Source organism: Rhamphochromis longiceps, linkage group LG7 (genome assembly GCF_057381845.1).
Source record: "Rhamphochromis longiceps isolate RC_006_pf linkage group LG7, R_longiceps_female_GT1.1, whole genome shotgun sequence".
Taxonomy (NCBI): Eukaryota; Metazoa; Chordata; class Actinopteri; order Cichliformes; family Cichlidae; genus Rhamphochromis; species Rhamphochromis longiceps.
Genome location: NC_140563.1, coordinates 53783422 through 53911112, shown reverse-complemented (window position 1 = coordinate 53911112; position 127691 = coordinate 53783422). Strand labels below are relative to the sequence as shown.

Sequence of the window (127691 nt, the reverse complement as noted above, 5' to 3'; positions counted from 1 at the left end):
CTATGCTGCGAGTCTCGTTTCCAGACATTGTGTTTATCAAGACCAATAGCCGTTGGGCACAAGCTGAAAAGTTAAGATTTTCCATAGGAGTGCTGCCAAACCTCAATTAAATGTTTTGATGAATCATTTTAGATGGAAAGTGTATCAAACAGGAGCAGTAAAAAGACGAGTGATGGAAAAGACATGCGCATGTATGGATTGTATATCCGTGTTCATGCTGCACGAGTGCTTGTATAAGTATGCTTCCACCTGGCTTTTAATACTTCTCTTCATGCATAGAATAAACATGGTATTTTCTTAAGTGGCATAAAGGACAGAGGTGAGAAGGATTGCTCCCTTAGGCATAAAACACAACAGGGAAATAGTTCGAATATCTGAGATGGGTGCTCCTGGAATTCAGAGAGGCCTATTTAATGCACCAGGACATAACCGTATTACATTTGGTACTGCTTTTTGTGTAGATCTGACTATGTGTAAGAACATCTGCTGGGCAGATATGAGAATGGAAGTGCGATGGAGAATAGTCTAGGGACTGTCAGGCAGTTTTCAGTCCTTACTTTTGTAAACTATATACATCAATGGACTTATTTTCCTCTTTACTAGTTTAACATTATATTAACTGTAAAGTTTCCTCCATTCTGGAGTCAGTCATATGGCCAAGACTTTCACCATCAAGAAATATGACAAAGACACAAAGTGCCTCTTCTCTAAAAGGTTAATATGAGTTGGAATCCAAACCCTCAAATTGCATTTAGTCAGCGAGGCACTGGAGCCAATGGCATCATGAGCAATAAAGGGAAAAAAAGATGACCACAGGCTGCTTGACTCAGCACATCTCACTGTTTCCAGCATTTCCTGAACATCTTGCAATGCTTCATACACAAAAGGTCTTATGTAGCTCAGTAAAAAGAAGAATTTTAAGAAACGTTTGGAACGAGAAACAAGAACACTGTTAGTTTAGGAGGGACACGTAGTACTTGGATGTTTTTTGTGTAAAGTTCAGAACATTCACTTGCACCAGTCCAAATTAGTTAATCTGTTTTCATATATATAAAATAATTGTACTGTAAACAACTTGCATGTCTTAGAAATGTCTAATGAAACCAAGAGCAGGTAAATGTCCTGGAGAATTTTCAGTGAGCAAGTCCCACCCGGTGACTGAACCAAACAGAGCACTAACAGAAGTGAGAGCATGTGTGATGTGGACAAACTACAGTTATGTGCTGCATGTGAGAAAGTGCAACTTCAGACAATGATTGGATCACATCTGAAAGCAGGGAGACGATGTGTGAAAAGGATTTTAGAATAAAGGCACTATGAAAACCAAAACTGCATCAACAGCAGCATATATTGTATATCCTAAGGCAGGAAATGATTGGTAAAAGACTGGTTAAAATAATATTTATATGTAAACAAGCAGCCTAAAGCATTAATGAGTTGCAGGCCACTTGATGTCTCTGAATTATGAATCCTTTTTTAATATATTCTGTCATTTTAGTGTTTGAAGTTCTGATTATTTTTTTTGTAGGTTGAGTTTTGTTATCTTTTTAGTCTACTAATGCTGGGCCTCAGTGTTTATTGTATTATTTAAGTTCCATTTAGTATTTATAGACTTTTGGATGCCTTTGTGTTTAGTTCCCTCAGTGTTTCCTGTTTCTCCCCATTTCATTCTTCTGTGGTTGCGCCATTGTCCTGTCTTTTTTCAGCTTTAATGTGAGTTTTCTTGTCTCTGTTTATGATTAGTCTTTTGGCTAATTCCTGTTTTACTTTAAAGGTTAGTTATCAGTTGTACTCTGTGGTATTTTTACTTCCCTAATTGTTGACACATGAGTTAATTGTGTTCAGCTAGCTCTTGTTCCCCTCCTGTCATGAGTTACCTCTCATTCTATTTTTAGTACTATTTATACACATCCAACAGTGTATAAATAGTCCTTTCCTAGTCTTTTTTATTTTGTCTGTTAATATGCTGGTAATGTTTCTGGTTCTTCTCTTTTCCCTTGTGCCCTGTAACGTTTGGATTGTGGTCTACCTTTTACATTTCTAATGAACATTTAGATTTCTTGGTTTCAGTTGGAATTCTATTCCTTCTTTGTTTGGCTCTTTGGGTCCTCAACAATCAACTCACCACCAAAACAATGTATCTAAACAAAATGGGACATCTTACATCACCGTTCACTATGGCTAACTGAATCTCATTAAACTTGGGTGCATCTCTTCTCATTTCTTTACAAAGCCATATTCAAAGTCTAATACCTCCCTAAAATAAGTACAAACAATATGAGTGGGCTGGCAAAATTAGGTAACATAGAATCACCATCTACTAAACTAAAGGTTCGTGGGTCCCTGGCTGTAGCCTTGGGCAAGATACTGACTCCCAAATTGCTTCTCATGTGATCAGATTGTCAGTGTGTGAATGTTAGATAGAAAGCACTTAAATTTAGGGAAAAAAAGTGTTTGTGTGAATAGGTGAAATAGGAGACATGTTGTTTAAAGTGAGTTCTCGAGATGAAAAGCACTATTTAAGAGCTAGTCCATTTACCATGGGCAGTTTGAAGTTCAGCGACTGAAGCTAGTTTTCCACAAAATTAGGACAATGTCAGGGTTGGGTCCTTACAGCGTGTCTGCATCACTGACAAACATCCACAAACAAACCAATAAGAACACAATAATGAATCACAATACACTGGGGAAACCATATGTGTCATTGGCAGATTGGGGCCAAACAACACACACACATGTGCATTCATAAAGAAGATAGAGATGGAAGGAAGAAGAAGAAAATCAGAGTGCTTCACTGGGTAAATGGCTAACCATTTACACAAGACAAGCCTTCAGGGTGGCTACATTCATCAATTATACTGTCTGTGATCTTAATAGAATAAATTTTTACTAATCCTGATGTATCCTTGGAATATGTAGCAAAGAAAATGACAGTAAATCCAATAGTTTTGTAGAGATTTTACTCAAGATCATAAATTAATCTAATGAAGGCACCAGTGAAAAAATGGATGATCAGAGTCAATATGACCCAATACAGAAAGTGCCAGCTGTGAAGAGACAACAAGACAGAGGATTACTAGAATTACTAGTAGACATCCTTCAGGACCATGCACCAAAATTTAAAGCACGTCATCCAGTAGCTGCCAGGACATTTCACTAGATGTAAAGTCTGAAGAATTAATGCTCAGTGGACCAAAAACTGCAAAAAAAATATATATATATACGTTCTTTGGCATAAAACCAGATTGTGATGAATGGGAATAGAAAGCAAATACAGAACACATATCTAGTAATATCCCTTTATATTATATACATACAGTTCATTTAAATGTGGAAGTTAGAGTATTTGGTGTTTGTGATGTTGCCAAAGGGTTAAAAGCTTTTGTCAATAAAAGGAAAATGAGCTTTACCACAAGCTTTTTTCCTTCCAACTTTGCACTCTGGGACTGCCTCTGCTTTATAATCTGGCAAACAAAGCAACATAAAATGAGACACGATTTACAAAAAAGAAGATTTGATCCAGATTTCGGGACTACCCCTTCTTACCCCTTCAGTGACATCACTAATGATTCAACCACACCACTTCAACTTATTCAATGTGGACATTTTTTTCTCAAGTGAGGCACAGCCACCCGGACTGCAGCTGGCGTGCGTTTTATCTCTCAAACTCCCCTTCTAGCGCAGAGTGTAGCGTCTCTGATTAGCATATCCTGCTGGCTCTTAATTATTACAGCATGTATGTGATGTTTAATTTATGACATCACTTCTCCAAAGAGAACAAAAAAAAAATTAAAAATCAAAACAGAGTGTGACAGAGAACAGCAGGACCAGTGTGAGCCAAGAGGGGCTGCATGCCATATGGGAGACTAAGGTAGTGCATCTGAGTGCTTGCTTGCCTGCAGAGTATACAGCCAGCCTGGGGCAAGGAGCGATCCAAAGTGTTCCTCAGCTGCTGACAGAGTCACTGGAGTCATTCAAGTTATATAGAATAGATGGAAAAACTTTCATCTGATTTAACCTAAACTTGTAATCATTAACGAGATCATTTCCTTTTATATATATATATGCATATATATATTTGTACGGCTGTCTCAAACCTCATGCCTCAAGAATCTCATCAGAAGAAAAGCATTTCATTAAAATATAAGTATTTTTTTTTTACCAGTACTGGAAAGAGAGTGGAAGAGAGCTATACACATTACATGCATGCAGCAAAGAGCCGGCGCTGAATCAAAGCCAGCTTGCTGAAATAATGAGTCAATCTACAAACAAGCTACCAGGTGGGAAACTGCGGTGCCCCAGTGATTGGTGCACTCTGCCTTCATGTAATAAACTTAACTGGGAGTGCATAAATGATCACTGTCAGAAAAGCATGATATTTATTTCCACATAAACATCTCCCAATTGCATCAGATAATGCTTAGCATGCTGTTGACTAAGGACGCCACCTACAACTCCCTTCTGAGGCGATTCTTGCCTCTGCTCTCTGACTTGCTGCCTGTTTACACAAGAATGAGGCTGAGCTTGTAAAAACTCTGCAGAGATAATGAAACAGACTTTTTAGGTATCAAGTCAAAGGATTCAGTGCTCGATCCCTTAGTGCAACAAAACCCACCAATAAAAGGAGACAATTTCTGAAACACCTTTGTAAACAAGCGGAGCATAAATTTGTAGCAAGGGGCCATCTTCAGTTTGATCCCCTTTCTGCTCAATTCGCTGCCTCCCTCTCCAACCGCATCTGATATTTTTACATGGATGTTTGGTGTGGGCGACCGTGGCTCAGGGGGTTGGGAATCGCATCTGTAACCGGAAGGTCGCCGGTTCGATCCCTGGGCTCTCTGTCCTGGTCGTTGTGTCCCTGGTCAAGACACTTTACCCTACTGGTGTTGGCCAGAGGGGCCAATGGCACGATATGGCAGCCTCGCTTCTGTCAGTCTGCCCCAGGGCAGCTGTGGCTACAACTGTAGCTGCTTCCACCAGTGTGTGAATGCGAGAGTGAATGAATAGTGGTATTGTAAAGCGCTTTGGGTGCCTTGAAAAGCACTATATAAATCCAATCTATTATTATTATAAATACACTGCTCAAAGAAACTAAAGGAATGTAGATCTCAATGGGAATAAAAATCATGCTGAATATCTATAATGGTATGGACTGGGTAACAAAATACATTTATTTCAGCAACTCAAAGTTGCACTGAGTACTTCTCTGAGTACAATAATGTACCCAGCGTACTGGGGGATCATGCAAACCTTGGATATAGCTCCTCAGACCATCACTGTCCCACCACCAAATTGGACATGTAAACAATGTTACAGGCAGCATAAAATGCTCCATGGCTTTTCCAGACCCTTTCGTGTCTGTCACATGTCAAGGTGAGCCTGCTGTCATCTGTGAAAAGCACAGGGCACCACTGGTGGACGTGCCAACTCTGGTATTCTCTGGCAAATCATAATCGGGCTCCACAGTGAGCATAGGGTCCACTAGATGATGTTGCTATCCTGTTCCTCCTTGAAAGAGGGAGCAGACAGTGGTCCTGCTGATGGGATAATGACCTTCTATGGCCCTGTCCAACTCCCTTAGAGTAACTGCCTGTCTCCTGGAATCTCCTCCATGCTCTTGAGACTGTCCTGGGAGACACAGCAAATTTTCTCACAATGGCACGTATTGATGTCCCATCCTGGAGGAGCTGGACCACCTGTGCAACCTCTGTAGGGTCCAGGTAAAACAAAACATGCACACGCACCTTGTGATTTTAAACTCAGTGTGTGTACTTAGCATACTGAGGTAGACACACAAACAGTATTTCACAATTAAGCAACATTTTATCCTTCTGATTTCATTCTACAAAAACTGAATACCCTGAAAGGTCTTCCTCGGGGGATTACCCTTCATATTCAGGGGAAAGGCATTTCTCTAGAGCACAACCATGCAGGCCGTTGTACACTGCCAGGAAGGGATTTGCACTCAGTTGATAACATGCATTTGGTGAGTTCATGACAACGTGTCAGTTGTGTAAATCTGGAGGAAAGATGTATTAGTGTTTGTTAAAAGTATGCGAGTGTGTGTGTGTGTCTGTGGGCATTCATGCTTTTCTAGTTTAATCTGATGTATTGCTCTCCTGCGGGCAGCTGCAAAACACATTAACAGGTGCACAAGTATTATGCACTCATGATAATATTTATATGAGCTCGGTTCCAACCAAAGGCCAGTGGAAACTCTCTGTGTTTTGGGCATTTTGGGCGTTCACATCATCGTGATCAAAACAAACAGCAAAAGACGGGGGTGCACCACGTGAGTTTATTTTTTTTTGTCTGCGTAGGTGCCTTCAAGCATCCAGCAAAAGTGCCTGCTTAGAAACACAAACTAGACAGATTCGGCCAAATTCCTGCGTTGGCACTTGCTATTTCCCGCTTCCCATATTTGCGTGAAAAAGTAAATGTTATTGAAACTCAGTAAAGGGTGCCTAATTATATAGAAACATGAAGAAGAGGTTTGGTTTGTCTGTCGGCTATGACTGACAGAAGGTGGGTCCTGACATAACCACAGACAACACAGTGAGTGTTTGGAAACTTTATTCTGGAGAGTAAGCAGAAAGTAGCGCGAAGACACATAGTCCTGCATCATGGTGGAGTCTGTGACAGACTATTTAGAGTCCATTGTGGTTAGCTGGGATGAAGGGGCATTGTACAAATGTGCAGAAAAAGAGATTTTCAAACCAAATGAGACTTTTTACCTGGTTAAATTAAAAGAAATGCCTTTTATTCACATGGTCCAAGGCTATTTATTGTAGACTTGTGGAGCTGTTTCTGGTTGAATTTGAGAATGTGTCTTTATGGTGGAAGGTCCGTAAGTTTGACAGGTTGACACATTATAGTCTTTTTTTCTAAAACCAATTAAAGCTTAACCACAGCAATGAGATGTCATAAATCATTGCTTTTTTATCATTTATTAGTAATGGCAGTACTAAAGACTGATGCAAGACTACAGTGAGTCACCAATCAGCTGCCAGGCCTCCCCCCTTTTGAGTTCAATAAATTGGAAAATGGTGTGAAGAAGCAAGTGAAATATAAACAGGTCTGCATTTTTAAGATTCTCCTGGGTTGACTTTGGCTCTTAAAACAGAAATATGCTTATTTCCACTTTAAAAATGTGGGTACTCGGTTTCAGCTTGGAGAATCTTGCAGTTTGCCCAGAGAGAGTCAGGTTATAGAGGACTTACCTAAAAAAGTTTCCCTATATTCAAATCAGTTCAGTTCAGTTTTATTTATGTAATGGCCAACAACAGTATCCTCAGAGCGCTTTTTACTGAAAGGTAAAAAAAACCTGCAATAATAGAATGAGAACCCGAGCAATCAGGCGACCCCCTGTGAGCAAGGGAATAGTGGGAAGGAAAAACTCCCTTTTAAGAGGAAGAAACTTCCATTAGACTAGGCTGAGGGAGGCACAGCCATCTGCTGCAAGCAGTTGCGAGGGGTGAGGGAAGGAAGGCAGAACAAAAGACACACTGTGCAAGAGAGCCTGACATTAACAATAACTTTTGTCATAACTATGTCAAAATGTCATGCCAAATAATTACACATTCAAGGAAGGCTATGCTAACGAAGCTTATTTGAAGACAAGATAATTTGAGCATCTTCGTGAGAAAACTGTTTGACCCAAAGATTAGATCACAAAGCATTAAGGGATTTACCATAATACTGTATCAGCATTTAAGTCCTCCTTCTGTTGGACAGACTAGTAACTTGCCTGCACCATGTCTCTCCTCAGATCCTTGCAATTATGTGACAAGCCGCCTTCAGCAGGGAGAGAAGAACATAACAAATGGGTCTCGTTAAAACACATAGTTATGAGCTGCCTTTCATAATTACAGTGACCACTACAAACAGCCGACAGGGCGGAGATGGGCTCGTAGGGTTGGGGAAGGAGACACGGGTAGTTAATTTCTTAGACGACAGGCGACGACTTTGGCACTTTAATTTTTGCTGCTCTGGCCGAAAGGTTTTAGATCTCTTCACTCAGAGCACTGAAATCCAAAGACATGTTGAATATGATAGTTTACAAAAAGAAAAATTGCTTCACCTTAAAAATGTTCTTCTGTAATTTGGTTAATTTTGCAAATTATAGCTGAAATTGCGCTTATTACATAGTCGTAACAACTATAATTTAGTGAGCCAAGACCTAATGCACCTCACAGCAGTATGTTTATGATGACAAGCAACTTCAACTTGTATTTACGTTAAAGCAAGTGCAAGTCTAATTTGCCCATTACCACACAGACCCCCCACCCACCCCCAAATTGTAATGAACTCTACTACGCACCACATTAACAAGGATAAGGCATGTCTCTCTATGTTCTGTTTTCTCTTCTCTCCCCAAATGTCTCAACCGTTCCCTGACCCTGTGTTTTTCTGCTGGAGGTTTCTTCCTGTTAAAGGGGAGTTTTTCTGTCCCACGTTTGCCGAGTGCTTGCTCACAGGGACTCCTCAGATTTTTTTTTAGGTTTCTCTAATATAGTAGAGTCCTTACCATACAATCTATAGCATCTTGAGGTGATTGTTGTTGCTATATAGATCAAACTAAATAGAATTGAATTGATAAATAAGCTGACAACAGCATTTATGAGCACACACTTTCGAAGAGTGTAAGCAGATGTCTTGCATTTCTTGAATAGCACAAGCTGGATCAAGTTCAGTATTGTTAAAACAGGAAGGTTGCAGCTCCGTTGAACCCAAGGACCACAGGGAACTCTTGTGCTCCACAATATCTCTGTCACGGCTGATAAACTAAAGAAATCCACATCTCGTCTGTGATCACAGTGCCAACAATACATTGTCCTTTGAGCCTACCTGTTTCACACTCTTTGGCATGTAATTGCAAGTTATAATACACCCACGCGTCTGTTTCTTATTGTAGTTATTATAGTTAATGCCGCTGACTGATTCGTGGTTGACAACAATATGTTTGGCCTACTTCTTTTGCAAGAGAAAAATCTGTGCTTCCAAAATGTTTTCCAATACAGCATATTGAAGGAAGCGAGCAGATAGGTAAGACTGACTCATTAAACACCAGTGCTTTTCCTCTCTGATGACAGATGTCGTTTTGTCTTTATGGGTGTGTAAGTATAAGCCTTCTTTCTCTCTAGACTTCTGCAAAATTTCCCCACAGTGTGCACGGGGAGATTTGCCATGATAAAATCTGGCACGGAAGGAGTCACACATTGTGGAATGGAAAATATGGTGTGCCGCTGTAGTGCATCGTGCCAAACAGGCTTTAACAAAGCATAACAAAAACAGCCTGCAACTGAAAGAGAAGGCACTTGGTTCATTTTATACATAGATTAAAAAAAAGATCAAATATAATTTAAATATATATTTAAAAAAATGCTACCAGCTTGTTTTGTGGAGTCTTGATTTAAAAAATTGTGATTTGACCCAGAGATACCTGTTGTGTTTGGGATGATAGATGTACCTTTTTTTTTTAGGCTTTTCCTCTCTTTCTTTGTTCTCCTACCCCCCTCTTGCTGCTTGTGCACCTGAAGGAGGCTGATGGGCCATTGAGCTCACAGATCAGAGAGCAAAACATGCAAGCAGACAAGCACTTATGTCGTACCTCTGATCTTTTTGTTATTTCCACATCCTTGATCTGGAGTGCAGCATCCAATATTGTGTAAAAATCCTTTCTGTGTTTGGAGCTATGAAGAACTCGGTGACAGGATCTACAATTTATCTGGTCTTTTGGCGTTCTGTATATGACTTTCCTGCTTCTACCTCCTAAAGAAACTATGATTAAAGTGTAACCACAGCATGGGCTCCATTCTGTGATTTGTCTCTAGGTCACAGTGCCGAAGGGCAATGTTTTGATGGAGGGTCTGTGAAAAATTATTGCCTTTACTTGAAAGCTCCAGGATGCAGGTTTGATGTATATGTGAGTCAGCTTGCACAAAGTTTACAAGTTCTTGATTAATTAAATGTGTTTGTTTATGGGGAACCTGAGGAGCTAGCTAACATAGAGCTGATTTTTTTAAACAAACTTAACCTTAAAAATATCGATATATCTAAATATCTCAAAAATATCTTTATTATATCAAGGGGGCAAGGGGCAGGGATAGCTCAGTAGGTCGAGTGGTCACCCCATGATTGGAAGGTCGGGGGTTCGAATCCACTGAACGGCTATCCTGAGGTACCCCTGAGCAAGGTACCGTCCCTACACACTGCTTCCCATGCACTACATTGGCTGCCTACTGCTTCGTTACATTGAATGGGCTAAATGCAGAGAGTACTTTCCCTCTGCCTACATTATTATATCTTCCATATTTAGAAGTGGCTTTCTATACTTTCCTTCCTTTCCAAGCGATCGAGACGCATGTTTTAGTGATGCACATACAGTGGGGCAAAAAAGTATTTAGTCAGCCACCGATTGTGCAAGTTCCCCCACCTAAAATGATGACAGAGGTCAGTAATTTGCACCAGAGGTACACTTCAACTGTGAGAGACAGAATGTGAAAAAAAAATCCATGAATTCACATGGTAGGATTTGTAAAGAATTTATTCGTAAATTAGGGTGGAAAATAAGTATTTGGTCACCTCAAACAAGGAAAATCTCTGGCTCTCACAGACCTGTAACGTCTTCTGTAAGAAGCTTTTCTGTCCCCCACTCGTTACCTGTATGAATGGCACCTGTTTGAACTCATCATCTGTATAAAAGACACCTGTCCACAGCCTCAAACAGTCAGACTCCAAACTCCGCCATGGCCAAGACCAAAGAGCTTTCGAAGGACACCAGGAAAAGTATTGTAGACCTGGACCAGACTGGGAAGAGTGAATCTACAATAGGCAAGCAGCTTGGTGTGAAAAAATCAACTGTGGGAGCAATCATCAGAAAATGGAAGACATACAAGACCACTGATAATCTCCCTCGATCTGGGGCTCCACGCAAGATCTCATCCCGTGGGGTCAAAATGATCATGAGAACGGTGAGCAAAGATCCCAGAACCACACGGGGGGACCTGGTGAATGACCTGCAGAGAGCTGGGACCAAAGTAACAAAGGTCACCATCAGTAACACACTACAACGGCAGGGAATCAAATCCCGCAGTGCCAGACGTGTTCCGCTGCTGAAGCCAGTGCATGTCCAGGCCCGTCTGAAGTTTGCTAGAGAGCACATGGATGATACAGCAGAGGATTGGGAGAATGTCATGTGGTCAGATGAAACCAAAGTAGAACTTTTTGGTATAAACTCAACTCGTCGTGTTTGGAGGAAGAAGAATACTGAGTTGCATCCCAAGAACACCATACCTACTGTGAAGCATGGGGGTGGAAACATCATGCTATGGGGCTGTTTTTCTGCCAAGGGGACAGGACGACTGATCCGTGTTAAGGACAGAATGAATGGGGCCATGTATCGTGAGATTTTGAGCCAAAACCTCCTTCCATCAGTGAGAACTTTGAAGATGAAACAAGGCTGGGTCTTCCAACATGACAATGATCCAAAACACACCGCCCGGGCAACAAAGGAGTGGCTCCGTAAGAAGCATTTGAAAGTCCTGGAGTGGCCTAGCCAGTCTCCAGACCTCAACCCCATAGAAAATCTGTGGCGGGAGTTGAAAGTCCGTGTTGCTCGGCGACAGCCCCAAAACATCACTGCTCTCGAGAAGATCTGCATGGAGGAATGGGCCAAAATACCAGCTACTGTGTGTGCAAACCTGGTAAAGACCTATAGTAAACGTTTGACCTCTGTTATTGCCAACAAAGGTTATGTTACAAAGTATTGAGTTGTATTTTTGTTATTGACCAAATACTTATTTTCCACCCTGATTTACGAATAAATTCTTTACAAATCCTACCATGTGGATTCATGGATTTTTTTTTCACATTCTGTCTCTCACAGTTGAAGTGTACCTCTGGTGCAAATTACTGACCTCTGTCATCATTTTAAGTGGGGGAACTTGCACAATCGGTGGCTGACTAAATACTTTTTTGCCCCACTGTAACTGTAATGTCAACAAAAACATCAAACCTTGTAATTGTCCCTTCATATTCAGTAATCTTAAACATCCCACTAGCCACTTGGGGTTTCAAAATGGCCACCTTTTTTTTTTCAAGTTAGGCATCATTTCTGACAAAACTACTATTTTACCTCCTAATTTCAACTGCTGGATCCATTTCAGAGGTGTAACACTTGATTTCCATGTTTGACAATGGGGAAGTCAAATTTATGCACTCAAATTTCTAAGTTGCAATTGGGCTTTTTTTCCATCCATTCATCCAATTCTCCTTATCCAGTTCAAGGTTGCGTACTCACAGATTTTCTATTAGATAAATGGGAACGAGACTTAGGTTATATTGCTTTATTAAAACTAATATGCAATTTCATTAAAACGGCTTACAGTAGGAACAATCAAAGAACAATTTTGCTCCTATATTTTGTAGCGACACGTCATGAAAAGACAAAAAGAAAAGAAAGAAAGTCACTTTGGCCACCAATAGCACTACCAATTTCAGAATTGGCAGTGCTATTTTTCCCCAAAGAGTTGATTTGCCATTAGTTGAGGCATCATGCTATACGTATTTCAGCTGCACTGATAATTATCACTGTAAAACTGTGAAGGAGATTTATGGGTGTATTCTAAAATTCAAAAATATTTTCTGTTTCAAATGTACTTAGCTGTAATAGAAATGTAAACATATCATTCCAGCACACCTTAGATGAAGATTACTGCTCAGGGTTAAGGTTGCGGTCAGGTTGGGCACCATAAAACGTGACTGGTTAGGGGCACTGAAGACAAAAGTCTGGAATCAGACTTTATTTCCCTCCATTCTACTTTTGTGACTAGTGTATTCTAATGTTTTCCCGTCTTGGAGCCATAATACAATCAACGCCAACCCGCTGAGAAAAAGCACAAATTACATGCAATTTGCTGCAATCAGGTGTTAACAGTTTAAAAGCTCATGTTCGTGTGTCATACGCAGTTTTAAATGCTTAGCTCTGACCTAAGTAATCCTTTCAACCTCCAAACTAATTTTTTTTTTTAAATAATATTTAATTAAAGGTCAAATCAATGTGTGCCAGTCAAATATATATTTATGGGCCCACCTGGCAGGTACTGTAACTAATCTCAACATGTGACTGCAGATTATGCAGTGCTGCATGCTTTGATTTAGTGCTATATAAATCTTTACTTTGCTAATATTATAACTTGGCTAAGCTTGAGCCTGCGAACAGCTGGTCCACTCTGCTCATAGTATATGTTTACTGAGGAAACTGTCAAGCAAGGATGTGGAATTTCTCAGCTACTTTTCTTTTTTTCAGCCACAATCTCACCATCCTTAGGTGTCACTAGCAGCAGACAAGAATTAAAAAAGAGAGCAAAAGCTGGATAATAATAGTAATAATAATATTACAGGGAGTGCAGAATTATTAGGCAAATGAGTATTTTGTCCACATCATCCTCTTCATGCATGTTGTCTTACTCCAAGCTGTGTAGGTTCGAAAGCCTACTACCAATTAAGCATATTAGGTGATGTGCATCTCTGTAATGAGAAGGGGTGTGGTCTAATGACATCAACACCCTATATCAGGTGTGCATAATTATTAGGCAACGTCCTTTCCTTTGGCAAAATGGGTCAAAAGAAGGACTTGACAGGCTCAGAAAAGTCAAAAATAGTGAGATATCTTGCAGAGGGATGCAGCAGTCTCAAAATTGCAAAGCTTCTGAAGCGTGATCATCGAACAATCAAGCGTTTCATTCAAAATAGTCAACAGGGTCGCAAGAAGCGTGTGGAAAAACCAAGGCGCAAAATAACTGCCCATGAACTGAGGAAAGTCAAGCGTGCAGCTGCCAAGATGCCACTTGCCACCAGTTTGGCCATATTTCAGAGCTGCAACATCACTGGAGTGCCCAAAAGCACAAGGTGTGCAATACTCAGAGACATGGCCAAGGTAAGAAAGGCTGAAAGACGACCACCACTGAACAAGACACACAAGCTGAAACATCAAGACTGGGCCAAGAAATATCTCAAGACTGGTTTTTCTAAGGTTTTATGGACTGGTGAAATGAGAGTGAGTCTTGATGGGCCAGATGGATGGGCCCGTGGCTGGATTGGTAAAGGGCAGAGAGCTCCAGTCCGACTCAGACGCCAGCAAGGTGGAGGTGGAGTACTGGTTTGGGCTGGTATCATCAAAGATGAGCTTGTGGGGCCTTTTCGGGTTGAGGATGGAGTCAAGCTCAACTCCCAGTCCTACTGCCAGTTTCTGGAAGCAGTCTTCAAGCAGTGGTACAGGAAGAAGTCTGCATCCTTCAAGAAAAACATGATTTTCATGCAGGACAATGCTCCATCACACGCGTCCAAGTACTCCACAGCGTGGCTGGCAAGAAAGGGTATAAAAGAAGAAAAACTAATGACATGGCCACCTTGTTCACCTGATCTGAACCCCATTGAGAACCTGTGGTCCATCATCAAATGTGAGATTTACAAGGAGAGAAAACAGTACACCTCTCTGAACAGTGTCTGGGAGGCTGTGGTTGCTGCTGCACGCAATGTTGATGGTGAACAGATCAAAACACTGACAGAATCCATGGATGGCAGGCTTTTGAGTGTCCTTGCAAAGAAAGGTGGCTATATTGGTCGCTGATTTGTTTTTGTTTTTGAATGTCAGAAATGTATATTTGTGAATGTGGAGATGTTATATTGGTTTCACTGGTAAAAATAAATAATTGAAATGGGTATATATTTGTTTTTTGTTAAGTTGCCTAATAATTATGCACAGTAATAGTCACCTGCACACACAGATATCCCCCTAAAATAGCTGAAACTAAAAACAAACTAAAAACTACTTCCAAAAACATTCAGCTTTGATATTAATGAGTTTTTTGGGTTCATTGAGAACATGGTTGTTGTTCAATAATAAAATTATTCCTCAAAAATACAACTTGCCTAATAATTCTGCACTCCCTGTAATAGTAATAGCTTGCCAGACAGACTGCCAGACTGTCATAGCTTGCCTGACATTTGGTGCGTGTGTGGAAAACAAAGCGTGGAGAAACGGATAGGAAAACTTGAGGAGTAAATCATAATTTCCTGTTTTAGACACTATATCCTATCTTACGTCTCACAGGAACTGTTTTTTAGCAAATGATGAAAGTCAAAATTAAAATGAAAGTTAACCAGCAGTGTGCCAGCATTAGCGTATCAACATCCTTTTTGTTAGAAGGCAAATTAAGTAAGCTCGTGACGGCCTTGTTCAGGAGTAGTTTGGAGTCTCTGAGAGTGTGGGCAAGTGTGGTGTAGGCATGAACCCACCCTAAATATAGGGCTCGGGCCATAATTTGACCCATGTTACCACATAACGGTTACAGTATATGGCTAAGTGGTCAGTTTAGAAATACTACTTTATACTTAATGTAAATTTTTACCCCGCTTTTTAGAACAAGCTTTTCGTTTCAAACAACAGAGGGGAAAAAATGAATGTCTTTAAAACCAAGGAGTTTTTCCATGTGGTCAAAGAGGTCACCTGAGGATCTGAGAGAGGCCATCTGAGAGATCTTTCAAAGGTGCTGAACTAATCTAACAAGCTTAACAGCCTTCAAGTAAAGCTGTTGCTCTTAAAAATCCTACAGCGTGTAACATACAACACCTCTTAGTCTGAATTTAGAGGTCTGAAGTTAGAGGGACCATGTTCAGACTCATCCTTTCCTATCCTATCCCACTTCACAATGTGACATCATGGCACGGTTTCCAATGTTGCTGCTTGTTTACTTTGCGTAGAACCAACTTTTACTGGGCAATTAATAGAAGTCTGCCCCCCACTGGAGGAGGCATGTGACAGCTTATAAAAGACAGCTGCCATTTTTGGCAGTTCTTGAAACAACAGAAAGTTTGAATCTCATGCTACATTCAGCTCTAAAAAAAGTGTTATTTGGTGACTATATGGCACTAAGTGTTGTTTTCTTGTGTGTTGCATTGTTTGTTGCCTCTCTATCCTCATCTTTTCCATTTCCTGTTTCCCCCCCCCTTCAAACCAGCTTTGCGGCACATGGCCACCCTCCCTGAGCCTGGTCCTCCTGGAGATGTTTCTCTTTTTAACCCTCAGCTGTTATTTTTTTTCCCTTTCACTGCCATATAAATTCTTATCATCGATCACCACCCACCTCTGCTCCTCTAGATTTGGGTTGTCAAACATAAGCAAAAACTCCATTCGAGCCCATTGGATGGCTTTGGAAATTTAGGAAATTGGGCATTTTTAACTGTATTTTCACAAGCTTTACAGCTTTTCCTACTGATAAAGACTTCCCCTATGGCCGTTCATACAACACCAAAGCGATTAAGCAATAGATTTCTGTGTTTTACACATTTACTTCTTACAATTCAAGCCCAATGAGTCATGCTGAGAGATTTCTTTAATTTACTACAGAGGCATTACTTTGCCATGTAGAGAGAGTGAGACATACTGTTGAATTTGAGCTTCTTTTTCTCATATTGAGATCTTGCATTGATTAAATGTGTAGTTAAATTTCTCTACACTGACATAAAGGGTAGTTTCACTGGTCTGGCCTGCATAAGATCAAAGTGGGCTGTATGTGGGAATGATATTAAATGAATTCACGTCTCTGCTCTAGATAAAGAAACCACATAAAAGGTGGAAATTCTTTTACATATTTACTTTTATTAACTCTTAAACATTAAAGTGTTGTGGTACTAATGAAAAAACTTCCGAGGGTAATAAAATCTGCAAGCACATTATTTCATCATACATTCAACAGGTTTAAAGCCCGTAGATCACCGATTAACATGAAAAAGATATGAGCTTTGAGTGGATTATTCCTTAGAGTAAATATCTGATTCATTTAAAAGGCAGAACATTACAAAAAGTCATAAATAGATGTATCTGATCATCTAGGCTCAGTATACTGTTATATCAACTAGCACTGGGGGTCCACCTGTGGATTGCACAGCACGATTTTTCTCGCAGTCCCATGACAATCAGCTCCAGATAAATCAGCTCTTGCAGATAAAACGCCTCGCCTTTCCATCTATAAAAAAGCAGTTTTGCTTTTCCCGCTCTGAACCACTTCTCTGGAAATAGCGGACTCCATGTAAAAGAATTCCGAGCGCAAGAGCTGGAGGCGTGAAACTTTCACCTCAACTTTTCCTCCCACCCTCGGCCAATAACAGGGCTGGCCCTAATATACGGGCTCCTCTGATTTGCCCGAGTCTCCTGTCCGCAAAGTGAGTGACAGCCTGGGGGGGGGGAAGACTTCTTCCTCTTCTGTGCGTGTGTGTGTTGCCCTGTTGAGTTGAAGGGGCTCTACGTGACTGAAAGAGAGGGGCCAGCACTTCAGATCGGAGGCGCAGCGGTGCAGGACAGTTCAGAAGCGCAGAGAGGAGAGGAGTACGGGAGAGACGGTGGCCGTCTGTCAACCAGCTGGGGGAAAACACACACTAACAAACCCTTATGGCTGCTTGAGAAATAACGATATACCCCCCCTCCCCCCTTTTTTTCTCTGGGACTTTTTTGGCTTTTAGTTTTTTTTTTTATTGTCCTGACCAGAAGTTTTTGCAAGTCTAATTAGCTGTTGAAAAAGTGAACCCACTTTGCCGTGGACGTCTCTGGCGGTCATGGATACCCATATAAGATGGAAAGTTAAACGGAGGATAAGGGACGTCCAAATCACTTTATCCGTGATTCTCCTTTTTATCACGTCGCAAGCGAGCTCAGGTGAGATGCAGCTGTGTGGGGCTTTTTTCTTTCTTTTTTTGTGGATGCACTTTGGAGGAGCGTTGCACTGAAAAGTTTTTTGCCTTTTCGCTCATAGTGGACCACAGATGTCTGCCCCTCCTCTTTAATGTATTCATCTTGGTGGTGTGCCCCGAAACTATGGGAACTTGTCAAAAAGAATTAAAAGACTGCTTTTGGAGGTTTCATCTGCAAGTTGTGCTTAAGTTTTTTTTTGTTTCTTTGTTTGCCAAAGCAGTATAGCTGAAGTGCATTTATTTATTTCAATGCATAAAAAATAGGAAATATATGTATTAATTAGTAACCATCATAAGTAACTAGTTTTTCTCTGGCATACTTATTATGTAGAAGTAATTGCTGTGGTGCATCTTAAAGTCTAAATACTCTTTTACCAGTGCTCCTTTTTCAGCAGATGAGAAGGATGAGTATAATTTTCATAAGAAGGAGGGGCTGAAGCTCCTCTGAAGTGGTAGGGTGGAGCCGCCTTAAGGACTCCACATCAGGGGACAGCACTGGGGCCCTGCACTGAGGCTCAAGCAAACACATCTTTCACTAAATGCATTCTATAAATTCTCCCGATGTTTCTCACTGACAGTTATATGAGTCTAGTCCAAAAACATGAACAAATAATAGTTTGGTATGCCAGTTAGAGGCCCGCTTATTTTAATTGGAGAAGTGACCACCTCTTTGTCTCAGTGGTGAGAGGGCATGCAGTTGGGTTTATGCTTGGCCTATATGTATTATTAGCGCCTTAAGACTGCCTGGCATGGGTGGCGGGCTGCTGTGTGCTGTGAAGGTCTGACACAGGACATTGAGATGAACAGATAGCTTCTTCTGTCTGCTCGGGGCAGTTAAAAAGCTTCCATGATTGTGCTGATGGTGTAAATTTGTTGTGATGCCTGATTACAGCCCATTATGGAGTTCAAAATGCACTCCGGTTTAGAAAGCCATGATAACATATAAAGTTGAAGTGGTTTTATAGGTTCATGTCGTTGAATATACACTAAGAAAATTACTGCAAAGTGTTTATTTTCATGTTTCCTATAAACACTGGTTATTAACTGGACAAAACCTTGGTCACTGTATGCTGGCTGGACTCAAATCTGGGTCATTTGTGATGACTGAGGAGGAGTTGAATTTTTGGTGGGACATTAAAGAGTGTGGGCCTGAGGTCATTTTGATGGTGGTGGCTGGATTTAATCATCTCTTGAAACTGACAGAGAGGAACGAGAGTTTTGTAAGAAATCCCTAAGGGTTCTGGTATATTTTCTGAAACTTGACACACGCCAGACAGGAAGCACTTCATGACTGATTGCAAGAAACATGCCAACTCCATGAAAGCTTTTTTTTTGTGAACTAATTATTCTGTCCATCAAATATCTTTTAGATTTTTACATTCATTTTTTAAAATTAGCTGCTTTCAGTTAAACACTGTGCAATGCAAAAATGAAATCCAGTTTAGCTATTAATAAAAACTTTTCTTTTTTTTTTGCTAAATGGCTTTTCTAGACCTCTTACAATCAGATAAGACAAATAGTCTACAAATAATTACTGACAGCTAGCAAGTTTATCACAAGTGAAAGCTTATTGCTGACCTAAGCCTCATCACCTCTTAGCCTGAGGGAGGACCAAAATGCATCAAGCTGAAGACTAGTAGAGACCTGCCCAGGCATACAATACTAATTGTTTAGGGCTTGTCAGCTATGGTTAAATTAAAAACCAAAATTTTAAGTATGCTTTTTTGTTTTGTTTTTGTTTAACACTGAAATCAAAAAAGGACAGTTGAGAAAATACCATTTACTAAAGAATTAATGTTGTATTCATGTTTTATCACCAGCTGTTTAGGTAGTATGATGCTAATTCCACAATGGTTTTTGTTTTGAATACAATACCCAGTCAAGATCATAGCCCAACAAATTTCTTATCAAATGATATATAATGTGTTCATAAATCTATAATTAATGTATTTCCTATAACTAAAATGCGTATAGAGCTCAATAAAAAGACAAGCAAACAATACAGCAAGGCCTAACCTATTAGCAGTTAGCATATTCTTTACACAACGGGTTACTTACCCATGAAGCATAACTACATTTTCACTACATTTGATTCAGAGCCTTTTTCACTGTGAACTGTTGGCATGTGATACATTTTGAAACACAGAAATGAGTTAATAAACAAATACTAAAACGCCACATTCTATAAACTAACGCAGTTGGGAAAACGATGTTAAAATAGCCTGCTATGTAGAGCTAAGCTAATTTGTTGCAGCTTTATTACAGTCTCTCTTAAAGTATAAAAGACAGTCTTAATGCTGTGTGTCTGCTGTTAAATGTAGCTTAGCTTATTTGATGCTGACCAGAATTGAATTATGTGGAATAAGCTCCTTACTCATTATTTTATAAAGACAAATACAGAAATATGCATTGAATTTATACTGTGATTAAGTTATATACTTGTATCACAGTGTATATATTTTGATATTTTGCGGTCAGTTTGTCTTTCAGTAGACTTACGTTTAGAAAGACCTTGTCTTGGTATTAGAGAGGAAAAACTCAGTTTAAGCTATGTGAAAAGTGGTAATAACAGAAGGCCCTGGACAAGAATTTGAAGAGGGGTCAGAGTTCAAAAGTGAAGGTCAGGACTGCTGTCAGGTTTACAGTTTCACTGCCTGAAGAGAGGCATTCTTTATAGTGTAGCTCCTCTCATCTTTGCTTCCCATAATTCTTCTCTGTGTCTTGGAGGCAGCAGGGTAAGATGTGAGCTTTTCAAAGAACCTTTGCAACAGTTTGAAGCCAATATAAACCCTGAAATGCAGAATTCAAATTAGGATTGATTGATATGTGTAGTCTCGACTTTTTAGCTTACTGATGTTTTCACATGTCTGTGGGACACAGTATAACTGCTATAGAATAAATCTAGCTTATTTTACAAATGGTTTCCTTTGTGTTTCTGCTGACTTGCATTTTTTAATCTGGCCTCCTCAATCAATGGACTCTTTTCACAAGTATTAGATAATCTGCTTTGACTCTTTTTTCTTTGGTTTGTTGTTGTTTAATTAGTAAAAGTTTTTTTTTGGATCACCCTTGTTAATACCAGACATTTAAACCAGTTCAGATCGTACTTGTCGAGTGTATTTTAGTCATCGAAAATGCTGAAATAACATTCTTTCAATACCTTGTGCAAATGAAAACATGAATGGGTTTTGGCCAAAGTCACCAAGGGCATTGAAAATATTGGAAGAAAAGGCTGACAGGCTAATAGATCACAAAATATGGTAACGACTTGAGAAATACCCTATACAGTAAGAACTGATATATGTTGATTCTCTACATAAGTTTTAAAGAAATATAGAGAAGAAGGCCTCGCTGTTTCTCTGAGCTCCTTCCCATCTGGACTTGATAAGTTCCATTGTGCTGTCTGCTAAGCCCTTCAAAAAGCCAGAAAAAATGGCTTCCAGATGTTTTCTTCCCATTCTATGTGGAACAGGGGACCATGAAAAAAAAATACTGCTGCATTTTTTTTCAAGTGAAAATACATTCTGTGCTAGTTTTAGAGAAGATTTCTAATCAAATAACATCTGCAGTCTTAGAGCAGATTTTATAAAAATAATGATGCTACGCCTTGCATTTCAGCAAGGTTTGCACATACACATTGAGGGCTGTTAAAAGGTTCTTTCTGTTTAAGCACGCCAGGTTTATGGCAGGGTTAAAGGTCGACTACAGCTGGTCCACAGCTGTTTTTTATTTATAGCCTCATATCTGGAAAACTCGTTTTCAAAAGGAATTTATGTGGCTTACTCTGATTTTGACTTTTTTTTTTCCATATACCGTTTTTCATGAGCCCAGTAAGAAAAAAATCATAAAAGATACTGTGACCAGAGAGATTTTAACCAATGACATTACTTCCTGATTGTTAATTGCATATCAGTTTATATAAATTAAAGGCAACAATGCCAATGTTTCATTTACAACATTGGGTTTTAACCTTAAGAGGGATATTCAGATTTATGTTACCATCACCAATCTGCCTTAGCTTCAATCTTCCAGTGAGAATGTAACTGTAATTTCTGAAGGGCTTTTCTTACTTACCTTGAAGTGGCAATCCTGAGGTCACGTCAAACTCAATCAGATAAATGGCGATGAGAAAAAGTGGCTTCTTGTGTGTGCCTATTGCCATGGCGCTGAGGAAGGAATCCGAGTTAGCTGTTCTGTGGGGAGAAGCAGTGACCCTGCAACTGCATGTGCCACTTCAGCCCTGTAAATACAGGCTTTGTGGAAACGACTCTGTAAATCAGCCCTAATGCCTGATAATAGCATGGAAGATAAAGCAAAATATGCAGGACAAGTTTTTGACCCCGTGTCAGAGTTAAGGAGATCCTTTGTGCTGCACAAATAGTTCGTTATTTGCCATATCTTGGAAAGTATATCGTCTAGTCCTTTCCAGACTAATTAAGGTTCAAATAATTGTGTTGAACCGCTCAATGGTCCTCTGTACTCATGACACAGTGTGCTTGATTTGAAGCCAGTGGTAGATTTTTCTCCAAATTAGCTTATTGCTAAAAGCACACCGACATAGATGGATCATTCCAGCTCCAAACTACAAGCATACGGGGACGATGTGTTCCTTACACTCTCAGAATGGAGACAGTGGTGTTGGAAATGTCAACATGACCCTACGAGTGATGTAAAAGTTGGATGCTCTACCTAATGATGCAACCCCCCACGCCTGTTTTTGATTTCAACCGTATGCTTTGTTGCAGCGTGTAGTGCATGGCAGAGTGAAAAGTGAATTCTGGTCCAGGCTCACAAGCCGAGTATTCACTTTAGCTGGGAAACAGTGCTTCTCTCTGTAATGGGGTATTATAATCATTGAGCATGGAAAGCAATGTATGACTCATCCTTTCCAACCCCATTCCCCCTTCCCCAGCCCGAGCTAAGCCACAGCCTGGGCAGTAGAAATACTGAGTGTAAGCATTTTTTTTCCTACTAGGGGGAAATACAATGGCTTTTTGGTCACTCTAAAAACTTTACTGTAGCCCCATGTACTCTTTAATTTATTGGCTGACAAATTTAGAAGGAGTTGAAATAATAACACAGTAAAAAGTAAGGTTTTGCTTATTTAGCAGTGTTTTGTCATGAAACCAGCCTCAATGAACTTACAAGGGAGCAACAAAGGAACAAGCTTGAGTTTCACTAATTTGCCAAAGCAAGCTCAATGAAGGCTAAAGGTCCCGGAAAGGAAACCCTGTTTCTTATTATCTTCCCAGTTGCAAAATGGTGACAATATAAGAGGAAAATGTTCACTGTCAAAACATCTTGCAACAAAATAGCATAATTTAAAACACAATAAAACTTTTACACGTACAGTACGCGGTTTAGTGAATACTATTGCTCGCATTAGATATTGAAAAGCTACACATTATAAAGCTAAAAACTGAGACAAAAAGTTTTTTGGTTGCACTGATATGCTAACCAAAACCGCAATCTTTCCCTATCCTAGGCCAAAACTCTTTTTTGTTATGCAAACTCAACCACAAGTTGTACTCAGAATACAAACTATGGCCTGTGGCATTGATGTCATTTACTCTGTTTGCATGAAAAACCCAGAAAATGTTTCCAATGAAAGTAAAAAAACAACAAAAATTGTGTAATTTAGAGTTTTGAGTTACAGTTTTGTGAACAGACTCATGATAAGAAGCAATGTCATACAGTGATGCTCTAAATGAAGTTCGGAGCTAGTGCAGGACCTCCAGAGTCAAGATGCTAGTGGTGATAATGTAGAGTTAGTAAAAGGAAACCCAGGAGGACGAGGCCGTGATGGGTAGGGAACGGAGGGCTGCATTTTACGTGGAAGGCAGAATTCTTAAAAAGTAAAGGCTACTTCAAGAACAGGAAGTGACTGGTTTTCAGAACACAGTTATGTCAAAATTGTTAAAGGAGTGAGTTTGACAAAGTGGGAAAGCAAAAATGATGAAAAATAGAGCAACAGAACGGGACTACAGCATCACTCTGACACATAGAGGAACAAAAGCAAACTGTCAGGGAACAGATCTTCCTCAATGAAATTAACCTGAAGGATCATTTCTTCAAGACTTCAAGACTGTGCATCTTATCATAGTTAGCAGCTGATTTTGATCACTTATACTGCAGCTGTCTGTCATTCCTGAGATTTACTCATGCTTTAACTTCTGTTCACCCACAGGCTTGATGTTGCTCAACTGTGACACTGGTTAAAGTGTCAGCAGGAGATGAATTGATGGTTGACTTGGCTGTCAGTGCAGCTCGTTGCATGTTATCTGGCACCGTGATGAGATGGCAAGGTTTTGTTTTTCTGCAAGTTTCATATAAAGACTGTATAATGAGAAATATGACTGATAGTTTATATATTCCTGTTGTTTTCATGCCTTTTCACACTTCATTGGCTTGCTTTTAAAAGAAAGAAAAAACTTTCCTCATTCTTTTCTCTGTGATTTCCATTCTCATCACTGACAAGCTTGATGTGCGCCTTGAAATTATGCTTTCATTTACTTCTCCTTAGCCATGCCTATGAATGTAAACATTCCCAATTTAGAAATATAATTGGATTTTTTTTTGCACACACAAAATATAACCCATGTTCCACCACACATATGTTTAACCACTATATTATTGATTATGTGGGCTGAGTGGGACTATTTCATTATGGGTCAATGAGTTCACTAAAGATGATGAAACACCTTCTTGGTGAGAAAACATTGCACATTTGATTCCCATCATTAGCTGTGAGGCACAGCAGCTCCGTCGAGGCAAATAGGTTTGATAGGCAGTGCTGGATAGTCCTCAACGAAGACAAAAGCATCATTATTGTGCAGGATTTTGTATTTATTATTCTGTTTCATTGCGCTGTCCCAGTGTGTTGGTGCTGGAGCTGTTCTTTGTGAGGCTTTCCGAGAGGAAATGGTTCCGTAATGTCAGTGCTGCAAGGCTCTCCTTTATCATGAATTTCTCAGCAGTCAGCTATTAAAACCATATCTGCTTGTGGGAGAGGCAGAATGAGGGGAAGGCTTCAGTGCAGAAAAAAGGAAAAAGATAAAACAGGCAGTCTGTGTGTGGAAGAAGGTTGCACAGAGAGATTAAAAAATAAAACAGAAGCTGCCGAAAAAGACAAAACCACAGTGGGCGGAATGAGAAAAGACTTAATAAGTGAGAGATAACATGGATCGCATATGCGCTTCAAAAGAACCAATTCTGTAGTTTTTGCTGTAAAATGAGAGGTGCACAGTGGAATCTTGACTCTGTGGTGGACGGCAGACAATGATTTATCTTCAGCGCTGTGAGCTGCAGCGTGGAGACAGTGAAGTAAACCATATGGCATTTACACTGTTAAAGCAATAAGAGTGCAGCTAAAGTACAGAGCATCAGACTGCATTGAGGAAGCTCAGGTCAGGAAAACTGTTGTCTGGATCATCTTTCAGGTGTGTGTCTGTGTGTGAATCCTACCTGCTTGTCATTTTTTTAGTGTCTTGTCATTTTGCAACTAGGCTTGAGCTAATGTTTCATATTTTAAATGAATGTCAGATTTATTTGATCAAAACCACAGGAACAAATGCAGTGGATATGTAAACAAAACGATCCCGGGCTTCTCATGTCCTCCTCTCCTCCTATCTTCCCTGCTGCTTTATCCTTGTGCAGCTTTTTCAGCTGGTCACTGGGTCAGTGTCCTGAAATGTCTGGGACTGAAGCTGGCGGATAAAATGAAACTGATACTGGCATGTGAAGTCATTTACAGACTAAACACTGGCCTTTGTTGCCTTTGGAAGTTGTTGCCTAAGAAAACATTTTCTTATGATCTAGTCATTAACTAGATGTACTGTGTATTGCTACTTGGGTTGCACTGATTGTTAAATTCAATACCAATGCCAGTGTTTAAACGAGCAATGTGGGTGATACCTGAAACCAATTAATTTTTTTTCTTTTCTCAAGCTTTTGTTTTTGTGCTCATTTATTCTCTCTCTCTCTGGACATGTTTTAAAGTTTTTCCAGCTCATTTAGTTTGTGCAAAGGTAATGCAATACAACAAATACACTTCCACCAATGACATGAATAAATTCCATCTTTCTTTTTCTTTTCTTTTCTTTTTTTTTGTCAGCAGCGCAAATATCAGTTGATGCCAATATTGGGTTCATACTTTGGTTCATCCCTACTTGGATCTTTGTAAAGTACAACCCTGCTGAGGACATGATGGTTGCTATTGCTAATGCTAACAGTAGCAAAGGCATCTAGACTTGTAACTTGAGCTGAATTGCAGCAGACACATTTCAAATGGTAAAGTGTTTACTTTTACCATGGTATAGGTTTTTCCAAGGAAAATGGTATAGGTTTCCAGTTAGTTTCACTCTTCTTACAGTTTCATGACCAGTTGCTGAGTAGTTTGCCAGTGTTTGCAGAAAAGTCACTGTCTTCCATGTAATCAGTTGGCAACTGCAGCAACCTGCTAACAATCAAAGCATAGAGGTTTTTGGTGCAGCACCAAATACCTCTTTGTTGTCACTTTTACTCTAGCAATTACCAGAAACTTGAGACCAAAATGTCACAAATGGGTGACATTTTTTATGACACTGTCCGTTTGTGAGATTTCTTACCTCCTTGATATTCGATGAACAACTTAAGTGGTATTATTGCAAAGTGGAAGTGTTTAGAAACCACAGTAGTTCAACCACAAAGTGGCAGACCATATAAAGTTGGGTCACGTAGTGCTGACCCACATGGTGTATAATAGTCACCAACACTCCGCTGACTCAGTACTTGCAAAGTCCGAGACCTCTGGCATTAACTTCATCAACAATACTGTATGCTGGGAGCTTCATGACGTGAGTTTGTATGGCTGAAAAGTTCCTGTCGGTGTAATGTGTTGTGGCCCTGTGATTCTCTTTATATAGTTTACGCTAACAGGAACTTTCACATTCACTTGGTATTCAGTGTAGGTGTTTTTTTAAGGTGATTTCAATGCTTTGCCACAACTTAAAACTTTGTCTGAGCCTCACTGCAGCGCATGCAGAGAAGTGTGATTGGCAAGAAACCAGTCTAGTTATAGTTTACGAGTTAATTAAAGTTGTGGAGATGATTACCATCTTGGGTACTGGCATCCCATTCCGGTATGTGCTTGCATTAGTTTACACATGCATCTGCAGTAACATGTGCCCGTGCAGTGTGTATAATGTGCTCAGTCTAGCATGAGCATAATGCCTACAGTATGATTCTCATGTCTGGTCACATGAAACCCAGAAGCAACAACTTAAGGTCAGCGCTGATGGAGGTGTGTTCATTTTTTTCCTTCATGCTCTGGATCTAATATGCTGTACATTTGCAGGAGTTCACATCTTAAGACAACATCTGCAAACTTAATAAAAGGTTTGTTACTTTTATGGGATTAAATGTGAACCATTAACGGGGAAAGAAAAAGGATGGCAAAAAATCTCAAATAATTTGTACTGATTAGGCATTTTCTGTCAGGATCTAAGCCAGTTTTAAGATAAATCTTTCCGCTTCAGATTGTAAAGCAAAGTGTTTTGCTGAAGGACAAATATGGAATAATAACAATAAATGTTCAAATGAGGTGTTGCAGAAGGGTAAGTTACAAAAGTAAGTTGGTGAACTAGATAATATCCACCCGCATGAGTCATGCCGGTCCAAATATATCTTATGTGTAAAACCCCTGAGGCTACTTGGTTGTGTGTTTTGTTGGTTATGAATTCTGCTTTCAATTTTGAACTGTAGGAATGCCTTACATCGCCCTATTTTTAAAGTTACATAGTCTTGCTTTAAGTAATTAAAGCCAGGACCCTAATTGTAACCTGCTGTACTCACAGTGTGGCTCCAGCTTCATAACACTTGGCTTCAAGTTTTATAACAGAATCAGGTGAAATAAAAAAAGACTCCCAGACCCTCCCCATCTGTGATGCGCACTAGGAGGGGGAAGTCTCTCTTTGGGCATTCTTGTTTTTGACTGTGCTGATTTCCAAGAGGAGCCAGGGTCCTCTTTATGAGTGCTAATTACTCCTTGTCCTCAGCGCCAGGTCAAGCATGTGCCTGGAGAGTTAGGCCTCACTTCAGGAAGGGCTGGAGGAGGAGGCAGTGAAAGAGGGAAGAATGTTAATCCACCCCACCACCATGAAAAAGTCCTAATTCAGTGGTCCGGCACCCCTCCTCCTGTCAAATGAAATGCTGCTGTCTGGAGTCGCTGAGTGTTGTCACAGAGACTCTATGTGTGTACACGTATGTGTGCGTTAGTGGAAGTAGACGGTAGATGGATGTTTAGGGGAATGGGATCCACCACAGTCCTGGCACGGAGCCGAATGTGGATTAAGAATGTGGCACTCGAGCTACTGTTCACATAAAGAGAGAAAATCTGAAATAAAAAAGGTGTAGTTAGGTAGGGAGGGGAAGATTTATAAAAGAGCTTTCTGCCAACTTCTTTGTATAACAGTTTGTTGCAATGTAATGTTTCACCACACCTTTCAAATTAACTCAGACTTTATGAATTCATTACACTTTATTCCACTGTGACGACCTGTGCTTGACAAACAAAACCATAAACGGCTTTTTTTAGCATGTCACATCAAAGATCAAAGTAATTTGGTGGCTAATATATGTATCCAATGTACAGGGTTTTTTCTTTGTACATGGATGGGGACGCACTAACTGTAGGATTACAGCCACTCTCAAAAACCAACAGAAAGTTTCATAGAAAGAAAAATTTTGTGTTCAGGTCGTAGTTTTCATTACTGAGAAAAGATCCATTAATTTCACAGTCTTGCTAATACCACCCGATGTTCTGAGTGGTGGCAGTGCAGGTTTACTTTTCATGCAGGATTCATGTGGCATTGCTTATTTCACATCTTGAATGGTGCTTCAGTATTTAGTGGAAGCATGCGCAGGTAACATGAGAAGTATAATGTTTTTATTTACACTGAAGGAGTTCCTGTAGAGTACTAAAGCTTAAGGAATGCCATTTACCATATTTGTGTCACATCCACTTGCATGAAAGCAGTAAAAACAACAGCAAAAGTGCTACAGCAGATCCATTGGGTGAGCAAATGTACACAAGACCGTGTCATGTAAACAGTTTTCTGTGTATGTATGGAGAGCCAGCGTCTTGGATGTGAGGGGCTGTGGTCTGGGAGAAAATTATTTTTAGCATCCAGCACCTCAGGTGTTGGTCTCTTGAGGGATCTGCCATGCTAAGTGGGTAAACATCTCAGGTTAACAAGGTGGGATTGAGAGCCATACCTGTGGTTTAGGATGTGGTCAGAAAGGTCGACTGCCTGTGACAGAAATCTGTAAATGAAAGTGCGTATGTGTTAACGGATGATGGAAACATAGGCGATAATGTTGGTGTTTGTGCTCTGAAGTGCCCAAAAAGATTGCTTTATTGAAAGGGACGCGCTTTTGGCTGATTCTCAAATGGGTTTTTCAATAGGGCTTTTATTTTATAGCTGTTATATTATGCTTTCCTTTAGTCTACCCCCTTCTCTTTTAATCCTATTGGCAGGCTCCACCTTGGTTCACCTCCAGGTGACCGATCCCTGAGGTTGCTTTAAGGACCAGGCGCATCCATAACCTCACCTGAAACCAAAAGGATTTTATATGAGGATAAAAGAATAATATAAGAAATTGACTTATGGATGCTCTGAACTGGATATGAAAGAATGCTGTCCTGATGCTCCCTTCCAATTTGCTAATCCACGCTGACATTTGATCATGTCAGTGTGGATTAGCAAAAGCAACACTCCTTGGAAAGGGTCGCTGGGTGCTCCTTACAAACATCCTCCTTTTTTTCTCCCCTTAGTACTGACCTGGATGTTATTACTAACTTGTTATTGAGTATTAATCTGAGTTTAAGTGGCTGTAGCACAAAAATATTTGATCTAACTTGTCAGTATTTGTCTGTGACTTAATAAAATGGCTTGTTGGAAACATCTCATAAGTGGAGGTAGTGTATCTGTTTGTGTTCATACTTCATACAAAATGATAAAAAGGGGTTGTGTTAAATTACCCCTACGGTCTAGAAGCACAGGCTAAAAAATCAGGCTTTTTTTTTTTTATCAGTGAGTTAAAGTTGAACTTGGTGTTTTTACCTGTCACCACCAGAGTCTGCAGCAGTGGGGAATAGCAAGGTTGTGTCCAAATAAGGACACGGGGACAGTGTGTGATAGAAGGAGATTACATGAAGATGTATGAGGAGGTGAGATGGAAAAGGGAGGTTGTGGCTTGCTGGTTGAAACAGTCTGAGAATCAAAGACACCACAGTACGCCACCACCTGAGCATTACTATTGGATTGCAACACTGTGTACTGACTTTATGACCACACTACTAAGCTGCATCATTTAGACAGTGGTCACTGTGTCAGCTGTGAGATAGTTATTTCCATCCCTTGTATGGACTGCCTCTGTGCAGTTATCAATTGATCTGTCTCCCAGTGAGCGCTGTTAGATGTTGGCAGGTTAAAGGGAATGACTGTTGGGGCAAAGAAGTCTGCTGGGGAACAGCAGAGATATTTGCATTTTGTGGTCCCTCTCAAAAATTGTAGCAAATAACAAAAATGTTTCTGTGATTCTATGCTTAATGCATCAGCCTTATAAATAATCTTCCTGTGTGGTTAATAATGGATTATAGAGGCTTCAGATGGATATTTTGATGAATAGATTGTGCTTGCTAATGCCATTTAAGAAGTGTGAAGATACAGGGTAAGTTGTTTTTTCGGCCAAATATTTCTCACATTATCAATTGAGGAATGACACAGATATTGAAAGCAAATGCATACTTTAAATGAGTTAAAGTATTCTAAACTTTTTCAACTCTGGAGGGTGACCAATGTATCAGCAGGCTGATATTATCTAATTGCCAGTCTGTTGGTATTTGTTTTTATAACAGTTGCTAAATGAAAAATGAAAATGAAATCAAGAGAGAGGAGAAACACCCTTCAACCATGTTATGAGTGTTAGCGTTGCATAGTTTGTCCACCAGAGGGCACTGCACCCTCCCTGTTTGTATCGCAAAACTCTGCCACAAACACAACAAGCAGCTAACCTGAACAGAGTCGAGTAACACAAAGGGTAAATCAATATCTACACATAATGAATTTTATGGAAATCTGTTCACGTGTTTGAAAAAATAAAATCAGTGGATATTTTGAAACATATTGGCCTTAAAAATCAGTCTATATGATGATAGGTGGACCAAGTTTTCACAGGCTTTGTTCGCCTTGTGCCGCGTGACTCCTTCAGTAGGAATAGGCTCTTCTGACCTTTTGTTCATGAAGCAATAATGATGTAGAACACGAATGCGGATTAGTAATCTATCAATGAGGAAATTTGTACAAGAAGCACATTTCCATTAGTGTGATATATCATTACTCTGCTGCTGAGCTCTGAAAGTAAGCCTCATTAGGTGAACCTCTGTCATCATGACTGAATGATAGACATTTTCTGGCTGCTGCGTGAGCTGCTGCTTCATTGTGAGCTGATGACAGACGAAGCTCTTTGTGTTTAGACCCTTCACCCGCGCAGAGGCTCTGTCATCCTGTGGGTTTGGACTGACAGGAATATAAGAGTAGTTATCTTTTTGACATACTCACAGGCTTGACTTGTTGGGGTTTTAAACAGATGGGTGCAGTGGGTGTAAAAGAGCTGCTATCACAAATCCCTTAACCACTTTTGCCTAATATGACCCCAGCACAACAACACAGTGTAACTCGGACACGACTCGAATCGTACAACTTTCTTGCCTTTACAAAGTAATATCTGAACTGGAAACAGATGCTTCAGCATTCTTGCTTTGTGTTCATTGCCAACCTGATGTTTTAGTAAAACAAGCAAACAAATAAAAACAGTATGATTTTTATTTTACTAATTGTAGCCTTAGACATCAGCAGCCCTCTTTAGCTAGTTCTTTGTATAAGATAATGTCGGAAACATGCAATCAAACCTTCGAGGATGAGGAGGAAGTTTTTCTTTTACGAAGCCTGCACAGCTGCAGAGGAACACGTGCATCCAAAGTACTCTTAACTGAAAACCTCTGTTTAGGACGCCCCCCTCCCCCCCTTTTTTTCTTTTTAATTGATCTGCTCTGAACGTGAGTCATGTGTAATGACATCCAGCTGGAGGTTGCTGCAGGGCAATGGAGAATGCACTCAAAGACTATTTAGAGATGCCTGTTCACCTTTCTTAGCAGCCCTTTCACTCTTAGATGGATGGGACCATTGAACATTTTTTTAAACAATGTGTGTGGTCTGTGTAGACCGAAAAAGACACAGCTTTACCTGTGTGTGGGCGTGTTTTTAATCTTGTCTAGTGGGTTGGCCCTTGGTATTCACATAACAATACAAAAATGCTTTCTTTTTTTCTTTCCTAACTCTACTGCCATAACCCCCTCTGTTGTCCTTTTTTTAGATTGTCCTTTCAAAAATGAGGACAGCCTTTGATCCTCAGTCATTATGTGACCGTCCCTATAGTCGTGACCCTGTGTGCTATTGTCCAGAACCTTTCTTGGGCAATGCTTGGTACTAATGTGTGTCATTGGGTAGCTTGCTATCTGTGCATCTGGCTGCAGGAACAGCTGTTTGTCCTGGGTGGTTTTGGCATGTGACAGTGCGGTCCAGGGTCAAACCTCGTGTCACATTGTTCTGACCTAGTGTACTTCTGTGGTGGCCTGGTTACAGCTTGGACGACCGGCTTGAGAGTGTGCTAATTGCATGGTTGTGGTCTAAGGGAGGCAGCGGTAGATTTAACATAGCAGGGAAAGAGATGGAAGGATGGGTTTTGGTGCAGCTGAAACCAGTGATCATGGGTGATCTATAAATGGGCATGTCTCTGTTTAGCGCCTAAATGGATAACAGAAATCTTCACTGAACCACAACAGTGGAGTCTCCTGCTGAGTAACTAGTGCTTCTAAGTCAGCAAAGGACAGAAAATAGATTGAGTGTGCCATAATTAAGGCTTGCTTAATATGCAGAAGTTTGGAGTTGCACAAACTCTGCAGTGGCATTGTTTTAGCAATGCGCTGGCCTTCATAGAGACTAGCCAAATGCTCCGAAGTTAAGTTTGTTGAATATGAATCTAATGTCCTTTTTGTGTGTTTCTCTCTCTCTTCTCTGCAGTGGAACCAGCAGACCTCTTGAAGATTTTAGATTTTCACAGTTTACCCGAAGGTGTTACGAAAACAACGGGATTGTGCTCACATAGAAGGTCATCACAAGGACCCGATGTGGCTTACAGAGTATCCAAAGATGCCCAGCTCAGTGCCCCCACCAAACAGCTGTACCCAGGTGAGTATATGACTCAAGGAACTTTTCATGCTGCACATGTTCAACTAAGAAGTAATTTAAGAACTTGCAATGAAGAATTTCTCCTCTTTCAAACATGAAACACATAACACTACAATAACGCCAAATCACATCAGCAATCACCTCAAGGTGCTCTATATCGTAACACAAACACCGTACAATTATAGAGAGAAAACCCCTACAATCAGACAACCCCCTATGAGCAAACACTCGGTGACAGTGAGAAGGAAAAACTCCTTTTTAGCGGGAATAAACCTTTTTCTGCTTAAAGACATTTTCCCAGGTTTTAAAGTTAAAGTCTTACCATCTGTTTGGCTTTCGTGACCTTTAATCCTACTTCACATTAAACTCCAAATATAACGTCTTAACTTGGCTGGATAGCATTTTGCATTTGCTCCCGTCTAGTCTGTTCCTTTCTCCCCCTCCAGATTCGCAGTTTTGTCCATTAGCATAAGCTGATAATTTATCTCGACTCTACCTTTAACTTCTAGGTTTTAAAATGGCTGTGCCTGCTGTTTAATCTTTAAGTCCCCTGCAAACATGTTGACATCTTGCTAATGCATGTCCAAGTGCGTCTGTATTTTTTACTGAAACAAATTGCCTACCACGTGTGGACACTTTTAGCAAATGTTGGTAAAAGAACGATAATGAAAGTGCACATCAGATGCATTGCCCTGTAATATTTAATGTCGCAGCAGGAGGAGCTGGGTGATGAAAAAGCAGCGAAAATATGGTTGGTGGATGGGAGGGAAGCCTGGGGTTCCACTTTTCTGTGTTCTATCATGCTGACGTGGCTTTGAGTTACTGCTATATACTGTGCTGCAGTGCTTCTTTCCTTTCTCCCCTCCCTCTCCAGCGCTCTTTCCTTGCTCTTCTCCCTCCTTCTCTCATTTTTTCCCTCAAGCGTCATCGCTTCTCCCTCTATCATTTCTCCTAGACTGCTTCTGCCTTGCAGTGTTTTCTTCCTTTGTCTTTGCTGTATTTTTTTTTTTTTCCCCATAAAACATAAATTAAAAAACCCACAGTTTCATGACCCAGACAACCAATTTCTGAAAATGATTGTGATTGTTGCCTTTCCTTTGGCTTACAGATATAAAAAGCCGGTGAGGTCTAGATATAGCAACAAGAGAGAAATAATATCCCTTCCTGTGCGCTAAGCTTCCACAAAGTTTAGATTGGATGGCAACTCCATTCGTGGTCTTCTAAGATGCTACATTGGCCTTGGTGGATCTTTGATCCGTGGCATAACTCTTCCTAGGGGCTTAATGTAGAGCTGCAAGGCTCCTGTGGGCTGCATGCCCTTACATGCCCTCCAATCAAACAAATACTGTTCACTTTGATGCTTTCTCTGTTTAGACACACATGCTGTAATTACACACATGCTACGCTGGATCATCCAAAATAACAGTCTATATAAAACAAACCAACTGGAGGAATTCACAACAGGCACCGCACAGTCTTAAGGTGCAAACAGACTAACTAGCTGTCGTTGGCTTGAAGGCTTTAAAATTCACTCGCAGTGTTTGTGATGTGGCCATCTCTTGCCTTTATGGTACAAGAACATAGAGCTAATATATTCCAGAAGGCAGTTGAGGTCATTTTATCCGGTTCTTTTTCCCCTCTTTAACTAAGTTTGCTACTTTAGTCTGGAGGTACAGTTTGAGTTATGACTTCAGTCTGGAGGTACAGTTTGCTTTAATTATTGAAAAGGTACAAAAAAGTCACACATAGAAAATAAAGGCATACAAATACAATTGTTTTGCTTTACAATAATGGTATTGAAACAAAAGCACACTAGCACCGGCTAAGATCACACCGCCTTGTGACCCCATAGCCACAGACAGCTTGTGATGATGTGTTGGAAAAGAGCAAGTGCAGACATGCACTCATTAGGCAAACATGTGGAAGAGATGATTCATTTGAAACTTCTGAGGCACCCTGAACAGAAGAGACCTTTCTTACCTTTATTAAGTGAAGGAGCTGGGAAGAAACTGGGCAATAAAACTGCCTCTCTCTTAAACTACAACCCATCAAGAACAAATAAGCATCTGAGAATTCATTGCAATGGAAATTGCAGTAAATCCCAATCTGGGCATTTTAATTTTGTCCATTTGGAACATTTTTTTCTTTACCTTCTGCGTATGTTGTGCGCCATCATAAACAATAGCCATCAAACACCAAAGGAAGAAAGACTCAGCAAATCCTAGGTTCTCTGAATGGGGTTAGCTGTAACTTAGCCTGCAAACCTGTGGTCACAACTGCTTTAGCTAGACGGCACCGACCACAGATGGCCAGGGGCTTCTGCTACAGCTTAACTCACAAGCTGTAAAAGCAATCACGGTTCTGTTGTGTGCCAGCATCCCTCAAGAGTGATATGTTGCATTCAGTGCCACATGCTACATATATAGTGGCATTTAATTTCAAGCAAAACTAGGTTGTAATCGTGTTTACTACTATTTATTTGGAAGATTTTGTAGAATTCATGGATGGACAATTAATTCTCCATGAGAAACAGGGAGTCTGCTGTGGAGAGCTGCACAAATAAGCCTATAAAGAGTTTATAGAATAACTCCAAGCTCATTGGTGTGGCCGTCCACAACAGTCATAGTTTCTCATGTGGGCCCATGGGAAAATTGCCTATCTCAGACTTAGATGTACAACATGATCTTTGAGGGCAAGCTCAATGACTCCAGAGTAAGACAGTAATAACATGTCATATCACAGCTAAAATGTTTTTTTATTATTAGTGTTTTCTTAAGTTGTACAGTGGGAGCTGTTTACATTAGAGCCACTTACTGTTATGTTAAGTCACTTCACTGTTTCGTCCTATTGCTAGGTGCACTCCTTTGCAAACAGACAGCTCTGCAAGGCAGTTGTTGTCTCTGCAGCAATATGCAGTCCCACAGGAATGCAGCTTGTCTCATACAGAAGAAGAGAGTTGGACACAGTGATGACTGAATGACCAATTACAGGACACAAAGCTTTCTACCCCATTACCTGCGTGTATGCACTCTAACAGATGGCAGACATCATCAGAGAAAGTGCCGCCATAACCGGGTCCCATGCTGACGTTTTGTGCATTCTCTGAGGCTCTGTAAGTTTTGTTGAGGAAGAATACTCAGGCGTACACATCACATACCTGTAGCATGATATCACAGGACAAGACATTCCCTCTGCCCTTTCCTACGTGACGAATAAAAGATAGATACAAACTCTTCAGCAAAATCTGGAGTAAAATGCTGGATTTAGTCTGGCTAGCTGGAGGCGTCTTTGAGTTTCCTGTGACCTTTTTTGGCCTGACACTGGTGGCTGAGATGCCAGAGTAAACTCTCGGGACTGTTGGCACCCCAGCCTTTCCATTCCTACCATGTTGGCACAGACGCACACTGACAACACGAACACACACGAGGTATGAGGTATCTCTCATCTGGTGGCCTGGAGCAGCAGGTTGAGAAACACATTCTGGTGGGGGGGTTAGATTTTCTCATGCTGGGTTTGGGTCGTTATAGTCCCAGCAGGGCAGATACAGTAGGACGATGCTTTGCAATTTGCTGCTTACACTCCACAGAACACCCACTCATTTTCCCGTGTGCTCTGGTTTCCCTTTCACCCCTTAGCTGACCCTTCACTTCTGAACAAACAGCCTTCACCAAACCACTGCTGAATCACTGCCTGAGTGTCTGACGTGGCTATTGTGCAAGACAGATGCAGCACTAAATTTCCTTAATTGTGTTTCTTTGTTCTGGTATTTCCCACTTGCATTGTTTATATCATAGTGCTTTAATTTCATGTTCACTATGCAATCAGCCAAAGATTTGTGGATCTGTCTTCCTTACAAAACGCTAACATCTCAGGAGCTTTTTTTTGAAGAGCTGCCTTGCTTGTCTGTGTTCTGTCTCTCCTTTTTCTCTGCTTTGCACCGTCCCACTGAAGCATCTGTCAATTAAAGCAATGTTTTTCATATGATGCCAAGCAGAATTCCTGAGGGAGCTCACTGCCAAGGCATGTGCTCTCCGCATGATGCGATCTGATGCCTAGCGTTTAATGAAGGAATGATAGAAAAAGGCAGGAAGACAAGACAGGAAGGCAAACAGACGTCCAGATGCTGACAAGGCTGAAGGCCGATGGGAAAAAAAAGAAGAAAGCGAACGAGTGGCGGTAGCAAAATTCAGAATCGGTTGACTACCAAGTAGAAATGACATACGTATACGAGTATTTGCTGAAACAAATATTCTGAGCTAAGGTGGCGGTGTGGATCTGAAGGACACTACAAGGCAGACTGCTTCGTCCTTAAATAAGCTATTCATTTTCGTGTTTGCTGTGCGCTCATGTGACCACCAGAGGTCGCCTGTGTAAACAGCGACTTCTTAAAACCCATGAAAACTGCTTTGCAGTTGAAGGTTAGACTAAAAAATTGTCTTCTCTTCTCGTCTCTTCTCTTCTCTAACCCGACTGAGGTCCTCTTTTTTTCCTCCACATTGTCTGATTGGCTAGTATTACCAAAGTTTCCCCAGTTTAGTTTAGCAGTGTCTTCATATTCTGAATATGGTGGCTGGGTAAGGGGCTTTACCAGCGTAGCCACTGTAGCCACAAACCCTGCCTTTCTTTTCCGGTTGTCTGGAAATCTCTGCTCCACACATGCTAAAGACTGGAGATTACAACTGGAATTCAAGTGGTTTCTTTGCTTATGTTCAGTATAATCCAGATAACAGTGGTGGCTTTAATACACTCTGGTTGCCTCCTGTTCTGAAAGGTCATCTGTGTTCCCAAATGTAGTCAGACCTTAGCACTATCTGGGAAGCAACAGTCTGCACAGACAGTTGGCAAGCTTCCTCCTTTTTGGAGGTCCTAAGAACACCCCACTACAGGAATTTGTCTGGCAGATGTTTTCCACACTGAAGCAAAATGCAGGAACTTGTGAGGCTTCTCAAAGGAGCCGAGCAGACGGAGGCCAACACATCCTCTTTATATATTTTTCTGCGTTTAAATACCACTATACTGCTGGTATTTCCATTTCCAGGCAATGTGTCTTTCATTATTTCTGCTGTAAAAATGTGTTGCTCCTCTCCAGCCCTTCATTGGTGTCTCGGCGTCTGCTAGACCCATCAGCTGTGGCAGAGGAGAGAAGCGGAGAGGAGGAGTTTGAAGGATAGTTTGACGAAGTCTCTGGGGATCACATGCTTTTGTCATTAATGCTTTTCACTCTGCGCTGCGCTGGAATCGATCCACTTTTTTTCCTCCCGCTAACTTTCATTTTACCGGCCAACCCGTTCAGATGAATCCTATCCGGTTATATTTTGGGCACTCAAAAATTTCTGGTGTTTCCGTTTGGTGCGCAAAACCAAATCTTTGATTCCACCAATATAAATGATATTTGTTAGTTTTTGTTCGATTTCCATTAGAAGCATCAGTAAAAAATAACCACACTCCCTTTAGACATCAAAGAACGCAGTCAGTCTCCTAAAATAACACAACGACTACAACCTTGCAAAAGCAAACCTCATACTTCATTCCTCTTACGATGATGAATGGTTACGGCTGCTTATAAGTCTCCAAAAAAAATAAATGTTTTTCTCTTTCTATCAAACCCACCATTTGTCCTGCCAGGTGATGTCTTCCCTGAGGACTTTTCCATCATGGCCACAGTGAAGCCTAAGAAGGGCAGCCAGTCCTTCCTGTTGTCTCTGTACAATGAACAGGGCATCCAGCAGCTTGGTCTAGAAGTGGGCCGCTCTCCAGTCTTCCTGTATGAGGACCACACAGGCAGACCCAGCCCCGAGGACTACCCCCTCTTCAGAGGAGTCAACCTAGCCGACGGAAAGTAAGTGCAGTCTTTCACCTCACTTGTACAAAACGCTTAAAAAGCGTGTCAGGCTCTACTTTTAAAACAATTTTAAATCATTCTATTAGAGTGGACCCTCACGATGATGGTAGGCTTTGACAGCAGTTTTGTTTAAATTTAGAAGTTTGGAAGCAACTTTTTGTCACTCTCAACCTTAAGTGTCATTGACTGCGTAACCTCACTACGCTACTAACAACTAGGATTTGAGATTGTATTTCACTTTGGAAGACAGAGATGGATAGATTCGAATTCAAATGGACAAACACAAAAAGAGGCCTGTAATCCAGTAAGTGTGTGAATTGATTGTACCTCCCATTCCAGGTGGCATCGAGTGGCCATCAGCGTGCACAAGCAGACCATCACCCTCATTCTGGACTGTAAAAAGAAGACCACACAGAAGTTACTCCGAAGTCCCCAACCAGTCATTGATACCAAAGGAATTATAGTGTTTGGAACAAGAATACTTGATGAAGAAGTCTTTGAGGTAGGCGTTAAACTCAAACTTTTAATCCGAGCTTTGTATATAGTATAATTTGGCAAATTTGATGGGTCATTTGGGACTGTTTGCTTCATGGACTGCTGGCTTGCCATTTATTCCAGGTTCAAATTAGCTTCAGCTTTTGCTGTTTTCATGTTGAAAGGCTGTATGAAAATGAAAAAACAAAACAAACAGTGCCTTTAAACAGATGATTTAGGCCCATTTCTATATAATCAGACTCATCCTTTTTAATTACAGCACAGACACATGTGGCTGTGGTGCCAATGGTGGTCATCCCCAGTCCCCAATTCTTTTGAAATACTGCTTGAAATTGGGGACTGCGGGAGAGGCCGCATCCTCTATAGAGATATTTGGCTTGCCCTAGTCCACCAGCATCTGATCCTCCTGCCACCCACTCTTTCACACGCACACAATCGTAAATCAGACTTAATTTAAGGTACCACATATCCCACATCGTCCGCAAAAGAACTTGGTGTCCTGCAGTTCCCTTCTGCTGCCAGCTGTGCTAGATTTGCTTGCTGCTCAGTTCATCCTCTTTTGCTGTTTCAAAGTGTTGCCTTATTGTAGCTAAATCTATAATCAAGCTGTTATAGTTCTCTTTGCGGCTTCACGTCTGGATTCTTTGTTTAAAAGGGCTATGACACTTCGCTTTACAGAGGTTTTTCCACAGGCAGCTACTTGTTTCAGTTATTAGAATAAGAGCTTTATTCCTTCCACCCCTTCTCTTCCGTTTATGCTTAATAAAGATAGGGAGTCAAAAGATGTATGATAATCTGACTGGTGAGAAGAAGCTTTTTGTGCTTTATAATACCTGCAAGTCCCTGATATGGCTCAAAAAGTGTTTGTGCACTATGAATTCATTTGGACAGTTCCTGTAAGAGAGCTTTTGTTGGGTTCCTGTAACAAGTTTTTGTCTGAATATGTGTGTCTCTTAAACCTGACCCCTGTGTTTGTGAGGAACACAGACACACACACAGACACACCAAAATATTCTGAGAGGCACAAAGAATAGTGTTGCCTTTGTCCCTTTGGAGTTGTGCTTGTTTAAAAGAGGGGATTAGTCTGCGAGGCCAAAGCCCTCAATAATAATTAGTAACAGAGGCTGACTGATGTGACTGATCCTTAGCCAGCTGACCTTTAACCTTACTGTTACTCAGCCGTATCAGATGAAGAGAAAGAAATATGACATCACTTCCCTAGCCACTGTCGCTAAAGTTTCCCTGAAAGACATGGACAAAATTATAGCCTTGTAAACAAAATCGAGTTTCTAAGTAAGAGACTTATCTGCAAAATGAACTCTACATATGAAGCTTTTTATCCAATGTTGTGGGGAAAATGTGGTTCATGAGGGAAAAAGGGAAGGATGCCAATTTTACTGGAGCACAAATAAAGATATCGTGTCATCTGTTTATATGTCTGCATTCTGTGTTACAGCCATTATTTCCCCTCTTCAGCCTATTAGCTCACAGCTGCCAAAAAGATGACGGCATTTATCCGTTTGTAACTCTGCTCTACTTCTATTATTTGCCCCTAGCATACAAATCAGGAGATCGGGGTGATAGTGGAACAATTAAATCTTAGCCAGCAATTTTAGCGGCGGTAACAGTTCAGTAGTTACCGTGGGAACGGACAGATATTTTGTGGGAGATGTTTAAAGCCCCCCCTGCTGTGCGTCTGCCAGTTAGGAGACAGGACAGGCTCCAGTGCTGCAGAAAATGGAAAGTATGCCACATAGTTTCCAAATTATGCTCAGGTTGCACTCCTTTTCCTCTCATTACTCTCTTTGTAGTTTAGTCTGATCCCGTGTTGACTTTTGCCAGAGCTGGTTACCCCCGAGAGCTGGTAAGTGTGAAAACACAAAATAACATATGTGATTTCACTGTCGGACCTTTACATTAGAGTCTGGGGATTTCCAGGTCAATTTCTTCAGAAAACTGCAAACCTTTATTTTTATTTTTTGCACGATACTTAAAAAGAAAACATAATTGCTGGTAATTGCTGATTTATAAGAGATTTTAAAAATGACATACTTAATGGGTCCTAAAGGGAAAGTACAACCCCGAATCACATTTACATATTTTCCTTCTTGCCTGTATTGCCTCTTAATCCATTTCACTTGTTTTGGAGAGAAAAACATGAAGTGAAAAGATTAGGATTTATCACACTGTTAAATCAGAGTGATTGGTGATTGGTGCTATACTTCTTTTTTTAATGGAGCCTTTCCTTTGCATACAGTAGTAAGAAGAAAAGCAGTACTTATATGCTTAGGTGGTTTGTGGTTTGGTTTCTGACAAGGTTTTTGTGGTCACAAAGAGCCTGTCTGTCCTCTTGCACCACTCTATTTTAGTTGCTTGGTTAAGGGTGCTATGTTTGTATGGAAGCCCGTTTCCGCCACTAAATAAAAAAAAAAAGCTAGTATCCATAACTCGAAATTTCGAGTTATTTTCTCGAAATTTCAACTTATTAACTCGAAATTTCGAGTTAAATTTCGAGTTAGCTTTGCCAATCAAAAATATACACCTGGAAGCATATGGCGCAGAGGAACGCGCACTCAAAAACGGATCCCAACAAATTGGCGCTTTCGCGAGTATGTTTGCTGATAGTAACACCATGTGATTCAGCTAATAACACAGGGATTTCATAATTTGTGAAGCCAGGCTGAGAACACTCAGCAATCTGTGCATTCACGACTGGATGTAATACCGGTAGCTTAGCTGTAGCATTTGTAGCTGAGGGCCTCAGCTTCCGGGTAACGAGGAAATGACGTCATTCATGTAGATTACGGATTGGCAGCGCTAACTCGAAATTGCGAGTTGCTTTTCTCAAAATTTTGAGTTAATAAATCGAAATTTTGAGTTAATATGTCGAAATTTCGAGAAAGTAACTCGGAATTTCGAGAAAATAACTCGAAATTTTGAGTTATGGATCCTTTTTTTTTTAGTGGCGGAAACGGGCTTCCATAGTGTTTGCGCTTGTGCCAATAAAAAGTGTGAAGGGAATTAAAAAGATTTTTAGGTGTGCAAGTAAGCAAACTTTTTTTGGAACCAGGTACAGTAATTGGTGCTGTTGCAAACTAATTGTAATCTTTTGTTTTTTCCCTTTTTCTCTATGATTGTTGTTTGAATGCTATCAATTGCCGCCATTATTCAGTATAAGCTGCTTTATATCATAGGTTAAAGACCCTACAATATTAATGGGAAAACCCTAACAATCACATGACCCTCCTATGAGCAAGCACTTGGCAACAGTGAGAAGGAAAAACTCTCTTTTAACAGGAAGAAACCTCCTGGAGAACCAGGCTCAGGGAGGGCCGGCCATGTGTGAAATATCTTCTTGAAGTTTTCACTTGTTTTGAGATGATGACCATGGATCAGTAGAGCTACTCCTCATACACTGAAATGCGGAAGTGCAAGCATAAAGTTTTGTGTGTGTTTAAAGCAGATTTAATGTAAAATGAATGTAATAAAAATGACTACACTCATTTTATCCATTAATTTGAAAGCAAGTCAAAGATCGCCTTGATTGTTGAAATATTGGTTACGCTGACCAGTGTCACCCCTGAGATCATCATTTTGTGGTTTAAATCTGCTTAAGAGTGCTTTCCACAGCTATGGTCTTCTCATTAGGATTAACAGTTCTTTGATTCAATGAACAAACTCCCTGAAACAGCAAATGAGAGTGTAGCCTGTGTAGCATTTAGCTTGGTTGACATAGCTAGCTAACATGAGGTCTTTTAGAAAGTTGTTTACTCTCATACCCTTACATTCTCTTCCTCATATTTTTTAATTTCGATTAAACCTTCACTTATTTTCTGTTATATGTTTAGCTCCGGAAAATATTCACACAAGAGTTAAAGCAAGGTGCCGTTTTATGTTTGGGAATGCAACCTGGAATGCTGACCCCTGCTGGTCTTTGCAAAATCTACACAAAAGTGGTAGACTGGTCATTCTAAGAGAATAAGCGTGTCATCAACCAACATTAGATTAAGGTGTTTTGAAAACTATCAAATTAACATTAGCATAACAAAATTGCAATATAAAGAGTAGCTAAATCACCTTAAAGGGTACTTCTCTGACAGATATACCTGTGGGTACAGATTAGATATTATTGTTTCTCTGTTTGGATGTATTTCTAGTGTCTCTTTATCTCTGCATGAAAGACTCCAGATTCTAAATGTACCCCTGATTTCCTTGTTCAATGTTGTTTCAAACTGAGTTTGCCAAGAACAATCAGAGATAATTTAATACCCATCCCTTAGTTGTAAGTAGCATTCAGTGAAATGGCGACCTGTGGTTGGTCTGAGGTAACCTAAGTGGGACAGATGAACCACTTGGCCCCACTCAGAGTTAATCCACAGGGGAAAGCGGTTGAATTGAAGCAACTGAGGTGGAGATGTGCAAACACAGCACTTCTTGTCTGGCCAAAAGCACAGACAGCAACTTCCATGAATGTGGACAATGATATGGTGGAGTCTTTATCACAGAAAGATATATTCGGCCTGTTATAGGGGAAGACATCAGAGGGAAGTTTTGAGTGTACAGAAAACAAAATAATGTTCCGAAATGAGAAGGGCTGGAGGAGAGGGGGAGGTCAGAACAGGAGGTGTGGGTACAGAAGCCAAAAATGTTGGGTCATTCGCTGGAAAGAATGAGGAGTTCTCTCCCCAGCTGATGTCAGTCTTGGAACAGGAGCCGCACCACATGACATCATCCAGAGGTTTCCTTGGTATCCGCTGATAGGCTGTCCCAAGAGCGAATGGGAGGGTGAGTGATAAGTTTGGTAGGATAGGTAACAAAACAGAAGATGATTACGCTTTAGATATACAGAAATAAAGGATTAATGATGAAATGAATAGGGAGGGTTAAAAGTAATAGGGTAAGACTAAGGGAGCAGGGGAATGGGTCTGGAAGCCTTCAGTCGGAGTGGAAAGAAGCAAGTTGCGGGGCCCCTGTAGAGCAGATAGAGCCAGGAAAAACTAATAAAAAAATGCAACACATGAGCTTGATGCTCATAATGAGCTTTAATATTGTCATGGCCTGATGGGTTTTTACACATCCTGTTTTCCCATCTTCACCTCAGGACTTTCCTCCATTTTTTCCCGCCAACATCTTTATTGTTCACATGTTTCAGTCATCTAAGGTAAAGATTTGACAGAATGAGTGATATTTGCAGCAGACTTTGCAATCTCCCAATACACTTTGAACCCTTTGTCACTCAGTTTTCATTGGTCAGTTTGAGTGACTTTGCCAGACCTTGGCTTGGCTCCTGTGTTATTAATTTTTTTCTCAGTTAATAGTTTCAGTAGCTTTAGTAAAAGCATTTCAGTTTGTGGCTCTACTGTTAAAAATGTACGTGACCTCAGATTTCCATTGGGTGTCAGAAAGCAGTAGCAGTTTGTTCAGTTTTTCTAATGCGTGGATAATGGCCTCTCTTCTTTTGCCCCATTAGAGGAGGCCAAGAAATTTGATGCCCTGCTTGGGTCTCCATGACTGCTTTGTATAAAAAAAATTATAAGTGGAAATTTAGGTTCTTCCACAAAGAAAAGAAAGGGGGGAAAAGGAGATCCGGCTTCAAGTGGACAATAAAAGTGGTACACATAGTAATTAATCAAAGCATTACAAAAGTGTGTCTCTCATTTACACTGCTCATATATTACACAGGACTTCCTAATGTTATAGAAACTTTAAAAAAAAAAGTAGCCCCAATCTTATGTGTGTATGCATTTTCCCCCCTACTCAATATAATTCACTAGTATAGTGTGTGCTGGGTCATTTTTTCTGTTAGGTTGACTGTAACACAGTCAGAATTTAATGCAGAGTTTCGCCCGGGGCTGTCTTTGCTCTACAGAACTCCTTGAAAAGCTTATCCACGCATTTATTACATCCAGATTGGACTACTGTAACTCCCTCTACTCGGGCCTCCAACACTCCTCTCTTTGCCGGCTCCAGTTAATTCAAAATGCAGCTGCGCGTCTTTTAACAGGTACGAGAATTCATGAACACATAACTCCAATTTTAGCCAAATTACATTGGCTCCCTGTTAAATATCGTATAGATTTTAAAATTCTTTTGTTCACTTTTAATATTTTGAATAATTTAGCGCCCAGTTATCTTTCTGATTTACTCCATTCATACAATCCCAACAGGGCACTTAGATCATCCAACCATAGGCTCCTAGCACAACCTAGGACTCGAATGAAGTCGAGAGGCGACCGGGCCTTTGCATCCGTGGCACCCAGACTCTGGAATAACCTCCCCGTTCATATTCGCACTGCCGAGTCTATCCAGTCTTTTAAATTACGTCTTAAAACTTATTTTTTTACTTTGGCTTTTGATTCTGTCTAGTTGGCTGTTTTAGCTTGTTGCGTTGTTACCTATTGTTTGTTGTCCTCTTCTATTGTTTGTTTTAACTGTCTCATGTTTTTATTGACTGTGAAGCACTATGGTCAACACTGTTGTTTTTAATATGTGCTATATAAATAAATTTTGATTTGATTTGATTTGAGAACTCCAAATGAGGGATGAGGGATTGTACGGCGTGTGAGCCAGGGACCAGTGTTTCTGGATAGATCATCTCAAATGATCTCAAGGTCTCAAATAACCCTGAATTGCAATGTAGAGAGCCCTCAAATCCCCTGTTCAGAAGTGTGATGGCAAATTAGCCCTTGAGCGCAGACACTGAGAAGGCCACAAACATGGCTGATCAACATATAGCTCAGAGAAAGTTCTGTAACTACATTCCTAAATCCAATTCACTCATCTTACACTCTGCTTTCTGAATTCAAATGCATTCTGCCACAGTATAAATCCTTAATCCAAAGACGCCATGATGTTCAGTTTATATTGAAACTATTTCTATGAGATGCTGACTGATCATCATGATCATTTACAAGTCAGAAGCTAGTGGCGCTGTCAGTCTTTTTTTTTTTACATTTACATCTTTGTAATGGCATTTCAGTTCAATTAGATTAAATTTTATTTATATAGCGCCAAATCACACCTAAAGTCACTGCAAGGTACTTTATACTGTAAGTAAAGACCCTGGAATAATACAGAGAAATCCCCAACAATCAGATGACCCCCTATGAGCGCACACTTGGTGACAGTGGGAAGGAGAAACTCCCTTTTAACAGGAAGAAACCTCCAGCAAAACCTCTTTTTGTTTAAACTTTCCCAGATGCAACCAGTTGCGGCAGATGCAACCAGTTTGGGTGAGGGGTGGGCATAAATGGAGAGGGCACATATATCATGCAAACTCCAGTGAAATGCAATGCAATGCACAAAACCCAGCCCCTAAATATATGATAAAGTTTAATCAGCACTTGAAAAAAGTTCCAGCAGAAAGCTTTAGCTAATAAAGAACTCAGTGTATGATGCTGAAAGTCCTTACTGAAAGTTTAATTTACCCAATCACACAAGTACTTATATACCTAACATTACACTATGATGGCAACTGTGGATTGAACCACCAACCTTCTAATTAGTAGACAACTGTACTCCTTAAGCCACAGCTGTCTTTGCCTTTACTGTGGAAAAGGGTTGTGGTTAGTGATATAACTTTAAACCCCAAGTATATGGACCTGGATCCTAGTAGCCACTTGCTCCACATACTTATGTCTTCACGTGCTTCTTTGCATTATCTTGTCCAAGGTATACATCCTGCTTCACTGAAAAAGCACACTACTCTGTACATTCTAGGCCAGACATCACTATCCTTGGGATAGATGGAATTTCCACGGATAATTAAGATTTTCCTTAACTCATGTCAAAAGTTGATATTTCACTCCCTTTTTTTCTCCGTGTTATTCCTTTACTGTGTCAGCAAACCGTGAAGTGTGCCCTCAGCACTTTTTAATGTAGATTTCAGCAAATGCCCAAGCCAAATGCCCTCCTGGGTGAGTGAAGCGGTTTCAGCTTTCCCAAAAGAACAGGAAATGGGAATATGCCTTCCCGCAGTCCATAGAGATGTGGGATTAAAGTCTTATGTGCAGTGAGTGTCGCAGGGGCTGGGAAACTAAGGGTTAGAGTGACACGGGACATCCAGAGGGAATCAAAAAACTGGGCAGCGACAATGAGGTGGGGGAATGGTTACTGTAGGGGGCTGTGTTGTGGATAAGTGGGGCCGGCAGACAGACAGACATGTTGCTGTTGGCAGCAGCTCTGAGGACTGAGATTGGACTAGAGTCTGGAGGGGAAAGTGGATGAAAATTCAATTGATGTCTGACGACGGTTTACATTTATGCATTTTGCTTTAGTTTTCTGCACGTGCGTGTGTCTACACATATACTTCTATACCTACATGTGTGTGGTTATGTGACTTTCTATGCATGTGTCCTTTCTGATTTATTTCCCCTATGCAGCGAGCTGACCTCTGCAGCTTATTGTTTGGTTTTTGTGGTCAGGTTGGACAATGCCCAGACGCTGGGGCTGCATGTGAGTGCGCCGGTGTGGGCTGGCAGTGACACCAACGCTTGGCTCGGAGCTCGGGGGTGACTGTGGAAATATGTTGGGAAAGTAGCGCTCCTTAAACTGCAGCAAGACCTCCAAGAGTTACATTCTGCTCTTTGGGGGCCACCTACTCATTTTCCTATGCTGACATCTGATCATAAAAATGATGAAAACTCACCTAGAGTTTTTCTTCTTTTGACTGCTGCCTTTGTCTCCTGTGAGGTTTAGAAGGTAAAAAGAACCATTATCAGATGTCCCCGTGGATATGTGAACATAATGAGCGTTGGTTTGTGCTGTGTATTTCGTGGTACGCTACTCTAAGCTTGAGAAGGTGCAGATTTCATGGGACACAGTGCCTGCCCCTCCACCAGCAGGGCGGGGGGAGTTGCCTTAGGCCCTTCCTCTAATCAAAATGCACCTCTTTTGGTCTATGCTCAACTAATGCTTTAAGTATGTCTCTGTGTGTGCAAGTAAAATGAAAAAGACGGAAGAAGAATATGTGTGCATTGGTAACTGTCCACTTTTAACCTCCAAACATAGCCACGTTTACTCCCGTTCATTATGCGATGTGATGATTTTGAAATGTCACCAATATTGATTTTCGTCCTATCCATCGCATTTTGTAATTCAGAAGACGGAACACAATGAACTTGGTCCACCCTGCATGATTGTGGGTCAGATACAAATGGAGACAGATGTTTGGCATTGTGATCACCAGAGCACTCTCCTGCCCCCATCTGGACATAAGCAGAAAAATCTAGCAGTGTTGTGTTTCGGGAAAAAAGAAAAAAAAAGAAAATAGGGTGAGCTGGGGAATAAAAGCTTAAAAGACTGTGTGATATTTTATTTAGGAAAACTCTGAAAAGATGAATTTTTCAGTGGCATTGATCTGTACGGATTTGCTCCCATTCTGCATTCTTGCTGCGAGCTGTGGCCTTGCGCTCTTAACATGTTATGTGCGTGCAGGTGTCTTTCAGCGTGAATCGTGTCCAAGTGAGGCTGGCTGTCGCTCACAGCCACAGGCGATGGCTTTAACACCAGAGCTCGACATCAGGCGAGCTCTGGCGAGGAGCAGAGTCGTATTTCAGCGGAGTCTGGGGAGATGCTGACAACTGCAGCCCTGTTATTGTCTGAGAACTCTGCCTTAAGCACTGCTCTGATGTGCCACATGATGCTCCAGAGTGAAAAATATCACTGTCCCTCCTCTAACAGGAGAGCTGATTGCATGTGTTCTATGGTTTCACCCAGCGTTTGGGTGTTATGCAATAATACCAGGGTTTTTTGGTTGTTTTTTTTAACCCTTTGTCTCAGATGTCAATCACCTCATTTCTCGGGGTCACATATCGGCTCCTTGTGATGTGACTCGTGAGGTGAAGAATAATCTATAATGTCCTGTTAACCAATCAGCCTTATTACACGCTGAATGTCTGACTCTGCAGTTGCACTGCCGTTTCCCCTCGTCAAAATTATGGTGACACAGCCCAACCCATTTGCACTAATGGAGTAAATTCCTCATGCTCTAATGGGTTGCTGGACTAAGCTGGGCATTCAGGGCCAGAATTCAAAATGAGAAATTTAAGCATCAGCATACGTCTGCGGTATAGTATAGGGAACATTTAGCTCCTCCCCTCTAACTGTAAAATAGTAGCTTATGCAACATTTGGCTTCAGAATCCGTGGAGTGACTTGTGGTGAAAAGAGGCTCAAAGACAGGAAATCAGAACCAGCTTTAGTGGTTGCCATGCCGCCTCGAGACTTCGACAGTAGTTTTACTGTGAAGGTGTGCAGCTTTCAATGTCGGTGTAGAAAACAAAACACACAAGAAAGCGGTGGACTTACTATTATCACATGCCTGGCAATTGAGGCTAAAAGTTAAAGGAGGTCTTATACAGATATGCAACTCATAAAACAGCTGAAGTCATAGTGAGAGCCTCATTATAAACTCTAGTGGAGGTTGATGGATGTCAGCCTTTTTTTTTACTTCTATCCCCAGCAGGGCCTGTGCAACAGTATACTTTTCTACCTAGGCAAGCAAGGACCTCTTTCTTTCTTCTTTCTGTGTACATGTCACAGATCATTAAGCGCCTTCTGCCATGGTGCTCTACGTGCTGCGAGGATGTGCTAATTAAAGCTTTGGTGTATGATTAATAGTCTCGTCTTGGAAAACTTAGGTTCATGCAATACCACTTGTGGCCATAATGTACCCTGACATTCCTTTGGCTGCTGTGGGAGATGGAGGGGGGAAAAAAGAAAACAGAGAAGTGCAAGAATGGCATGTGAATAGGAAAGCGGTGCAATGCTCCAAATGGAGGGGGCTATTTTGCTGTAGAGTGGGTTTATTTCTTATTGAGTGTGACCTCATTTCAAACACTGAATTCCCATCGTCCCCTGTCAGCGCAGCTGCGCCACACTGCTCCGCTGAAATAAGAGGGGGCATTGCGCTACAGTGATACCAAGTCTACCCTCCTGTAGATTGTGGCTTCAGAGGTGGCCATTTGAAAGCTTCAAAGTCCATAGCTGGGAGTGCTGTGTAATGGCTCCTCTAGTCCTTCTGTTTTGGAGGAAGAGACTGATTTCCCTGCATCCACTATAAAGTCCAGCTATAACATAAACCAAGGATGGAGCAGGAAACAACTTCTAGTGAAGTGTTTTGCAAGGGTTATTAAAGGATCTGAGGCAAGGGGTACTGAGTGGTATGTTCAAGCAAAGCAGTGGGATTGGTGCACTTCATTGAACTCTCACTGGTTAGACCACAAATGCAATCCATTTATGCATGTCAGTAAAGAAAGCTCATTTCAGCTGGAAAGACATGTTGAGGGTTTTTTCTTTTTCAACTTTTGGCAATTGAACATAATTAAAAACACTTCATCCTCCGTGGCGGTCCGTTCCCATAGCTGCGTCGCTTCACGATCCTCCTGCCTCCTGGAAATATATTTGTTTCAGCTACGCTGACATCGTGTTTGATTGATGTGGAATGACATCACTGAATTTGGAATTGCGACCAGGACATGTTTGGATAAATGCAATACAAGGTTTTGGTGCCATATGAATTCTTTTCAGAAACATGTGGGAAGCACACCCAGCTCCCTATGTAGCCTGGGGATCCTTCTGAGCCTTTCTCTCCCTTGTTCTCTCTCAGTAATTTTCTAGCAGCCTTCTCTGTTCTGTCTCTTTTTTAACTTCTCTCTGTCTTAAATCTCTCTTCCTCTTCTTCTGTTCCACAACTGCATGTCCACTCAGTGTATACATAGATATACACAGAGCTCTTATCTCTTCTGATCTAGTCCTAGCTGCAGGTCTGCTCATGCACATGCCTTACACAATCAGTTTGAAGGTAAAATCACTTACAATTCACACAGACTGAGGTCAGGCTTACATGTTGTGCTCCAAACATTTGATCTTGTTTATTGTGTTGCTGTAACTCTGTTCGCCTGACACTCTTAACTCTGATGCAAAATGGCATTCTTGGACCCTTGACAACGTTCTTCATCATTTAGTCACCCTGAGATTCCCCTGGCTTGACCTAGTTTCTTGACTGCCTGTTCTGCAGCAATGTCACATTTGCAGTGTAGATGCTTTCCCTTTTTCACCTCACAGGTCACACAGTGTCATGCATTGCTTCTGTCATTTTCATTTGTTTACTTATTAGCATGCATGTATGTTTGGGTTTCTAGGGAGACATCCAGCAGCTAATGATTGTAGCAGACCATCGTGCTGCCTATGACTACTGTGAGCACTACAGCCCTGATTGTGAAGTGCCATCCCCTGACCAGCCACAGAACCAGGACCCCGGCACAGACAACGCTGTGAGTAACATTACTTTTCTGCTTTTCAAATCATCTCTGGCTCCATGTTTTATTCTGGCACTCCTCTAAATTATTTTTTTATGGTTGGCTGGAAGAACAACCAGCAGATTCTGATCCTGTGATCCAAGCCTATGAGCAGCAGTGTGCTTTGTAAGGAGCTGGGATAAACAGTGTGTTTAGAGCTCAGTATGTGAAAACGAGAATTTTAAAACAAATTCTAAAACCTACTGGAAGCCAGTGTAAAGAATATAAAATGGGAGTGATGCTTGCTCGATTGTGGGAACCCGTTAATAATCTGGCCGCAGCATTCTTTATTGCTTGAAGACGTGAAAGAGATCATTTATCTAAGCCAGTAAGCAAAGCATTACAATAATCTAAGGACGATGAAAAAAATGCATGAATAATTTTCTCCAGTTCCAAAAGAGACCATAAGTTGCAATTTAGAAATGTTCCTTAAATGAGAATAGCAGGAACAAGACATGAATTTTACATGTGAGTTGAAACCTAGAGAGGATTCAAATATTACACCAAGGTTTGTAGCACTGACTGATGTGAACAAAATGAAGTAAGAGCCCGACTGATTTGAGAATATATATCACAAGGAGATATAATCATGTCTTAGTCTTGTTGACATTTAAAATAAGGTAATTATTAAAGAGCCAACCAATAAACCATGGACTAAGGTGAGCAGCCTGCACAGCTGGTGAGGCTTAAAAGACATATATAGGTGAGCATCATTGTCATAGAAAAAGCTTGAATGGTGCTTGAATTGTGATAGCAAAAGAAAGGATGTAGAAAAAAATAGTAAAAAAATAATAATGTACCCAGTACTGAACCTTGTGGAACCCCACAGCTTAACGAAGCAGTGTTAGAAGAGAAAATGCTCGTCCATGAGAAAGAAAGAAATGTAATGCAGAGCCAGAGATAACAATGATGTGGTTTTTGTAATTTTGCCTCTGTACAATCCCAGAATGTATTTTAAAGCCAGTAATCAAAATGTGCGAAAGTCTAGAACTGCTGGATGTCAACAAACGCTGTGTTTCCCATGAAGATGTTAGTGTACAAAAAGCTATGCATCTAATTATACATAAATGACAAAAAAAAATCACAGGTTTCGTCCAAGTTTTTTTTTTTTACTTGTTAACCAGTGCATAAGTGTAAGTGCAGCTTTGTAGGCTACCGCTTACTAGAAGCAGTTTTTGTAGATTCTTTACATACAGAATGAAACTACACATTATAGAATCCAACAAAAGAACCACTTAGTATTTTCTTGCTGGTCTTACTCATGGAAATGATTAAACCATAATTGTCTCTAATACTCAAATCAGATCTTTGCTGGATCCTGTGCTGAAAAGAGCCTCTTGGCATTGTGTAAGAAACCTGCAATGTGCCAGAGGAAAAGTGCTGACTGGGAAGAACCAAGTTATCAGTCTATGCATTTACTTAATCATGTTTAGGAATGATGTGGTGCCTGCCTAAGCTTGCATTCATGCACTGTGTCATTTTTCCCACTGAATACCAATATACTCAGTGTGTGCTAATTAACGGGATGTCAAAGAAGTGTTACAGGATGAACAGGAAGCTCTTCCTTTTGACTTTTTGATTTGCCCAGGGCCCTGTTTGTTACACAAAATCTTGCCCCTCTGTTTTCCTTTTTTCTAAAGATAGGTGCTGGAGTCATTAGGAAAACTATGTAAGAGCAATGTGTCATTCAGTCATAGCAGTTTACAACAGGCAGATACAGTGTGAGCTTTCCACAAGGAGGAGGAACTCCTTTGTGCTTCTGATCGATGGTCGACCGGTTGTACAAACATCAGCCAGCCAGAGGCAATAGCGCAGTGCAACATATTTAAAAATCATGTTGCTAATAATTGATTGCCAATCTTTCTCTCTCAGTCACACACTCTCTTAATGCTGGTGGAATGTTTTTCTCCCTTTAGAAGAAAGCGGAGGACAGCTACTATTATGAATACCCTTACTACGATGATTTGGAAAAGCCTTATGACTCAACTCTTGATTCTGAGACAACTGAGACAACCACAAAAGAGGTACCATTTCATGTTTGCTCTAAATGCCCGCATCTTATACATAACTGTATTGTTTCTATGTTACTACAGTAAAGCATCCAATGCCAACGTCCCCCTCCAAATATCTTTACAGGAGACAGAAGGGGACAGTCTGATCACAGGGGGTGAGATTTTGAAAGGCAGTTCGACTGGCACCGACTGGACCTCCATCTCCACCGGCTCATCCTCTCGCTCATCCAGCAGCTCTTCAAGTACTGATACTGGAGGAGGAGAAGATGATTACGCATTGGGGGTCACGTACGGCACCTATGAGGGCTATGACGACTACTATGACTCCACGTCTTCACCTGGTGGCGTTGATACCTCTCGAAGTGTCACCATCACCGGCATCGGCACTGGGGGCGAGCTGGACCTGGGAGCAGGGGGAAGGGTTGATTTGAATGCCGGGACTGGAACGAGGGTCATCACCACTGGTGAAAGGACTACAGTCACAATCTCCAGCAACAAAACATCAGTAGGTGGACATTAATCATGGGAGTTAATTGTTGCCAGTATTACTGCACACCTTTATGAATGGTATTGTACTTTGTATATATTCATTTTATTTTCTTTGTTCTTTTAAAAAAACTTTAAGAAGTTTGTAGCACAGGCAAAGTCAGACAAAGGTAGGGTGACAGAATACACAAACATGTATGTAGGAATAGGTCATAGATAATAACTACTGATTTGTGAATAATGGGACATAAATATAAATTGGGCTTATTATGTAATATTATATTACAGTTTATTTCTAACTAACTAGGCGGCTCATTCTCATTCAGTTGACATAAAACCTTTTTGGGGCCTTCTTGAAAGAAATGTAAAGAATGTAAAAATAAGGTCAGAGGTCAAATGTGACTAGATAGATAGTAAAGTCTACAATAAATAAACAAAAAAGTTAATGTAAAAGTGCACAGGTGCCTAGTAAGGGTCTGAGAAAATGTACATGTGCAACAGTGATTAAAAACAAGGAAAAGTAAAAATGAAGCATAGATTGGATGCAAACTATAGTGTGATGTTTAGAATCTCCATGTACCAGTATCATTTCCTACATGCTGCCAATACAAATGAAGGCAGTAGAATTTAAAGCATAGTTTTAAAGATAAAAGATGTTTCATGAAAGTTTGACCTTATTTGACCTTGACTTGAGATTCAAAGTTAAGTGATATTTATGTGTGTAAACAATAGCAGTAAGAAACATGGTTTTAAATAGCTCTATGTAGCATTATTATCAGCATTAAATCTATTGACCTTGAAGGATAGGTCAGAGGTCAAACTTGTCATGATATTTTAAATCTCTATCCGATACTTTTATACGCTGACACACCACAATGGTAAGTCAATTATAATTAGATTGTCAAATCAATACGTTTATCTTGAAAATGTTGGTGGATGTAGGCCCAATGTTAATGGATTGTTAACACCACCCCACTCTACACCCCTGCAAAATTTGATCAGAATTCATTCAAAACTTTTCGAGCTATCATGTTTATGGATGGAATGGTATTCAAAAGGCCACATTGCCAGTTATCCTCAATTATTCTGTCCTGTTAATTGTTCCAACAGGCAGGAGCCTCCCACGATGACTACGGATCCTACGGATATGACGACTATGACTTTGACAGGACCCACACCATTGATGGAGATGGCAGCAGCAGCAGCAGTACAATAAACATTGGAGGTGGAGGCAGCAGCAGCAGCAGTACTCTGAACATTGGAGGTGGTGGCAGCAGCAGCAGCAGTACTCTGAACATTGGAGGTGGAGGCAGCAGCAGCAGCAGTAGCACTACTGTGCACGTCAGTGGTGGAGGTGGTGGTAGCAGCAGCAGCAGTTCCACCATCACTCTCGGGGGTGGAGGAAGTTCCGTGTCAGTGGGAGGCGGCTCAGCCAGCGCAGGCACCGGAAACCGAGGGTCCATCGCCACCGGCACTGGCCTGGATGTGGATGCCTATGATTACACGGAAGGGTTCAATCAGGAGGACCTGAAAAACTATGACGGAGAGCTAGATGAAACCTACGATTACGGCACAGAGCTGCCTAACATAGGGCTGCCCGCTAACACTCAGGATTATGGGCAGGTGAAATTAAACAGGATACACTGCAGAATAAAAATAAATCATAAAGGTGATGAAGATAAGTGAGGGTGGGCTGACTTTGTTTTTGTGTCTGTGCTGTGTAGGGTTACGGAGCTCATGGTGAGAAAGGACAGAAGGGAGAGCCTGCTGTTATTGAGCCTGTGAGTATGACTGTTTGAACAACATACACAAGCAGCAGACGAAGGCTCCGTTTGGGCTCATGGGGAGGACATATGTGTAATCCACATCTAAACACAAACTATCCCTTACTTCCTGAATAAGGCTCCATAAGCCACACAAGCTCACCACAGTCATCTGTTAGCATCCTCGGACGAGGCCTTGCTCCTGGCTGTTCATCGTGGCTAAACCATAAACATTTGTTGTAGAGCCGTGCGGCAATTGTTAATAAGCTCTACACACGGTGTAGGGAGCGTGTAATCACAAGGGAAGTAAAACCAGGAAGAACAATAGGAAGTATGAAAGGAATTGTTCAATTAAAAAACCTAAAACAGACACTCATATATATATGCAGGTAACACTGTGAAAATCTCTTCCTATATGGATATATATGCCACAAAAGGTTTGCATGTATCTAATATAGCACCAGCTGTTTTACTTCAAACAGAAGTCATGGAGCTCCACCAGGCATACCTGCCTCTGTGACTGAGTGCCTTCAGTGTTTACAGAAGGAGTTCATGTTTTTTTGAGTCCACTTCCTTAATGAGCTTTTGTGTATGCACACGTATAAGCATGCTGGAACACACATACGCAACCTCCCAGTGTGCTTTTGTCCCTTTGCAACATGCAAAAAGCTGTGAGGTAGAAAACTAAGAAAGCTAAAAAATTACAAAAGGGCAACATGTTATAATACAGCCCTTGACTGAGGGTGTAATTCCCCTGTAACTGAGTGGACTTTCTATGTATTTTTATTTTTAAAAGTATGCAATAAAATTTACCTACAAATACTTAATGATAGGTACACTAAAATAAGGACCTAACAAGTCAGATTTTTACAGGAAAGACGCTTCTGTAAATACATTTATTTGGTCAGTAAGTAATTTTAAGTAGCACAACGTCTGGATATTTTGCAGGAATTTTGACAGAAATTATGCTACAAGTACAAGTGTGGGCTGTATTATGAAGTGCTAACTTCAATGAAAAATAAATACATGTACAGACCCAGCCCCTCAATCAGTAGCCACAATGCAGGTGACACACAGGAATAACTGCAGGGATTGAAGAAAAAAAAAAACAACAAGTCTGAAGGAAGTGTTTAAAATAAAAATGCTCTGAAGGCAGCTTGAACTTTGGAGAGTGGGCAGAATTTTAATCTCAGAAAACAAAAAGCCAAATTGCTACCACAAGAGCAAACAATGTGGTATTTATGTAGCTGTAGAGCTGCACTGATGCATCTGTTAAGTCAGATCCTTGAGTCTTTGAGACATTGAAATGAGATGAACTGCTATTATTGCCTTTTCAGTGTTACTGATCAGGCCCTAACTCAAACACTAACCCTACACTTAGACTGAACTAATTCCAAAATGTTCATAGGCATGGCTAAACTGGCTTTATGTTTCCGTTTGCATGTGTGAATAAGTTTAACATCCCCACTGATCTGATTAGCCCTTAACTGAACTTGTCCGGGTAGGGGAAGCACCTCAGGATGGCTTTGCCTGTTGTTTGCAGCCACTCTCTCGTTCTCTGTGGATCGACTGCAAACACAGCTGCAGTGACAGGCATGCATGCACATGAGTCAGCAAAGATGGGAACATGATGAAGGGACAAGTTTACAAGTGAACGTTTTCCTGTGTATTGTACTCAAGTGTGACAGTGTTGTTTGCAGCCATGTGCTTATGAATGAGGCCTAATGATTTGTGCTTGTGTGTTTCAGGGAATGTTAGTGGAAGGTCCGGCTGGGCCTGAAGGGCCAACAGTAAGTGAATCTTCCTGTCTCTTAACTTCCTGTGTTTTCCTTCCCCCCCCCCCTCGCATCGTAATCGCTGCCGTTTTTTTTGGCAGCCGCTTGGTAAAGAAAAGCCAATAGAGCTTCCTTTCACGCATTCATTGTTTGTCTGCACTACCAGAAAATTCGAGTTTTAATGCTTTGCTGGCTCCCGATGCAAAAAGGAGTGGCCCGAGCAGTTCCCCCAAAGCGGTTTTTGGACTTGATTAGATGTCGAAGGAACGTCGTCATTTATTTAGGAAGATTCCTTTAATACAGATTTGCTTTGACACCCTGCAGATGGAGTCCAGCCACTGAAGCGTTGCACTACAATATAAACAAATAAGAATACCCCACAAAGATTTACAGCTTCACAGCCTCTCTTATAAAATATTGCCACATGCACATTCCGTTCTGCTGTATGTGACCATTTTGCAAGATGAAGGCAAAACCTTGTGTTGTATTGTGTGTATATATAGAAGTTAAATGAGGTCTTCTGTTTAAAATAGGGTCTCCCTGGACCCCCAGGTGCTTCCGGCCCACCAGGCAGTCCTGGAGATTCTGGAGAGAGGGTAAGGTTGTTTTTTGTTTTTTTTAATGTCCTAAACATCACCAGAGGTTTACAAATACAAATAATAAAACACTCACTTGTGTTTGTAATTTCCCATCTAAGGGTCTTCCAGGTCGTCCTGGTCTTCCTGGTGCTGATGGCCTGCCAGGACCTCCTGGAACTGTCCTGATGCTGCCTGTAAGTAAAATACAATTCTTCTTCTTCTTCTTCCAAAGTCAGAAATTCTAACTTAGTGCTTTAATCCTTGTTTAACCTCCTTTAAGACCAATTGTTATTATTGACACCGTGTTTTAGCGATAACTTATACAATGAAGTGGAATAAAGGGGGTTTCCCATCAAGCCATTTATGATGAGCCTAACCCTTACGAGTAGGGGTGGGTTTTGATAATCGATTTATCGATTAAAATCGATTCTGGCTTGGATAACGTAAAATCGATTCATTAAAATCCTGAATCGATTTTTTAATATAAATTTATTTTGCCCAAAATGCCAGAATCTCAGGTGAAACCTCACAAAATTTCAACAACCACCAAACAGCTAAAACAGTAAATGAGAGCAGGAACACGGATTCTGCACATAAATGTAAACACAAAGCGCAGACCCACGGACAAGAATCAGTGAGATGTCGCCTTTCTCACCCGACGGCACGGACACGGTCGGGGCTGAAAGCCGACAGCTCGCTGATTCTGATGTTTCGGCGGGTCCGCGCTTTGTGTTTACGCCCTTTTTGCGCTGATTCTAAAGCTGTTAGTTTTATCTCTCTCCAAACAATATTGACCGAACCAGCAGCAAAAGAAGATCCAAACTACGCTTCACATAAACATCGTCATGAATTCCCTCTGACTTTTGCTGTTTTGCTTCCACCACACTTCATGCACAGCTCTCTCTCTCTCTCTCTCTCTCTGTACTTCAAGAACAGTTTCCCGTCTAAAAATCTGTTTTCTTCATTATTTGCTTGCTTGTTACCCACAAGTCTACCGTTGTTTACAGCGCTGTTGGCCGCTGTTTTTTTCCTTTCACTTACTTCCGAAAAGAAAACCTCATTTCTGTTGTTCAATGGGCTTCTGAACAAATTGAAACTTTTTAAAATTATGCAAAATGCAAAACGCTTAGCCGTGTCTCTAATAAAACCGCTGTAACTTCAGAGGTAATGTTCATGTGTTGATTAATGTTCTTCTTTCGTTTTTGATGTACTGCAGAATACTTTTATAAAATCCCAGGCCAGGAAAAATCACCTTCATGTTTTTCTGTGTTTTATCTTCAGCTACTTTGACACAGAAGCATCTGCTGTGATGCTCACACCTTTGATAAAGTCTTGCGAGTGTCAGCTTCCTTTTTATAGATACAAATATATGTAAATGTACTGATCTGAATTAGAATATTTCTGACTGTCTGAGGCAAAATTTCCCAGATACAAATCGAATTGAATCAAATAGAATTGAATCGTGGATCGAATCGTTTCGGGACCTTGTGAATCGGAATCGAATCGATTCTAGAAATCAGTGACGATACTCAGCCCTACTAACGAGCGTTTTGTTGCATAAATATGTGCTTCAACATGTTGAGTGAGATTCTTAAATAACAGCTGTAATGTCAGCTGCTTTAAGCTGCACAAATCCTAGCCAAGTCAGCAAAGTTAATGCTACCGAGCATCTTTTTTTTTTCTATGTCAGACTTGACCGCAACAGTTGCTCAGACATCCTAATAGCTTCCTGTGATGTCTACCTCCTCCGCTTTCTTTATTAGGTGCTGGGAAAATGCTGCTGCTGCGGTTGTAACTGATTAGTTGTGCAGATACAGAGTTGTGGTTTCAGGATTCCTCAAAAACTGTCTGGCGGAGTCATGTGGCAAACTCTGTCTGGACAAGGTGTTCTGGTGTATCTGCTGGCAGAAAGCCGGCGATCCTTGAGCTCCAAGTCTAATGAGAAACACGCCTTCAAGACGTTCTGTCTTGAAATGATGGAGTCAACATGAGCAGCACGGCAGGGTTAGGTGGCAAATCTAGACACTGGTGAAGCAGCTTCTCTTTTTTTTTTAGCCATTTCTTGATAAATCAGAACATCTCGTTTGCATGGCAGAGATAGAATCAAGTGGACGAAGAAAAACTGCGGGATTTGTGGGAAAATATGAAAAAATATTGTTTTTATTCAGCTGCAGTACATCTGACTCATCCCTGATGTTCTAGATCAACGGTTTGTATTTTGCTTCGTGGCAACAACCCTCTCTGTGACTTTGAAATCCTGCACAGCATTTCACTGCTGTGTTGCCTCTGCATCTGCAGCACAACTGACAGTCAGTCTCCTGAGGACTGTGCTGTGTAATCCAAACCAAGATGTCTGGCCCAAACAAAGTCAAGAGTTGCACCATAGGCATGAATATTCATGTTAGGGTGTAATGCTGGCTTATCACCACCAGATGGCAGTCGAATGTGAACATTATGGCCTGCAAGCAGCCATGGATGGAGCTGATTTGACAGCTGGAGGCTGTAGCATAGTTGTTGTTGTTTTTTTTGTTGTTGTTTTTCTTAAATGGACAGACTGTATTAAAGAAATATTAGAGCTATTGTTGGTAACAGTGTGTGGCTGTTTAAACTTAAAAGATTAATTTTGCCACAGGCCAGCACTTTAGTCCTTACACATGCTTCTCTTGGCTCTCATTTTTTTGTTTCTTGTGTATTCCTTTTTATGGGACTGAAGTCTCACCAAGCTATCATTCCTTCCATAGTTCAGACTCAGCGCCGGAGGTGACTCTGGGCAGAAGGGACCTGCTGTATCAGCACAGGAGGCCCAGATGCAAGCCATCATGCAGCAGGCTAGGGTAACAGTTTACACCTTCACATTTCTGCTATTTTTACTGCTCTTTGTTGCTAAACTCTGCGAACTATAAGATTCTCATGTGGAAAATATCTTATTTCAGATCATTTCATTCTATACTTTTAACTTTTTTCCCTCACTTCTCCTCAAATGTCATATTTTTTTTTTATTTTTGTTTCGTTTTTAACATTTTGTTACTGCTTATCACATGACTTTTACTGCATTTGTGGCACATTTCCTACAATGTTCTTCCTCATTTATTATTAATAGATGCTGCATTTTGTGAATTAAGTTTAACATTAACATGCAGAGCACAAGTATAGACACAGTATACAGCAGAGACAAATATGAATTGCTAAATCTGCTGCAGTTCTATTCACACATGAGCTAAATTGTCCTCTTTCCTTCTTTTCCATATGTTTCATTTGATTTCATTTTTATGTTATTTCTCCTTTCTTTGGTCAGCTGGCTATGCGCGGTCCTACAGGGCCAATGGGTTTGACTGGCAGACCTGGACCGCTGGTATGTATGGCAAATCACCTCCCAGCAAAAACACTGAAGCACAAATACTCTGATCTGCAGATTCTGTTGCACACAGGATGGTCTTGCTCAATTGTTATATGAATTTTTAGTCAGTATTTTTCTTTTTAAGGGTCCTCCTGGTGTACCAGGACTGAAGGGGGAGTCTGGAGAGGCAGGACCTCAGGTACTAGAAATCACCATGCTACATTCTGTTTTCAGGATCAGTTTCTGATCATATCAGTCTAAGCAAATGTGGAAATGTGTTCACTAATGCTGAGCCTTTGTAATATTCCGTTACTAGCAAATCAGCTAAAAAGCCTAATTTAGGTGGATAGATTGGAAATGAAAAAGATGGCTCAGTGATTTACAGCACTTTTGTTTTAGGGACCACGTGGACCTTTGGGAACCCCTGGACCTACTGGAAAGCCTGGTAGACGAGTAAGTTGTCAACCAAGCTATTCAGCAGCAAAGAAGTAATATTAAGACTAAGCATGATAGTTTTTATGCACTTCACAGTGTTTGTTTGCGATTGCAAATAGTAAATGCTCTGTGATTGTCTTGATCTGGAGGTAGAACATGTGCTGTTGCTTTTACAGGGTCGCTCTGGAGCTGATGGTGCCAGGGGCATGCCAGGACAGACTGGACCAAAGGTATGTCGTCTTTTCCATTCACGATGCACTTAAATGTGCCACTTTTGACAAAAAGATTTTTTGAAGTTAATTTTTAAGCTGAGGTGGTGATCTATATCATTAAATGTTCTTTTTTCCCCGCTTTTAAGGGAGACAGAGGATTTGATGGTCTGGCTGGACTTCCTGGTGAAAAAGGACACAGAGTAAGCATTTTAACCTTTAACCTGAGAGGTGTGTGCCTGTTGGAATTTGGACAACAGTTAAACATGTTCATATTTGTTTTCACAGGGTGAACCCGGCCCCCATGGACCTCCGGGTGGTCCTGGAGAGGATGGAGAGAGGGTAAAACAAAAAAAAGAAAAGAATTTCACTCCTGCCCCTTCATTTTCTTATCAACCTCAAGTGCTGTGCACACGAAGTCGCACTATCTGAATTTGTTCTGCTCTTGCACAAATGACTTCTTTGCAGGATTCTTCCCAAACGCACCGTTTTGTCATCATTTGAATTGAACTTCCACTTTCTCTTCCTACTTTCTCCTTCTCGTCGATTTCGTTCCTTATAATACGTTCAGTTTTTTCTCTTTGCAAAAATACCTTTTCCCAATTTCCCTCACCTTCTCCATTAAACACAACTGATGCAACTTGATCCCCCACTTCCTCTGTTTCTTCATTATGTTTTCACATTACACACACACACACACACACTTGCACATCCTCACTTTCTCCTCCATTATAATTCACTGTCTGTTCCACAGCCTGACCTGCTCTTTTCTTTCCCAGGGAGATGATGGAGAGATCGGACCCAGGGGACTTCCTGGTGAACCAGTGAGTGATCACATATATTACCATTCAGTCTTACACTCAGGGAAATGTATAAGAGCTGCAGGCCTGCTGTCATCATGTTATTGTGTTACTGAACAATCATACTGTCGGCTGGTATCATATATCACATGTTCATAGTCATATAGACTTGGAATTTTTTATTTTTTAGTGCTATTGTGGTGCAAAGTGAATGTTGATCAGAACTCATGTGTACAGGGGAATCTCTAGTGGTGAGAAAAGCAAGCAGAACACATCAAGCTTCTTTTAATAGCCTCCCACACCCCGCCTCACCCATGCAGGATACTCCCTGCGGAGGGTGGAAAAGACAGGAAAAGGAGAAACCATCAGAAAGCCCTTGATATTGCATGTTATGATCTTTTTTATCCACCAGGGTGCGCTACATTGGTTTGAATTCACACAGTCAGGACAATCCATCTACTTGGGTAACTGTAGCTGTGAGGCATGGCACACAGAAAGAAAATCACAGCACTGTTTCATGGGTACGGCTGAGGGAAATGCAAGAGTAGTAAAAAAAGAGAGAGAGAAAGAAAGAAAGAAGGAAAAAAAGGAGAGCGGGCTTCAGCTTTCCCTCACATCTCACTCTGTAGAAAATCCTCAAGGACATTTGGAAAGTGAGGTTATTTCCAGCAGTATAATTTTGAAACTTGATTTAGCTGAACGTGTTTAATAATGCATCAGTCCTTTTTCACAGGTGTGATATCACTCTCAATCTCATTTCCCTTCATTTTTACCACAGGGGCCTCGGGGTTTGCTGGGACCAAAAGGACCTCAGGGACCTCCTGGACCACCTGTGAGTGCCCACCCCCCACCCAACCCTCTCACCTCTCCTTCAACTTCTCAACTTTTCATATCCAGCAATAGATTTACAGTTTAGAGAGCGGAATCAATTTTTTAGCATCTCATAAGCAGCGAGAGAAAAGGGAAGGACAAACAACAACCACGGGGAAATACAAAACTCAATATCTCTCAGACACAATATACAAAAGAGTAGCATATGTTATTGAGTTTAACTTCAGCTTCTCTGATAGATGTCTACAGTGCAGCGAGGCTTCAATCTAATTTGTTCCAGCGGATTTAATTTAACGTGGACACTGCACATTTTTGAAACTGATATCTCTCTGTAGGAGTTAGCGATTCAAATACATCAGACTTTAAAATTCATTCACACAGTTGATTCTGTCCATTTTAGTCTTTTATAGATTTGCTGCCTTTCCCTTTTCATTTTTTGTTCTTAATGTTCTTTTGTCACCTGCTGTAGGGCGTTACTGGAATGGATGGCCACCCTGGACCCAAGGGAAACATAGTAAGTGAAGCTGGAATGAACTAAATTGCCTATATGTGCAAACTCTCAGATAAACCAACACGCACAATTTCAATTTCAATCAACGTTTGCTTAATTTCACCCTCAAAAAAGCCCATGATATGCACTCATGGGCAAACACACACAAGCACACACACACACCAGTTCAATCAGACATTAAGACATAATGAAGAATAGGCTGCCTGTGTTTAGGTCTATTTGAGCAGTCCACCTCGGCCGCTTGTACCATTCCAGCTCAATTTCAGGCAGCGCCCGGCTGTAATGAGAGAATGCCTAACTGAAGCAGCTCCTTTGTTCTGTTGGGAACGATCCAACGAGGTAGAGATGAAAGACCAGGAGCGTTCCCCGACTCTTGGCCTGAGGAAATATAATTGATTGCCAGTTATCTCATTGGGAAAGGTGTTGTTGTGTTTGTGCCTCAGCAGTTTCTTTCATTAGGAAAGTAGTTGCGGTAATGTGCACTGTGTACGTGTGTGTGTGTCTCTTACCTCGAGCCGTGGAAAGATGCTACTCCATCAGTCCAAAAGTTGTGGCTTATTGTGTTGTTATGAGGTAATCATGCAGAAGTGTGCTACTGCTTCTCATTTATATTTTTTCAGAGGAAATTTTCCCCTTTGCTGGACAATGCTGGTCACCAAATCAGTTTCGCATTCACACAGCCTGGTTGAAAATCAATAAATTATTCAGTCTTTTCTACATGGGGAGATTTCTTAGACAATTTTTCTTTTTCAGGGACCCCAAGGAGAGCCAGGACCTCCCGGACAGCAAGGCAACCCAGGAGCCCAGGTGAGTGATGAAAATGTAGTGTGAATTTAGATCTTTCTTTCTCGGAAGTGTGAAATGAAAGCTTGCTGATCATTTCTGTATCCTCCCCACAGGGACTTGCAGGGCCTCAAGGACCCATTGGACCTCCAGGAGAGAAGGTAACATACCACGTGGCTCTAAAATCCTGTAACTCCACTAAAAAAAAACTCTAAGATGCTTTAAAAACAAAAAGAATCAGAATGTATAAAATAGCTGGTCGCATTCATTTTCATGAGCGGAAAGCCAAGTTGCTATCTTATTCAGAAATGCTTATCACACAATTATGCAAATGCCTCCTCATCCCCAATGCAGGACTAAATGTTGCCTTGTAGACGGTACAGACAGATTTGAATCCTGATACATTTTAATTTCATTTCAGCTAAATTACATTGGCTAACTTATATGGAGCACACTCACTTTATTATTGAGCATTTGGGATTTGGTAATGTAGGTACCGCGTGTGCCCTGATTTTAAAAGACATTAAAGCCATCATGATATTTGCTAAGTGTAATAAAGCGAAACAGTAGACTTAAATCGTAGATCTTTGAATTTAATACAACACATTCAATACATATGCAAGACTTTGCCACCCCAAAACACCATGTAAATAATTTTTGGGACTAGAGCTAATGAGCATAACAAAGAGAAAAGAAATCTGCATCCTATTATCGTCATGATTCATTTTATGTGTCTGTACCTTTGCTTGTCTAAGAATCCTACTGTTTGTCTTTTGGCCACTGAGGTTCAAATGAATTATAATGACAATAAATGAAATTTTACGCACACTCATCATCACCAAAGGATGACACCTACAGGATTTTGTGATCCCCTGGGTTCTGGTGTCATGTGTGGGCTTCTGGGATATGTCTCGCCAGCATTTGAATGGATTATGTAACAATAGTCAGTGTTATATCAGCTAAACCTCACGTTGTTGTTATACCGATAGACATCTATATCCTGTGATGGCTCCGTGTGCTCTTGTTATCTTGTCATGTTTACTCTGACCTTCTATCATCTACCCAGGGCCCGACCGGAAAGCCAGGCTTGCCAGGAATGCCAGGAGCTGATGGCCCTCCGGTGAGTTTTTAGGCCACGTTTCCAAAGAGCCGTATTTTATCTTTTTCCTCCCCTCTGTCTGTTTATAAAGAGTTTTTTATAGGTAGCTGTGAGAACTCACATTTTTAAAGCCATATCTCTAATTTTATTTTATACAGCCTTTTGCTTCACAGGATAAAACACATCACAACAGACGCACTTTATATAGGCAAACAGTCCCTCTGACATCCCTGCACAGACAGTACACCTGCTATAATGGCAGATGTTTCTTGGAAGGTACCAGGTGGCACCTAAGAGAGATAGGGCCAAGATTTGAATAACTACAGGGCAAGAAAAAGATTTAAAAAAAAAAAGCAAAACAGAAAAAGGAGATAAAGTAGAGCCCCACGACACACAATATCTCTCAGCCTTTTAATAATTTCTTTTGAGGGTAGTTCTCCCTGAGTTACACAGCCAGGCTGTTCCTGTTAAATCTGTTTTGTTGCATATAAAGCAAGCACAATATTCCCAACCTTAGTGCTCCCTTTCTGCCTCTTCTCATGTATCTGTTTCTCTCTCCATCCTCATATCACTAATAGCCCATCAGAGGGTTTGCACAGCTCCTTTTGTTAATGAGAATGCAATCATTTTCCTCTTAGTCCTTTCAGATGAGCATCCATGCATGTGTGTGGATGTGTGCGTTTTTTGATGAGGTGGAGTTTTGTGTCATACATGCACGATGCTGTTTGCTATATTGCTTGTACAAAATTAAGAAAATGACAGTCTGTGCTTTTTGAGCTCAGTGATAGCTAGTAGGGCCTCTTTAATACAAATCTCAAATGCAATTAGACTGCAATGGCTCTATTTTTTTTTATTTTTTATTTTTGCAGTTTTCCACTTTGATACGTCCCTCCAACAGTTTTAATAACCTAATTTCTCTGTTTAAGGGGCCTTGTGGTATTTATGGTAGTAATTATCCTCAAATGAAATGCCATAATATTGCTCTTAATAATTCACAGGGTCACCCTGGAAAAGAGGGGCCTTCTGGAGAGAAAGGCCACATGGTGAGTTTTATTACATTTGCTTCCCATGAGCTAGCTTTCATTTCTTCCTTCCTTTATTTACGCTTTTCTCACTTTATCGTTTCCCCTCCTGTTGTCCTTGTTCAGAAACATTTGCATAAAATGTGTTTGCATTCACGAAGATAAGATTAGCAAAATGTGTGCGTGTGTGGATTGTTAAAAACTACGTGCTGCAAACTCTTATTAAATATTTGTCTCTCTAGGGTCCTCCTGGCCCTCAAGGACCTATTGGTTATCCTGGGCCTCGAGGCGTGAAGGTGAGTTGATTATCAACCACTAAGAAATTAATTTTATGTATTTTTTTGTACTTAATACATTTGTATTTAATGTGTTAATAGTTCCCCAATATCTCATTTGAGTGTTGTTGTTGTTGTTGTTTTTTGGTGTTTGGCCAACCAGACTAGTGTGATTTTGCAAATAAATAAATAAAAATCCCCTTAAAAATGTTTTGTATAGGCTTCTGTCTGTGTTTGTCAGAAAGACTGAGATGGCAAAGGGGCTGATAACAGTTCAAGGTGCACAGCCCTCTCCTTCCTCTGTGCCATTAGTATCTGATGAAACCGAGACAAAAGAATTCCCATCAAATAATTCTTGGAAAGAAAGTGTGACTGATCCAATCATTAAAGCTGCTACTGAGCTAGGGGGATCACACAAGTGGCTCGACTCGTAGCTAATAGTCCCCCTGTTACATGGCTGAAGTCTGCTCTCAGGGAAGATGAAAAGATTGGTCAAGAAGGAAGAAACTTTGTATGCTAATTTATACACCAAAACAATGAAAATGAATCCATCCTAAAGAGTATCCTCTTTTGCACAATTTACTTCTAAGTTTTAAAAAAAGTGTAGCCGTCTGTTATCCTCCCCACTGGTTTGTAATTTCTGCCTGTTCTTGTATCACAGGGAGCTGACGGTGTGCGTGGCCTTAAAGGACACAAGGGTGAAAAGGTAAAGGAATTCAAACAGCCGGCTAAAAAACGTCTAAGAAAGTTGTGTGGACTTATTTGATCATCTCTGCATGCATACCAATCAAATGGTTTCAACATCGTTTTCTTTATCCTTCTGCTAGGGAGAAGACGGCTTCCCCGGCTTCAAGGGAGATATGGGTATCAAAGGCGACAGGGTAAGGCTTGTTTGTTTAAACTTGACTGCTGGATGAATCACTCAAATGATCACATTAATGAAACAACTCTTAAGTGCTGCACTCAGAACTACCTTTGTTTTATTGGGGGGGTGAGGGTGACCTTTATCCACAGTAAGTGAAAGGAGCAACCACTCCTGTCACTTTATCCACTTTCATTGCCTAAGCCTCTGTGACTACCGCAGAATTGTGGCTAATGAGCAAACATAAGGTGTTGTTCCAGTTGACAAGTGGTTTGTGTGCGTGCGTTTGTTTTAATGTGAGCAGTTTCCAATTTCTTTTCCATCCCCATTGCCTCTTTCCAGTCACTCCTAACCTCGACAACTTTAGGAGAAAAGCGCGACTTTGACAGGTTTTCCTGACTACAGCCTCTTTCTCCAAAGTGCTTCAGGGATTTACACTGTCAAGTCTTAAGAAAAAAATGCTTTCTACAGTAAGAAACATAACTTGCACAAGCCAATACTTCAAACATCAACCCTCCAATCCCTGACCAGGCTGTCTCTAGCTGAGCATAGAAAGGAAGGAGAAATCAATGGCACTTTAAACCCCTTTAAACCTGGGAGAGAGACATGGGGCTCCGGCTTATTTTCCTCTGGAGATGCAGCAGATCCAGATGAAAGCAAAGATTTGAGGAGGCCCTCTGCTTTGGAGATGCACATAGACCGGAATGTAAATGACTCATTTTGAAGCGTGCCTATGAAAAGTGTGTGAGTGTGCTCAATTTAAAGTGTTCTGTTTGATGAGCTTGCAAGTGTGAGTCAAGTACAGTTTGTCTGATGCCGTTTTAAGTGCTGGTGTGCGAGCACACTGGCTTTGCCTTCAACTCTGCGCAAGCCTTTAGCTAGATATCTTTTTACACACCACCAGGTCTCATGCAACAGTGACTGGCTGTCAGAGTGAGTTTGTAGTCTGTCACTTAATATGTGTCCCGCTTGAAGGAAAGCACACTTAAAAAGAGAAGCAATATTAAAATAGCTAATTTCTTTAATGATGAAGCAACAGAAATTAGCATCCTTAAGCCCCTTTTTCGATGAATAATAAAAGCAAAGCATTCTTAAGTTATAGAGCAAAAAGTGACCATATTTGTGCAAGAGGATGGAGGTCTAAGTTGTCAAAAGTGCAAGCTAGCTTGGTTAGCAACCAGCTAATTAGTGCTAATAGATGTTTTGCAGGCACGTGACCGCTTACCAGTCTTGTAGGACATTTCGCTCAAGTGATTGAATAGCCTACTAAACATTATGTAAATGAGATAAACTATGGCAACTATGAGTAAACATACAAGTTGATATACTCCCTCAGAGGAAGTAAAACACTTTAAAGGCAAGCATCTTGCTTATTAAGGTAACAAGCTATAGACTATAGAGAGCAAAACTGTTTTTTTATACCAGTCATAACAAAATACTTGTTTCAGATCTCTCTTATAGTATCCAGATTCATTGTAATCACCTTAGAAAGCTATATGAGTGGAAAAATATTCCCACTGATGCTAATAATTTGTGAATGCACAGTCAATAGAATAATCTTTGCAAAACCTGAGGGGAGAGATGTGCTCAAGTACCTTGTTTTTGTTTGTTTGTTTGTTTACCATACAGGCTAATGGCATTTGTATTTTTTACATCTTGTGCTTTCCAGGGAGAACTTGGACCAGCAGGACCCAGAGGTGAAGATGGCCCCGAGGGGCCAAAGGGTCGTTCCGGGCTTCCAGGAGATGCTGGTCCTCTTGGCCCAAGTGGTGAGAAGGTGAGATTCTTAAAAAAAACTGACTTAAACAGAGGCAGAGTAATTGCTTGACTGGTCCAATCCTTATCCAGTGAGGACAGGCGAAACTTGTGTTTGTTATTCACAGTGTAATTTAAAAAGCAGATATCCATCCGAATCTTGGTCACACATTAGCTAACAGCAGTCTCTTTCATGCCTAATTATAGCCTTCACACCAGCTTTTCCCCACACACTGATCCGGTTCTAAAAATACCGCTGTAGTGTTTCTGCACGTTTTAATGGAGATGTTACTCGCTAGAATAACAGAGTTTTTATTACTTAAACTCACAGATGCAAAGAGCTTACAGCATACTGTGGGAGAGAGCCAGCCTTCTTTACTTGCATTAAGTTAGGAATGTACATGGAATTAGGAGATCAGCGAGGTAAAGAAAGTCTGTAGATAACTCGTAAACCCTATTTAGACTGTGTGGGCATCTTCACAAGTGCTGCTATTTTGGTTTATGTAGTTCATGAAAACATCTTGTGTTCAACATTATAAATACTTCTTGCATTGCAAGAATAAAAAAAAATTAAGACACTGCTTTTGCTACAGACATAGCTGAAATAGAGGCTGTGGAATTCGGGATTGATGAGATTTATAAGCAGAGTGCTTCATGTATATAGAGCTGTTTGCGGCTACTCTGTAGCAACCTGGCTAATCACAGTAAACACAGTTGGCAGCCTCTGTGTAATGGCTGTAGTGTCCTGCTGCCCTTCAGATGAGTGTAGTAGTTCAGCTGGGTACAGAGAAGGTTCATATACAGTATAATGTATGTGTAGATTATAGGTACTATAGCAAAGACAGTGTTAATATTAAATTATAAATCAACAGACTCTTACTAGACGTTGTAATTATAAGTTTTAATTTGATGCCAATTGAAATCCTCTGTTGGCTTGAGAATGTTTAATTAAAAACATTTATTTACATTTTTTTTACAGGATTTTATTTGAAATAATCCCATCATCGCCATGCATTTGGCAGATGCCAAAAGCACACATTTCTCTCAAAGTCTGAAACATCTTGTCTTTTTAATATGAGAAGAGGTTATCACTGGTTATCAGGTGTCACGGATTAAGAGGAATAATTTGGTACGGCTCTAATAAGGAGTTTGGTTTGAGGCAGGAGAAGATCAGTGGATTAAGTAAATGCTGCGTTAAATGTTCAGTTTTTAAATTTTTACATAGAGCAGGAATCTTATTATGTCTCTTAATTTGATGAATCGTTTCATGGAGCTCAACCTTGTCGTTTTTTTTGTTAAAAGTAGTAAATTAATTTTTGTAAATACTTTTTGATAAACTTTTATAAGTTCCTGTCAGGACCGTCTATAACAGTATACTTACTAATCTTTCTCTTTTACAGGGTAAACTCGGAGTTCCTGGATTGCCAGGATACCCAGGAAGACAAGGACCAAAGGTAATTGCATTTATACTGCTAAAGAGCATTGTTATTAATTTACTGATTTTACCATATCCATGCTCGGTTACAGTAATTACTGTATGTTAATTTGGGCGAGGCACCAATGAAACCAATGATGCCGCTAGATGAACATACAGTATTTCACCACCAGTCCCTGGGTTAGCTCTGTGTTATCTGTTAGAGCTTTCTGTGTTCATGGACACATGAACTTGCGTGACACTTGTTAGGGTCAGTCGACTGCTGCTTTTTACTATTTTATTAAGTTCCATATTTGCAGAGCCTGTCAGGTTGGTTTAATTGCTGATCATCTAGCTCTCCAATAGTTTTTTCGTGGCTGAAAATATACCTCCATTCATAAGCCTTTTCAGGTTATGTCTACTTACGTGTAAGTTGTTTAGTGTATGGTGTTAATAATCCCAAATTATTCTCAAATAATTGCCTTTCTTTTTTTTTTAACAGTTTTTTTTAAATTGTGCTTTAATGTGACTTTATCTTTCTTTTAATTCAGTGTAATAATTTAAATTATGTCTTATTTCCTTGCTTTGGCCAACATTGCTTGTTATTAAACTTACTTGACAATTTAATTTAAGCTAATGTTAGAACTCACAGAGACACAGTTAACCTGACCAAAACGTGCTTTTCTGTGTGTATTTGAAAGAGAACGAGGAAAATAAAAAATACACACACGTGCATGTGCAGGCTGCTTTTGCTGAACTTTTTGATGGCTCATCGTTTAGCCTCTCTGAGGCAAAGCTGCAGTCTGACAAGCGGACATGCTTGAAGCTTCCTGATCAAAGAGCTGGGGATTTGAATATGCTATTTGGTGTCAGCCTTCAGTTGCTGATACAATAGCAATAAAGGAATGCTGTTACTTGTGTGCATGCAGTCTTCTGTTAAATGTATTAAGCCAAGGGTATAAACAAGGAATATAGTGACTGTGTTTGCTTCTCAAATGATTAATTGCTCTCTTGCTCACACACAGGGATCCCAGGGTTTCCAAGGTTTCCCTGGTGCCAATGGAGAGAAAGGAACTCGGGTATGTATGTAGATAGACTTCTTGATATTCGTCTCATTCCCTCAAGGGTTGGATACAGGCGTACCGCCAGAGACAGGCTCCCGTCCCAGCTCCAGATTTATCAACCTAGTGGAAGTTGCATGGCTCTAACACAAAGCAACAGAGACACAATTGCTCACCATTGCAATTGCTTTTCATTACCACTTGCACAATTCATTTGGATACCCCAAAAGCTTTGTTTATCACTTTGAGCAATGCTTCATTTTCTTTTGTCGAAGGGATGGGTCATTAGCTCGCCTGCAAGAGTAATGGTTTGTCAACACGAGTGGAGCAAGGCGCATTAAGCTTTGTCATCTTCACAAAACATTTGTAAAGTTTATGAGACCCAGCTCCGAGACAGAAAGGGATAATAGAGCTATTAAGATAGTTTCACAACACTTGTTTGAAACTTAAAAAGCTACATAAAAGATTTAATAGTTTTCCTCATTAAATTTGTATGTAGCCAGTGTCATTGTAACACTGCTGCAAAATTGCTATATCATGCATAATTGATTATTAAAATATCATTTTCCAAGGTGGCAATGACTTCACATGTAAGTGAAGATAAATGTTAATGGTCTTTTTTTTTTTTTTACAGTAAATCCTATTTTATTATAAAAAGACTATTTCTGAGCTCATAAATGGCTCAATTGTGCTTGCAAACATTTCTGTCTCCTGGCATTAGAGTCATTCTTCCAGAGGATGCAGGATCTTAATAATGTGAGTGGCATTCCTTTGATCGTTGTGTGTGTTCTTCGTGTCCACAGGGAACAGCAGGAAAGCCGGGCCCACGCGGACAGAGAGGACCAACGGTTAGTCTTACTCAGCAGACTCGTGCTTCCATGCAGATGGCGAACTTGGCACCTGAGTAAAAGTGGCCGTTCGACCTGAACGTGCTCGAAGGGGAATCCACACTGAGACAATAACCAAGCTTTTCAGATCACATGCATCCTTTACAAACTTTTTTTTTGTTAAAAAGCTTTTTTTTTTCTTTCTTAAGGGGCCTCGAGGAGAGAGAGGACCAAGAGGACCGACAGGAAAAGCTGGTCCAAAGGTGAGTATTAGTATTTATTTTAATGCCACTTTCTGAAATATGTCATTATACATGTTCACATTTGATTCCTTATTTTTTGTGTCCAGGGTAACTCAGGGAATGACGGCCCACCGGGACCTCCCGGTGAGAGGGTACGTACCGTAACAGCATCACCAGGAGTCATTTTATTCTCGGGACGTGCAGAGGTTTCGATCAGACACGCGATTCTTAACTCAATTATGTGCTTTTTAAATTTTTATAGGGATTGCCTGGGCCTCAGGGACCAACAGGTTTCCCAGGACCAAAGGGCCCCCCTGTAAGTCCAGACACTCTACTGAAATATGACCTTTGCCCTTTGTCTTTCCATTCTGTGTGACCTTTAATATAAATTCTTTAATTTGTTTGAAATTCTCAGGGACCTGCAGGGAAAGACGGATTGCCAGGACATCCTGGACAGAGAGGAGAAACTGTGAGTGTGCTGTGCTTTGGTTATTCAACTCTTTATCTTATATCTACATCCACTGAGGCAACTTTATGACTTTTATTTCCGTTTTATAATACACAGGGATTCCAAGGCAAAACAGGCCCTCCTGGTCCTCCAGGAGTGGTTGGACCTCAGGTGAGTGACAGCCATTGAGTGTTTCTCTTAGTTGCTTCATTGACGCACAGCTTTTTGTTCACTGTATTCCTTTGTGCGCAAACAAATAGCTATCAATTTCCTACAAAAAATAATTAAATATGCATTTGCATTGTTTTTCGAAAAATTAGGCTCTTGCAGAATTGCAAACCTTTCACACACAGAAGCACAATAGAAACCTATAAGTTGTCATTAGGAATGCTTTCTTAGCATTTTGCTCGGTGAATGAAAATCGATTTAGCTCCTCTTACCTATATCTCAAGAGCCACGACTTAAGTGTTGTTTATCCTCTTTCATATTTGCAATGGGCTCTTCATCCATTATGCATAAATGTTTAACAGACTTTTCCTCCCAGCCGTTCTGCTAATGCCGGCTGAGGACATTCATAATAATGAAGCTGTATGTGGCTTTAATGACTAGTAAGCCTCCCACACAGCAAATGTTCAGCTTTTCCTCGCCACGTTTCTAATAAATGGAAAAATTGTTATATCATTTTTGTGTTAATTTGCTGATTTTGCTCTCTGCTTTGTCCCTCTTTTCACACTTCCTCTGTAACTTGGTTTTATACTTTAGTGTTGAATGGGATATATTTATTTATTTTCAATTCTAGGGACCAACAGGTGAGACTGGACAAACGGGAGAACGTGGACACCCTGGACCCCCGGGACCACCTGGTGAGCAAGGTCTGCCTGGAGCTGCAGGAAAAGAAGGAGCCAAGGTGAAACTTGAAGTTCTATTTATTAGTGAACTTTTTTTTTTTAACATTGTCAGCTAATTAAAATACATGTATGTAACTACAAAGCTCATATTTGTTTCCCATTTCACTTACAGGGTGATCCTGGCCCTGCTGGCCCGTCTGGTAAAGATGGCCCACCTGGGCAAAGAGGTTTCCCTGGAGAGAGAGGTCTGCCTGGTCCTGTGGTTAGTATTGCCTTCTGCTTTGTTTAAAGCCTCGTGACAAAATCAATATCACTCACAGCTTGGTTATTGCATAATAGTTCTGGACTATTAAATTTCTGTAAGAATGCGGTAAACCTCAAGAAATGGAGATGATATCAGATCCACTCGTCAGTAAAGGAACAGCCTGCTCTTGGCTGATTTTTCTATCTTTTTCAAATAATTCTAACTTGACAAAGTCGTGTCCTGGTAGTTACGCAACTTATATTGTTTTCTTCATGCCATTTTATTACAAAGCCTTTTCATTAACCTTAGGATTCAGACTTTATGTGATGCACTAGCTCCTTTGGGTGTTTGCTGCAGTTTTGCCAAACTGTTTTCCCCTTCAACTCTCAACCTTCACTTTGGAGTCTATAGGAGGCTTTCCATCTCATGCTGAGCCTCTTTGCAGATAAGGAGTGCAGTGTAAGGTAGAATGTGTGCTTCCCCAACAGATGTGTTTGTTTTCTGAGGCCTTTATTTCACTCTCATCTGCAGGGAGCTCATGGCCTGAAAGGGAATGAGGGTCCTCCTGGCCCACCTGGCCCTGCTGTGAGTACAATTTACCGCATCCGTATCCCCACTTTGTCACTCTCACCTTCTGTACTCTCTCTGCATCTCTGATATCTTCATAGTAAAGTTCCTACCCTCAGCTATTCCAGACCCTTATATAATATAATGATATGCACTGTTTGCTACTTACATAAGGGAGGTCTGACCTATTTGATGTGCCTGATATTATGCTTTAGTTTCCTGTGTTGGATGGCTTTGATATTAATGGTGTCTTATTTCGATAACTAGCTACCAGCTAGCTAATAACACAGTGTGTGGTACTGCTGTAGGGTTCTCCTGGTGAGCGTGGTCCTGCAGGGCCAGCAGGACCTACAGGTCTCCCAGGACGCTCTGGCCCCCAGGGACCTCCAGGCCCTGCTGGAGAGAAAGGTGGACCGGTAAGAGCACCACATTGTAGGAATAGCATGGCTACACTGCACATTTTTGTCTCACTGACAAACACAATGTTGCTCTATGTCAACAATCATTATTTTAGGGAGAGAAAGGACCTCAAGGTCCAGCTGGAAGAGATGGTATTCAGGGACCTGTTGGTCTGCCAGGACCTGGAGGACCTCCTGGCCCACCTGGAGAGGACGGAGACAAGGTACAATAGTATTTTTGGTTTATTTGTATCCACGTGAAGAAAAATATAATGCAATTTAATAAAGCTGCACTTAAATTTCTTTTTTTGGTTTTTGAGCAGTTGTTGTTTCACAATCTGTGTCTCTCTGTGTACGCACAGGCCTAAACTAGACACTAAACTTTGCAATTGGGCTCCCAGCCAGACCCTCTTGTCTCTTTCTCTGTGACCTTAAAACGCTGTGAGGGGAATTTGTCTGACAGGGTTTGCATCGATTAACAGATCCTTAAAAGGAGAACTGGCCTTGTTGCTGCTTTGTACCCGTCTTTACAAACAGACACAGAGAGAGAGGCAACGACAGGATGGGTGAAAGTGACCCTTTAGTATTCAGATCCAAGCAACTGCTCATCCCTTCTAAAACATTTGCAGGAAGATCAGCTGCGGAAATACTCAGAGGATAATCTCTCATCCTTTGAAGAATGCCTCAATTCTTAACTGGCCTTACAACATTCCCCGTGGTGTAAACGGACAAAGAGAATACAGAGGGTATTTGCCATGCAGATAAAAAACGATCTTGCCAGATAATGTTTACATACATTCAGACACTTTCTCATTATAAGCCCAGCTCACAGGGAATGGATAAGTCCAAGGCCTTTATTTAGGAGACTAAAGCCACCACAGAAAGAGCTTTTTCTGATTCAAACACCAAAGTAAATGCCTTTGGTTTTTGGTGGTTATTAGCATTATTTTTAACACCCACACAGGCATTTGGGGGGAACAAAGTACAAGGTTCTTCAGTTGGTATATTCTGGTTTAAACAGGTTCTGATGGGAGTCATAATATATTCTGTTTTGGCTGCTTGTTCTGTCACTGAGTCAGCCATCACGATAAGCCCCCTTCAGAAGTATATTTTTTAGGGAAGGAGTGATGTAATTGAGATATCTATAGGCAGATCTAAAGGTACAAAACAATGTTTTTTGAAAGGAAGGACAGTTCAGGCAAATTAGAGATTGTTAAGAATATTCATTGTCAAAGTTTTATTTTCCTTTTATGTGCATACCACTGGCTATTTTTTTGTTTCACGCTTTGATGCTCTCTTCACAGGGAGAGATTGGAGAGCCGGGCCAGAAAGGAAGTAAGGGTGACAAAGGAGAACATGTAAGTTTGTCTGTAGAAAACACATCATTTATTCATTGTTTTGCTTTCTAGAATTCTGAGGCTGATACATGAATTTTAAATACTGAGTGACAGACAAAATTACGCTTTTTCATGTCCCCAACTGCAGGGTCCACCCGGTCCTACTGGCCCTCAAGGACCTGTTGGAGCACCGGGTCCTGCTGTAAGTGTCCATTTTGAGCTATGTGTTCACATTATTCAGTGCCTTATCTATGTGTTAGCAGACTGACTCTCATTATCTCATTATCTCTTCTGCTGTGCAGGGTGCAGATGGTGAGCCTGGTCCCAGAGGTCAGCAGGGTATGTTTGGCCAGAAAGGAGATGAAGGATCCAGAGGATTCCCCGGACCTCCAGGCCCAGTTGGTCTGCAGGTGCGAACTAGAGTATTAAGCAAACTTCAACCATGGTTTTATTTAGAAAGATCTGATTAAATAATTTTTTAACCTTTCAGGGCTTACCTGGTCCACCTGGCGAGAAAGGTGAAACTGGAGATGTTGGTCAAATGGTAAGAGCTTAGTTTGTGCGCATTCTGACTGTGTTATCATTGAGCACCTTTACACTACAAGGAGCATGAAGATGAATTCCATTTCTTAAACTGAGGTGGCTCTGCTTGTTGCCTACAGGGTCCACCAGGTCCCCCTGGTCCCAGAGGTCCCTCAGGACCCCCGGGAGCCGACGGTTCTCAGGGACCTCCCGGTGGTATTGGAAACCCTGGTGCTGTTGGAGAAAAGGTAAAACTCTTTTTCTTTTTTTTTTTTTTTGGATGGAATGATTTTAGCCGGAAACTCAACCATTCATGTGTATAATGTAGTTTGATTAGTCCCGTCAGTAGTGGGACTTTTGAGGCTGATAACATAATCAATATTTAATGAGTTGAAATTCTGATATGACACATTCATATCAGCCGTTTAGACTCCTGACGATCGAACTTTTCCTCCGTTATAGATATATTTGCGGTGCTGGGTATGTTTATTTTCAGACTCACCTGTCATAGAGAAAAAGTTTTAACTTGGAGAAGCGAACTTAAAAAAGTCAGATTCATTGTGCTAAGCAGTTTGTTTGGGTTGTGTTTTATACAAAGACTGATACCTCTTGAAAGGCTTTTGCAGCTATTAATATTTCACATGCCTATTTATATGATACCATTTGGGATGTTTTTTTCCTACTCGAGAGTGACAGATGCACGCCAAATCGAATGGACAGGGTGTCATTCCCGACAGTAGCCTGCTGCTGGGGTGGAGAGATTATAAATAAATTGTCAAAAAGATCTTACTGCAATTCTAAGAAGATAAATGCATTATTAAAGGCGGCTACAGCTTTCATTTGTTGCTGCTGCTTCATCATCGAGGCCTCCTTTGGTAGTTTTTGCAGCCGCTGGAATGCAGCGCTGGGCAGTTTTTTTGTTGTTTTTCAGCGCTTGCTGTCCAGGGTGATGGTATAATTTGCTTTATCTGGTTCGGTCAATAGAATCACCTCTTGCTCCTTTCTAATCTCCCCGAGGATAGCCTGTCCTGCTTCTGTGCAAGCAAACACAGCGGTCTTTGGGCTAATCGGGCGTCAGCTGAGCTGGCATTTTATTATCCAGCCCAGGGAGCTGCCAAGCGACAGAGTCCTGGCCTTTTTTTGGTAAACACATCCCTCACTGTGTCTGTGATGAGCAGCTGCCTTTTCCTGGTTTTCCTATTCTCAGCAGTCCTTAGTGAAGGTCATCATAAGAATGGAGTCAAGGCCTCTGCAGGGCTTCGGAGGCGCAGCATTGCATAAAACAGCAGCGTACGCCGCTAATACAGGCGGATCAGTGAGGCTTGTAAACAGCCATACCAGCTGCTTAGAGGGAATTTCTTGACAGCATGGAGGCAGATTTTGGAAAACAGCCAGACACTAATTTAGAGTATCAGTTGATGTTCACAACACAGAGCTATTGTTCATGCTAGAGGGAATCTGGATATGCTTATCATAACGAGTCACTGTGCAGCTTGTCGTTGGCTCTGCAGAGCTGTGCCATCAACTGACATCCTTGTTTCCCAAACATGACATGGGCTAATATTCTTCCACTAAACACGTGTGTGGTAGACCTCAGTAGGGAGGACAGTAGTCTCATATGGCAGTGAATAACGATAGTGCTTGGCATATAGGTGAGTCAACAGGGCAATAAGGCAAAAGGAAGAGGACAAGATATATGGGCAGGGTCCAGGGAGAACAGTGAGGTCAGCGCCGTCCTTGCTCCTGCCACCCAGTCTGCCTGCACTTGATGAATTGAAATCTCTTGTGCCATCTCTTTCTATTCCCATTTTTGGTGACAAGGACACTGGGACAGTGAGGGGCTGCAGTAAATTATGGGATTTTTAGAACCACAGAAGATCAACAAATCACTTTACTTGTAATGTATGTCTCTCTCTCACCTACTAATACCCCTTGTTGCCCACCTCTTTCAGGGAGATACCGGTGAAACGGGAGAGCCAGGCCCTCAGGGAGAAGTTGGCCCACCAGTGAGTTATCTCAGTCTATTTCATTTCATTTTTATTAAAAAAAACACAACAAAGAGTTTATCTATAATGTCCATGATGTTAAAAAGAGATTGTATTTATCTTCCACAGGCCATTTTCCTCATGTTGTACACTAGCAACTCTGAATTCTAGCTTATACAAGTAATTGCACTGGTAACATGCTGCATATTATTATAGGGTTCAAGAGGAGAACGAGGAGAGAAGGGAGAGGCTGGTCCGGCTGGTGCTGCTGGACCTCCAGGCCCTAAGGGACCCCCAGGAGATGATGGTCCAAAAGGCAGCCCAGTAAGTTCTGTTCCAGGTTTTTTATTAAAATACACTTTGCAACATAAGTCATTAAGCAGAGGACGATCATAGTTACTTAAAAGTAAATGTCTAAAAAATAACAAACAAAAAATGTAACTTTATTCATTTTCAGGGTCCAAGTGGTTTCCCTGGTGACCCCGGCCCCCCTGGAGAGCCTGGTCCAGCTGTACGTATGGCAGCTGTTCTGTGAATAAACCATCCAAACTTAAGTCTTTATGCACTTTTTATTGCAAAACATCATGACTGAGACCCTCTTCAATTCCAATACAGGGCTTAGACGGTTTACCGGGTGACAAGGGCGATGATGGAGAGGCTGGTCAGGCTGTGAGTGTTATTTTTTCTTTTCCACTCTGCTGCATGTCATTACTGAGAAATGTAAATAGTCTTTTCAATGTTGAATTATTTCTTTTAAACCAGGGTTCACCTGGACCAACTGGAGAATCTGGTCCTGCTGGACCACCAGGAAAGAGAGTAAGTGCTGCCCTGCACTGTCTTACTCCTATCCTTGTGAAAATGTTAAAAAGTTGCTTAATTTATTTTATTTTATTTTTTAAATAGGGGCCTCCTGGACCTGCAGGACCTGAGGGAAGACAAGGAGAGAAGGGAGGCAAGGTAATTCATCCAAAAACACAAAAATTTTTTTGTGTAAGTAAAACAACCTAACAAATGAGCTAACATCAAATGTTTTCGTGTGAATCATTTTCCTGTGTGAAAGGGAGAGCCTGGGTTAGAAGGTCCCCCTGGAAAAACAGGTCCCGTTGGTCCTCAAGGATCACCCGGAAAGCCAGGTCCTGAAGGTCTCAGGGGAATCCCTGGTGCTGTCGTAAGTATCTTATTTCTCAGCCTCGCAGCGATTCATCACTGTCATACCTTTATGTAGTGTGGTTTTGTTTAAACAGCATATATGATTCGCTAATTTGCTAAATAAATCCAGAATATTAAAAGGAACTGGTTTTCTTGTGAAGTGGGGTTAAAAAAACTCTACAAATGTTTTTGCAGGGAGAACAAGGTCTACCTGGTGCCCCAGGCCCAGATGGACCTCCCGGACCTATGGTGAGTAGAAATAACTTGTATTGCCATGCCTCATATAATGTGCGACTGGATCTGACAGCTTACATTTTCTCACAGGGCCCACCTGGCTTACCTGGTTTGAAAGGAGACTCTGGTGTCAAAGGAGAAAAGGTGAGCTACTTCAGGAACCAATTTAGTGATTGCTGAGTTGTTTTTTCCTTTTATTTTTTTGTTTTCCACTGACCATCAAATTCTTACTCCTCTGATTGGAACGTGTCTCATTAAATGTTGCTTTGATTACATGTGCTTGTGTTGTTCTGTTTGCTCAGGGCCATCCAGGTCTTATTGGTTTAATTGGACCACCAGGTGAACAGGGAGAGAAAGGTGACAGAGGCCTTCCTGGTCCTTCTGGATCAGCTGGTCCCAAAGGAGACAATGTGAGTAAACAACACTGCACCTACATTTTTGAACAGCAGCTCAGTTTGTGCCATTAGTCAGCTAGCTATTGACAGACTTTTGTTTGATCTTCCTTATTTAGCAAGAGCAAATTGGTACCACTGGTGTTAATATCTTTCATACTAGTCAATACTGTTGCCTTAGGAATAAAGAAGGTTTTTTTTCTTGGCACACAACATTTATGGATTTGCAATTTCTCTTTTCTTTCAGGGTATTGCTGGTCCTGCGGGTCCACTTGGTCCCATTGGCCCCCCTGGATTACCTGTAAGCTTAGCACGTGTGTCTTACTATAGACTCATGATGTAATGTTTGAGCCAGTACTGATCACTTGATTGTCTCTGTGTTTTTAGGGTCCCCCGGGTCCTAAAGGAGCTAAAGGCTCATCGGTAAGTGATTAACCAAAAGCTGCAAAAAAACGCAAGCATTTATCATGACACTTATTTACGAAGATTAACCGCTGGTTTCATTTTGTCCTGCTCAGGGTCAAACTGGACCAAAGGGAGAGACTGGTACACCTGGACCTCCTGGCCCTCCTGTAAGTAGATGCTCTACTTTTTGAGCAGTAAAATTCAAAATGACGAAATCAGTCATTATAATTTTGGTTGACAGTAACCGACATTTATCTCCTCTCGTGTCATCTCTCCATAAAAGGGACCTCCTGGTGATGTCATCCACCCACTCCCCATCCAGGCTCCTATTAAGGGCCGATCACGTAGGAACATCGATGCCAGCCAGATGGTGGACGATGCAGCTATGGATGCCAACTATAAAGACTATGATGACGGCATGGAGGAAATCTTTGGCTCACTTAACTCTCTTAAGTTGGAGATTGAGCAGATGAAGCACCCACTGGGCACCCAGGGCAACCCTGCACGTACCTGCAAGGACTTGCAGCTCTGCCACCCTGATTTCCCTGATGGTTCGTGTTACATTTAGCCCAAATTGGTGCTTTGTTTAATTCTCTTTCTTTACGCCTTTTAAACTTTAACAAAATCAAACACAGCTAGCTAGAAATGTTTGTAGAAAGTCAGTGTTACTGGCCACAAATCGGGTATGTAATGTTAATGGTGAAACAAACAAAAAAAAGAAGAATACAGCCTGACTCAATATTTCCTGTTTCACTACATGCTCTTTTAACCCCTCCACCACCCCAACATGCACATCTGGGCTCCAGGGGTGGATATACTTGTCACCCCTTATTTCTATATTGTAACATATACAGGGAGTCATGTGCCCTGCATAACTTAAACCCAGCCTTTAATAATGGGTCATGATGAATAAATCCGAAAGATGCTTACAACTAAAAACAAAACAAAAACCAAAAATAAATTAATAATATAATAATGCATTAAATTAAGTAATTTTTTCTTAATCTGCCTGCAGATTAAAAACCTTTTTGTATTCATATTTGAATGTGTTGACTGGACAAAACAAGCCATCGCATTCCTGTGTTTTTCTAATATTTATTTATCATGAAAATAATTGTTAGTCACAAACAAACGTCCAAATATAAATCACTGTTTAATTCTGTTTTGTAATACAGAGGCGTATTATATCTGCAGTGTATCCGTCACAGGAGCGTGACACTTGCAATTGCTCACATACGGACTAGTTAATTACTAATTAATTAGTAAACAAAGTACTTTTCCACTTCTCGGTGCATCATCCATCTCTAGGTGATGATGTTATCAAACAGCAGGATTTACTTTTCAAAAATGAATGTTTGATAAACCATCTGGGATGTCTGGCATGCTAATGAGTGAGGTGCATACCGCATAACCACAACATCCAAGGTTCAATTCCCTCTAATTGCTCCAGTTTCCTGATCGCTGTCTGCTTTGGCAGCTGTTAAAACGAAGCCAAAACCTTAAAAAATAGGATCAAATAATGAAATTAAATAATGAGTTATGCATTTATTAGCAATGCTAATTTAGAAGAAAAACACCCACAGTTTAGAATGTGTCTAATGTGAACTGAAGATGTAAACACAGAGGCACGACACACCCAGTGTCTAGCCTTACCTTGACCTCAATGAAACACTATATATATATTGAATTATATATTCTGTGCTCTCTCTCTCTCTCCCATCCGTGTGTGTGTGCGTGGGTGTGTTTTTGTGTGTCTTCTCCCTTCCTTTATCTGTCCAGGTGAGTACTGGATTGATCCAAACCAGGGCTGCTCCCGGGACTCCTTCAAGGTTTACTGCAACTTCACAGCAAGCGGCGAGAGCTGCATCTTCCCAGATAAGAAGTCTGGAGGGGTAAGTCTGGCTGTGTGTATACAAGCAATGCAATCGCACAACATGAGATGACAACACAGTAAACAGAAAGTTTGGGCCTTAAAAAAACAACAAAAAACAAAATCTTTGCTATTTTCATCGTCTATTTTGGTGATAAGATTGACAGCAAGGGTAATGTGAGCCGAGCACTCTCGATAAGCCTTTTAAAATTTTTTACCCTTCACATTTGGGACTAACCTGAGCATGCCAAAGCAACACTATATACAACAGTAAATGTATTTACCCGTATAATTAGCCTCCGCGAGATTAGCCAGTGTGTTGCTTCTAAGAAGATGTGGGAGATGATTCACCAGGACTCCTCCTGCATATCCCACGAGAGGGACCGAGTTATTTTGCTAGCGTGCAAAAGTCTCCTTTTAGTCCTGCAGCGAGACAAGCACTCACATTCACTCTGTTGTTTCAGAACCATTTTTAGATAGAATGACATTAAGGACTTTATCACCCATAAAAGCCTTTGGCAGGTGAGAAGATTTTTGCTTCATTATGCATGAGTGCGTGAAGGAGTGTAGCACAGCGGAGTGGTGAAACATTGGGAACACTGTCTTTGACGAGTCGGGGGTTGTGTAATAGCGGCGCGCTACAGCCATTTTAATGATCCCACTCACCAAGCCTCAGAGGAGCGGGAGTTTGCCTAAGCTCGGAATAATGAAGCAGACTTTTTATAGCGCGCTGGTGATGGGCTGTTCTCATTCGTGTCAGGGCTGTGAGAAAGAAAAGCCCGCGTTGTCTGTCTTTTTGCTTTCAGACATCCAAACACTCCCATGCGCGTTTTGAGATGGGCGCAGTGGTCACAAGAGCACACGCTTTGTAAGATCCTCAAAGGGATAGTGCTGCCTTCAAGGTTGAATTTTCTCCTCCACTCTGTGCACCGTGGCAAAAAAAAAGTGAAGGTCACCTTGGATGCAGCGTGGGTCTAATGTGTGCCATCAACCAGCGATAAGCGATCTCCGGCCCATCATTCATTAACGCATTAAGCCATTGATGACAGCCCCATATCAGACCCTGCTCTCTAATTATAGAGAAATTCATCATTGTCATGGCTGAGACCATTAGAGCTGTGCCCCCGTTGGCCAGTTCACAGCTTTTAATGGCGTAACAAAGTTAGTGCACCATGGCTGCACGGCGCTGACACCGAGCAGCAGGGATGGAGGCCCCCACTATCAGAGCTCCTTGCCTGCGATCATTTCTTAATTAATCACTGTGTACTCATGAATTTTTCAGCAGCAATTAGCTGCCAGCCCCAGTGTGTACAGTACAAAATAGCATAATGGCTTACAAAAATCTTCTTCCCTGGTCCAGTCGGTCGGTCTCACTGCGAAACTGTTTCAGGTTTTTGGAAGACTCCTCAGAGGACAAACAGAAGGCGAGAGAACAAAGCTGAGAGGGGATGTGGGATTTCTGTCGGATCTTGTTTCCTTTTCTTATAACACTGCTGTTTTTCCTCCTCCTCCTCCATCCTCTTCCTCTTTGTCGATCCATGCCCCCAGGCTAGGCTCACTTCCTGGCTAAAGGAGAATCCCGGTTCCTGGTTCAGTGAATTCAAACGTGGTAAACTGGTAAGCCAGACCCCCGACTTTCTCAAGTCCCTTTCCCTTCCCTGAATGCCTCTTATATTTTACAGAGCAAAATGGCAAAATGGCCCAAAGACTCGCCAGGCACATGGTATAGTCACTACAAGAGAGGTTCCCTGGTAAGTGTTGCTGCCCGCGGTCCCGGAGTCCTGGCTCAGGTCTGGACTCCGTGTGCCTGAGGCTCTGCATGGTTCTGGTTCTGTGAAGTATGTATCGACTGGCTCCTCGCTTGCTGGTTGTTTCGTTATTGAGTTGCATGATTCAGCATGAGCTGCACTCACCTTCAGTCCAACGACATAGTCGGATGCTCTTACACGGAAATGGAGGAGAGGTTTGTGGACCATTCAAAGCAAGAAATGGAATCTGGTGAAGAAACATATTTAGTCTAAAAAAAAGGAAAACAATGTGCGTAAAAATTCTTGTCATACCTCTGCTACATTAAGAGAGCATCTTTAAAGAGTGACTGTGTGCCTTGACAATCCCACGGCTCTGTTAGTTCATCCACTGATAGTTGATTTATTAGTGTGGACAAAACGTCTCAGACTGAATGCATCGCTTACACATTTGTTATTGTTTTTTTGTGATCTCGACAAGCTCTTGCCTCAGCAGGGCATCTGTCCTCCACAAATGGCAAAACACAAGTGTCATTCTCTCTCAGCTTGCACTCACATTCCCATTCTCTCCCTTAAACGCTGGAGAGTACCTCTGAGTCAAATGGGTCAGGCACTCAGTCACAACCCAGGGGCCCTCTGGGTACTCAGTCACTGTTGACTTGCGACTGTGATGATAAAGAGGTAATGTGCCTATGATGATGCCAGGCTGGATTCACACGCTGTACGGGTCAGGGCGGGAGGGAGGGGATGACGAGTGGTGGGGTAAATGAGAAAAGCACGGACCTGCTCAGCCACAGTTTGAGCCACAGTGCCGACACTCACAGACATAAATTACAGAGAAACAGTCTTAATTTTTTAAAATATATTCATAATTAAAAAATCAAATTAGATCATTTATCCTCATTATTAGCTGGAGATTGCGTCAAGTCAAAGTGTCGGCACTCTGGGCTCTTTATATGCATGTGTGTGTGCATGGACCTTCGCTTACGTGGAAGAATGAGTGGTAATAGACGAACAGACACACAGACAGTTTGCTGCTCTGGCTGCATGGAAGGGATCCGCATGTGCATGAGTCTTCAGTAAGTCCTGTTTGTCTGAAAGACAAAGTGACCATGTGGATCTAATGGATTCCTGCTGGTTGGTATGCAAATAGTCATTTACGGACATTAAAATGAAATACAACTGTTTCCAAAATCTGCTGTCTTGTCAGTCAGTCAGGATTACTATAATCAGCTTAATGCGACTTTTTGTTTTCCTTCTTGTAACATGAGCCTGAAAAGCAGGGATGCTGGGTTAATTATAGGCTAATTAGCAAGCAATTAACATATCATTACTGCCACATAGTTCCTATTACGACAATACATTTTCATGATTTTACCATAATTTGCTCGTATCGCTTATATATTTTACATAATCACACAATTACGATTTAAATGAGCTCTTTAGTTATGCTTATTTTTTATACTTTGAAGGTAGATTTGTTCCGCATTAAGCCTTGAACATCAGTGCAGCTCCCGGGCATAAGGCCTTGGAAATAGTCTGCACTTATCCTCCTCTTCTAAAAATTTACACATATTTGTACGTTACTTAAGGATAAGGCTGGTAATTACATTTTTTATTCGTTGTCAGCAGATTTCATTAAAGACCCAAACCAACAATGAATTACAGCACTAATAAGCACAGTGTGTTTAACGCCTGATAGCGATGCTGTTATAAACACTCAAAATTGTACTAAATGTGTATTGAACTGCAGCTGAATATGTGCTTTTTGATCTTTTCTTATAAAACTACACAACACAGATAGGTCACAGATAGGTCACTAAAAACTAAATTACCCCCTGTCTTGGTTTGATATTTCATCGTCTCCAAAATGGGAAAGGGCATTGCTATTTTGAGGAAATGCTCCGTGTATGTTCCTGCTTCTGTTATGATTGATGTTGTTCTGTCACACCTGGAGTATTGCCCAGTCAGCTTGTCAAGTGCTGCTGAAAAGCATTTAAAAAAACAAGCCTTCAAAAGGCGTAGAACAGGAGAGACAGATTAGTTCTCCATTGTTCTTCTCGCACTTGTGTTTGCGACGTTCATACATTGGTGGGGCCAAATTAACATCTAAATTAAGGTCAGGTCTGTTATTCATAGAAAGATGTGCCGCAGGTCTCACATAAGTAGCCTGTTGATTGTAAGAGGACGCTGTCAGTAAACTAATTGCACGGGCTCTTCAACTGGTTCCATTTTAGGCGCCATGTTTAATGTTGTTGCTGTTTTTGTTTTGTTTTTTTTACACATTTTACATTTTTTGTTTCTTTGTTCTTTTTAAACATATTTTAATGAATTTGTAGTGCAGTAACAAAATAGGTAAGGGTAGCATGAGAGATGCTTACTTTGATTACACAAACAATATGTATGAGTAGGTCATGATTTGTAAATAACTGAAATAGTTTAAAAAAAAGATTTCTTCACTCTCGAAACACACGAGGCAGTAATTTTGAGTAAAATGTATCTGAAATATATCAAGTCAAAGTTTTATTTTTTTTTATTTATTATTCAAATAATTAATCATTAAGGAAAATGTGCTCAGTACAAACTGAATGTGTACCAATCAAGTGAATTTCATTGAACCAGATTTCATTAAATTTGCATTGTACTTATGTAACAAAATTACAAGGAAAATTTACATTTAATTAAATTAGTTAAAGTCAGCATTTTGGGGAGATATTTTTATAACTTGAGCTCATTATATAATGTTATACTGCAGTATACTTATGACTAACTTGACAGTTGTTTTTTAAATTTATCCCACATTTTGGAGTCAGCTTCAAAGAAAGGCTGATGTGAAATGTAAAAGTGAGGTCAGAGGTCAAATGTGACATTATATTGAGATGCAAACTATAATAGAGTATTTATAATTCCCATATGACAGTGTAATTTCTTAAATGTTGGCAATAAAAACAAAGGCAATAGAATTTTTTAGCAAAGCTTTGAAGATAAAAGGGATTTAATGAAAGTTTGACCTTATTTGAACTTGAAGAAGAGGTTAGATATCCAAAGTATTGTGATATTTCGAATCCCTATATGCCTAGATGTTATCAATACAAACAATGGCAGTAAGAAACATAGTTTTACTGCTCTATATATTATAATTATCACATTGACCTTCAGATCACTCTATTGAACTTGAAGGAAAGGTCAGAGGTCGGATGTGACATTTTAAAGCTTGGTCCTTTCTGCATATTGATAATATACACCAAACTTGAAAGAAACATAGTTAAATCAAGTTAATTTCCTCAATTTCCAACCAATCAATCATGAAGCTGACCTTGACAACCTGGATGTAAGACAAATATTAATGGTCTGTTAACATTAGTCCACTCTACACCACTACAAAGGTTAATGAGAATTCATTCAAAAGTTCTCAAGCTATCACGTTTACAGACAGAAAGAACGACATATTTGTGAACGCCTAATGAAACGTCTTTAGTATTGGACTGACATTAGCATTGTTTGGTTAAGGTCTTTATTACTAATTTTGATGAATGCCAGCCTTACTGCTCTACTAGGTCTATATGCTGAGTCATATTATATATTAATGGCACATCAAGTTTTTTGTCTGGTTGACTATTTTCAATAGTCAACACATAAAAAATGCTTCCAGGTGACAGAGGAAACTGCATGGTGTAAACATGGAAATGTCTTCTTTTTGCAGCTTTCCTATGTGGATGCCGAGGGCAATCCCATCGGTGTGGTCCAGATGACTTTCTTGCGGCTGTTGAGCGCAGCAGCCAGGCAGAACATGACATACAACTGCTACCAATCGGTGGCATGGCACGACCAGGAGCAGGACAACTATGACAAGGCCATCCGCTTCCTGGGCTCCAACGATGAGGAGATGTCTTATGACAACAACCCCTACATCCGCGCCTTAGTTGATGGCTGTGCGGTAAGTCAGGGAAGTGTGTGCGTATGTGTGGGTGTGTGTTTTTTGGGAGGTAAGCTGGGTTCCTTTGATGGAAACTGTTGGAAAGTTATGCTTTGAGTATCTTTGTAGTCGTTGCGTGAGCAGGAGTCCAGCAAATGTGTGTGTGTGTGTGTGTGGTGTTTCTTTCTCTTTTTTTGAAAAGAATATTTTCCGCACACTGATTCTTCAACCCCACTGTGTCTTTTCTCTTTGACAGCTGAAAAAGGGCTATGAAAAGACAGTACTTGAGATCAACACACCAAAGGTGGAACAGGTGCCATTTGTGGACGTCATGTTCAACGATTTTGGCGGCCCCACGCAGAAGTTCGGATTCGAAGTGGGGCCCGTCTGTTTCATCGGCTAAGACTTTTTAACTGAGCAAATGGAGAAAGAAAAAAAAAAAAGCATATTTTTGTTTTCTCAAAAACAATTGATGAAAAAGAATAAGACGATTCTATTTGTAAAAGAAAAACGTTACTTTTTTTTTCCAAAAAGCAACAAGTATAAAGTAAAATGAAATCAAGTTGAGAATGCGGTGAAATTTTTTTTATAGGAAACAGAGGAAAAAACCTTGAAACCTCAGTGTGCCTTCTCCATCACATGCAAGTTTTGAAACTGGATGTCAGATCCTCCTTCCTATACAGTTCACTCACACACAAAAACCTAGCCCCATGTCACCACACTTTTGTTCCAAACAACGAAGGCGACCTTGAGAGCCGCAGCCGTTCCAGACGGTCGCGCTATGTGCCTTGGACTCCATTTGATTTGGCTCTTTTTTTTCTTTGCTTTAGTTTTGATCTCATGTTTTCCTTCATCTCCCTGGCTTTGCTTTTTTCTCAGTTTGTTTGCTCATTTCACTACGGGAGCTTTGTTTGTGCATAATTGTCTCCCCATTCTCTTGGGATGGGCCATATATATATATATATATAAATATATATATATATAAATATATATAAATGATTTTTTTTATGTTTGTAAGTACATTCTGTATATTTTTCTGGGTATCTTTTATTGCTTCTGGCTTCAAAACATGCATGTGACTTTCTATATTTGTGAGGTAGGAGCGCATGGACGACATCCAAAATAGTAGAAAAGTGAGAGAATTCGACTTGTAAAATCAAAATCCAGAAAACAAACCCCAACCCCGTGGTGAGTCCTGTCTTGTTGCAACTGTGGAGCACGCCTTTGTTGTAATTTAAGAACAAAATGGAAATAAAGGACGAAAACAAGCTCTGTTATTATGTGACAGTTAATTTGCAGACAGAAAACGAAAAGAACAAAAAAAAATACATTCCTCCTTTTTGTGTCCTCTGAACAGAACAAACCGCATTGGTGGCAATATTCTTAACTTAATAAAAGCCTTCTTCACGTTTCCTGAAATCTGACTGCAGTGGGAGATGATGATGGTGATGATGTCACATTGTAACGAAAACACAAAGAAATCGAAACCTAGGTGCTATTTTCTCTCTCTTCTGTGGTGCTATGTATTTTTTCTAGTTTTGTGTTTGAAATATGGAAAACTTGTGCTGAGAGTAACTCCATCGCCACCAGTCCCTTTGACTCGCTTGAGCATCCAGTGGTGGTTTATGCATGCCGTTATTTTTTTGTTTGTTTCCCATACATAGCCACTCTGAGATCAGTGCAGCATGTTATCTCCTGCTTCAGCGGACCACACAGATAAGAAATGGGTCTGTAAAAAATGTTGGAAATGACGAGAGGGATCTAAGATGGTGCTGTTGGCTTTGCGTATCAATGCTCTGTGACGCTGCATTTTTTTTTTTTTTTTTTTGATCATGTGTGCCACATGAAACTAGGTTAAAAGATGGACATGTTGCAATTGGGCCAAATGGATACAGTGCAAATTAGAAGGTCCTTCCACCAAAGGTTTTCTTTTCTTTTCTTTTTTTTGTTATGGGAAAACAACTCGAGAAACTTGTTGATTAGCCAGATGGAACGGTTTGTTCATGCAGCGTCAAAACTTGCCTATCGGTCTATAATTCTTTTTTTATTTTTTGCCCTTATTGTAATATTGCTCTTTGTTCAAACTATGCACTCTTTATGCTTATGACCACTAGTATCTACCACAGAATTGTTACAGCTCTTCTTTTTTTTTTGGCTTCCTTTTTAAAAAAAGAGAAAAAAAATCTTTAAATATGTGACTTGAACCTTTTCTGTTAAGATAACTCAATATGCTTGTAGATCTTTGGCTTTATTTTTCATTTGATGCAGTAAATCCAAATTTAACACTCCGCTCTCAATAATAATTATAATGATTTTTTTTTTTTTTTAAAAAGAACAAACAATTATTTTGTAAATTTCCAGAACCAGCAGTGATGCTGCCATTATTTTCTTTTTTTTCTTTTTTTTTGTCTTTGTTTCATTTTGTAGATTTTCTGTTTGTTTGTTTTTCACAGTTTTGTCAAACCTGTGTAAGGATCAGAGGATAGAAGATATATTGGTTTTTATGTCAATAAATCCAAGTTTACTGTGGCCATCCACTCTTGTATGTCTTTTGAAGCATTAAAACCTATCTGTATGCATGAAATTGTAAAGTTTTTTCTCTTGTTATGATTTTTTTGTAGCGTGGCATGATCTCCGGTCCATGTGTTATTCATCAGGATACGTTAGCTTTTTTTTTTTTTTTTCATTGCTACAGATGGAAAAAAAAAAAGAAGAAGAAGAAGAATAAAAAGGTCATGTCCACAATTGTGAAGTGGAGAGAAACTGATGAACTTGTAACTCTACCAAAGCCAATGTTCGTTTGTAGTATATTTATTGTATTATTTAAAATAAAAAAATAAATGTTAAATGATACCATAGTGTAAGTGTAAGAGGCGCCCTCTTTACGTGCAAGGTTATTATTATTTTCCACATGCCATCTATTTTTACACAATATGAGAGCACCTTTTTAATGGAGCCAGGCACAAAGCATTTTGACACATTCATTGAGGCAGCCATGCTTTCTTGTTTACCGAGCTGTGGGCTGTGTGTGTGTGAGAGATTGTGTCCTTAAGGATGTCTGTTTAAGCTACACAACAGGTAAAGTACAATATGTTTTTAATAGTGTAAACAGTTGTAGCTCTACAGATGCTTCACAAAAGGCAAGATCACAGCTGGTGATCACAGCTACGGTCATCCGTGGATTATTCCCTGCTGAGGCTTCAAAGAAAGAACCGACTTCCTTTCTAGGCTTTTTTGTTTGTTTGATTTTTTTGGACCGAAAATGTGTACATCTATCACTTCCAGCAGATTTTTCTACTTCGCCTTGCAGGTTTTTCAGGACAAGCGGAGGAATATGTGCATTAACCGCTGTGTGTATTTTATGTAAGCCTTCCTCGGTGATCATTATAATAAAGCCTGTCATGCACCACTAATTTCAATAATCTCCAAAGCTTTGATCAAATCTGTGGTGGTGAGGATGACTCGCAGCACTTCAAATGTCTCATTAGGAAGAAAACCTCACACAAGCCTTAGCGCAGCAAAAATAAATAAATAAATAAATAAAACGTTGTTCTGCATGATACCCGTGATCAATATTTAATGCAGTGTTTACAGGATGGATTTGGGACGATCAGAATGCATGGATTCCACTGAGGCAGCATCCTGGGTGAGTAAAGCAGCAAAGCCAAAGCGAAAAGTTCATTCCTCATTTAAGCTCCCAACTTTTTACAATAGTGGGGATAAGAGGGCCACACATAGGGCCTTTAGATCCCTCCAATTATGGCAATAGGTGAAATGTCAAAGACTGCAACAGCAACACGAGGGTGACAGGCCCTGTGAAACCTTTGTAGGGGTGGATTCAGGATGTGGTGAGATTTGAAATGGATGCAAGGATGGATTTGGGACATGCAGATGCGCTTGAAGCAATGCTGCAGACCAGGAAGTGCATAGTGAAAGAAATGTAACACCAAATGTCGAGGTGTGCTGTTTAAGATGCAAGCAGCTCAGGTCAATCAGCTCAGAGAAATTTTAAGAAATACTCTGACACTTGGGTCTTCTACGTAGGTAAGATACTCAAGCAATAATATAAACTATACTAACTTAAAAGTAAAACTACTTACTTCATGGTAAAGGTAATTTCACCTTTTTTGTGCCATGTTAGCTTGTGTCCAAGAAGCTCAGAGGGAAGCTTCTTCTTTTTTGTAGTTTAAAGGATCAAAGCTGAAATGTAAGTAAAATAAAGACCCATCAGCGTACTCTTTGCCCTTCTGCACACTTTGTGCTCGCTTCGCTCCACCACGCATTTACCCTGACTGTCAGCGCCATCCCTGCAATGGCTCTCTGTCCCACCAGGGGGGTCAGCTTCACAGTTTGGGAACAACTGCTTTACTGAAACTTCAAGCAATTCACTGACATTTGAACCAATTACACTCTGTTTTAGTTTTCATTGTTTCTTCTCTTGGCTTGTTGCAAGACACAAGCTTGTCACTGTTAAATAGTGATACCACAGTTCTAGGATTTTCTGTGGCTTTTGAGTTTTAAATTCATATTTGACTTAATTATTATTCTAGTACAGTTATTTTGGTATTTTTGGACTTATTTTGATTGCAAAATTATTCTTCTTTCTGTTTTGCTGTTTTCCCATTGTGTCCAAACTGATTTCCCTCTGTTGTGTTTGTGTGCTTATGCCTTCTGTGCTTCACTGTCTGTGATTGAGTTTAGGCTAGTCTTCAGCATCTGTTGTTTTTCTTCCTTTTATTGTGATTGTGTTTATTGTTTTCACTTTTTGTCAAAGTGAGCATCGGGATGGAAAAGAAAGGTGATTTAAGTGACTGAACGCCAAATCGTTGTTAACGACAGATGGACTGTTCTAAATATTTAAGAAACTCCTGAGCTACTGGGATTTTCCTGCACAACCATCTCTAGGCTTTACAGAGAATGGTCCAACACAGAAAACAATATCCAAGACAATGGTAACTCAAACAATCACAATGCAGAAGAGCATCTTTTGAATGCACAACACATCAAACCTTGAAGCAGATGGGTAACAGCAGCAGAAGTCCACATCGGGCACAGTTTGCACAGGCTCACCGACAGACAGACATGTGGAAATGTATATATAGTCTAATCCTGCTCTTGAATTCCTGGTGTATTTTATGTCATCCTCTTAGTTGGTTTTACTATACATTCCTATTGTCTTATTTTCATTATTGATCTTTTTGCTTTGCCAAATCAGGCCTTTTAGTTTCAAAACCTGTCCTCTGTCTCATGAGACGTAGGCTTATACTTTATATTGCCTTTCTTTAGGAGAAATATGGGCAACTAATAGTAATATTACAAAGATTTTATCTTTAAAATACGCCTGATGCCCATGCTCTATAGTGGTAATGCAGCACAACATATTTAGAGTCTTGTATGAATCTGATAAATAACTGGCACGCTGAGGATTTATTGGCATTCTGTACGTTAGTGCTTCACTCAGTGACAAAAGAGCGCCTGTGTCTGGGACTGCTGCAGGTCATTTCTGAGGCATCCCACAGGAATAGGACACCACTCTAAATCTGAACACTGTAAATGTGTTTCATTGTTTTGCTAGCAAACTGTTCCCAGCTGCAGTTATTTATCAACCAGTTTCATTTCCTCTGTTCTGATAGCTTGCTTAATAAGAAACTTGTGAGTGTGCGTGTGTGTGTAGCACTGATGAAGTGAGGTTGGGGATAGGACTTCCTCTAGATTCTTAAAAGTGATCCTAATATATACAAAAAAAAAAAAAAAATCCAGTAACACTCTAAAGGCTAATTATTCATTGTTAAAATGTTTGGTCTGCAAGTTGGGGAAGAGCTAAAGGGTCAAAAGCCAGATGTTAAACGCGAAATTTGGGACCAAACCCCGGTGTTCACGCGTAATTGCTTTGAGCCTGTGGATTTTCAGCTAACAGAGCCCATTCATCGCCCGACCCTGCACTGCTGACCTACTTACATACGAATCAGATAGAGCTAGAATGAGATAGCGTTACAACACTGGCACTGACATATTGGAATATTAATAAAAGGCTGCTCTGCTCTAATAGACTTTGAGATTGAGGAATGGCCATACAGTTCAGGTTGTGCGTGCTGTAATGTGATTAGCGTCGGCCACCCAAGCATTGCACAGAGCTGCAGTTCTCGGCTGTCGCTGCCGTGTTTGTACCCTGTCGCAGTTTAAGAGGGATCAAGATTCTCTTAAAGATTTAAGGAAGACATTGAGGGAAAAATGTGAGATTTTGTCTCTGTATCTGAAAATAAAAAAACAACAAATATTTTGTTCTACCTCTCTTCCCCTATTTTTAGTAACTGTGTGAATGTGGTATGTTACTCTTTCTCTTATTTCCATTTTTCTTTATTATATCCTCATCTGGCTTGTTATACTTTTTCCCTTTCTGTCTTCCTGTGAGCTCACTTGTGCCTTATTATCCTTCTCCCTGCTGTGTATTTAGTCCGTTCATTTAGTCTTTGGCAGTTCATCAAGTTATCAGCCTCCTGTCTCTTTGTGTGCCCTATGTGTTTTTATTTTTTTATTTTATTTTATTTTTAACTTTTCCTTAATATTAATCTCCCTTTTTACTCATTGGATTTTTTCTCTGTACCCTAGTTTGGTTTTTATCCTGTTCAGCTTGCAGTGGCTTTTGTTGTCACATTTTTCCACGAGTCCTATTAAAATCATCTTCTGTTTTACACCTGCCAGCATTTTGGGGTCTGCTTTTCAATTAAATCCTTACACGTGATAGATTTCAACTTTATCTCAGCTTTACTTATGACTAGTACCGTGCAAAAAGTTTGAGCTACCCTTATATCTTTTTATTTTGCTTCCACAGAGCCAGACTTTCTTTGAATTTTCTCAAAGTTGTCTTAAACAATAGTTCTTCAGGCTTTCTGAAGGTCTTTCTGTTTTTCTTTGGACATTGGCTTTGTCACTCATTTTCAATCCAGCCCTCCTACCTGATTGTCTTCAGAGAAATAATTGTTTTTTTTTTAAATGTTTGTTAAACCTTTTAAAAACGCAGACCTATAGTTCACTGAAACATAAAAAAGCCCATTAAGTAACACATCATTTCTTCTAATTTCTTTAGTTTAATAGAATGTACAAAAATGCTAAAGACAGGTTGACAAGAATAAAATAATGTTTTTGCACCGACACAGTTATTCCCAAAGAGCTATATGTCACGATCTGGTACAGGGATTCAAGCGCAGAGCGGTAAGGTATCTTCAAGGTGTGGTTTATTTACAGTGCAGTGCAATATATGTACAGTGAAGGGATCCAAAACTCCGGGGGGAAATCACAGGGTAACTCGCTCACGTCTTCTTCTCTCACACTCACACACTTTCCCGCAGCAGGGAGGTCGCAGGTCCGGGGGGGGGGGGATCTGAAGCAGACGAGAAGGCAGGTCACCAACTAATCACAAGTCACGGATATGAAGCACAAGAGCTGTGAGAACACTAACGTTAGGGGTACAATCATCCAGCGACGAGAGGATCTGTGTTCCAGCCTCAAATAGTGCTCCCGGTGATGATGGGTGAGTGTTGTCAGGTGTGTGTGTGGGCCAAGGGCGGGAGCCCACAGTGAGCTCCGCCCAGGCAGAGAGGGAGAAAACAGCAACAGCAATTGTAGCCTTGTGGGGCCGACCGGGCAGGCACGGAGACCATGACACTATAAGCCAAAGACTTGGCATATCTCAGCACAGTGTGCAGTGTGCTCCTAAAAAAATTTGAAGAAACTCTACAAGTGAAGGGCATGTCCTTAAGAAGTCTGTCCATGAAGCCAGGTAACACACACCAATTAGTTAAATTGCAGGAATGTCTTAAAGACATAAAGACCTGGATGGCCGCTAACTTTCTGCTTCTTAATTCAGATAAAATTGAGGTTATTGTACTCGGCCCTGAAAAGCTTAGAAATATGGTATCTAACCAGATTCTTACTCATTACCTTGGCCTCCAGTAACGCTGTGAGGAACCTGTGAGTCATTTTTGACCAGGACATGTCCTTCAACGCACATATTAAACAAATATGTAAGACTGCTTTCTTCCATTTGCACAACATCTCTAAAATTAGAAATATCCTGTCTCAGAGTGACGCTGAAAAACTAGTTCATGCATTTATTACTTCCAGGCTGGACTACTGTAATTCATTATTATCAGGATGTTCAAAAAACTCACTGAAAAGCCTTCAGCTAATCCAAAATGTTGCAGCAAGAGTCCTGACAGGGACTAGAAAGAGAGAGCATATTTCTCCTGTTTTGGCTTCCCTTCATTGGCTTCCTGTTAAATCCAGAATTGAATTCAAAATCCTGCTCCTCACATACAAGGTCTTAAATAATCAGGCCCCATCTTATCTTAATGACCTTGTAGTACCATATCACCCTATTAGAGCACTTCGCTCTCGCTCTGCAGGCCTACTTGTTGTTCCTAGAGTATTTAAAAGTAGAATGGGAGGGAGAGCCTTCAGTTTTCAGGCCCCTCTTCTGTGGAACCAGCTTCCAGTTTGGATTCGGGAGACAGAAACTATCTCTACTTTTAAGATTAGGCTTAAAACTTTCCTTATTGCTAAAGCATATAGTTAGGGCTGGACCAGGTGACCCTGAATCCTCCCTTAGTTATGCTGCAATAGACGTAGGCTGCCAGGGATTCCCATGATGCATTGAGTTTTTCCTTTCCAGTCACCTTTCTCACTCACTATGTGTTAATAGACCTCTCTGCATTCAATCATATCTGTTATTAACCTCTGTCTCTCTTCCACAGAATGTCTTTATCCTGTTTTTCTTCTCTCGCCCCAACCTCCCTGAGCCTGGTTCTGCTGGAGGTTTCTTCCTGTTAAAAAGGAGTTTTTCCTTCCCACTGTCGCCAAAGTGCTTGCTCATAGGGGGTCATGTGATTGTTGGGTTTTTCTCTGTATCTATTATTGTACGATCTACTGTACAATATATAGCGACTTGAGGTGACTGCTGTTGTGATTTGGCGCTATATAAATAAAATTGAATTGAATTGAACTGAAATAAGAAATAGGAAAAAATCCAGCAAAATCCTGACACAGGACCTGAGACATGCATGTGGAATGGTTCCTGTCATGAAACTATTCTTCAGAAAGGGAAGCAGGGAGGAAAGGCTCAGGTATGCCAATTTATACAAGAATTGGATTTAAAATCTGTGGCAACCGGTGAGTGTCTACATTCTGTAAAACATGGTAGATGCTCTGCATTTTGGCCAGTGGTGTTGGGGATCTTCTTTGGTTGTTGACTGCCATTTGTTGTGTTCTCTGTCAAGATAATCCCATCATGCTCTGGGCTCTGGGCTTTATTATCATGCGTTTTTTTTTCTCCAGGTATGTTTTTACTGTGTTAGAAGTGAGTTTGGGATTATTGACATGGTGTAAAAGAGCTTTAAATGTCCTTCAAGAAGCCTGGGGAACTATTTCTGAGGACTACCTAAAGAAACTAGAAGAAAGTTTGCCTAAGAGAGTTCAGGCTGTGTTGAAGAATAAAGGTGGTCATACCAAATACTGACTTTCAAGGTTGTTAGAAGAATAAAAACCCTGTTTTTGCCTCATGCATGTGCTGCATCTTTTCCCCCATTTTTCTAGCAGAATCAAGAAATGAGTGGTGACACATGGCTTTTGCACAGTACTTTCAGCCTGTTCTCACTCCCGGGGCGTAGTATACCGACGTTTTGTCACGTCCCGTGGCTTTGCATTCCACAATCAACACAACAGTCAAATGTGTGGCAAAATTAATTTAGCTGTAATACCAATGCTCCAACACCTTTAGTACCACCGTTGTCAATAGCAGCAAAATATAGTTTCTCCAACTTAAGACCATTGCTGCTTCCCAGCGTTCCTTCTGCCACCACCTTGCCAATAATTGTAGCTGTAATAGAACCTCAACAGCAGTTTAGCGGAGCAGCAGATAAACACCCCAAACTAAACACTCAATGCTGCCTACCGGCAGACTGGGGCCATGAGAATTGTATTGAATGCTAGGATAGAAGAGGATTTGAAAATTATGCGCACATATGACACAAATCTGCCAGGATTTAAAACCACATATTTTATTCCCAAACAATCAAAACAGGATCTTGAAAAAAATGTCAGGGGAGTCTGGAACATGTCACTCAAACATAGTCTGCACACTCCCACATGGCGCTCCAGCACCTGTGTGGGCGTGCAGAGGCAGAATAGGAGCCACTGCAGTCTGAAGAATCGTATATATTTGTTTCACTGCTCTGCTGATTAGTGTTAAGTATTCTTCAAACATTCAAAGTTTGTGAATCGCATCTGGGTTTGCCAAGAAATCTGTGTTCTGTAATTCTGCTGAAGACTGGTGACAAATTGAAGGATAAAACAAGTGTGTTGGCAATGCGGCGGTCTATCAAATGTCACCTTAAAAACTTCAGCACTCTTTGGCTTCTGAAAGGTCTCTGAAACTCTAATGGATGAATGAAACACCATCCTCCCTACAGATATTCCAAGATTTGGTGTTTTGGTGAGACAGAGTGCTGTCTGACACATTGGTCCAAAATCTACCGGACGTGTCCACAGTGGTTGAGACCTGGTGACCATTAAGGCCACAGCGTAAGATTTACATCAGTTTTATACTTTTGAAACCAATCATTTTAGTGAATAAAGATGACAAACAGCATGTCTGTACTTCTGTCTCGACTTGTAAACAATGATTTGATTTCCCAACAATGAACCCTCTTTCAAACTGTCTTAGATCTAATCTTCTTTGCAGGATGGAAGAAGCTGAGCCTGCTCAGCATTTTAATGCATGTCACAGAGCAGGGCTGGATGTTCATTGCTTCATAGTGCCATTCATGCAGTTATTTCCTTTACTTTGGCTTTCAACTCATTTTATGTATTCCAGCAGATGTTGCACAACTAATTATTTCTACCATGGTCTAATTTTAAGATGATTACCAGACAATAATCACAATGCTGTACTTTGTGTTGGGAGAGAGGGAGAGAGCCAAAGTTTTCAAGAAAATAAAAAATGGAAAGAGAAACATCACGTAAAAGGATTAGAGAGGAGGCAAAGCCGATGCTAAGAGCAGATGGATTGCAAAAAAGAACTAGAAGACAAAAAAGGGAAAGCAGCGACAGGGAAGCGAGGGAGATGTTTGATGTGTAAATACACAGCACACAGCCGGTGATGTTTTTCCTGCAGAAAAGCAGGTAAATAACACATGAGTTTGGATCGGATTTAGAATAATATTCAAATAATTGTCAGCGGTTATCATTAGCATGCTGGGGATGAATTAGCGTTGCTGTCCCGTGGATCTCCTTTGTTCTTCTCAGCTGTCGTCATGAGGGAAGGCAGCATCTGGGAGGTCGTTAAATTCAGTTTCCTAGTAGAAATGAGATTTCTCGAGGGGACTGAGAAAGCTTGAGATGGCTCAAGAATGAAGAAAAATGTTTAAAGTTTGAAGTAAGAAATATTAAAGCCTGCAACGTAAACATAAACGGCATATTGCGTGTCAGTGCAGACGACTTTCAGGAAGAAATTCTTAAAGTATCGAGGTGATTTGTTGAATTTGGTGCCAAACGGAAACAGTTAGCAATATGACTTTGAACCTTCTCTCAGCAGGAGAAGCTTTGTCCCACTCATGTAAAACTTAGCACTTGATTTAATTAGATCATCTTGTTTCACAGCCAGAAGGAAGAGCATATGGTCCTGCACTTCCCCCCCGCTCTTCACTCACATACAGTAGCACTGTTCTATTTTCAGGCTCTTAGAGTATCAGCTTTGAAGCTGCAGGCTTCTCCTCGACACTACGGTGCTCCCCTGTAGAGAGGCAGGGTCATTGAAACCTGTGTGTGGTACAGGGCCCGAACAGCAGCCAAGGACAGGCCCAAATTAAAAGCATTAATTATTTCTCCCAGGCACAATACGAGCAGATTTTTTTCTCCCCTTGATGTCATTCAAGAAAGACAAACAAGGACAGAGTGAATTAATCGCTTAATGAATTCACTTAACCGAGTTCTTGTGTTTCGTATTGTATACTCTTCTGCCTTAAAACTGAGCTGAGCGCTGGAAACAAAGCACAAACAGTCCCATCAAATTTCACTTCAAATGCCGTTCCTTTGGGTGCACAAAATTGCAGGCATCTCTCATGTAAAATACCCACAAAACAACAACAACAAAAAAAAAAAAACCCACCTTGAAGGTTTATAGCTCATATGAGGAAAACAGACCAGGAACAAACACATTTTTTTATTCATCCAGCCAGAAGCCAGGACAATAAATTCAGTGGAAATGAATGAATGCACTTGAGGCAGCTTTTTTTGTTTTGTTTTCATCATATGTTTTTCCTGAGACTGACCGTCCAGTGTGCAGAGAGAAAGGTTTGCCGCTGGAGTCAGGGGAGGAGATGGAGATGCCTTATGGCTTGACATTTTGAGACACAAAGGAGAAAAAAAAAGCATATCATATAGCGAATATACGGAAGCGTGGGGTGGGGGGCGATGACACAGAAACCAATTTTGTTTGCGCTCAGATTCACTTGGGAGACTTTTATTTGTGGTTCTGGTATCTGTCAACAAACACCTTCTGCTAATATTTCTTTGACTCTATTTCCTTTACTCCTCTCACAAATGAGCCACATCTCTGCTGGTGCATGCTGGGTAAGCACAGGTGGGATCAGTGGCATCATTGTACAGTTGTCTAACATGCAAGCGTGCAGCAGGGTCGCATTAGGAATGTGCATCACGATGAAGCCATTATTACGAGATCTTAACAACCCCCCGGTTTGCTTTATGGAGACTGCACGCCATTTATTAGCCATTCTAAACAATGCGAGGGAAGATCTAGCGGAGGACATGTCTGATTCAGTCATCAGTTCCTCTTTGTTTTCTCGGATGGGAGGCCACATCTTTCAGGTCTCTAGCAGCATATGTCTAACAGATTCAAATGAATCAGCTGATAAAATCATTTCAGAGTCTGTGCACTCAACTGAATATTTCATGATGCCGAAGCTATCGGCCACGCCGTCTCACATTTCTCTGCCCTGCTTTTACGTGCTATTAAATCATTTGCCGAATGACAAAGTACAATCGGGATTAGGTGATTTGCGGATGCAAATTCAGTTGCAATAAAACACACGGTATATGCAAGCGTTAGCATGGAGAGATGTGCATGTACGCTGTTGTAAAAATGACACGGTGATATATCAACGTGCCATATTTTGAGATATTCTTTGTAAGAAATACAATGATTTGTAATCTCCTTTCTACATACCGTCCTTGTGTGACAGACAGAGCAACTTTTAGTGTCTAAAATCATCTTAATGTTACTTTTTTTGTTCCAATTTCTTATTTCAAGTCTTAGAACTGCCTCTGCCAACTTACCCAAATGTCATTTTCTGTTGATTAAAGTCACCCAGAATCATCCAGCTTCACTGCATCCTGCCAAAACAAAGTTGGTCGAAAAAAAGAAGAGAAGATTAAATAAGGATGGGTGCAAATGTACCACTTGAGGTCACAGCGCATAAAGGTAATTCATCACTGTCATTTCAACATCAACACCTTCCCAGCAGGTAAAAAAAAAAACCCTCCCAAACCTTTGATTAAACATCAGCAGGAGACAGCGGTGCCAAGCAAAATCAAAACCAGTGAAGCATCTTTGGCCTGCAGGAGACTCTTTTGCAGTCAGCTAAGCAAGACCCCACATTCTGTGGGGCCGGGCGGCGCTGCTGCACTGGGCCCGGTCTGGATGGGCCTGGGCCCCCTTTCCCTGGCGGGTCGCGGAGTATGGGGGTGCCTACTGGGGTCAGCGGGGGAGCTGGCCCCAGGGAGGGGTCACTTGCCCCTCCCTTCCTTCCCTCCCCATCTCCAGCTGCCTCCCTCTTCCCGCTCCACCACAACCACCCACACATGCAGGGCCTTGGAGTAGGGGTATGTCACCAGGGTGCAGAGGAGGCTACCCCCCCCCCCCCTCCCTCTGTCCCCTTCTGGCTGCCTCTGCCTCAATTTTATCCCACAACTTAGACATTCACATTACTCACACTCTCATTACACATACATATAGGATCTTGGGGGTGGGCACGATACACGGAGTCCAAAGTACCATCAGGGTGTACACCCCACCCCTGGCATCGTTGCCCACCTCTCAATTTTAAATACACGTAGACATTGAGGGCTAGCAGGAGGGACCATGCGCTTACCTGCTGCTCTCTGGCAGGTAGCTCCAAGCCCTCCTGGGTTTTAAATGCACCTTAGAACACACATGCATCAACATTACAATGAGCGGGTGGAGGGAGGTTTGGAGTCTTCTCTCACCCCCATTCTCTGCGACCTGCTGGAGCAGGGGGGCTAGGACTAGTAGGAGGAGTTGGCCGTCCGACTGCGGTCTGGGGTGTGGGGCCTCCCTGCTGCTGCGGAGTCGGGGCGGTCTGCCTCCCCCCACCGCAGGGAAAAGGGAAACACCACCTGGGTCTGGGTGCAGTTCCCCCCTCCAGGGGCGGGGGCACCTAGACCCGGTTTGTAGAGTACGCTTGGGGAGTGTGATCGTGTGTACAACGTCTCTTTATGTCTGTCTCCACGTTGGTTGAGTGTGGAGTAAGAGCATATGAGAGCATGAGGGTGGGAATGGATGTTTGTATCTGTGTGTGCCTGTATGTCTGTGTCTATATGTCAGGTTGGGTGTCAGGCGCCACCTCTCTGGGGACATCTCAGGCCCTCCAAGGTTTGGAGGCCTATCTCCCCCTACCACCACTTCCCCTGCCAGTGGCGGACCCCCTCAGACATCGGTGCGTTGGTGGTTCTTTGTGTCCGGGGATGGGCGTCCGGGTACACACCGGCTCACTCCTTGGCGGCCGCTTATCGGGACCTGGAGCCTGGGGCTCGCTCGGGCCACTTCGGAGGTGGGGTGCCCCCGGCCTCTCGGCCTGGGGCTCGGTCACTCAGGCGCAGCTGGCTGCCGGCGGAGCTCACGGGCGCGTCACTGCAACTCCCCCTGGCTTCTGCTCCGCGGCTGCTGAGTGAGCCCTCATCTGGGACTCTCCTCAGCTCTTTCCGGGACAGTGGCGCAGCTGCCCCTCTGTTGGTCTTCCTTGGTCTCTTGTGTTCTGGGGGCCTCTGGATGTCTGGAGTTTTGATCTCATCCACACCTGCTTCATGCCCTGGAGGACGGGGCTGTGGCCCCCCCACACCCTCTAGCAGATTATTACATGAAGGAACCTTTTAAAAAACAAAAAACAAGCGCGTCCATGCTCACAGGTGTACACACGGGTGATCACACCCACAAACTACACCCTTTTTGGCTCCTACCTCAAAGCACACTGTGTTCTGTTGATCTGAAGATGGCGGCGCGCACAGACGCAGCGGCCCGGAGCTCCTACACTTTTGCACTTTTGGTGGTACTGTGTATTATTTCACACAGTCTGGGGTTACTTCAATACAACAGAGATGATCTACTACAACTAAGCCGTGGAGATCTTCAACTAACATCCGAGTATCTCATCCCCCCGGAGATCGTTAAGCAACCCCCGGGGCTACCCGCAACAGCAAGCCGCAGGAGGAGACGTTGCGAGCGGAGGCAGAAGAGAGGCAAGCGGGGAGGCCTGTGGGCACGGCTAAAGACTAGTCCGTTTAAACCACCACTCCCGATCATATTCCTCTCCAACGCCCGTTCAATCCGTTACAAACTGGATGAAATACGACTGCAGATCGCCACTCGACGGACTTTTAATAACTGTTCGTGCATGATTTTCACTGAAACCTGGCTGGACAGCGCCATTCCCGATGCGGCTATCGATCTAGCAGGCCGCACCGCCTATCGAGCCGACAGGTCTGCGGACTCGGGTAAGAAGACTGGCGGGGGGCTGTGCATCTATATTAACAACCTTTGGTGCACGAACGTCACGGTAACGGAAAAACTGTGCAGTACAGAGGTAGAACTGTTGGTGTTAAAGTGCCGTCCATTCTATCTCCCTCGGGAATTTTCTGCCGTTTACATCTGCGCTGTTTACATTCCACCAGATGCTAATGCTAAGCTAGCGTTAGCACAATTGAGCAGCAGCATCAATAACAGCCTGGTAGCACACCCGGACAGTGTCTTTATTGCGGCTGGGGATTTTAACCACGCGGACCTGAAATCTGTACTTCACAACTTCCACCGTAATGTGAAGTGTGCTACCAGAGGAGATAGAACGTTGGACCAGGTGTACACCAACATGGCGAATGCGTACAGAGCCCAGGCTTATCCCCACCTGGGTCTGTCAGACCATCTCTCCCTTCTGCTACACCCAATATACACACAAAAGATCAAGAGCACTGGGATTACAACCAAAACCGTGAGAACATGGCCGCAGGATGCTACTCCGATGCTTCAGGACTGTTTCCACTGCACAGACTGGGATGTATTCAAGGGCAGGACACTGACAATCGTGTCGCATTGGACAGTTACACCTCCACTGTCTTGGACTACATCTGTTTCTGTGTGGACAATGTAACAACTTGGAAACGATTCCGTGTGTTCCCTAATAATCCACCCTGGATGACACACGGAGTTCAACAACTTATTCGAACAAGGAACAACGCTTTCAAATCCGGGGACCAGGAGGCATACAGTGCTGCCAGGGCCAACCTGAGAAGAGGCATCAAGACTGCCAAGCAGCAGCACAGGAGGCGTATCGAGGCCAGGTTTGAGAACAACACAAACCCAAGGCAGGTCTGGGAGGGCATCAGGGCTATCACGGACTACAAAAGAAGAACACCATCACCCTCAGCCGACAGTTCTACTCTGGCTGAGGATCTAAATCTCTTTTATGCCCGTTTTGACAGGGAGAACACCGACCCTGTCCTGTCCCCTCTCCCCTCAACCGACCCTGCTCCGGTCCTGAGCACTCATGAGCTGAGGCGTGTGTTCCGGAGCATTAACACCAGGAAGGCGGCCGGGCCGGATGGAGTGCTGGGCCGGGTGCTAAAAGACTGTGCTGCGGACCTGGCGGACGTCTTCACCTCTATATATAACACCTCGTTGTCCTGTTCACTGGTACCATCCTGTTTCAAAGCAGCAACCATCGTTCCCATCCCAAAACAGTCAAATGTCACATGTCTGAACGATTTCAGACCTGTGGCACTCACCCCCATTCCCGCCAAATGCCTGGAGAGACTGGTCATTAAACACATCAGAGCTGCTTTTCCACCATCCCTGGACTCGCACCAGTTTGCATACAGGGAGAACCGGTCAACCGAGGATGCGATCGCCACAGTGCTGCACACATTACTGAAGCACTTGGAACACAGGAACACCTATGCACGGCTCCTCTTTGTAGACTACAGCTCGGCTTTTAATACCATCCGGCCATACAAACTCCGTCCCAAACTCCACCAACTGGGACTTAACTCCTCTCTGTGCAACTGGATTGTAGACTTCCTCACTAACCGTAGACAGAGTGTCAGAGTGGGTAAGAACACCTCTTCCACCCTTGTGGTCAACACCGGTGCCCCTCAGGGGTGTGTTCTGAGCCCTCTGCTATACACTCTCTTCACCCATGACTGTATTTCCTCCCGCGCGTCCAATCTCATTGTTAAGTTTGCAGATGACACTACAGTGCTCGGACTTATATCCAACAATGATGAGACAAACTATAGGACAGAGGTGCAACAACTAGAGTCATGGTGCCACGACAATAACTTGGTCTTAAACACCAAAAAGACCAAGGAGATCATTGTAGATTTCCGGAAGAGGGGTCATAACAACCATCTGCCTCTCTTCATTGGCAGTGAGGCGGTGGAGAGGGTGAGCAGTTTTAAATTCTTGGGGGTAACTGTGACCGAGGACCTGTCCTGGGGCAACCATATCACCTCAGTTGTACGGAAGGCCCAACAGCGCCTCTACTACCTGAGGAGACTGCGGAGCGCACACATTCCCAGATCTCTGATGTTGAACTTCTACAACTGTGCCATCAGCAGCGTTCTGACGTATGGATTTCTAGTGTGGTTCCCCAGCTGCACCAAGGCCGATCAGCAAGCACTCCAGTGGGTGGTGAAAGAAGCTGGCAGAATTATTGGAACAAGTCTGCCAGAGATCAGTAATATCTTCCCCACTCGCTGTCTGAGGAGGGTGCACAGTATCCTGCGGGACCAACATCACCCTGCGCGCCACCTTTTCCACCTGCTGCCCTCAGGGAGAAGGTACAGGTCTATACAGGCCAGAACATCCAGACTGGCCAACAGCCTGTATCCACAGGCTGTGAGGCTCCTGAACTCTCTGCCCCCCTCTCACGGACAATAACCATATCCAACTTCTTAATAGCAATGAACTGGTCTGCATTGGTGCATCATATCTTTATTCTCTTCCCCCTCCTGCCCCCCCCCCCCCCCCCCCTCTTTCTTAAATAGATAACTATCATATCTGATATCATATCTCACAGTACAATAATATTGAACGGGTTGCATTGTTGTATTTTGTCATGTTTCTCAGGTCTTTGTCTGAATTTCTACGAACATTATTGCTAAGGATTGTCTTATTGCATTGGAGTCACACTGGGTTAAATATGTACACTTGGGTTTTAAGGGGTATTTATTATTTTCTTCTTTTTTTTGGGTTGTATGGAAGCCCCAAACGCAATTTCATTGTTCTTGACAATGACAATAAATAAATAAATACTAAATACTTATGTGCTGCACAATAATGTTTAACATTTAGTATTTACTGTCATATTCCCATATATCATTGTGATGTTGTTTATTCTATTACTCTTGTTCTCTTCTGCTTGCTTTCTTTTTTCTTTCTCAGCAGGTGATCCAGGTGATTGATATATGCATTTTTTTTTCTCTGCCCGTTCTGTTGGTTTTTGTCTTTTGCCCTTCTCCCCCGTCCCTCTTCTCAGCTGTTTCTCTTTCCCTCTTTCTTTCTCCCCTTCTTTCCCCCAGTCAAGTCTGTCCCGTATTCAGTAAGTGAAAATAAAATAAACAATAAAAGGTGAATCAAATGGACCATTACGGCAAGGCTGGGATGGTCAGTTTGGTAAAGTAAATCCGTTGGGCATCTTTCTTTGCCTTTAGACAACAATTCTGATGGCAAAAGAGCCAAACGGGACAGGCCAAAAAAAAAAACAAAAACAAAAACAAAACAAAAAAAAAAACAAATGAGCCACATCTCTGCTGGTGCATGCTGGGTAAGCACAGGTGGGATCAGTGGCATCATTGTACAGTTGTCTAACATGCAAGCGTGCAGCAGGGTCGCATTAGGAATGTGCATCACGATGAAGCCATTATTACGAGATCTTAACAACCCCCCGGTTTGCTTTATGGAGACTGCACGCCATTTATTAGCCATTCTAAACAATGCGAGGGAAGATCTAGCGGAGGACATGTCTGATTCAGTCATCAGTTCCTCTTTGTTTTCTCGGATGGGAGGCCACATCTTTCAGGTCTCTAGCAGCATATGTCTAACAGATTCAAATGAATCAGCTGATAAAATCATTTCAGAGTCTGTGCACTCAACTGAATATTTCATGATGCCGAAGCTATCGGCCACGCCGTCTCACATTTCTCTGCCCTGCTTTTACATGCTATTAAATCATTTGCCGAATGACAAAGTACAATCGGGATTAGGTGATTTGCGGATGCAAATTCAGTTGCAATAAAACACACGGTATATGCAAGCGTTAGCATGGAGAGACGTGCATGTACGCTGTTGTAAAAATGACACGGTGATATATCAACGTGCCATATTTTGAGATATTCTTTGTAAGAAATACAATGATTTGTAATCTCCTTTCTACATACCGTCCTTGTGTGACAGACAGAGCAACTTTTAGTGTCTAAAATCATCTTAATGTTACTTTTTTTGTTCCAATTTCTTATTTCAAGTCCTAGAACTGCCTCTGCCAACTTACCCAAATGTCATTTTCTGTTGATTAAAGTCACCCAGAATCATCCAGCTTCACTGCATCCTGCCAAAACAAAGTTGGTCGAAAAAAAGAAGAGAAGATTAAATAAGGATGGGTGCAAATGTACCACCTGAGGTCACAGCGCATAAAGGTAATTCATCACTGTCATTTCAACATCAACACCTTCCCAGCAGGTAAAAAAAAAACCCTCCCAAACCTTTGATTAAACATCAGCAGGAGACAGCGGTGCCAAGCAAAATCAAAACCAGTGAAGCATCTTTGGCCTGCAGGAGACTCTTTTGCAGTCAGCTAAGCAAGACAGATCACTAACCGGTCCTAAGAGAAACGTTTAATCCTAATGAGGTTATCCCGCTCGTAGCATTTTAACATTGGCTTCCTGAGTGCCTTAAAAAAAAGAGTAAGACTGAAATTTTATAAATGATTTATTTGTGCCATTCTTACCTTCACTCAATGCTGATTTTACAATGTGAAGTGATTCAATAAAGTAATGCTCAAAAAATCACACCTTACTTGAATGAGAGACTCCACCTGATAAAAAAGAGGGTTCTACAACCACCACCTACAACTATTGTGATTTGCCTGTTCAGCGTTGTTGATCCCTCCTTTGCATACTGCTTTTGACTGAATAACAATTATTGCCTCAATATAAAGTCTTGCAGATGGAAATAGCCAAAGCTACTGGATTGGATGTGAAGTATTACAAAGTGGGTGGGACACAACCAAAACAAATATGTAATTAACGCACTGCCCAAAAGTAGATTGCTGGTAACAGTTTCGGCCACTCACATAGCCTACACAGTGTCCCGAATACAGGTAGGTTTCCAATCGCCCTCTGGTGGACAAACCATGCACCATCAACACTCGTAGCATGAATGAAGGGTGTTTCTGTCACGGACCCGGCTCTGGGGACTCGGGGTCCGTGGGCAGTGGGGACGATGACTGTTGTTGTTGTTGTTGTTGTTGTTGTTATTGGTATTATTATTATTATTATTTGGTGTGTTGTCTGCACTGCCCCTGTGCACATCTGTATGTAGGCAGGTATGTGTGTGTATTGCCTTTCTGCTGTGGCCAAGTTACAGGCACCTTCAGCCCTGGGGGCGTGGTCTAACTTGAGGGCTGGCCACACCCGAAGTCCTGGCCGCACACCTGGGCCCTGTTTCAGGAAGCCGGTTAAGTGGAAAAACTGAGTAAGTATACCCTGAGTTAACGAAAACTCTGGGTTTTCGGTTTCACAAAGCGAGTTCAGATGAAGCCTCAGTGAGTCACTATGACGACACACTCCGTGAAGCTAACCTGCCCCCTAGCAGGTTTACTACAACTAACCCTGACTGTCTCCGCCCCTTTGTCGGAAACCTGACAGTAGGAAGTGTCGGACATGGCGTGCCCCTCCTTGAAGAGCCAGTAGATCGTGAAGCCCAAATTCTCCGCAGAGCTCTCCGCCGGGAGAGAGTGATCAGAGCGCGTTTGGACATTTTATCATTTCCTGATGATTTTCTGTGTGAACGTTACCGTTTCTCAGCACAATCTATAAGTTATTTGGTTAACATCCTCAGGCCATATATTACGCATGTGACACATCGTGGACATTCTCTCAGTTCTGTACATATTATTTGTATTGCACTTCGGTTTTTTGCAAACGGGAGCTTTCTGTATAATATTGGTGACGCTGAGCACGTTTCCAAGGCTACCGTCTGTCAGGCAGTCAGGAATGTTACAGTTGCACTGAAACGTCTCCTGTACCCGTTTGTGGTGTTCCCCGGTCATAGACCCACAAGATTTATCAAAGAGGGATGCCACAAAATTGCAGGTATCAGGATGACCAAAACTTAATTTATGATGTGGTGATACTTGGACTACTACTTAAATTTTACATTTATTTTCACGGTTCCCAGGCGTGATTGGCTGTACAGATGGCACTCACATTCCAATCATTGCTCCTTCAGTAAATGAAGGAGACTATGTGAACAGGAAGTCTTTCCACAGCATTAATGTGCAGGTACATAGTTCCCTGTAGCATTTCACACTAACAAATTATTTCATTATAGTAATGGATGCTAATTTGTGTTCTCTGCACTGTGAAGATCATATGTGATGCTGCCAACATTATCACAAATGTGGAAGCCAAGCGGCCAGGCTCTGTCCATGACTCACAAATATTCCGTGAATGTACACTGAGCACAAAATTTGGACATGGTGAGTTGAGAATACTTTAAAATATATAAAGACCAATTGCTTCAGGGACATTTGAACTGAAGTGTATCCTTCTGTCTTAGGAGAGTTCACTGGCTACTTGCTTGGTGATAGGGGGTATCCATGTTTACCCTATTTGCTTACCCCTTACCCTGACCCTGAACCGGGCCCACAGCAGCGATATAATCTGGCTAATTGCAGGACAAGAGCCAGAATTGAAATGACTATCGGAATGCTTAAGGCCCGGTTCCAGTGCCTGCAAAGACTCAGGGTCACCCCAGAAAGGGCATGTGACATTATTGTGGCATGTGTGATTCTTCACAACATTGCCACAATTAGAGGAGAACACTGTCCTTCTGAACCAAACATCAGCAGTGATCCAAACCATGAACATCCTGACCCTCGCACGGACATACAAGATGGAAGCGCAGTCAGAGACACCATATGTCACAATCATTTCCTTTGACCCATCACCTCAACATGTTGAAAGAAGAATAAACAGATTTTTTGTTCAACTGGCTTTATTGGTCGCCTGTGTTTCCTGTACACAAAGTATTAAAAGATGTAAACCTCATAAAGTGTCTCTGTTGCTTCCTCCTCTGTAACAGCTGTCAATGTTTCTTCATTATTTTCCTGTAGTAAAGAAATAGACAACATTGCTGTTCTACTGTAAACTCATATAATCTGTGGAGTATTACTCACAACTGCATGTTGGTCTGGCTCAACAGGAGGCTGCACCAGATGCAGTACACCACCACCATCAACTGATAGAATATGAGGTTTATACAGGTCACTTATAACTTACAAGGGACCAAATGGCAATTAACAAACATACCAATCACCTTACACTTCATTGTCATTATGCTCTCAAAGACAACCAAGACTGAGGGAAGGCAAAATCAGTAGGAAAATAACTTCACTACAAAATAATCCATTATGGTAAAGAGTTTATCAAATGAATGAGCAGCACTGCAAAGGTGACTGTGAAGAAAGGATGTATGCACATCATGTATTATTTTGAATTTACCCCCTATGTAGGCACTTGTGTCTTGCGGGGTTATTGACTCAGAGGATATCCCCGCAGAGATGCCTTCGGCCACAGGGCGCCCACTGTTTTGGCTGAGGGCCAACTGCTCAGCCTCTGTGAGTGGTGGAGGACCCCCACCTGTTTTTCGGGCCTCCGCTTTTTTTCTGTTGGCTATAACGGGGTCCCATTTGAGCATACAGAGTAAGCAAATATGTACTTGTAATGTGCTCAGATAATTTCAATAATTTCAATAATTTCAATAATTACAGAAAGAAAATTAATGTAGCCTCTAACTGCAATTGATTTACATAGGACAAACAGACCAAGCACTATGGCTCATAATACAATTACACCTTACCTGTTTGGACTATATTTTTATATTTCATTTTTACTTGCTGCCAGGAACGTTTGGGGCCTGTTGGGTTGCACCTGCGCTCACATCACATCACAAAATAAAATGTATAAAATAACAAATAAAATAACATATGATAAAATAACGTGTTAAATGGGTGGAAATCCCTAGATCAATGTTTATATTAACACTCACGCATTGACTCTGTCGGCTATGTTTTGCCATGCATGCTCCCTTTGTTTTGCAGCTGAGGCTGTGTTACTTTTTTTCTGAGAAATTTGCATGTTACCGGCATATGCTGCCATCAGAATTTCGGCCTCAAGCGCTGTGAAATACATTGACCGCGCCTTCTTTCCCTCCGTCTCCATGGTGACTCGCTTAATCTGTGCTCCGCTTATCAGGGCTTTATGTATCCTCGTCCGCGCGCTTCACTTGGGGTTAAAGCAACTCCGCGTTGATTGAACTAATTGTTATCAGCCTTTCTGAAACCGAATATTCCGAGTTGGACAGTTCGGGGTTACTCAACCCTGAGTATCGTTTTTCACTCTGAGTTTTCTAAACCGGCTTCCTGAAATAGGGCCCTGCTCCTCATCTGGGCTCGTCGGGGGAGCTATTTAGATGAGCGATGGAGCTTCCACTGACGCTGGATTATTGCGTTTGACTACACGTCAGTCTTCAAGCAAGTCAAGTATGAGTGTATGCCTGCTGGGATAAGTTGTAACGGCTGCCTCTATTGTTTTCCCCTCAGGAGGAGTGTGGGACGAGAAGGAGCAGTGAGCACGGGGAGTGCAGGGACACTGGGGCAGAGAGCACTACACGGGGACTTTTGGGAAGAAGACACTACACGGGAGTCTGGGAAACTGGGGATTTATTGTTGTTTACTTCACCACCTTGTAAATAAACACTGTTGCACTGAATAGTCCGGCGTTTGGGTCCTATTTCCCCATCTCCCCACGGTCTGCCAGCCAGACCGTGACAGTTTCTCTCGTCCGTTCTTTACTTTTTAACTTTTCATATCTGCTGAGCCTGATACATCAGCAAACAACTAATATCAGCTGACTAATAACTAGTGTCTACAACACTCATTAAATATTCAGATTAAGTGCAGCAAACAGTTAATATTGCATATGGGTTAGACAGTCTGAATCATGATCAAGACTGTGTTCATGTCACATGACATTCCTTTGAAAGAAGACACAGACTAAGAATGACCAAGGAGGTTTACATGTGAGATACAATTTTTCTGAGTAAAATTTTTGCAAGTCACTGTTGAAAAAAAACATGGCATATAGGAATGATGTTGATTGGTTGATTTGTTGGTGTGGCAGGTAACAGCAAAAACCAAACTTCAGGAAATGTGAGCAATTTTGTGATGAAACCACTAAGGTAAAGCATGTTCAAACAACAGTCTAAAGGTACTTATACAGGTTTTAGCTATGCTAACCATTTGATAGCTGTAGCTTGATATTTGTCAAACAGACACAGAAGTGACCAAATCTGAGGAAGCACAATTTTTTTATTTTTTTTTTTATTTTTTTTTAGGATTTCTTGAAATGGAGAAATTGGGAACAAAGCAAAGCTCTGAGTTTTGCTGTGCTCCCTGTAGCAGAATGACATCAGTGAGACACAGATGATTGGTGAGGACCAGTTGGACTGCAGCTTGTCAAGCTTGTGCTTCTTGGTGTCCACAGCCAGACTGACTGATGGGGAGAATAATTCATCTAATGGTATTAAGTTGACACAGCTCACTGCTGTCATCACTCATCTCCCTTGGTACCAGCAGCAACATCACCCTACTGCTGCCTCTCTGCCCGCCCACACACACACACACACACACACACACACACACACACACACACACACACACACACACACACACACACACACACACACACACACACACACAGACACACTGTACTGTATGCACAGCAAAGTTCAGACTGGCAGATGCAACACAGCTTCTGTACATCTAGAGCAGCTTTTGCTCTTTCTGCCACTCACCTTCACTGTGATCATCACCTCCTGAACTATTTTGCAGCAAACACACACGCTGTAAATGGTCCTCAAACCTAGAGAGCCTCTCACTGGTCTCCAACCCCAGCCTAGAAATATCTCTACTCATGTGTGCGGCATGACGCTGATCAAAGTGATTCTGTTTAAGGGCTGACTTTTGTCTGCTCGAGGTGTCATTAAACCTGAAATGACAGCTGGATTAGGAAATGCCGAGCACACCACGTTAGAAGTACAACAAAGATGTTTCATCATCATAACTCAGCTGGATCAAATACACGTGCTTGATGCATCTTTAATGGCGCCAAGGCAGGTATCAGGAAGCATTAACTTTTTAAGGAATAATCCACCCTCAAGTATTCTTACACTGTTAGTGATCATCAATCTGTGACACTCCCTCTGTAAGGGGACTTTCACCGTGCAGCCACTCTGTCAGCCACCTTCGACTCCTGCTGTGTTTTGTGATTTTTCTCTGCAGCTGAATAGCTTTCAACAAACCCAAGGGGTGTAGATGCTTTCATTCAGAGGAGGGAATAGTAACATATAAATATAATAAGCTTGGAAACTAGTACACACACAATGCTGTGTGCATATATTATCATTGTCATGCGTTTTATTCTGTTTCTTGTTCAGCTACCTATTGCATTCATGTCTACTGTTTATCAAGCATCCATCTGCTACATTTATGCAGGTAGACAGGGAGCCAAGTAAGCATGGTAGCCAAGATATTCTTCTCAGTTCTTTGTTCTTCAGATTGTATTACATTCCTCAGCCAGCTCAACTGAACTTGCACTGAAAGATCAACAGTTATACTCAAAGTTCTCTCTTTAAAATCTTTAAGGCTGTTTCTAGAAATCCTACAAAGAGAACTCAGTTCTGACATTTGTATCGGAACTCTCATTCCTTTAGTCTGCACTTGAAGTTTATGACCACATATGAGGGTTTGGAAAGTAGAGAGAAATTTTGCTTTCAGACAGCAGTACAGTACATTACCTACTTAACTGCTGATGCACCACCCTGTCGAACTGTTGATCTCTCTGACTTTCATGAACAAGACCGCCTGACGTGAAGGTGCTTGTTCAAATGGCTTCAGGTTACAGGTTTTTTTTATTGGTTTGGCACAGTTTTCACAAGCAATTGGTACATTTTCAAAACTCTTAGTACTTATATCACAACAGATCATCATAAGTGCACCTTTTTCAAACATTTCAGCATATTTGCAATTGTGTTAGTACAACACACATAATGACAAAATATCCTTTTCACTACACAAAATAAGTGTTTCATCTAAATAAATGTTTCATTCACAGTTACTGCCTTTCATAATGTTATCACTATCAAATTTTTGATTTGCATCTCTTATTATTCAGTTTAATACATTTGTCTATCATTTAATTGAGACTTTGCACTGTTCAAATATGGAGCAGGTTAGACTCGTAGGGAGAGGAAACCTTCATCGAAGAGGTGGTGCTGCTCCTCGACAGAGAGGTGGTCTTCAGAGAAATGTAGGCAGAAGACAACGCACCATGATCTCTAATGAAGTCCGGGCCATCATTGTTGACCATGTGGTTAACAGAGGCTTTACCATTGCTGAGGCTGCCAGGTTGGTACAGCCTAATTTACAAAGGTCAACTGTCAGCTCTATCATCAGAACTTTTTGCCAAGAAAAAAGTATGTCTGCTATAGCAACTTCACTTCTAAAATATAGTACTCTATTGTATAGATGAACAACATGTAATTGTCAGTTTACAGTAATGTAATTTGTAATACTTCAATATTGACAGTATATGATTGTCCTCAGAATTAACAGGAGACAACCTGGTGGTGGTCGCCCACGTGTTTTGACTGACCAGCAGGAGTTGGCTGTGGTGGAAATGGTCAGGGCAAGGAATGCCATACGGCTGTCTGAAATCAAACAGGTTATTGAGAACAGCAATGACACCTTTGCCAATGTCCCATCAATTAGCCTTCCAACAATTGCCCGGCTTTTGAAGAAGCACCAGGTTTCCATGAAACAAATTTACTTGGTTCCTTTTGAGAGGAACAATGTCCAGGTGAAACAACTGCGTTCAGAATATATTCAGGTACAACACTAAACTGGCATGCAATTACTGTAACAGTACTGACAACTATTAGTTGTAAAAAAAAACTAACTAAATTATCATTTCAGAGGGTGATGGAGCTGGACGCTGCTGTGAATCATCACAAGTATATTTTTGTTGACGAGGCCGGTTTCAATCTGGCAAAAACTAGACACAGAGTGTGTGTGTGTATGTGTGTGTATTTATGTATGTATGTATATGTATGTATATATATATATATATATATATATATATATACACATACATGGAACGCCATAACCAAGTGGCCGGCATAGTGTACAGGAACATCTGTGCCGAGTATAACCTGGAAGTCCCGAGGTCAAAATGGGAGATGCCCCCAAGGGTGGTGGAGAATGACCGAGCTAAGATCCTGTGGGACTTCCAGATACAGACGGACAAAATGGTGGTGGCTAACCAACCGGACATAGTGGTGGTAGACAAACAGAAGAAGACGGCCGTAGTGATCGATGTAGCGGTTCCGAATGACAGCAATATCAGGAAGAAGGAACACGAGAAGCTGGAGAAATACCAAGGGCTCAGAGAAGAGCTCGAGAGGATGTGGAGGGTGAAGGTAACGGTGGTCCCCGTGGTAATCGGAGCACTAGGTGCGGTGACTCCCAAGCTAGGCGAGTGGCTCCAGCAGATCCCGGGAATAACATCGGAGATCTCTGTCCAGAAGAGCGCAGTCCTGGGAACAGCTAAGATACTACGCAGGACCCTCAAGCTCCCAGGCCTCCGGTAGAGGACCCGAGCTTGAAGGATAAACCGCCCGCAGGGGCGTGCTGGGTGTTTTATATATATATATATATATATATATATATATATATATATATATATATATATATATATACACATATATGTATATATATATGTATAGCAAAAGATCCTTTAAGTCCTGTAAGTTGTGTGGTGGGAGGCTCTACCTGGACCTATTTGTCCAGCACATTCCCCAGATGCTCGATTGGATTGGGGAATTTGGAGGCTAAGTCAACTACTCTAACTCATTGTTGTGCTATTCAACTATTCCTGAACCATTTTTACTTTGTGGCAGGGCGCATCATTCTGCTGAGAGGGGCCACAGCCATCAGGGACTAATGTTTTTTAATGCAAGTAGGGTACATGGTTCCAACAATGCTTAGGTAGGTGAAACAAGTCAAAGTAGTATCACATTACAATAAATTTACCTGAATCTACAAGCTCCCTAATCTTGTTTTATTAATTAAAGAAAGTCTATTTCCCTCCTTGCTCTCTACAACTCTCTGACTCCCTTGCAGCTAAGATGTTCATGAATAGAGATCAAGAAGAAAAAGAGGAAGAAGCACTGCAGGGGATAACAAAGAAAGCGCAATTTTGTCTAAGATCTTTTCTTTTATTTAAACATTAGTTGTTTTTAACTAATTGGAATGCAGTGTGTACCACATGGACCAAGTGGACAGACTGTATACATTTTGAATAAACAGCAAAACAGCTGAGTAGGAATAAATGTGGCTTTGAGACCTGGGAAGGGATGGCAGCTTCATCTCAAAAAGAAGCTACTCTGTGAGTTTCTGAAGTTAACTTGGCCAAGCTGCTGATGTTGTGAAGATACTTTGCTGAGCCCGAAGAATAAACTCCGAGGTGGTAAAAGGCCCAGTGAAGGCTTTTTGAGGTGTTACTTAGCAACTCTCTCACTCTCTCTCCACAGGACAAAATTGAAACACAGTTACTTCTGGACAAAACCCTCTCACACCCAATGTCAAGAGTTATAAAAGTTTTAGAGAGCCGTGAAGCGAGCGATCTTTGAAATGGGCCAGCACGTCTTGCAGCAAAGCACTCTCAGTAACTTTGAGAGCTTATGGAGAGGATTTAGGACAAATAAATCTCAGAATTTGATTACCTTCTTTCTTTCTTTTTTTGATGTTGATGGATATGATAAGAGAGCACGACAGGCCAAGACGGTGATGGAGATGATGTCAGCCTATTATACTCTACTGCACTCCAGCTCTACCAGCTGCAGGTGCAGCAGTTCAACAACACACACCCCTCGGATCCTTGGACTGAAAAAGCGCAAGCTTCCATTATTTTATTTAAAGTCTCTGTAAGTTAGATCATTCTCTGGCAGGTAGGTGAAACAAGTCAAAGTAGTATCACATTACAATAAATTTACCTGAATCTACAAGCTCCCTAATCTTGTTTTATTAATTAAAGAAAGTCTATTTCCCTCGCTCTCTACAACTCTCTGACTCCCTTGCACACACACACAAGTCACAATTCTCACTCTCGGTGAATACATTCAGTAAATCAAGAACAGACATTTCTCTCCTCATTTTTTTTTAGAACAAACAAAAATCAAATATGGACAGAGGAAAAAACATCCTAACTCTATTTCTCTACACTGCTTTAATTATTTAAGTGTATTTTTAGCAAACAAAAGGGGATGAATCTCATGACCATATGCTTTTTCCTAACTAATTAAAGTGCTAAACAATAAATTAGGAATCCAGTGAGTCGTTCGTTTGTCATGAAGTGGCAGGTTGTCACCAAAATCCAGATGCTTCTTCATGCCTCTGTAGCCTCCTTACCATTTGTTGTTGTTGCTAACTCTTCGATTCAAGCGCTTTTCAGAGAAGGGTGCAATCATGCCTGTCTGAGTGCCAGCACAGGTGTGCTGTTGGCAGCTAGAGCCTCATCCAGAAATGTGTCTGACAGCTCAAAACTCAGTGTGACATCTCACTAACTTCTTCAAAACACAATCCTGAGTCTACAGCCTCTTTAATAATTATGCAGTGTTCAGAGAGTGTGCGCATTAACCACCGACGTGTGCGAGCTGCACAAAGTGAAGTAAGTTTATTGATAATACGTAGAAAAGGAAGTTTCTAGAACAAGAGAAATGCGGTGCGAAGCCTCGGAGGACTAAAAAAACTAAAAAAACTCCAAAACCTAAGCACTTTGAATGCTAATTATATTCTGGCCCAATTTGGAAGCAAAATTGGGGGATGAAATGTTAACCTACATGCCTGGAAAACAGTGGCAACCCTCCACTTTGCTGATCCCAATCTACAGGATTCCATCTGCCTGAGAATTGTTATGGATAGTAGTCGGAATATTAAGCCTGGCATCGTGCTTACGCACAGCTGTCAGGCCTACTCTGTACCTTGCGCCCATCTTCGGAGGGGGGGTATTAGCTTTGATGTGAGCAAAACCCTGCAGCAGTCAAGGGGGATCATTATGGGAGCCTCATCTCCTGCAGTAGCTGGTAGCTACAGCCCTTCTCTTGCGGCACAGCTGCTGACAGGATGGAATTAAACCTAGTTTGAGCCGTGAGAGTGAAGGCCGTGACCATGAGAAATTTTTACAGCTCGCTTTCAGACATCACAGGGGTCTATCACGAGGTCTGTCCTCAGCAAAGTGTCCTGCATAGCATTTACTTTCAAAGGAGTGTGAGAGTTGGAATAATCGGAGAGAAACTGCAGAACATCTGGTGTAAAAATCAGTTCAGTTATTTAGAAAGTGGATTGCATTTTGTATGTCTGCAGGCAGGTAGTAGCACCTTTGAAGACTTACATTGCAACATTGCTTGTAAGGCCATGTTAGGTTTCAAGGACTATTTTCACTGATTGGCACACTTATAATGTGAAATTTCTGATAGAAAATTCAAAATGAATTATTTATGATACAGCACATCCACAGGAAAACAGGCCAGGTAAGTATGTGTGTATGTCTGTTTGTGGGAGTGTGCAAAATATAATCAATATACAGATTGAAAAAAAAAAGAGTTCCACCTCTTGTGCAGGGCAGCACAGTGCTTGATTTGGAAGCTACAACAACTCAAACTCATTGTTGTGCTACTCAAACCATTCCTGAACTATTTTTGCGTTACGGCACTGAGCATAAACCTGCTGAGGGAGGTCACAGCCATCAGGGAGTACTGGTTCCATTAAAGCGTATATATGGTCTACAACAATGCTTTGGTGGTAGGTAGGTAGTATGTGTCAAAGTAGCATCCACCTGGATAGCAGGAACTGAGTTTTGGCAGCAGGACAATGCCCAAAGCATTAGACTGCTTCCATCAGCTTTGTTGGTTCACCATTCTTACTTCCTTGGACCACTTTTGATAGATACTGACCGCTGCAAAATAGGAATAACCCACAAGAGCTGCATGAGAACTAATGGATAGCAGGATCCAAGGTTTCCCAGCAGAACACAATGTATACTTGTTCCCTAATACACTAACAGTTCCCACCCACTAACAGGTGGCGTGATGAAGAGATAATCAGTGTTATTCACTTCACCTCTTGGTGGTCATAATGTCTGATCAGTGTACATCTTTGAACTGAGTCTGACAGACTCCCGCATATCTGTTTTATATTGTTTTCATGTGCACGCCTGCACATTTAAACAGCTTGCACACAATCTGTCTCGAAAAAACCCTTGAAATAAAGGAGGGAGGGTCACAGGTGATTCATTCACTTCTGCACTTAAGAGTACACGGCAACAATATTGGCAGAACAAGACTGTTCTGCAATTCATGCATGACTGTGGAAATAGGATGTCTGGATGTCTCACAGCCATCTGTGTTGGCTGTTGACTCATTTCATTTACATCCGCTTCTCATTCCTCCCATCCTCTCCTAATTCGCCGTTTCTCCTCGATGATGGCCACGGCGCCTGATGCCGCGTGCTGGCGCACACACATTAATGCCAAAGTCAATAGGAAGGCGAAGAAAGTGAAATGATTCGGCAGGACTGGAGGAATTAGTTGTGGTCAGATACCCCGGGGTTACACAGGAAGGAAATTGGATCTTGAGGGAACGAGAGCGGGGCGTATGATGTCATTTATTACAGCGGATTGGTGGAGAGAGGTGGGTTATCACTCATTATAGAGAACAGTGCACACCGCTGAGCTGCTTGTGCGACACGACAAGTGGCTACAGGAGCCGTAAACCCAAACATGGCCTCGCTCAATATGTAGGTGGCAGAAACTGACTGAGCAGTACAGTGTGTGGGCGTGATTTCCTGTCCATATCTACAAGTCTGCACGAATGATAAACTCCAAAAGGCAAGACACTCTTCATATTGTTGCTTGCATCTAAATTATCAAAGCAGTTTGCAGTTTGTGTTGTCTGTCTAGCCCTGTAATAACAGGCAGCAGCAGCACCAGGCAAACTAAATTCTGGAGGCTGGTAATGCCTGTGTGGTCGCCATTTTTGCTGTAAATAAAAGTCAAATCTGTGGGGTTTTTGTTGTTGTTTTTTTCTGACACAAAAATAGCTTTTGCACTGTGGCCCACATATGTCTCTCAGTTAATGCATTATTAATTATGTTGTGCTCCAATAACACTGCAAGGGTCCAGTGCAAGATGGGCTAGGACACAAAAGGGAAAAAAAAAATAGCAAGGCACTGAGATTGCTCATGCATCCAGGCTTCATGATCACAGATTAATACTGATGTTATTGTGTAAATTATTTCATAGACGAACAGCTGTTTGAGCGCCGTCCTGCATTCGTTTCTCATACAGTTTGTTTTTCTTTTGTGGATGAGGGGAAGAATGAACAAAAAAAATGCACCTCACTAAAGGAAAAAGGAAGCAAATACAGAACAGGAAATGGTTAAGTGGTGATAGCGTATTATCATTCTGACACACTCCTTAGTTCCAGTATGCAAATTGGACCTGTACAGCTCAGTGCCAGTATCCTTGTCATTACAATTGGGCTCATTTAGGCATAAACTGGCCTCAGAGAGCAAACGAGGCTGGGGAACAAGGAATTAGCTGGAAGCCAAGTCACAAAGCATTCAGCACCTGATTCTCAGCTAGGACAGATGGCGGGATTGCAGCACGATGGCACAAACATACACAAAGACGGAGAGGAAGAGGAAGAGGTAGAACACCACGCACGCACACACACACACACACACACACACACACACACACACACACACACACACACACACACACACACACACGCACACATGCACACACATGCACACACATGCACGCACACCCATATCTCAGTGTTCCCTTAGGCGTGAGGCCAAGGAATTCAATGTTTCATAAGGATTAAAGTCTCTCTATGAAACCTGTGACTGAACATGAGACATTGGATCATGAAACATTGCCAAAACAGCTGTTGGGGGCTAGTCACAGTACCGGCAGTGACTCACATCTCCTCTTCACAGGCCATTTATTTTACTGTGACACGACGACGGGGAAGAGATTTTTCAAATTCAGCGACCATCACACTTTGCTCACACGTGTTCCGAAACCTCCCCCTACCCAAATGTCACAGACCTCCGAGGTGTCAGGGCTTCCTGTGCTGAAAGTGTTTGTGCAAGCTGAGGATCCTGGAGCTCGTTACTGTATTTTAAAGATCATAATGGCTTTCCCATCATGACCAAGTTTGTGTGGTGGTATTAGCCGTACCCTGCTTAAGCCCCCTGGTTTCTCGGGGGCGGCATGTTAATCCATCAGTACTTATCTGTCTGTCTCCCCAGCGTTCTATGATCCAAAATGATGAGCTGAGCTAATAAAAGCACGGGCAGACAGAAGTTGGCGATGGCACATTATCCTCACCATCTAATCCCTCTTCTAATTAGAGATGCCATCTTGGACCAAGCAAAAACAAGAAAACAAGCGAAGATTTTAAAAAAAACGACAGACACCCACGGGGTTTGTGTGATTGTTGAGCTATAATGGGCCATACTGGTGGTTTTGTGTGGTTAGATTAGTCATTATACACCATGCACTTGAATTTACCATCAAGTGTTTTTCCAAGTCAAACTGGATTGATTTTTTTCTCTTGCTGGCAGCTTGTTGCTTCCAGCTACGTCTTCATGAAAGTTCAATGAATTATGGAGAAAATTAAAAACAGCTTGCAATGGGTAATTCATCACAGTAAACATATTTGTACTTGTTTAAAAGGTACTGTATGCTAACACTTTGGCTCATTTTCCTTGTGTTCTTGGTGCACTTCAACACTCAAGACCCAAACTTTTATATTTTCAATTCTCATTCTTGATTTTCGCCATTCTGAAAATGCTATACATGATATGATTCACCCAAAAAGTAAAGTCACCATAATGGAGAAATTTTCAGTGAGGCCGCCATACTTGACATTAAAATAATAAATTAAAATAAAAGGCTGGTGAAAAAAAAAAAAAGATGTTTAGTTAATAGAATTCTGTTCAGAGAGAACAGAACAGTCATTTGATCCTGGGCCATATTACCAGATGTCCCAGGATCAAATGATGAACAAAGTGTTAGTGACTATCATAACACAGGAAAAAAACGGGAGTGAGAGAGAGAGATGGCCACAAAATACAACTCAGACCGGATGATGCTTTCTGAATAAATGTTGGCTAGCCTGTTCACCCTTGATATAAAATAATTATGTATGAATAAATGAATATTTAACTGACAGTAGTAAATCAGAACAATGTGCATCCAGCAAATGTAAGCTCAGTGTACAGCGAGGTAGATGGTGAGGGGTGGGATCACATGTCAGGGTAAGTAGGGCACTTGTTTGTATTTTACTGTTATTTTATGAATCTGCTAATAGGCAGAGGATTGTTTTGCTTTCGCTCCCACCATTTCCCTCTTGATTTCATCACTGCCTGCAGACTGACTTTTGCATGAAGGTGGTGTTTTGTTTTAGTTGTGTGTGCTCGCATGTGTGTGTATTTATCACATTTTGAGAAAAAGGGGGGAAAACGATGCTCATAGTGACTTCTGTACTACTGTCACTCATTGCTCTCTACCCATTATCTTTGTGCAGTCACCGCGTCCCCCTCCACCTCCCGCTCTCTCTGTGGCTCTTCTATTTTGTCTTCCAGTGAACATTTATTGCTCCGCTGAATTTAAATCCTCCTCTCTCCCCTTGCACTGGATATTCTCTGCTTCCCTCTAACTTTTTATATGCCTCTCCCTACACCAACTGCAAATTTTCTCACACTCGCCATTTATATTCAGTCGCTCATTATGATTTTCTGCTGCCTCTCGCCTCTCCTCTGTGTGTGCAGTTGGACATTATCGTTCCCCTTTATTCTGTCTTTTGAATAGGCAAGTAAGCTCAAGCAGCTTTTTTTCGCTGTCTGATGCAGCTAAGATGTTCATGAATAGAGATCAAGAAGAAAAAGAGGAAGAGGCACTGCAGGGGATAACAAAGAAAGCGCAATTTTGTCTAAGATCTTTTCTTTTATTTAAACATTAGTTGTTTTTAACTAATTGGAATGCAGTGTGTACCACATGGACCAAGTGGACAGACTGTATACATTTTGAATAAACAGCAAAACAGCTGAGTAGGAATAAATGTGGCTTTGAGACCTGGGAAGGGATGGCAGCTTCATCTCAAAAAGAAGCTACTCTGTGAGTTTCTGAAGTTAACTTGGCCAAGCTGCTGATGTTGTGAAGATACTTTGCTGAGCCCGAAGAATAAACTCCGAGGTGGTAAAAGGCCCAGTGAAGGCTTTTTGAGGTGTTACTTAGCAACTCTCTCACTCTCTCTCCACAGGACAAAATTGAAACACAGTTACTTCTGGACAAAACCCTCTCACACCCAATGTCAAGAGTTATAAAAGTTTTAGAGAGCCGTGAAGCGAGCGATCTTTGAAATGGGCCAGCACGTCTTGCAGCAAAGCACTCTCAGTAACTTTGAGAGCTTATGGAGAGGATTTAGGACAAATAAATCTCAGAATTTGATTACCTTCTTTCTTTCTTTTTTTGATGTTGATGGATATGATAAGAGAGCACGACAGGCCAAGACGGTGATGGAGATGATGTCAGCCTATTATACTCTACTGCACTCCAGCTCTACCAGCTGCAGGTGCAGCAGTTCAACAACACACACCCCTCGGATCCTTGGACTGAAAAAGCGCAAGCTTCCATTATTTTATTTAAAGTCTCTGTAAGTTAGATCATTCTCTGGCAGAGTGAACTGTTCATCTATTAGCAAGCTAAGAGCAGCATTAGCAGTCGATAAAGCCTAATGAAGGCAGTGCATCCTCACATAGCTTCCCAGACAACTTGGCTAAAAGCTGCATCATCTACATCTAGGGAAATCTCAAGTTACCCTGAGAGAGAATAGAGCGAGTCCACTCTCACTGCAGGCAAATCATCATCATCTTCTCTCCTCTCTCCCTCTCACTGGATGCCCAATTGTCTGGCTTAAGGAGTGTCTGTTTTTTTAGCTAGGTGGAGGCGGGTAGGGGGTGAGTGGGGGAGGGGTGTGAATGTTGTGCATGTTCAGTATTTGGCAAGAACCATACAGTCAAGCAAAGCCCTGATATTTCTGTTTGGATGATGTGTAATAATAGGGGAACATTTGTGCACGTGCCTAATTACAAACACTCACTGCTCACATTATTAGATGCAACTGTTCAAGCTGCTTGTAACAGCAAATCTTTCGCCAGCTAAACATATGGCAGCAACTCAATGCATTTAGGCAAGTAGACATGGTCGAGATGAGAAGTTCAAGATCTGCAAATCTAGCATCAAAATGGTGAAAAAGGGGGATTAAAGTGATTTTGAATGTGACATGGTTGCTGAACTGAGTATTCCAGAAACTGTTGATCCACTGTGATTTTTCATCACGCCCATCTCTAGAATTTAGACAGACTGGTCTGAATAAGAGAAAGTATCCAGTGGGCGAAGAGGAGAAGGGTCAGAGTACTGAGCTGATAGGAAAGCAACAGAAAGATTTCAGTTTCATCCTGACTGAGCTTAAGAAAATTAGAGCTGAACCAGGATTTGTGGTTCGAAATTTGGATAAGCATTCTGTAAGAGCAGAAGGTGGGAGGGAGGAATCAGGCCTCCAGGAGATAATAACCAATAACTAATAAGCAAGCAAGGTATGTAAAAGAGCATTTCTGAAAACACAACACATCAAACCTTGAAGCAGACGGGCTACAGCAGCAGAAGACCACACCAGGTGCCATTCCTGCCAGCTAAATACAGGGAACTGAGGCTACGGATCTCACAGACCAAAAGTGAACAATAGAAGACTAGAAAAAATACTGCCTTGTGTTTATAACCACAGTGTGGTTATAAATGGCTGCTTCCAGAAGGATAATGCACCATGTCCCAAAGCTGAGATCATTCAAACTGGTTTCTTGAGTATGAAAGCGGGTTCAATGTACTCAAATGGCTTCCACAGTAAACAGAACTCTAGTCTAGAAGAATATCTTTGGGATGTGATGGAATAGGAAATTTGCTTCATAGGCAGCATAGATCTTCATAGATCTTTAGCTAATAAATCGGCAGCAACTGTGTGATTTTATCATGTCCATGTGGATCAAAACCTCTGAAGAACGTTCCCAGCATCTTGTTAAATCTGTTCCCCAAGGAATTAAAACAGTTCAG

General features: G+C 41.5%; 1 protein-coding gene across 3 annotated transcripts; it reads left to right on the top strand.

The window, feature by feature from the left end:
- Window positions 1–17270: 17270 nt before the first annotated feature.
- On the top strand, window positions 17271–92137 carry col5a1 (procollagen, type V, alpha 1). Of its 3 annotated transcripts, none has more exons than XM_085414303.1 (66): window positions 17271–17716; window positions 32874–33041; window positions 38667–38880; window positions 39223–39385; window positions 51521–51652; window positions 53596–53700; window positions 53813–54193; window positions 55285–55797; window positions 55899–55955; window positions 57686–57727; window positions 58246–58308; window positions 58410–58484; window positions 61032–61124; window positions 61586–61642; window positions 61773–61826; window positions 62027–62080; window positions 62239–62292; window positions 62421–62474; window positions 62560–62613; window positions 63051–63095; window positions 63850–63903; window positions 64372–64416; window positions 65167–65220; window positions 65313–65357; window positions 66263–66316; window positions 67294–67338; window positions 67560–67613; window positions 68254–68298; window positions 68420–68473; window positions 70124–70231; window positions 71610–71663; window positions 72649–72702; window positions 73488–73532; window positions 73721–73774; window positions 73861–73905; window positions 74016–74069; window positions 74169–74222; window positions 74319–74372; window positions 75001–75108; window positions 75222–75311; window positions 75825–75878; window positions 76169–76276; window positions 76375–76482; window positions 77563–77616; window positions 77744–77797; window positions 77898–78005; window positions 78086–78139; window positions 78258–78365; window positions 80070–80123; window positions 80319–80426; window positions 80560–80613; window positions 80718–80771; window positions 80865–80918; window positions 81006–81059; window positions 81163–81270; window positions 81447–81500; window positions 81576–81629; window positions 81788–81895; window positions 82125–82178; window positions 82265–82300; window positions 82396–82449; window positions 82566–82833; window positions 84062–84174; window positions 85701–85769; window positions 89601–89834; window positions 90070–92137. In XM_085414303.1, the coding sequence occupies exons 1-66, from the start codon at window positions 17617–17619 to the stop codon at window positions 90214–90216; spliced, it is 5973 nt and encodes a 1990-aa protein (XP_085270429.1). In that variant the 5' UTR covers window positions 17271–17616; the 3' UTR covers window positions 90217–92137. The 3 variants fall into 3 exon arrangements, with proteins under 3 accessions (XP_085270429.1, XP_085270428.1, XP_085270427.1); XM_085414302.1 differs by lacking the exon at window positions 85701–85769 and adding an exon at window positions 85835–85903 and having other exon boundaries at window positions 53593–53700; XM_085414301.1 differs by having other exon boundaries at window positions 17272–17716; window positions 53593–53700.
- The last annotated feature ends 35554 nt before the right edge of the window (window positions 92138–127691 follow it).

What these genes read in the sequence shown, in the direction of transcription:
- col5a1 (XM_085414302.1), top strand. Translation starts at nt 17,617, where the DNA reads ATGGATACCCATATAAGATGGAAAGTTAAACGGAGGATAAGGGACGTC. An exon ending in ACCCCGGCACAGACAACGCT is followed by an intron (nt 51,653 to 53,592) that starts GTGAGTAACATT and finishes TTCTCCCTTTAG; the next exon opens with AAGAAAGCGGAGGACAGCTA. An exon ending in ATGGACCTCCCGGACCTATG is followed by an intron (nt 81,501 to 81,575) that starts GTGAGTAGAAAT and finishes ATTTTCTCACAG; the next exon opens with GGCCCACCTGGCTTACCTGG.